This window comes from Vicugna pacos, chromosome 7, assembly GCF_048564905.1.
Source record: "Vicugna pacos chromosome 7, VicPac4, whole genome shotgun sequence".
In the NCBI taxonomy this organism is placed as follows: domain Eukaryota; kingdom Metazoa; phylum Chordata; class Mammalia; order Artiodactyla; family Camelidae; genus Vicugna; species Vicugna pacos.
This window is the reverse complement of record NC_132993.1, coordinates 13,770,013-13,911,911: the sequence shown is the minus strand read 5'-3', so window position 1 is coordinate 13,911,911 and position 141,899 is coordinate 13,770,013. Positions and strand designations below refer to the sequence as shown.

The 141,899-nt window shown below is 38.2% G+C and overlaps 1 long non-coding RNA gene and 1 other non-coding gene across 4 annotated transcripts; both read left to right on the top strand.

The window, feature by feature from the left end:
• Window positions 1-24,373: 24,373 nt before the first annotated feature.
• Window positions 24,374-125,581, top strand: LOC140697317 (uncharacterized). Of its 3 annotated transcripts, XR_012074236.1 has the most exons (5): window positions 24,374-24,569; window positions 27,397-27,746; window positions 92,015-92,099; window positions 107,343-107,495; window positions 125,447-125,581. It is a non-coding gene; the product is annotated as an uncharacterized lncRNA (long non-coding RNA). The 3 variants fall into 3 exon arrangements; XR_012074238.1 differs by lacking the exons at window positions 92,015-92,099; window positions 107,343-107,495; window positions 125,447-125,581 and adding an exon at window positions 31,468-32,563; XR_012074235.1 differs by lacking the exons at window positions 92,015-92,099; window positions 107,343-107,495; window positions 125,447-125,581 and adding an exon at window positions 31,434-32,563.
• TRNAP-AGG (transfer RNA proline (anticodon AGG)) lies at window positions 98,686-98,758 on the top strand. Its single transcript has one exon. It is a non-coding gene; the product is annotated as a tRNA-Pro (tRNA).
• Window positions 125,582-141,899: the final 16,318 nt, after the last annotated feature.

Below are 141,899 nucleotides of genomic sequence, written 5' to 3'. Positions count from 1 at the left end.
GCTCCTCAAAACTTCAAGACAAATTTATATTTCTCCAAAACAAATTGCTTATAATTTTCAATGACCTGAAAACAAATATTTCCAAGAAATTATCACTTTAATAAAACTGATCTCTACTCATTATTTCCACTAATTCTAATATCAATACTTACAATGCTGTCTTTTGGAAAATACCTTGTTCACAAGGAATAGTAAAATATGATGATTTATGCTACCACATGAATCTCCGATTTGTCGCTTGAGGGGTTGGAAAATCATCTACATTCATTTAAAGACCTCTGATTGAATTCCTACCATACATTCAACACTAGGAAGATAGAGAAGAAAAGGGAGTACCATAATGAAAGAACAAATTCAAGTCTCGATCCCTGTTGTCAAAACCCTTCAAAATATTTCAGGGAGGCTTATGTGGAGCTGGTGTGGAGGAGGGGCTATACCTATCAAGTCATTTTTTTAAAGACAGGGAAAGAGTCCCATTATTTGTTAGAAAAAAATATATATATATTTCTTTTTTAATTTTTAATTTTTTTAAGTTTTTTTTTTTTTGGTGGGGTAATTAGGCTTATTTACTTATTTTTAGAGGAGGTACTGGAGATTCAACCCAGGACCTTGTGCAGGCTAAGCATAAGCTCTATCACTTGAGCTATACCCTCCCCCCGATACATATTTCTAAAGACTGAAGGAGAGGAATTCTCTTTTAGTCATAACAGACATGGAGGAAAAAGAGTTGGAGACAGAAAACAAAAGTTCAGAATGAGTGATGGTCTGCATGAGCTTCTGCATGTTACTTCTTCTTTCATGGTCACCCCTCTCAAGCTTCCCATCTATTTTGGGATAAATTGTATCCTCCCATAATTCCTATGTTGAAGTCCTAGCCCCCAGTACCTCAGAATATGACCTTATTTGGAAATAGAGTCATGGCATATGTGATTAGGTAAGATGAATTCACACTGGGGTGGGGGTGGACCTTAATCTAATATGACTGGTATCCTCATAAAAAGGGGAAATGTGAACACAGACAACACACAGGGAGAACACCATGTGCAGACAGAGGTAGCGATTAGCGTGATGCTTTTACAAGTATAAGAACCCAAGGACATCCAGCAAACCACCAAAACCTCGGGCAGAGGCACGGGCCAGATTCTCCCTTACAGCCCTCAGAGAGAATCAACCCTGCTGACACTTTGATTTCGGACTTCTGGACTTCAGAACTATGAGATGATAAATTTCTGTTGTTTAAGTCACCCAGTGTGTGGCACTTTGTTATAGGAGCCCTAGCAAACAAATACTCCATCCCTCAGTCAAGATTTCCAGTCTCTAATACTGACATAAGCAGTAAAAATGCCCATATTTTGTCAACACTTTAACGAGCTCAGGTATTGATGATCAATAGTTTTTACCTTCTTGGGGACTTTTGAAACCTCAGAGATAATTGTTAACACAAATCAATCTTGCTCCTAATCGGAGACCTTTAATAGAGTATGGAGTAAGATATGTCAATAGTTACATAACCTGCCTGGAAAAGGTGAGCACGCCCCACTGATCCATAAAAACAAGTGGGCCGGAGCAGCAAGGTCTTTCTGCCCCCTGCAGAGTGTTTTTTGTTTGCCTACTGCTGATTGTTGTCCTTGGACCTTGGTCACTGCATTCCACAGATAGTGACACAGAGGTTACTGGTAGAGGCCATGAGAGGCACATAGGCAGTAATCCCATACCTGCAGGCTTCAGCACTGATATATACATACTTTATGACTACTGTCATGGGAATTGTAAAACTTGAGCTAAATTATATTTCCTAGGTTTGGTATTTCTCTGGAACTTCCTTAAAATTTCAGGCTTTCCCTGGTGACTTCAATTTCTGATCATTGCAGATGAGGGACTAAATCATGCCATCTTGTGGAGCCCTGGTCCTGGAATTTGCACCCTTCTTGAATCTGAACTGGAGCCACCATGTTTCTAATTTCAGATACTAAATCCCCAAGTTCTCACTTTTCTTGGCTGGGGCAGGAGGTGGGGATGGAAAACTAATCCTTTTTAGTCGTAATCTCCTTCTGGGCCCTGGTATTTAGCTACTTTGAGAGCTGAGATGCCGAGTATGGTGGGAGGGAATAGCAGTGGTCTTGGCGAAGGCACGTGGACCTTTGTAGGGCCTCCTTTAAATCTTACAAAGGCTGTGGCATCCATAGGAGCATTTGGGCCCCTTTAATCCTGTCTTAGGGGTTGTCAAGAGATAAAAAGGCCAAAGGACTTGGAGCTGAGTAGCCCTCACTATAAGTCCTGCTGAGGACCACATGGAGGTCAGGGAGGAGCAGATTTACCAGGAGCTGGTAGAAATAATTGAACATCTTTTTAAAACTGTGTTGCTGCTCAATAACACACTATTGAGCATTTTTGTATTGACATTCATGTATGAAACTATTCTGTAGTTTTCTTTATGTACGGTTTTAAATTAATTTCTATTATCAAATTGTGCTCATTTCATTATTAAAAAGAGAAAGCGAGACTTTCTTTCACACTCTCCACTCTGGAACAAATTAAATTAAATTTAAATTATTTGTTTCTTAAAATGTTAGTACAATTTACCTGAGAATTGCATCTCTGTCAATAGGAAGCCTGTACATTTTGTTTTGTCTCAGATCGATTTTGCGAATTTATCTTCTACAGAGATTTATTGATGTTATATAGTTTAACAAATGGAGATATATTTGTTCATTTAATCAACAAGGTTTTTTTGTGTAGTCTGGTTTTCTGGTAGGCTCTATCTTAAGCAGTCGGGGTATTTCAGTAAACAGAAGTCCCTCATACACACCTGTACTCTTCTAATTTCTTGAATTTTCCTAAACGTGTGGTTACTTCCCTCCTTCCATTCTTCTTTTGTATGTTTATGTTTTTGTTTTTTCCTATTAATTAGTGGTTTATCAAGTTATTTTTGTTTTTTTCTAAATTTCATTTAGAGCAATTTTTCTCCCAGAAGGAAAAGAAAATATGTTGATTAGTTCTGCCATTTTTCTGTTTCTTAATTCATTCATATCTCATTTTCTTTTATTGATCTCTGTCTTGTTTTTTATACCTCCTCCATAGACATCTAACTTCTTAGGTTGAATGCCTATTTCATTGATTTTTGTTTGTTTTTCTTGTGTAACAAAACAAACATTGAATATAATGAATTTTCCATTGAGCATTGTTTTTGAGCATTATTTTGAACACTGAGCATTTATGTTTCATGAGTCAATTTTGTTATTTTCTAGTTATTTTGAGTTTTGGTTTTGCTTTTCTTCTTTGATTAATAGTTGTTTCCAAGAGTTTCTGTCTTACTTTAATTTCTAGTGTTAGAGCTTTTCCCCCTAACTTTTATATTCTACTTTTAATCACACTGAACTCAGATATCATCAGTCAGTGTTTTCAATATTTTATGGGATTGTGACAACATACATTCTGTTTTAAATTAGAGTTGGATATAATGGGCATACAATCCCACGCTATACATTTTTATCACCCAGTATTAGAAAAGCTATTTTGAGTAAGTGGTTGTCTCTTTTAAAACAGTGGTTCTTAATTGGGGCAGTTCTGTCCCACCCTCCCCAAAGGGATATTTGGCAATGTCTGGAGACATTTTTGCTTGTTCCAACTAGTGGGGGTGGGAGAGGTAATATTGGCATTTCATAGGAAGAGGCCAGGGATTCTGCTAAACATCCTATAATGCACAGAATGGCCCCCACAACAAAGAATTATCTGGGCCAAAATGTCAATAGTATTGAGGTTGAGAAAACCCTACTAACACAAAAGTCTTTCTTGATAGATGTTAAAAATGTGCTAATTCTTAATGCTATAATTTCAACTTATTGCATATAACTGAAAACTAATCCACTTAGGCTTATGTTTATAGTGCTTAAACTGCCCATCTTTTATCATTTATCCATGTTTTTTCTTATGTATTTTATCTTATCTCGGATTGTTAAACCGATAATGGGTTCCATGCTTTTAGTATTTGATTTTAAAGCACATAGGCAAGCAAGCCCCAATGAAAATGAGTCAACATAGGAAACAGAAGTTATCAATTATCTCCTCAGCATGAGTCAAGAGAAAATTGCTCTAATAAATAACAGACTGCCACCAAAAGATAGAAGCAATCTGAGAGATTAGATTAAGCTGGTAATCTACTTGCCTTCCTGTCCCAAATTTCTTGAAATAACTAAGTAGAGACCCAATTAAATAGACCAAATCCATAGCAACTCTAAAATAAAGAAAGGGTACCATCACTGAACCAAAAGTCCTTAAGGAGAGAAAGCTGAAGTAATTAGACTGACAAAGAAATAAAAGTAGATAACTGTAGCCCAACATAATTGCAGGACACAACTGCAGGAAAGATAATAGCAATTTTAGATATGCTTCAGATTTGGAGTTTAAAAAAAAAGTAGAAGTTCCCATGACCTCCCATTCTTTTTTTTTTTAATTAAAGTTTTTTAGTTATAGTTGACTTACAAATGTTGTGTTAGTTTTTGGTGTACAGCAAAGTGATTCAGTTATACATACATATATATATTCTTTTTCATTTTCTTTTCCATTATGGTTTATTACAAGATATTGAATATAGTTCCCTATGCTATACAGTAGGTCCTTTTTTGTTTATCTATTATATATATATGGTAGTTTGTATCTGCTAATCCCAAACTCCTAATTTATCAGCCCCTCAACCCCCTTTCCCCTTTGGTAATGGTAAGTTTGTTTTCTATGTCTGTGAATCTGTTTCTGTTTTGTAAATAAGTTCATTTGTATCATATTTTAGATTCCACATATAAGTGATAACATATGGTATTTGTCTTTATCTTTCTGGCTTACTTCATTTACTATGATAATTTCTAGGTCTGTCTATGTTGCTGCAAATGGCATTATTTTATTCTTTTTATGGCTGAGTAATATTCCATTCTGTATATTTAACACTTCTTCTTTTTTTTTTAACATTTTTTATTGATTTATAATCATTTTACAATGTTGTGTCAAATTCCAGTGTTCAGCACAATTTTTCAGTCATTCATGGACATATACACACTCATTGTCACATTTTTTTCTCTGTGAGTTATCATAACATTTTGTGTATATTTCCCTGTGCTATACAGTGTAATCTTGTTTATCTATTCTACAATTTTGAAATCCCAGTCTATCCCTTCCCACCCTCCACCCCCCTGGTAACCACAAGTCTGTATTCTCTGTCTGTGAGTCTATTTCTGTCCTGTATTTATGCTTTGTTCTTGTTTGTTTGTTTGTTTTTGTTTTTGTTTTTTAGATTCCACATATGAGCGATCTCATATGGTATTTTTCTTTCTCTTTCTGGCTTACTTCACTTAGAATGACATTCTCCAGGAGCATCCATGTTGCTGCAAATGGCATTATGTTGTCGGTTTTTATGGCTGAGTAGTATTCCATTGTATAAATATACCACTTCTTCTTTATCCAGTCACCTGTTGATGGACATTTAGGCTGTTTCCATGTTTTGGCTATTGTAAATAGTGCTGTTATGAATATTGGGGTGCAGGTGTCATCCTGAAGTAGATTTCCTTCTGAATACAAGCCCAGGAGTGGGATTCCTGGGTCATATGGTAAGTCTATTCCTAGTCTTTTGAGGAATCGCCACACTGTTTTCCACAGTGGCTGGACCAAACTGCATTCCCACCAGCAGTGTAGGAGGGTTCCCCTTTCTCCACAGCCTCTCCAGCATTTGTCATTTGTGGATTTTTGAATGACGGCCATTCTGACTGGTGTCAGGTGATACCTCATTGTAGTTTTGATTTGCATTTCTCTGATAATTAGTGATATTGAGCATTTTTTCATGTGCTTTTTGATCATTTGTGTGTCTTCCTTGGAGAATTGCTTGTTTAGGTCTTCTGCCCATTTTTGGATTGGGTTGTTTATTTTTTTCTTATTGAGTCGTATGAGCTGCTTATATATTCTGGAGATCAAGCCTTTGTCGGTTTCACTTGCAAAAATTTTCTCCCATTCCGTAGGTTTTCTTCTTGTTTTATTTCTGGTTTCCTTTGCTCTGCAGAAGCTTGTAAGTTTCATTAGGTCCCATTTGTTTATTCTTGCTTTTATTTCTTCTAGGAGAAAATTTTTGAAATGTATGTCAGATAATGTTTTGCCTATGTTTTCCTCTAGGAGGTTTATTGTATCTTGTCTTATGTTTAAGTCTTTAATCCATTTTGAGTTGATTTTTGTATATGGTGTAAGGGTGTGTTCTAGCTTCATTGTTTTACATGCTGCTGTCCAGTTTTCCCAACACCATTTGCTGAAGAGACTGTCTTTATTCCATTGTATATTCTTGCCTCCTTTGTCGAAGATGAGTTGACCAAAAGTTTGTGGGTTCATTTCTGGGCTCTCTATTCTGTTCCATTGGTCTATATGTCTGTTTTGGTACCAATACCATGCTGTCTTGATGACTGTAGCTCTATAGTATGGTCTGAAGTCTGGGAGAGTTATTCCTCCAGCCTCTTTCTTTCTCTTCAGTAATGCTTTAGCAATTCTAGGTCTTTGATGGTTCCATATAAATTTTATTATGATTTGTTCTAGTTCTGTGAAATATGTCCTGGGTAATTGGATAGGGATTGCATTAAATCTGTAGATTGCCTTGGGCAGTGTGACCATTTTAACAATATTGATTCTTCCAATCCAAGAGCATGGAATATCTTTCCATTTTTTAAAGTCTTCTTTAATTTCCTTCATCAATGGTTTATAGTTTTCTGTGTATAATTCTTTCACCTCCTTTTAACACTTCTTCTTTATCGATTCATTTGTTGATGGCCATTTAGATTGCTTCCATGTATTAGCTATTGTAAATAGTGCTGCTATGATCATTTAGGTGCATGTGTCTTTTCGAGTTAGAGTTTTCTCTGGATACGTGTCCAGGAGTGGGATTGCTGGATCATATGGTAAGTCTATTTTTAGTTTTTTGAGGAACCTCCATACTGTTTTCCATAGTAGCTGCACCAATTTACATTCCCATCAACAGTGTAGGAGGGGTCTCTTTTCTCCACACCCTCTCCAGCATTTATTATTTGTGGATTTTTTGACGATGGTCATTCTGACCAGTCTGAGGTGATACCTCATTGTAGTTTTGATTTGCATTTCTCTAATAATCTTTTCATATGTCTTTTAGCCATCTGTATGTCTTCTTTGGAGAAATGTCTGTTTAGGTCTTCTGCCCATTTTTTGATTGTTTTTTTTTAATTGAGTTATTTGTATATTTTGGAAATTAAGCCCTTCTCAGTTGCATCGTTTGCAGATATTTTCTCCTGGTCCATAGGTTGTCTTTTCATTTTGTTTATGGTTTCCCTTGCTGTGCAAAAGCTTACAAGTTTGATTAGGTCCCATTTGTTTAGTTTTGCTTTTATTTCTATTGCCTTGGGAGACTGACCTATGAAAACATTGCTGTGATTTATGCCCATGACCTCACATTCTGTCATGGCTATTCCCTCCGTATACACAGTTCTGAAAGGCTCCCACTTCTTTCTAATCAAAGTGAATACTATTCCAGAAGAGAGAAGGTAACACAATATTGAGACTGGAAAAACAGATCATAGCATGGGTAACTTCAAAAAATCACACAGAAGACAGGATTAAAAAAAGAAAAGAGTAAAGCTGATTTTGGCATTTACTTCCAGGGTGACGCTATGGGTGGGGGAAGGGGAGAAGAAATGACAATGGAAGGAGGAAACAGGAAGACATCTCAGGGTTAAAGGCTACCCTTGACTGTATAAGAACCAATGTATGATGACTAAGGGAGAACTGATTTTACCACCTCAAAATATTCCTCTTTGGCATAAGAATTATTGTGAGCCGAAGACAACTGAGAAGAAACAGATGCAGAGTTCTCTGCCTTCCCTCTATTTGCTTAAAAGGAGGACATGAATTTACAAAACGTCCCTCCTCCCCTCTCTACCAGGAAGGACAAAAGTTAATCGTTAGAGACAACTTTAGATCCTTATCAGTCTGGAGATGGCGCCAGAGGAATTTACGTAACAAACTTTGCTCCCTAGACTTTATCTTCTATTAGTCTTCTGTGTCAGCCCCCAATTTGCTGCCCCTGGAGACTAAAAGTCCTTTTCCTTTGTCTTGTCTCTTTTCTCAAAATGTATTCTTCCTTTGTTAAGAAGCTTTATAAGACCAAGTTCTAACCAAGACTTTGAGTTACTCATTTCTGGGGACTCTCATGTGTTACAGGCATGAAACACATGTTTATAAACTTCTGTATGTTTTCTCTTTTTAATCTGTCTTTTGTCAGTCCAATTCACAGGGTCCCAGCTGGAGAACCTAAGGTAGGTAGAATAAGAGATTTGCACATTTTCTTGGGTTTATTTTCTAATAAAAAAGCTAATTAATTTGAGTTTTCTAGATTTTCTCTACTGATATTATTCGTCAAACAGGCCAATTCATAAAAGATTATGAAATATTAAAATTATGTGTCAAAATAAATTGAATTACAATTGATAGCTCTTTATAACAGGGATTCTTACAATGCTATGAATCATGCAGACTTAATGTGTCAGCATAAATTGTAATATCCAAATCCTTAGTTAGTTTTAAGTTAGTTTTAAGAACTTAAACTAATATTAAATTGTGTTAATTATTTAATTATCTTTGGGTACCTACCTGGAAAATTTCTAAATAAGATAAAGATAGAAAATATTGGTCACTAAACATCACATTAATTTACCCTTCTCTCTTATTTTTATAAAAATTATAGAATGACCATCAATGAGCAGATTAAAGGATGAAAATGCCTTTAAATGATAATATACATGCATATATTTATCAACTTAAAATTTAATAAAATGATAGTGTGGACATAAAATTTTTGCTCACCATTTGCCTCCACAATATCACTTGTAGGTCAGTAGCCACTGCAGTCACTGACCTTTGACACATCCTGAAAGGAGTTCAGGGCCAAGATCAGAAATTAAGTGCTCTGTGCTCTGGGAAGAACTGACAGAACAGAGCTTTAGATAGTTAGATATTTTCAGGAGAAAATCTTATGAGCCCAACTTCTTGCATCTTTTCATATTTAGAAAAGCACTAAAATAATTAATGAAAACATCTGCTCATCTTGATTAGCAGCAACATCCTTGTGACCAGCAGCAACATTCTGCCAAAATGTGTGCTTGATTGCATGTATCCCCCTTCACTGAAATCTCATATACCTGGACCTCCCTCCTTACTCTTCAGAGCAGTTCCTCAGGGAGGTTGTCTGAGAGGCTGTCTCCCAGGCTATAGTCCTCATCTGGCCCCAAATAAAACTGAACTCACAACTCTCATGTTGTGCATCTTTCTTCAGCTGATGAAAGATAGCTAGTCCTCGTGGACAAACACAACTAGGTAGTTCTTGTTTCTCCTCATTTTAATTTTCTCTGTTGGTGGGATACAAAATGTGGTTACTATAGTTGAAGATCTCAAAATCTCTCTTTTGGAAGCCAAATCCTAAACAGACCTTCCTTTCTTAACAGGTATTATAGCAACAACCCCCAGTCTCTGGGCATTTCAAACTATGCTAAACCTCTTTCACTCTTAGTTTATAAAGTCAAAGTTAGGTTTCAGGGTAGTAACTCCAATTTAAAACCCTAAACTTTTCTCATTGTAATTTGTCTGATACTAAACTCTGATGGCAATCTAAATATGGTTTTATTTGGTATTAAGAATAATTAAGATAATTTCTGAATATTTTATTTAAAATACTATGTTACTAACAAATCATTCCATTTGGATAGCTCTAACCCAAGCATGCCACATTACCAGAGGCTTAAGAATTAACATCTATACATAATAGTAGACATTATTTCTTTAAAGTTGTTCGTGAATTTGCCATGCTGTAAAAATAAAGGAGTTTTCTAACTTCTTTGTGAAGTCCAATAAAATTATTGGAGATACTACAACATAAAAAAAAAAGACCCCTCATTATTAAGCTTAAAACCAATGAAGAAAATGCATTTTCTGTTATTATGCAAACAAATAACTCTTACTGGTTTGTATCCAAAAGAGACATTTATAGTCAATAGAAAGAGTCATGTAATCTAGTTTCTAGAAGGAAAAAAAAAACTTATTCAATTATTGATAGAATCTTGTGTTATTCATAATTTTTATAAACCCTTAAGAACTGAATCTATAGGGCAAGAACTAAAACCTTCTATCTAGTGAACCATTTAAACATTTACAAATGAATTTCATTTTACTGTTTCAAGCTTTGGTATGCATTTTAATAATCATTTATAAATAAATATTCTGGTTGAATTTAAGCAGTCTTGCCAAAAGACTAACATGCTGATACAGAAACTTACAGATTTTGTCTTCCTGGCTGGGAATATCTTCCATAATCAATCATGATGAGTGCTCACTCTACAGGTAAAATGTTATCTCAGTGTATGCAAAGTACTCACATTTAATTGAAAAGTCTACATCATGCTAATGGTATTTTAAAGTCAATACTGCCCAGCTTCTAAAGAAGCTTGCTCCAACCCAAATGAGAGTGGGACCCATACCTCAAAGTCTCCATAAACTCTCACTATATTAGATTTTTACTAAAATTCCCTTGAGACTTGGCTTGCATTCTCTGCTGACAGATTCCACCTTGATGAATCCTGATCTCAACGAGTATTATTATTTAACTAATTTATGTACCTAGTTATATACCTAGCAGCTGCCAGCCACACATCCAAAAGGGAAACCTGTTACAGACTAACTAGAAGTACTGCCATGTGGATGCACCTTGAGGGCACTATACTAAGTGAAATGTCGGTTACGAAAAGACAAATGTTGTGATTCCATTTGGAGGAGGTACCTAGAGTAGCCAACTCGCAGAAACTGAAGGTAGAAGGATGATTACCAGCGAATGGGGACATGGGGAGATGGGGAATAGGGAGTTAGTGTTTAATGGATATGGAATTTTAGTTTGGGAAGATGAAATGTTCTGGAGATGGATAGTGGTGACGGTTGCACAACAATGTGAGTGTACTTAATGCCCTGACACTTAAGAGTGGTTAAAATGATAAAAAATCATTTTATATTTATTATACTACAAGAAAGAAGAGGAAAAGTCAAGAGAACTTAAGATTCTGCAACGTGACCATACTACAAACCAGCTAGAGTCGTGACCCTGAGGCTTACTTAAAGGCCCCAGAAACAGACCACTACCAAAGCAGAGGGCTTCCCATGAAGTTTGTATTTCAGTTCTCTGACTCAGGGTGCCGTTGGATGTAGACACTGTCCCACCAAGGCCTTCAAATTAAGACTCATAATCAGGATGTAAGAGTCACATTTGAGCTTAGTTTTAATAATCATCTCACCTCCGTTTCCTTGCTTCTTTCCTTTCTTGTTAATCCTTTTTAGCAAGGGCAACACTATCAATTTCCAACTGTTGAATTTGTTGTCCAACCTTCCAAAGTATTGAAAACAAATCCTGATATCAAAACTAATCAAAAAGAGTCTAAGACACTGGATTTCACTGGTTTCTGTGAGAATTCTACTCTGGTGAGAAGTTTCAAAACTACAATGTGTGACCTATAATTTATTTCTGATAATGAAGCAAATAACAGTTGTAATACACTATTAACACAGGCACACCAAAAACAGCCTATTTAAACTTAATGAAATTACTTTTCTTGCTAGGCTTTAGGTTCCCAATTTCCTCTTAATAATTTCCCCTTGATGTAGTTGTCCGCATCCCTTTGTGCCTTCCTCCACAACATGATAGCCAGGTGCTAAAATGTTGTTATACAGCCATTTCATTATCCCAAGCTGACATTCAATTGATAAGACTGTTATCAAGAAGAGACTAACCCTTAAAGGCCAAACCTGCTCCATTTGGGGTCACAGTAAGCGGAGAAATTCCTAAGAGGGAAGTGATACAGTTGTAGGGAGTTGCTGACCGAAGGACCCAGGCAGATGTTACACAGAGACAGCTGTTGCACATACTCCATGACTAATCTCCCAAATGCTCCTGGAGAATCCATAAGCCAGTGAAATCTTTAGATACCTGTAGTCAGCCTTCTTAAGGAGAGAATGACCAGACTGACCTCATACTCGCTGCCAACTAGCTAAATAATGGGGAAATGAAAGTATATTGTAATAAGGCTTTCATATTAAATATGAAGGTATTTGAGAATAGCCTATTTTAAGTTAAACATGCATGAGGGAAACTCTAGAGCAACTGTTAAAAAAAATATAAAGCTATTAAGTCAATAGTGGAGATAAATGTAATCAAAAATATTCAGTAAAGTTAAAAGGTAGAGAAAGAAGAAAAAGCAATCACAGAATAAATGGAGCAAATAAAATAGTAAAGCAAGATGGGTGAATGCCAACCCAGTCAAATTCGTAATTACATCTAGTGTAATTCGTTTGAGAATTCAAAATAAAAGGTAGATGTTGTCAGACTAGATAAAAATGTAAGAACTAATTATACGCTGTCTACAGGACACTCATTTTAAATATAAACTAGAAAACAAAGTAATGAGATCACTTTATACTTATTAACTTAGAAAAATTGGGGGATCCTGGCCTTAATGAACAGCTGCTGGAAGTGTGCTCTAGCAGTAGAGTCATTCCGGAGAGCAATCTGGCCCTTAGCCAAACTGTCTGCACATACCCCATGGTTCAGGTATTCCATATCCATATATTTATCCCAAAGAAGTTCCCACCCATGTCCACAAGGTTTCAAGCACAAAGATATTCATGGAAGCATTGTTTGTTGTAGTTGGGTGTTAGAAGCAATCTGGATGCCCACAGCAGGGGAGAGGACGAGTGAAATATGGTAAATCTGTGGAGTACAAATGCAGCCAGAAGTAACAGGCTAATTGTAAACACAGCAATATGGACCTTCGAAACAGTGCTAAGAGAAAAAAAATTTAAGAATAAGAAGCAGGGTGAGATTGATAATGATACAATTTACATAATTAGAGACATGATTTCTAAACAGCATTACCCACGTTAGAGTAATACAGATGAAAAAATATGCATTGAAAATATTAGAATGGTTACTTATATATCTAGGGGAGTGAGAAAATAAAAAAGAATAAACAACAATACATAAATGCATATGTACATATATAAAAACAAAAAAGAAGCCTCACACAAGCTAATAATACTAATGTGCCATAAACTGAGGCATGTGATTAACTCAACCCCCTGTACCTGAAGTCCCACCAAGAAACACATGTACAAAATAAAATATCATATGGTTGAATCTGTCAGTATTTTCCTTTAAACATTCTGACTCTTTTATCCTGTCCTAAAATTACAGAAGTCATCTCTATTTTTCTAATCATTTCTAGTTGTTTGTATATTTACATTTAGATCTTTCATTCATCTGAAAATACTTTTGCATTTGCTATGCACAAAAGCCATAACTATATTTTTAATGGAAATCCAGTTGTCCCAATGTGTGTTCAAGGAGCCATCTTTTCCTCACTGATTTTAAATGTTCCATTTATCATATGCTTGACTCCCATATGTATATGAGTCTATTTCTGTTTTTTTTTTAATTCCTCTGATCTAATTGTTTATTCCTCTATGCAAAGTACTAACTAGTGTTGCTTTATATTTTAGTATCTGTTAGGTCCTCCCTCACTATTATCCTTTTCAACAATTTCTTGTTAGTTATCGCATCTGTTTTCTCTTCATATCAAAATAGAAACTTTTCAGGATCTCCTGAAATGCCCTATTGGGATTTTGTTTGGAATTGCATACAATTTATATATTATTTGGAGAAACACTGACAGTTTATATTATATCTTCCCACCCAGAGACATGATATGTCTCTGTATTCAGCTTTTGTTTTATGTCTTTCAGTAAAGTTGTATAGTTTTCCTCAGATAAGTGTTCCACTTTTCTTGTTTAATTTATACTTGGGTAATTTAAAATTTGTTGCTACTGTAAATTTTTAAAAATTTCCATTTCTAACTGGGATGCTATTATGAACAAAAGCTGTTGATTTTTGACTATTTACTTTGCATCTAGAGAACATCCTAAATTATCTTTTTATATATAGTAGTATCTTTTAATATCTTGAATTTTCAATTTTCAGAAAATGGTATGTGATTGGTAATTGTTTACCTTTCAGAGTGAGCAGAAGGAAAAAAATTTAGATTCAAATTGTTTCTCTTTTATTTTAGTTACACACACACACTGGTGAGCAGATTGTTTACAATACTTTTTAAAAATTGGAAACTTTTAAAAGCATTTAGTTTAGCAACATATAAGGTAAAGATTGTATCCAGAAGTAAATATAAACAAGTATGAACATAATGAAATGAGGTGTTCAGGAAAAAGAAAATATTTATTTATATATAAAACCAAGCAACTTCTGTGGGCCAGGCATGAGGCCAGTCACAACACAGAAGCTTGAAGTTTAATGTAGAAAAGTATTAATAAAATTGTTTTAAGTGAGATAAATGTACATAATTTTTTACCAATAAGCAACATTATATTAACTACAGGCAACTCTCCTTTTGCATGTGAGACTTAAAAAAAAGCATATAAGCTAAAATTGCACAAAGCAATCTTAATAATCAACAAAAAAATTACAAATGTGATGTTTAAAATTTTTGTCAAAATATTGAAAATCCTCTTATTATTAATTATAAATACATAATGAAATTGCAAAAAGAACTTTTATTTACTATGCCATAATTTAAAATTTTAGAAACATTGAGAATTAAAGTGTTTTATGTCTTTGTTAAAAATCTCAATCAAGAGTAGTTTGAACAGTTTTTGCCTATTTCTCACCTCACTTGTGTTGCAGAGCGAACATCTTTCCTGTGTTTTGGAGAATTATCATATTCCTCATCTAACTTTGGACCAGGTACCAACATTTCATCCTTTCTGCTTTCAATGTCAGGAGATAGCTCTGAGAACTTTTTTTTTTAATGTGCTATGTTCGATTGTTGGCCAACAATATGCTTGATCATTATACACTACACCCCCCAACATCTTGTTATTTCTCTCAGTTCTACTGTGCTTGGTTTTTTCAGCACTTGGCTTTCCAAGCACCTGAGATTCAGGACATCTCAAAATTAGTATCAGAACTGAATGCCTGGTTTTCCCACTGGACCTCCTCTTTTAGGGTTCCTTTCCTTCTTGGTAAATAACTTCCAGTTCTCAGAGCGGAAACATGGATTCTTCTTTCTCATCCCAAACCGATTTCCAAACTATCCGCATAGCTCTACACTGATGCACTTTGATGAGAATCCAGCCTCTTTCCCAGCTATTGCCATCATCCGAGTCACATGTTATCACCTATCAATGGGATCATGGACTAGCTCCCAGCTTGTCTCCCACTTCTGCCCTCATGTGCCACAGCCTTTCTTTTATTTTTTTAAATTTTTTGGTGGGTAATTCGTTTTATTTGTTTATTTATTTAAACAGAGGTACTGAGAATTGAACCCAGGGCCTCCTGCGTGCCAAGCACACACTACCATTAAGCTACACTCTCCTCCTCTGAGAACTTCTTTAATGTGAAGTTTTCACTGGTGTCACTTCCTCTGGGATGTCTTCATCCTTTTCCTCAGCACTTTGTTTATGTCAATAAACTCACCTTCACTAGGTCCCTCTGGCTGTATATTTAGAGGCTCTTAAATGGCAACAGTGTCCACACTCCCACAGTCAGTGATACCTTTTATAACTCCACTTATGCAAATTTCACTTCTAACATACCACTTTTAGTTTTATTGTTGGATTTTTGTCCTCTGTTCATCTTTGTTGGCCAATTCATTATTTTAATTATCCACTTTTGTAAAATGTCGTGTGAGCTTATCACCGGAAGGCAAGGGGTCAGCACAACTACATGCTTTGCTGTCTGTGTGTGCTGCACAATGACCAGTCACTGACTTCCATGATGATTGCTCTCTGATTATGCTGCACATCTGTTGTCTGTGTAGTGATTTGTGGACTGAAGAACTAGCAGCAAAATGTGTACTTCATGCAGTTGATCACAATTCATGTATACTGTGATAACCGTAATTTAGTCCATGTTGTTGGGGGATTGGTGCTGTCTGACTAAACTGTGTTAAGTGAAATTTTGTGCAGAAGTATGCAAAGCAAAGACAGCCTGTATATTTAGATCCACTCATGTTTTTCTATCAAAATACCTTTCCCATGGTGTTAAACCAAGTCTGAAGTATGCAAAGCAAAGACAGCCTGTATATTTAGATCCACTCATGTTTTTCTATCAAAATACCTTTCCCATGGTGTTAAACCAAGTCAGAAAACTCAAATGCATGGAGTATCAGTAAATCTCTGCTTAAAAATCTTATTGCCTCCTCCTTGTGAAAATGACAAACTGTTTCTAAAATTCATAGGGAAATGCAAGGGACCTAGAATAGCCAAAACAATCTTGTAAGGGAACCACAAAGTTAAAGGACTCACAGTTCCTGATTTTTAAATTTGCTACCAAACTACAATAATCAAGAGGGTGTGGTACTGACAAGAAGATAGAGCCCTGGGATAGAATTGAGAGTTCAGAAAGAAATCCATGCATCTATGGCTGATTGATTTTCTGCAATATGTAAAGACGATTCAATGGAGGAAGATCTTTTCAACAAATAATGCTGAAACAACTGAATATTGCATCCATATGCAAAAGAATGAAGTTGGAACCGTATCTTATATGCAAAAATTAACTCAAAATGGATCAAAATGCTAAATGTAAGAGCTAAAACTATTAAACTTATAGAAGGAAACACAGGCATAAATATTCATCACCTTGTATTAGGGGGCTGGCTTGGATTATGGAGGCTAGCTAGATAAGTCCAAAATCCATAGGGCAGGCCATCAGGAAAGTCAGTGTTTTTTTAGTTATGAAACCTAAAGCACAAGCAATAAAAGAAAAGATTAATAAGTTGGACATCTTCAAAATTAAATACTTTTGTGTTTCAAAAGACACCATGAAGAAAGTGAAAAGACAACCCACAAAATGGGAGAAAATTTTTGCAAATCATATATCTGATAAGGGACATGTATCAAGAGTATATAAAGATCCATTACAAAAAGTAAAAAGACAAATAATCTAATTTTCTAGTGGGTAAATAATCTGAATATACATTTCTCCATAGAAGGTATACAAATGGCCAATAAGCATATGAAAAGATGTTTAACATTATTTATCATCAGGGAAATGCAAATTAAAACTACAATGAGACTAAGAAAGAATGAAATATTGCCATTTGCAGCAACATGAATGGACCTAGAGATTATCATAGTAAGTAAAGTCAGACAAAGACAAATGTTATATGATAGCACTAGATGTGGAATTTAAAAAATAACATGAATGAATCTATAAACAAAACAGAAACAGACTCACAGGCATAAAAAAAAAAAATTTATGGTTACCAAACAGGAAAGGAGGGGGAGGGATAAATTATGAGTTTGGGATTAACAGATAACAAACTACTATATATAAAATCGATAAATAACAAGATCTTACTGTATAGCACAGGGAACTATGTTCAATATCTTGTAATAACCTATAATGGAAAGCAATCTGAAAAAATATATATAGCTGAATCACTTGGCTGTACACCTGAAACACAATATTGTAAATCAACTATATTTCAATTAAAAAACCCAGAATGATAACCACCAGGATGGCTATCACCCACAAGGTAGAAAATAACACGCTGGCAAGGATGTGAAGAAATCAGAACCATCATACATGACTAGTGAGAATTAAAATGGTGCAGCTATTTTGGAAACAGTTCAGTGGTTCCTTAAAATGTTAAACACAGACTTATGGCCCAGCAATTCTATTCCTAGGTGGATATACAAGAGAAGTGAAAACAAGTGTTCACATAAAAACTCATACATGTAATACATTATAAATCAACTATACTTTAATTTTTTAAAAGTTTAAAAAAACCTCATACATGAATGTTCATAGCAACCATTATAAAACTAAAAAGTAGGGGAAAATCTCTTTAAGTCACAAATTCCCCCACAGCAACAGAACCAGCATGTCTGTATGTTTATGAAGAGATTTATTGCAAGGCTGACTTGATTGTGGGGCTGGCTTGCGAAGCACAAAGCCTTAGGAGAACCTGTAAGGAATGACAGGCTGGAAGCTCTCAGGCAGAAGCTGATGCTGTAGTCTACGTACAGAATTTTTTCTTCCTCAGGAAGACCTCACACAATTGACCAACACACAACCTGAGTGTCCATCAACAGATGAAAGGATAAACAAATGTGGTATATCCATACAATGAAATATTATTTGGCCATAAAAAGGAAGGAATGAAGTACTGATTCATGCTACAACATGGACCAAACTTGAAAAGAGTATGGAAGAAGCCAAGCACAAAAGACCATATATTGTTAACACACATTGTAAATCAACTATACTTCAGTAAAAAAAAAACCTAAAAATTAAAAACAGAGACCATACATTGTATGATTCCATTTATATGAGACGTCCAGAATAGGCAAATCCATAAGCAGATTAGTGGCTGCCTAAATTTAGGAGATCTGGGGAAATGGGGAATGGCTGTTAGTGGAGTTTCTTTGGGGTTCGAGGGGGGTATGTGATTAAAACTTCTGGCCCTTCTACCTGAACCAGAAGCGAGGCCAAGTTTCCTGAAATTCCCTCAACTGATTTACCTACTGAGATGGGATCAATTCTGTCCGTAAGGGTATTTAACTAGAGCCCTGACATTATCAAGTCTAGTGATTTTCAAATTTTCTTTTAGCAGCAGAACTCATTTTAAAAAAATGGATTTGGGACCCTAATTTATGAGAAATAAAAGCTATTTTCAATTGACATAATGCAGTTTACAAATTCAAATTTATAATATTTATTATTATAAAGTATATTAATTAGATTAATGAAACTATTTTGATGACCCCCAAGTTTATAAGATAATAAATCTTATAGCAATCTGTAGATCAAATTTCTTTTTTTTTAATTGCATAGTATTAAAAATCCTGACATAATACATGAATAGTTACAGAGAGTAACAGTTACTTTTTTTTTCACATTTTTAACTATTTATTACATTGATAATTGTTTCCTCAACACTGGTAAAAATGACAACAAAATAACATATATAATTTTGAATGCTCAAATCATTAATATAAAGTCAGTAATCACTTTTCAATAGCTCTTGAAACTATAAAGAAGTATAACATCAAATATTTATTTCAGAGTTAAATCACTGGCAATAGCTCAAAGTAACTGGTGTCTTTATCATAAATATAAAAATCAAACATGAAGTCTCCAAAACTTACTGGAAGGGCTGAAATTTTTGTATGATATCATTATATAGTATGTTGTATATTTATTTACTACTGCATGAGGACAGCTACCCAGTGACTATGAACATTCCCAGGGAATCCCAGTACGTGCTAAGAATCTCCATTTTCTATTATGAAATAGTACAAAATATTATAGATTTATAATATATATTAGAAAGTTTTTCTATGTATATATAAATCTGACACAATTCAACATTAAAAGAAAGTCATTTAGTTATTATTTGCCATATAGCACTTTTAAAAGGAAATGCTACTAAAGATTCTGGATGCCTGAGAATTGGTATAATCTAACGTTCTGCAATAATTGTTTGAGTTTGTTGCTGTTGCAATATTTTATGACCTAGCAGATTTGGGGAACAAATTTGCCCTGAAAAGAGGACAAAGATTGATCTTTGAGAATTCATGCCCATATAGCAGTGCTCTATGAGAGAGAAAGAATTATTTTAAAAGAGGGAGGGAGTATGTCTGTTTCCTCTCCCCAACTGAATCCCTGCCGTAAGTGATAAGGCTGTAGCCCCCCAGTCTTCTATCAACGGATAAAACAGTGCAAATACTACTTCACATCCAAAGCCAGTACTGTTTCCCTGAAGAACTGTGGCCATAGTTTCATCTCCAATCTAGGACACCACAGACCTGCTTTTTCAGGCTGAGAACACCAGGTGGCATATGGTGGCTGAATCAAAGCCTTGGTAACCATGGCAACCAGCTACCATTCCAGCTCTGCAGCTGCCATCTTTTATCCAAAGCCGTGTTTTGTGCACACTGGGGGTTTTGCTTTGAAATGGTTGTACTATAAGCTTTTCATTCCTCATAGAGTCAGGGTTTTTACTTCTGGAAAGGGAATTCCAGTGCCAGAGATAGATAAATACCTCGGGTCAGTTGCATTAATTTTATTTTCTATGCATTATTCATTATGTCTGCATACAGCAGTCTATGATATTTGATATTTGAGAAAGCCACACCTTCCACAGCAGGCTTTCTCTAGGGAGGCTAGACTTCATTGAAGGGAAATGCATGATGGAGTGAGTGACTCCTCTCTGGATCAAAGTTAAAACAAACATAAATGCCCAGCTCAGTGCTTGAATCAGTTGTAGGTACAATGACCCTAAGAGCTGCCTGGACATAAGGGATGTCTGCTGTAACTATCACTGATCTGTAGACAGAAGATGTCTGTTTGCCAACCTCCTGGAAGGATGTATTTCACATAAATAGTATCTTCTTACAAAATGTGTCTTGTATCTGTCATGCAATAATAAACCAAATATTTATAAATTGGAAAGTATCCCTTTCCTTTTTTATCAGTCAAAAGTAATGAGATTTTCTAAGTTAATCATCCGGCTTTGCCTCTGGTGATTGGCAGTGTATCACAAGCCAGGCTGCCAAAAGCCATTCTCTTTGCCATTGGGAAGAGAGCTGAAAGGAGTAATGTTATCCAAATGTCTTCTCTAAATTCCTGAAAGGTTCTGTACTGAACAGGGACTCATTTATAAACACATCTATTGCAGCCCCGTGTTGTTTCTGGCTGTTAGATAGAGGGGCCATATCTTAAAGTGCATTCTTTGGATGAAAGATCCTTCTTACAGAATTAAAATTCTGTCTAAAACATTATTTTATGTCATGTGAAAAATGAAAAATTTACACTGTATATAATGTAATAATAATCATAAAGGATAGAAGAAAGGAAACTCTGCTTCGTAAATGACTGAAAAGAAATACAATAAATATTAATAGTTATAAGACTTTGAATGGATTTTTTTCTTTTTTGCACATTTATGCATTTTAACTTCTCTTTTAACCAAGAGAAGTCACTACTGTGTCATAAACATAAACACATTAAAATGTATTTTAGAATGTATTTTAATTTCATTATAATGATCTCATTGTTTTTCACTTAATGTGTTACAAATGTAAAACATTTTTATTTGAAAAAAATCATTTGAAATCATGAAATTCCCAAACAAAATAATTCTAATTTATTTCAATTGCTAAATAAATTACAGTATCTTGGCTCTAACAAACTTTTTCAAAATTTATAAATAAAAAATACTCAAAACCATTTTTAATTAGTATCCTCTATAAATAAAAGTATTATTTAAGGTATCAGAGGAGGGGAGTTATTACACTTGATTATATGTCAAACTCAGTTTCCCATTATTTTATGACAATATTGACAAGAAGGATGATATGTATATTTATTGAGAAAGCTGCTTGTAATTTGAGAAAATTAGTCTTGAAATTTTCACACATTTACTGGTTTCATACTATTGCATGTTTTTCCATCTTCTCCTTAAAAAGAAGAAAAAGAAAAAAAATTTGATGAAACTGCACCAAGAGCAGGACTGGGTCAGGAGACAGGGGCACACCATGCAGGCTAATAATTTGGTGCCACTTCATAAATATTCCTCAAAAGTTTATTTAAAGGAGCTGTGTCACTGACTGGGGAAGGAAGGAGAAGGGCCCCTGATCAAAGTGGTCAGCTCACATTCCTCCAGACCAGTGCCATTGCAGTGTCTACAGCTTGTACCACACTCAGCACATTGGCATTCTGTGGGGCTATTAACAATTACATCTAGAAACATATTTAGTCATATGAAAATATATTCAAATTATGTCATTAGGTGAGCAAAAATTATGATACTGAGATAGATGACAGATAGACACACCTTCCAAGTGATTAAGAACCATCATCTCTGTCATCATTTAATTAGTGCAATTGCAAGTAATTATTCTCTGATTTTTTTACACATTGCAAATATTTTCTGCCAGATTGTTGATTTTTAACATTTTTTTCTGACATCTTTTGTCTTACCTCAGTGTTTTCCCTTTATTTAATGAAATCTCTCAATCTTATATATTTTTTTGATTCTGGGTAGACTTCCCTACCCCAAGATTATTAAAATACCAGTTTCTTCTATAATTTTTTAAAGTGTCTATTTCGTTAATATATATAGTATGTATTTTTTTAAATATACTGAAAGGTAGAGTTAATTTTGCAATAAGAAAAAAGCTATTATTACTATTGAAGGGGTTCAGAATATGCCACCCAAAATTATGCCATTTTTGGCATGTAGATTATTATGAACCAGGTAATCAAGAACTAGATTCAGGAAAAACTTTTTTTAAAAAACACCTTTATTGTGATATGGTTCCTGTAGAGTTAACAAGGGAAAAACTCAAATTCTCCCTTAACTGCCTAGAAGGAAGTATAAATTTCCCCATTTGTGGAAGAAAAAACTACATTAATAAAGGAAACTTTCATTAGAAAGAGTACCTACCAGGAAGAGAGCTACTATCAGAGAGAACTTTTTTCACCTGAGATTCTTACTTGCCTAAAAGGGCAAACTCTACTATACATTTCTTCCTGTCACCATCCTGTGAATTGCCTTCCCTCCACTTAAAACCACAGCCCCTTTCCTTAGCTCAAGATGGTATATACGTCTCAATTTTCTGGCCACCTTTGACATCTCATATTTTAATGGGGTTTCTTTGTGTATGTCTATAGTTGTTTGTTTTCTTCTGTTAAACTGTTTTATGTCAATTTAATTCTTATACCACCGACAGAAGCTCGAAGGGTAGAAGGAAAATTCTTTTTCCTCTTCTATAGTATTATTATAATTATTATTTTATCCGACCTTCTCTAGATTTTGTTTTTTCTCTCCTAGTTCTGCCAGATTCCCTGAATCAGTTACATATATGTAAATTCTATTTGGTGCTATAAAGGAGTAATCCAAGAAAGAAGAAATGATTTTTAAAACAAGTGCAAATACTACAGATGTTCACCGGGTCACTTGCATGCATTTGTGGCCAAAGACCATGAACGACAGAAGAAGGGGCTGCAGCGCTCTTTCAAATGTGCCCGAGTCAGTTTGATCACATTCTGTTACTAGTTGCCTTTTGTTAGTTATCCATGCCTTTCAATAATTAGAAGCAGGTGACGACTGCAGAGACTTCACTTCCAGATGTTATGTTATAATGAAAACAAGTCTCAGAACTCCTTTGGCCACATGTATAAATAGTTAGCAAGCAGGCTCCAAACAGTCGCACAACCTGCTCAGTGAGCTTGGCGAAGTCTCAGCCGTCTGGCCTCTTAGGTGCCCAACAGCATCAGAGGCAGGGAGAACGCGGTTCCAGCTTTGGAGCAGCACCGAGCTCTCAAATCAGAGTCGGGTGAAAGAGTCCTCCCATTACAGCCCAAGACACGGATTAGCATCCCAAGCATGGACAGATCATCCAAACTGCATCAACTGTTAGGCTGGCTAGATTTATTTTTATGTGGTTTATGCAATGGCAAGACTCCTCCAAATAGGTCCTACTGTATCATACAGAGAACTATATTCAATACTTTGTAATAGCTTATACTGGAGAAATGTAGAAAGGAATATATAAATGTATAGCTGAATCACTATGCTGTACACCAGAAATTAACACAACATTGTAAACCAACTATACTTCAATTAGAATCAAAAACAATGCCACAATTCTTAAAAAAAAAAATACTCCTAATTTTCAGCCAATCCACACAAATGAAACTCATTTGAAACTCATCTCACCAATGAGAAATTATTATACTAATTAACAAGGCCCCCAGGACAGATACAAGATAAAGATTGCTGGAGCCTGCAACCAAACCCCTCTGGAATGCGGCTTCTGAACTGAGAATTTCAAATGTTAACCTACCACCCAGCCCAGTGTGTTTTCCCAATTAGGGTTCTTCAAATGTCAAGTAACCACTATTAAGAAGAGAATGAAATGAACTCAGCACATCATACCACACTACCTATGCTGAAACGTCCTAAATTCACCATAAAGAGCATCTAATCACAGATCATATGTCTCGTGATTTCTTGTGGATACTCATATTTCCAGGTCTGATTTAAGGCTGTATTATTGACCCTCCTGAGTCGGTCACCAGCAAGGGTCCTCCTGCCCAGTGTTGTCAGAGGCAGTAGAACGAAATGGAGTTAGGTTCTGAAGCAAAGTTTTATTCTTCCATTAAAGAATCGAAAGACTGAACTCACGCTCTGGAGTCCACACTCTCCCGGACAGGCGGTGGGCGGGGCTGCCTTACGGAGGCGTCAGTGTGGAGGGGGCGGAGTTCTCGCCCAGCGGCGCAGCGTCTCTGCACCCAGCCGTCTGCCGCCATCTTGAGTTGAGTGTTCTGCGCACATTGTGAGCTGAGGCGTCCCTGCCGCCATTTCGCATGAGGAACTCTGGGCTGAAGTGCCGGGTTCGAGGACTCTCTACGCAGCACCCTATGAGCATGTGAAATGAGACGAAGCACAAAGTAAAAGGTTAGGCTTTATTTTATTACCTGATTCTATTTCTGTTCCCCGGGAATTGGTAATGGGTTTGCTGGTGTTAAGTTTCTCCTGTCCTCCGTCCTGCTCCTCATTCTTGACGGGCGCTGAGAGGTGACGCTCTGTCTTTTGTAACTGCTTCCCCGCTGACTTTGGGCATTCGCTGTCATCACCCCGAGTAGAAGAGCAAAAGTTGTGGCCAGCTGCCTTTAGATATGTTTGGTTATCACCAGGCCTCAGCTCCAACTCTTTGTATCCCTGAGACACTACCATTTGGAGTTTTGTAAATTCTAACCTGGTTTCTGTGAGCCAAGTGGCTTTTCCCAGTGGTCTGTCTGCACTTCCTTCAACCAGGTCACTTGCATTAACGTAAAAGCAGCACCACGTATTGGCCAGTGCACAGACCTCTCACTCCCTGGTCGGCTACCAGATAATCTAGGGCAATTTGGTCACCCGGGGCCACACTGGCCAGTGAGTCAATGAACTTTTGACATATCTTGAAGTTGGGGCCAGTCTCACTGGCCACTGTCAGCATGGTATTACCTTTTTTTTCTTGGTGACAGTGTTATATAAGATTCCCCAGCCAAGGTCATTAGCACCCCTACAAGAGCAATGATGTCCGTTCTTTTGGAACACATTTGTGTTGTTTGTTTGAAGCTTCAGGTCAGAGAGAGGTTCAGATGAGTAGTCAAGGGACTCCATTGCCCCAGGTTGTCTCTCTGGAGGTTGGGGCTCAGGGCCGTCTTCACTCAAGTGTGGTGTATCCATGGAGTGATTCCCTGCAGCTTCAGGGCAGATGGGTGGTGAGGATCGCCGTGTGGGGTCTGTTCCACTTAGGAGAGAGTTGGTCTTGCAGCTGGTTGTTTTCCGGTTTTTTAGGTACACCCAGTCTCCTGGCTAGAAGGGTTAGAGGGCCAGGTCAGTGGGTGTGGGCGGCACCTGGTCACCATATTTCATAAGGGCTTTTATAGTTCCTCCTACCTGGAGAACACTCTTAAGTTGTTCCATTGCAAGAGGGCTAAGGTGTCCCTTCTCTCAATCTTGGGAATGGGTCTACACTGTATGTTAAGTTCAAACGCACTTAACTTTAACTTATTTCTCGGAGCTAACAGCATGTGGAGCAGGGTAATTGGGAGTAACTTAATCCAATTTTTTTTTTTTAGTCTCCTGGCATAGCTTGGCTAAGGTTTGTTTTAAAGTCTGATCAGAACTCTCTACTAGCTGGATGATTCCTTGATGACCTCAGCCTGGGGCCTCCCTCCAGGCTGAGTGCAAAGTCCATTTCATGCCCAGGGCACTTGTTATCCCTTTTGCCATTTGAGACACGAATGCTGGGCCATTATCACTTTGTAGGGATCCTGGGAGCTCAAGCCTGGGGATTATCTCTATTAGTAACACTTTAGCCACTTGGGCTGCTGTTTCAGTTCTAGTGGGGAGCGCTCCTACCTACGCTGAAAATGTGTCCACTAGCACCAAGAGAGACCTGAAATTGCCCAGTACCCTCAGTAGGACAGTGAAATCAATCTACCAGTCTTCCCGAGGATGTGTCCCCCTAGTCTGAATGGGCCTGGTGTGGGGGAGCTGGTGTTAGGGTTGCTCATTGTGCAGCTAGAACTTGTCTCAACTGTCCAACTGATTATGCTTCTCATGCAGAAGTTACCATGACCTGGACTAACCAGTTGTACAGGGCTTCCCTCCTGCAGTGAGTTCCTTGATAAGTCTCTCTGATGGCTTGACAAGTTGCAGTCTGGGGAAAGAGGCATTGCCCAGGTTGGTTAGCTGGCCACCCACAGCCTCCTAGATCTCTGTTGGAGCCCCATTTCTAGGCTTTGTCTGATTCTTCCTTTGTATAGACTGGGGAGTAACTGGATGGATCTGGCCTCTTAGGTCTAAGGGGTAATACCAAGCTACTGGTTCCAGGGCTGCCCTTTTGGCTGCTGCATCTGCTTTGTTGTTTCCCTATTATTACCTCTGTTCCCTTTCTGATGAGCCCACAATGAGTCACTGCCACCTTTTTTTTGGGAGTTGCACTGTTTCAAGGAGTCTCAGTATGTTTAAGCTCTGTTTCACCTGTTTATTCTCTGCAGTAAGCATACCTCTTTTCTTCCAAATACTAGCCGTGTGTGTGTGTGTGTGTGTGTGTGTGTGTGTGTGTAGGATGGCATACACAACCCAGGAGTCTGTGTAAACATTTAAGATCTTCCCTGTCCTGAGCTCTAAGGCTCAGGTGAGAGTTATCAGTTTGACCTTTTGGGCTGAGGTCCCTGGGGTAGGCTTTGTGCCTCTCTGACTTGGGTCTGGGAGGTTACCGCATATCCCACCATCCTTTTCCCCCACCTCTTACAAAACTGCTCCTGCCTGTGAATCATTCCTCTTTGGCATTTGGAAGAGGCTTACTTCCTAGGTCAGCGTGACTGGAATAGATAGTGTTCTACGCAATCATAACTCCAGAGGCCCCATTTCTGCAGGTAGTAGGGTGGCAGGATTTAGGCTATTGTGAAGGAAAAGCCCAGCTGGGCTAACTCATAAATCTGAAGTTTAGTGTCAGTCTATTGGGCTAACGAGCTCAGTCACAAATCTAAGTGTGATAAGTGTCGGTTTACTGAGATAAGTTCTGCCGGGCTAACTTGTAAATCTAAAGTTTAGTGTCAGTTTACTGGGCTAACAAGCTAACTCGTAAACCCAAGCTCAACAAGTGTCAGTAACGTGATCTGTTCCAAATTGATAAGCTTCAATGTACTGATTCCTTGCTTTTTGTTGTTTGAGCCTTATTGGCTAATAGCCCATACTTGTAATTAACCCTATAAAACCTCATGTGCAGGTCTTGGAGGTGCTCAGAGCTTCGGAGCAGAAGCCCCTCTGAGCCCGCCGGTGTAATAAATCTGAGTACTCCAACCCTCCGAGTGGTGCTTGTTTCTTGGCTGGCCTGTCATTTCCGTAACATTTCTGGAGGCCCCAGCGAGATACAACCACGGTGGCCCCTTGAGCTGCTGGACTGGTGGCTCCGGCCGACCAGGGGACGGGACTCCGGCAGCGAACGAGGTGGCGCCACCCGACGGTATTCCGGGTTCTCTTTCGTGACGGCAACTCGGCCCCCAGGTGGCTGGGCTACAACCAGAGCCAGACTCCGTGGAGGGACAGACAGACTCACCAGGTGGCCGTCCGGACAAGGTAGGATCCCCTGGGAGGAATCAGGTCCTGTCCCATTGGACAGAAGAGGAGGCTGATCCCCTCCTACAGGCTCTCCGTCTGATGGTATTTCAGACGGGGAAGTCAGGAATCAGGTCAGGAATCAGGTCCTGTCCCAGTGGACAGAAGAGGAGGCTGATCCCCTCCTACAGGAAACAGGATATTGGTATTGGTGGGAAGAATGTTGTTAACCTCTGTGTGTGTGTGTGTATGTGTATATGTGTGAATGAGCGGCCTGTGAAGCATGCGATCAGGCTCAAGTTTGTAGCTCCACGGCATTCTGCTACGGAGTTTGAGTGAGTCCCAACCTGCGGTTCCGTGGTGACCTCATATAGCTCAGGGCGGTATCGGTCCCTCAGGGTCCCGATCGGAGTCAGCGGCTTATACTGACCCGCCAAAGCTAAGAGGCACCTTCGTCCCCGCGAGGGGAGCGGCCAGGAGGACGCAACGAAAACCCTCCCTTGTCTTGTCTGCGACACCGGCACAGGGTGGCTACACTGGGAGGGAAAAGGACATAGACAGCCAATGAGTCAACGCCCCTGTGCCCTCGGAGGCTAGGATGCTGTTTTTTTGAGAAAGTCTCCTACCTGACTCTGTCACAGAACACCCGAGACTTATTGTTCCCCTACTGAAGTGACCCAAGTAGTGCCCCTTTTGCCTAGCCTCAGACCCCCAGGACTCAAGTTTAGAAGACGAATTCCTTCAGGACCGGGCTTGCCTGGCCCTGGAGGTCCCTTTTCTAGTCCATTTGTTTTGCCATCTGCCGTCAGTCCCATGCCCCTGATACATTAGTTCAGAATATAGAGAGGATTTAATAAAAAGTCCCTGAAACTGCTTGAGGCCTTGAGATCCAGAGACATCAGCTGAGACTGGAACCCAGAGTCCCTGACCAAGTTAGCCTTAAAACAACTCATAGACCCAACAAGAGAGCAGTCTCTTTGGAAACTCCGGTGTTTTAAAGAGTGAAGAAGAAAAATATAAAGGCTACCTTCCCAAACATCTAAAACAACAGAACTATTATCCTTAAATATCTAAAAGAATGGGAGGCTCTAAGTCAAAACCCACCACTCTAGACTGCATGATTAAGAATTTCAAAAAGGGGTTCTCAGGAGACTGTGAAATTTAAATGACCCCTGGCAGGCTCCGCACTTTGTGTGAGCTTAAATGGCCAGCCTTTGGAGTCGGGTGGCCCGCAGGAGAAACTCTGGACCTAGCAACAGTGCGAACAGTCTATCAAATAATCACTGGAACCCCCGGCCACCCAGATCAATTCCCTTACATTGACTCCTGGCTAAATATCGCCCAGACTCTATCCCCATGGATTTGGTTTTGCTCAAATGGACCTGGACAATACAAGATATTAGCAGCTCAGCCGGTCCAGGCCAAAAAGACAGTCAAATACTTGGGATTTATTATCTCAGAGGGACACCGAGCCCTAGGACCAAAACGAAAACAAGTTATTTGCACCATACCCAGACCGGAAACAAAAAAGAAAACTGCGAGAGTTCCTGGGCGCAGCTGGGTTTTGCCGGATCTGGATCCCCGGGTTTTCAAGAATAGCCAAGCCCCTCTAGGAAGCAACTGCTGGGTCAGAAAAAGAAACCCTCAAATGGGAAAACTAAACAAGAAAATGCCTTTAGGCAATTAAAAAAACTACTAACCCAAGCTCCAGCACTAGGCTTACCAGATGTAACACAAGAGTTTAATCTGTTTGTACATAAAAGAGACCAAACTGCTCTTGGAGTCCTAACTCAGAATGTGGGGCCATGGCAGCGCCCTGTGGCCTATTTATCTAAAAGACTGGACCCTGTAGCATCAGGATGGCCACCCTGTTTACGGGCCCTCGCTGCCACAGCCCTCCTGGTCAATGAGGCAGACAAACTCACACTGGGACAGACTTTAAATGTAAAAGTGCCCCATTCTGTGGTGGCCCTGATTAACGGCCCAGGTTACAAATGGATAACTAACACAAGGATGACCCACTACCAGGGGCTTTTATGTGAAAATCCAAGAGTCCGTCTAGAGACTGTGCGAACCTTAAACCCAGCCACATATTTGCCTGAGGGGGAAGGACAGCCTGACCCCAACAGCGAAGAAATCATTGAAGAGATGTATGCGAGCAGGCCTGATCTAACCGACAAGCCCCTGCAAAACTGAGACCTGGAACTTTTCACAGACGGCAGCAGTTACATGCAAGATGGACAACGGCGAGCAGATTATGCTGTAACAACAACTCGAGAGGTAATAAAGGCAGAGTCCCTTCCCCCAGGATGGTCTGCTCAGCAAGCAGAGATCTGGGCACTGGTCCAGGCACTAAGGGAAAAAAAAGAAAAACGAGTCAATATATACACTGATTCCAAATATGCATTTGCAACCTTGCATATACATGGAGCCATCTATAAGGAGAGAGGACTTTTGACTGCTGAGGGAAAAGAAATCAAAAGAAAGAAGAAATTTTACAGTTACTGGAGGCAGTATGGGATCCAAAGAAAGTGGCCATTATTCACTGTAAGGGACACCAAAGAGAAAATGACCCTGTGAGCCAAGGGAACAGGCTAGCTGATCAAAAGGCAAGAGAAGCAGCCACCTGGGAACACTCAGTAATTAAAGTTATGGCAGCGCCAGAGCTACCCACTGCCCCAGAATATAGTCACGACGAAAATAAGTGGGCACAGGCTGAACGAGGAGAGAAAGGAAAGGACGGATGGTGGATCATGACGGATGGAAGGGTTTTCATCCCAGAACGACTAGCTTATCGTTTAGTCCAACAACAGCACGAAGCCACACATATGGGAAAAACGGCTTTGGAGGCCCTCTTAAAGCGATATTTCCTAATTTCTCGTCTCCCTACTCTATGTGCATCAGTTTCCCAACGCTGCTTGCTCTATGCACAAAACAATCCAGAACAAGGGTTCACTGGGCCAATGAGAATACAGTGATGTGAATTGGCTCCCTTTGAATATTTAGAAGTGGACTTTACTGAACTTGGGCCCAGTAAAGAATATAAATACCTGCTGGTTTTCGTCTGCACCTTCACAGGGTGGATAGAGGCCCACCCCACCAGGACAGAGAAAGCAAGAGAAATGACAAAGGCTCTTCTCAGGGATGTTATCCCTCGATTTGGAATGCCTACCTCCATCGGGTCTGACAATGGACCCGCCTTTGTGTCAGAAATTGTACAAGTGGCAAAGGCACTGAGCATCTGCTGGAACCTGCACACAGCATACGGGCCTCAAAGCTCAGGGAAGGTAGGACAAATAAACAAAACTCTAAAACAAATTATAGCCAGAATCAGCCAAGAAACCCAGCTCCCCTGGGTAGACATTCTACCCCTGGCTCTGTTGCAAATTAGATGCACCCCAAGATTTAATATTGGGTACTCTCCCTTTGAAATCCTCTATGGGCGACCGCCACCTTTAGTCAGGATAAGAAATCCCACCCCAGAAATAGGAAATTTAGGGCTCCACCAACAACTGTTGGGACTAGAAAAAGTACTACGAGAAGTTTAGGGTTGGGTAATAGAAAAAAACCCCATTTCATTAGGGGTTCAAGTGCATCCCCATAAACCAGGTGACCAGGTATGGGTAAAGGATTGGAAAAAAAAACCTCTCAAACCAACATGGAAGGGACCATATTTAGTGGTATTAACTACTCCTACAGCTGTTAAAGTTGCAGGAATCGTCCCTTGGATCCACCACTCCAGGGTCAAGAGAGCGACTGCACCTCAGACAGAGGGTCCCTAGAAAATTGAGAGTGTCCCAAGAGACCCACTCAAGATCAAGATCAAGAAGGACCAGAAAAGGATCGACGAGCCCTGCTCTAGCCACACCTGGAAGCTGGCTAGTCAATGCACGCCGAAGCTTGAGAAAAGCTCAGAGCAGCTGTTAAATGTAAATTCAGCCATGATCTCCGACGAATAGCAGAAACCCTGGGAACTCTGCAAAATCAGATTGACTGTCTCGCCGAGGTGGTCTTAACAAAACAAAAGGGGTCTAGACTTACTCACGGCCAAAGAGGGGGGGCTATGCCTCTTCCTAAACAAAAAATGTTGTTTTTATGCCAATCAATCAGAAATTGTCAGAGAAATGGTTCAAGAGTTACAAGACCGAGTGAAAAAGAAAAAACATATTTTAGATAAGAGCCCATGGACAGGCCCCTGGGGCTGGACCTCCTGGCTGGCACAGTTCATAGGTCCCTTACTCCTGATTTTTACAGTTCTGCTATTTGGGCCCTGTGTCCTAAACTTCCTGACCCGCTTTGTCAGTGAGCAAATAGAGGCTATAAAACTTCAGATGTTAGCCTCCAATTATGAGCCCCTGCAATAGGTAAATGATGATGCTTACTCCAACAAGGGTTGTGAAAGCATCAAGAGAGGGGAATGTGAAGGAAAAGCCCAGCTGGGCTAACTCATAAATCTGAAGTTTAGTGTCAGTCTATTGGGCTAACGAGTTCAGTCACAAATCTAAGTGTGATAAGTGTCGGTTTACTGAGATAAGTTCTGCCGGGCTAACTTGTAAATCTAAAGTTTAGTGTCAGTTTACTGGGCTAACAAGCTAACTCGTAAACCCAAGCTCAACAAGTGTCAGTAACGTGATCTGTTCCAAATTGATAAGCTTCAATGTACTGATTCCTTGCTTTTTGTTGTTTGAGCCTTATTGGCTAATAGCCCATACTTGTAATTAACCCTATAAAACCTCATGTGCAGGTCTTGGAGGTGCTCAGAGCTTCGGAGCAGAAGCCCCTCTGAGCCCGCCGGTGTAATAAATCTGAGTACTCCAACCCTCCGAGTGGTGCTTGTTTCTTGGCTGGCCTGTCATTTCTGTAACACTATGACAAGTTTTTATGGTAACCATTCTGTTCCCCTAGAACTTACTAAAGTCTGAACTTGGTATAGAGTCCAAATAGTAACTGGCTGACCAGATGTTAACTTTTCAGCCTCCTTTAGCAGGATTGTAGTAGCTGCTACTGCCCATAGGCAAGGAGGCCATCCCTTAGCAGTCTGATCTGAGTGTTTAGAGAAACAAGCCACCACCCAAGTAAGGGGTCCCAGTTTTTGAGCTAATACCCTAGGGGTGATTCCCCTTCTCTCATGAAAATAAAGGTCAAAGGGTTTAACTAAACCTGGGAGGGCCAGGGCAGGGGCCTGAAGTAAATGCTTTCTCAGTTCTTGGAAGACCCCTTTGCATTCTGAATTCCATTCAAAAGGATCAGCATCCTTTCCTTTCAGCTTTTCATATAGAAGCTTAGCTATTGAACCAGTTAGGGATCCAGATACAGCAAAACTTGGCCATCCCCAGGAAGCCCCTAAGCTGTCTTCTAGTTTTAGGAGGGGTGAGGCTGCAAATGGCTCCTGTTTTCTAGAGTAGGCTTGTCTGACCTTCCATGAGAATAAGGACTAGGTAAGTCACTCTAGTTTGTGATATTTGAGCTTTTTCTTGGACACCTTATGTTCTTTATCAGCTGGGTGGTTTAGGGTGGTTACAGCATTTTAGTCAGAGGCCTCCTTAGTAGGGCTGCCAATCAGAATGCCATCTGGTTCCCTCCTCCAGATGTAGATCTTTTAGGTCTTTACCTAAAGTTTCCCCAAAAACAGTGGGAGAATTTTTGAACCCTTGTGGCAGAACTGTCTGACATTATTGTTTTTGTTGCATTTTTGGGTCTTGCCACTCAAAGCAAAAATTTCTTGTGACTCTGGGGCTAATGGAACACAGAAGAAGGCACCTTTTAATCTAATAAAGAATGCTAGGTCCTGGTGGATGATAGAGTGGCCGGCAGAGTGTAGGGATTAGGACTGTTGGATGTGTAACCTCGGTGGCTTCATTGACTGCCCTGAGACCTTGTACATCTATTATTCCCCACTGGCTTTGTTTATGGGGAGACCTGTGGGTATTACTGGCTGATTGGGATGATTTAATAAGGCCTTGGTCAATTAGGCCCTGTATGACAGGGGCAGTGCCCAACAAGGCCTTCAGACAGAGAGGGTACTGTTTTCTATTGGGCCACATATGTCTGGGTTTTAGATGGACTATAGCAAGACTGGCTTTACAAGACAGCTCATCCACCCATCCCTGGGCCCAGACCTTGGGATTTACTCCAGGCAGGTTGACTTGCCCCGTCCATGGAGATTTATCCTCAGCCATTAACATTGTGCCCTTGTCTAGGCAATGCCAGTCTCCAGTCTGTCTCCCATTAGGTGAATGGTAGCCCCCAATTTATGTAAGATGTCCCTTCCTAGCAGGGATACAGGGCATTCAGGAATGTGTAGGAAGGAATGATGAGCTTCTAATGGCTCTATAAGTGCCCACTCCTGTTCCTTCCCTTATACCCCTATAATTTTAAAACTCTTGTGATCAAGTTTGCCTGATCTGGTATTTAGAAATGAGTAAGTGTCCCTGGTATTGACTAAAAATTCAACAGACTTTCCCCTTATGTACAGTGTCAGCTGGGGCTCCTTAGGGGTCAACTGGAGTACTAGCTTAGGAGCTCCCAGGCCCCATCATTCTTTATCTATTTGAACCATCTGTCTTCAAGAGTAGTGGCTAGGATCTACCTTTTCTGTCCCTCTTTGGAGGCAGTGAGGGCATTCTCCCTTCGGCTGTTGTTCTCATTTACATATGGCATACTGACTGCATCCCATTTCCTTGGCTGGCTATCCCTTTTTGGGGTCCAGAAGTCACTTACCAGAGTTGAAAGTCTCCATGGGCAGTTAGTCCAGAATCCTATGCTGACCAGTTGACGTTGGAGGGCAACAGCCAGTAGGTGGGCTTGCCTCCAGACCTTTTTATCTCCTGACTTTTCCTCTTTTATATCTCAGTTATTAAACACCTGGTTGGCAACCTCAACCAGGCTTGAGGTAGGGGTATCTGGTTCTATTTCCAGTTTCTGAAGTGTATGCCTAAAGTCGAGGGCAATGGGAAATGAAATATAAACTCAGGATTGCATTCCCTTCCAGTGACTCAGGGTCAGGGGTAGTAGATCGGAGGCATTCCCTGAGGGCTCTAGGAATGTTGGAGTGTTTTCTGTTGGCTCCTGATTGATTTCCTTTATCTTATTCCAATTGATGGGTTTCTTTCCTGCTGCCTGGATTCCCTTAGGACCATATTTTTATAATGGGTCAAGCTCTGTCTTCCACTCCCTTCTGTGGTCTCAGTTGAGTTTGTTATCTGGGACCACTTGGCTCTCTGTTCTGAAAATAGCATGAAGTTCATTGTTTCTGTTCTGTCTGCTTCCTCTCTGGCTTTTGAAAAGATGGTGGCCTTTTCTTCCCTCGTTAGGAGTACACTGAGGAAACTCTGATGTCAGCCCAGGGGGGGTCATGGGTTTGAAAGATTCCCCTAATCAGATTCAGGAACCCCTCTGGATCTTACCTCAACTGTTTGCTATGATTTCTCCAATTACACAGATCAGAAGTGGTAAATTGTCATACCCGGATGAGCCCTCCTTCTCCTTCAGGGACCTGCCTGAAAAGGAACGCTTTTCCTGGTGGGTTGTTGGCCCGTGGCTGGTAATTAGTCCCACTTTGCGCACTTGCTGGATTGGCTTTTTGGTTAGGAATGGAGAGGGCCCTTTGGGCCTATGGCCCAAACTGGGACATATGAAACAAAGGGGTGGGAGGGAGGAAAAGCAGTGGGGGCAGGCTGGGGAGGAGATTAAGAAGGTCCTCAGGGGGAAGGTCAAGGATTGACGGAAGGCTCTTAGACTTTTTGGTATTACCTCAGTGGAGGAGAGCCCACATCCCTTTTGAAGGCCTTTGTTATGATGTAAAACCATAAAAAACTGGAAATAGGGAATTTCATCCCATTTCTTTTGTCTCTGGCATAGCAGGTCTAATTGTAAAATGGTGTTGTAATTGAGAGACCCATTAATGGGCCAGCTTTCCCCATTTCCCAGCTGGTGTTGGTACTAGGCTGAATTACATAGGAAGATTAATTATTTTCAGGTCAGGGGATGATACCCAGTTAACTTCCAGTTCTGCAGGATGTGCCCTAATGGGCTATCCTTCAGCATGGCAAACATTTGGTTCGTATCAAACATACCTTAGATGTTCTGTTTTGGATTTGTTTCCAACTACTGAGTGGACAATGGAGTGATTTGTTGGCACACAAATGCCACAAGATTTGACCCAAATAAGATTTCCAGTTCAGGAAATTTGGAACCAGCACCAAACTGTTAATGGGTTCCTCAAAAGACCCAAATAGGAGGTGTCTAAGTGGTGTGGACTCTGATCCAACTGGGGGCCCCTCTTGAATTTGTAATGGCCTGTGCTTGAGACAGTCCCTCTTCAGTCAGAATGCCCCACAGGAGGTTAGATGGGACACCTCAGGGCTACAGCAGTTTAGCCTTTCTGGTCCTAGAGTGCCTAGTGAGCCCAGAGCTGAGTGGGTGGGTGCAAGTGGAAGCGCCACGGTCAGTCCCATCTGGATCACCAGAAATTGTTACCAACCCTCCCAAATCAGTCCTCAACAAGGGTTCTCCTGCCCAGTGTTGTTCATGCCATAGAACAAGACCGTTTGGTTCAGAAGAAAAGGAAAACTTTATTCTTTGATCAAAGAACAGAGAGCTATGAGCTTGCAATGTAGAGTACATGGTCTCCCTGAAAGGCTGTCGGTGGGGCTGCACTATAGGGTTCTGGTCAGGGGAAGGGGACAGAGTTTTTGCTGGTCCGGCACAGCTGTGCTGCTCAGGTGCTCCAGATCAACGTGCCGGGTGCAGCGTCTCTGCACACATTACGCTGCCACCATCTTGAATTGCAGTGTAGTGTGCAGCACTTCTGCACACAGCCCACTGAGCTGAGATGTGGAGCACAGCCACTTCACACAAGGAACTCTGATCTGAAGTGCCAGGTACAAGGCATCTGCATGTGGTACCCTATGAACAAGCGAAACTTAGACTAAGCACAAAGGGAAAAAAAATTTTAGACTTTATTTTATTACCCAGATCCTATTTTTATTCCCTGGGAATTGTTAATGGGCTTTGCTGGTGACACCAGTGCCAGTATTTGTCAATACAGAAGATAAGACTCATCACCTGCCTTTAAGAAGGACATCTGGTTCAGGCTTGGGAATCACCATAGGGGCCAAGTCCTCTTTTGTCTTAACTTTAGCTGTTATGAATAACACTCTCCTCTCAGTATTGTCCATCATTCTCAAGAGAAGGTGGGATACTGGGGAAGGACCCTACTCCAAGTTTGTCTTATCAGACTCTCCTAAGGGAAAGCCCACTCCATCCTCCCAGGAGGGAAAGTTACTCTTCATCTTCCCAAACCCAGCATTTTAAATTGCATTCCCATAGGACTCCACTCTGGTGTCTATACTTACTTCACCATCCCCTTGACCTTAATCAGTAACAAAGACCTTTATAATACTTCCATAGCATTGCCCACCCCCCTCCCATCCCCCAACTCCCCAGGTTTATAAACTCCTTAGCTCCTTTGCCTCTGGGCAGATCTGTCTATTGCATCTCACAAAATAAGAAAGAAAGAAGTAGAAAAAAGAAGGTCTAGCCCTAAGCTTTCTTTTGCATCTGTATGCTTGCTGGCCTCTGAATCCCTGAAGCAGTGAAAGGTAAATAAACCTCTGGTCTATTCTTCCTTTGTTCTCAGAACTGGGACTTCACTCCCGAGGAGATTTTCTTCTTAGATGAGATTGGGAGAGGTCTTTTTGGTTTGCTTAGATGATTTGAACTGATAATTTGCATCTACAAAGGGAGCTAAAAAATACTGAATGGCTCTTAGAAAACGCTGTGGAGGCCCTCCTTAGGATAATCTTGCTTCCACTCTGAAAGAGAGGAGACCTCCAAGGGAATGGAAACCGAAAAGGAAAAATTTTAATGCCAAGTTTATTTTAATATTGTCTCTGGATAACTCTCTCTATGGTCAAACAGGTTTTAAGTAATGAACCTTAAAATCAGTACTCCCTCTCCCGACCCCAGGAATAATTTAGATAATTTCAACAAAGATAAACAAATAAAAACATAGGATAAAAACCAAATTAACCTAGTATTACAAACATAACTAACCAATATTACAAACAATAGAAGAGCAAGATTGCAAAGGCTCATGTGAAACTCTTATGTAACCCCACCTCCAATAGAGTTACTTCATAAAGCGTAAGATTTTTAAATAAAATATACACAGTTTATTCTCAGTGAGGTAGAGAAAGTATTGCTTTCCTTTGTTAAACCAGAATGGACTTTCATAACAGAAATAATGTAACAAAACACAGCAGCTGAAATAAAATAGATAAAATAAAGAGATGACAATGAAAGGAAAGCAGGTATTACAAAAAAAAAGAATAAATGGAAGCAAAATCAAAGTTACAACACAAAACATATTTCTATCAACAAAAACCAGATAATGCATTGTGAGAAATCACCATGTAATGGGGGAGGGAGAGTTGTGAACAGAGAGCAATGCCCACATGTCCCTTGGGAATAATTTTAAATTCCAAACACAAAGGCAGCAGGGACTCAGCCTGCAGCTTTCCACTGAAGAATTTATGAGGTTCCTTGGCCCCTTCATCCAGCACCTAATCACAGAGCCACCTTTACCTAAAACCTCTCCTGCTTCCCTTACACACAGCCATCAAACACACTATAAAAGCAGAGCTTTCGGCTTCTGGAAACACCAGACAATGACCGTTCTGTGGAAATCAGAGAATATCAGCTTTGATTTTATCAGACCGACAATAATGATAGAAATGTAAGTTAGTTATATCTAGTAAGAATCTTGATGAAAAATTGTGCTGAACACTGGAATTTGACACAACATTGTAAAATGATTATAAATCAATAAAAAATGTTAAAAAAAAAAAAGAATCTTGATGAAATCCAAAATGCTGGGCTGACCATTATCTTTCTGCATACGAATGAGAAAGAGCTGGCTAAAGAATATTTACCTTCTGGTGATAACCATTAAAAAAAAAGAACTCGTGACAAGAATTCTCTCCTTGGCCAAACTTTAGTGAGGTTTTTCTGAGCCCTCATCTCGAGTACACCTGCTCTTCTTGGCTTTCAGTGTCCATCTTTGAATTGTCCAATTTTAGCAAGAATCTTCTGTAGTCAGTTTAACCAGAATCCTCACCCTTGATATCTAATTACCCTCTATATCTACTCAAATTCCTCATCCCTCACCATACTCCAGATAATATCACCCTGGCCTGTCTTCAGCAAGAATCCTGTTAGGTCAGTTTAGTAAAGAATTACCCAGCCTTTTAATAATTTTCCATCCACCGACCCCTCCACCCTAATTCTGCTTCTTGTCTGTAAATCCCCACTTTTCTTTGTTGTATTCAGAGCTTAGCCCAATCTCTCTCCCTCACTGCAAAACTCTATTACAATAGTTCCTATGCTAATCAAGATAGTACTGAATAAGATAAGCTTCCTCCGTGTCTTTAATAGGTGTTAAGTTAATTAAACAAGGAGGCCATGATCCAGGAAATTGGGACGCTAGAGGATGCCTGTGTCCCTGTTGTTGGGCAAGGCCCTGGGATGTGCTCCTCCAAGGGAGGATCCTTGGCTTTGTGTAGGAAAGAATTTCAGAACAAGCCACAGGAGAGTGAAAGCAGATTTATTCAGGGAGATATACACTGCATAGACAGAGTGCAGGCTGTCTCAGAAGGCCAGGGAGGCCACAAGGTGTGGGGGTGTTTAGTTTAAAGTAAAAGTAAGTACATACTCCATAGACAGAGTGTGATCTCATTCAGAAGGGGGAGTGGCCACAAGGCATGGGGACAGTTAGTTTTTATGGACTTGGTAACTTCATATACTAACAAATGGGAAGCTTATTCCAAGTACTTTGGAGAAGGGGTGGGGATTCCCAGGAATTGGGCCACTGCCCACTTTTCAGCCTTTTATGGTCAGCCTCAGAACTGTGGCAGCACCTGTGCGTGCATTGTTTACCACGCTAATATATCACCGTGAAAGGATAATGAAGCTCAAGGTCTACTGGAAATCAAATCTACTGTCATCATGGGCCTAAAGGTCTACTGAAAGTTGAATCTTCAATTGCTGTGTCATTCTTTTAATGGTCGTGCCCTGCCCCCTTCCCTCCTGTCTCAGCTGTTAGACTAAGGTGGCTTGAATGCCTTAGTAGCTTACATAAACAAACCCAAACCTAAACCTAAAATGCCTCAAGGTTAAGAAATCAAAACCTACAGACAACTGATCACAAATAGCCACGTAGGTTTTCCCAAATATGCAAATGCTTAATATAGTCAATCAGATAACTTCTTGCTTTGCTTCCACATCTCCCTATACATGTCTTTTTCCCTAGCACCTTCCAGTGGGGTGCTCCTAGCCACTTCAGTTCTTATACTGCCTAATTTTTTCCCCACCTTTTTATTTTATTTAAAAAAATTTTATTAAGTTCTAGTTGATGTACAGTATTATAAAAGTTATAGGTGTACAATAAAGTGATTCACAGGTTTTAAAGGTTATACTCCATTTATAGTTTTTATAAAATATTGGTTAAATTTCCTGTATTGTATGATATATCCTTGTAGTTTATTTTATACATAATAGTTTGTACCTCTTAATTCCCTCTCCCTATGTTACCCCTTACCCCTTCCCTCTCTCTGGTGATAACCACTAGTTTGTTCTCTGTATCTGTGAGTCTGCTTCTTTTTTGTTATATTCATTTGTTTGTTGTATTTTTTAGATTCCACATATAAGTGATATCATATAGTATTTGTCTTCCTCTGTCTGACTTATTTCACTCAGGATAATACCCTCCAAGTCCATCTATGTTGTTGGAAATGGTATTTTTTCCCTCATTTTTATGGCTGAGTAGTTTTCCATTGTATATATAGACCACATCTTCCTTATCCATGTATCTATTGATGGACACGAAGGTTGCTTCTGTACCTTGGCAATTGCAAATAATGCTGCTTTGAACATTGGGGTGCATGTAAATTTTCAAATTAGTACTTTTTTTTTTTAAATATATATCCAGGAGTAGAATTACTGGGTCATGCGGTAGTTCTGTTTTTAGTTTTTTGAGAAATCTCCATACATTCCCACCAACAGTATAGACAGGTTCTTTTTTTTTCGCATCCAAATAAACATAAAAATTTTGTATGCTACAGTTTATCTTTTAACACAAAGGTTATGAATAATTTTTTCTTTGACACCAGGTAGGGCAAAAATGTTTCTGATAAAATATGTGAACTGAATACATGTCTGCCTCTGCTCATCCAGAAACTTCACTGAATAATAGTAAAGTCCTATGAGTCATAAACCCAAAAGGGCAAAAAGAATAGGAAAGTGGGTAGAAAAATGTGTCAATCAAAATGTGGGAGGCAGAATGAAGTTGAAAGGTTGGCTTACCAGGCCAGAAAGGGACTGAAAGGTGGGCACATCGGTATGTGGAAGTAGGGTATAAGCAAGCTGACTCACAATGGTTTTCGTTTTATTTTTCTTTTTGAATTTAAGGGTTTATTTAAGCAAAAATTGATTCATATTGGGCAATGCTACACCAACTGTGGTTAGGAATGTTCCTGATTCACAAACAGTCTCAGGGATTTGAGGTACCAGTACCTGCCATAGGTGGGTTGCAGTTGGGTCTACAAGCAGGGGGAAAATCTGTTTTTAAAGTAGTTGGGTGAAAGCAGGAAAGTGGTAAAGCAGCAGCAATCCTACATGTAGAGTGCCTCAATTGTAAGCTGCAACACAGCCATGGCTCAGAGCTACCTGGCAGAGAACCATCATCTGGTAGAGTGGTTACTTGGAGGTGAAGAGCCCCGAACTCCTAATTTGAGCTACCTGTGGATGACAGCATCTTGGAAGGCCATCCTTAAATGCACTCTGAGACCAAGCCCTACCAATGGTGACCTCAAAAGGAAATTGATAGGAAGATTTTATACAGAAACATGCAAGCCTGTTTAGTTTCCATTCCAATATGTAAAGAGCTTGGAAGTCATCATTCTCATCCTCAAAATAAGAAAAAAGCTGTACAAACTGAAAAATCAATCATTCCTCTTAGAACCTTCTTTGTCGGAGCCAGCCGACAATTGATCAGGTCCAGAAACCTGTGCCGCAGGACTGAGAAAGAAGGACAAGACTAAAAGATGGGGTTGAGAGGGTCTCACTCAAGCCTGCAAGACGCTAGGTCAAGAGTGGACCTCGAGTTTATTTCCAGCAGTTAATTTATATGATTTTAACCCATTACTTCATGCATTCCTGCATGTAGGCAACGGTATTGTTTTTATGATATATTAACAATGTGTACTAAAATCATTAACTTGTGTATTGTTACATACATCATTATTGTTTATAGTTCTCATCAATCAAGACTAACCGTTCCCCAAGAGCTAAAATCATTAATTAAGGTTATTGTTCCTCTAGGCTAACATCGTGACTTGTGTATTGGTAACTCAGGTGATTGTTACTAAGATCACTAACTTGTGTGACTTGTGTATTAGTAACTCAGCGTGACTTGTGTATTGGTAACTCAGGATGTTCCTCCGGCTCCAAACACACCTGGCGCATTCCTCGAAGGGGTGGCAGGACAGAGATTGTCTTTGTTAGATCAACCTCAGAGCCTGACGCCCTGCACTTTGGGAGTTTAGGCCCAGTCTCTGTGCTCGGCAGTCCTCAGGTCATGAGTGGCCCCCCGCACTTCTTAGTTGAGGTTACAGGATAAATTCCCACTCTGAAAACTGGAGAAACAGGTGGATCACAGCTTACATGGAGCAGAAGCCACTGGAGATGAAGCCTGTAACAACACTTAAAATGTTTCTGACTACTTACTGGAGATTGATGACTGGCTTGAGGGTTAAAAACTCTTAGGGGCCCGGTCTTAGAGTGCCCACGGATACTTTCATAAGTTTATCTCTAGGAGCCCCATCAGGTTCTCATGATGAAAATCACAGAAAAATCCTCTCATGCTTACAGTAGGGGGAGGAGAAAAGTAACCAGTGTTACTTACATTCAGAGAATTCTATACTCCATAAAAAAGAGCCTGCCCTCAGAGAAACTAGTGCTTTACCGTAGCTTAACCTGACCTAGAGGAAGGGCAGTTAGACAGCCTTCCTGTCCTTCTCTAGCCTTCCTATCTCACATAAAAGGATGGGGAAAGGCTGTAAAAATTCTTCTGAAGGTTGCAATCCAGGAACACAGGCCTACTGGAAAAGAAAGAAGGAAAGAAAGAAAAAAGAGAGAGAGAGAGAAAGAAAGAAAGCCCAAGATTCAATCACAAAATTATAGAATGCTTCTCTTCTGCGACACCTCAGCACCATTTAAACAGGATTTCAATATAACAATAGTGGATTACAACTAAAAGAGCTGCAAGAAACAGCCTCCACCTAAGAAGGAGTTGCTAGGGAAGATCAAAGGCAGCAGGGAAGACAAAAACAAAAACACTAGGGAAAATTGAAGTCTCTGACACCTACAGCTACAGTAAGCATTAAACACAACCTAACACTTACCCAGACAAACATAAAACCTCATGCTGTAGACCATTTACGTCAGTTCCTGTTACTCAGTACATTATGTCCAGCTTTCAGCAAAAAATTAAAAGGCATGCTATAAGGCAAGAAAATATGCAGTCTAAAGAGACAAAGCAAGTGTCAAAACCAGACTCAGATACGGCAGAAATTTTGGAATTCCCAGGCAAAAATTTTGAATAATTATGATTAATATGTAAAGGGCTCTAATAGAAAAGGTAAATGGAAATAACAGAAGAAGAGAAAGAACAAAACCAAGAGCCTACAATTTTGTATCCAGCAAAAATTTCCTTCAAACATGAAAGTAAAATAAAGACCTTCTCAGACAAACAGGGAATTTCTTGCCATAGATCTGCCTTTAAAGAAATGTTAAAAGAAATTCTTTATAGAAAAGGATTATTTAGGTCAGAAACTCAGATTTACATAAAGGAAGGAAGAGCAGTAAAAAAGGAACAAAGCAAGGGAAAAAGTTTGTTTCTTTTAAAAAAAGTTAAACCATTTTTAAATAGAAATATAGTTAATTTACAATGTTCTGTTTCAGGTACACAAGAAAGTGATCTAGTTTTATATATGTGTGTGTATATATATATATATATATATATACACACACACAGATACATATACACACACACATATATACATATATATAAAACATTCTTTTTTAGATGCTTTTCCATTATAGTTTATTATAAGATACTGAGTATAGCTCCCTGTGCCATACAGTAGGACCTTGTTGTTTACCTATTTTATATGGAGTAGTGTGTATATGTTAACCCCAAACTCCTAATTTATCTCATCACCCTGACTTTCCCCTTTGGTAACTATAAGTTTGTTTTCTATGCCTATGAACCTATTTATGTTCTGTAAATAAATTCATTTGTATCATTTTTAAAAATTCCATACATAAGTGATAACATATGATATTTGTCTTTCTCTGTCTGACTTCACTTTGATAATCTTTATGTCCATTCATGTTGCTGCAAATGGCATTATTTCATTCTTTTTATGGCTGAGTAGTATTCCCTTGTATATGTACATACCAAATCTTTATTCATTCATCTGTCGTTGGACATTTAGGCTGCTTCCATGTCATGGCTATTGTAAATAGTGCTGCTGTAAACATTGAGTGCATGTATCTTTTCGAATTAGAGTTTTCATCTTTTCTGGATATATGCTCAGGAGTGGGATTGCAGGATCATATGGTAAGTGTATTTTTAGTTTTTTAAGGAACCTCTATACTGTTCTCCATGGTGGCTGTACCAATTTACATTCCCACCAACAGTGTAAGATGGTTCCTTTTCCTCCACACTCTCTCTAGCATTTATGACTTGTAGACTTTTTGATGATGGCCATTCTGAGTGGTATTATTCTTATTGATCTAATAGATCATTGTTCATTCAAATAATAGCAACAGTGTATTAGGTGATTTTAGTATATGGTTAAATGAGAATGACACCAGTGTTATAAGGGAAAGGAGAGAGAAATTGAGAATAATCTATTATAATGTATCTGCTGTAGCTGTGATGTGGTGTAGTGCTCTTTGAAAGTGGTTGTAGATTAGTTGTAAAGGTATAGTGTAAACTCTAAGGCAAACACTGAAAAAATTTTAAAGAGAAGTATAATTGATATGCTGAGGGAGATAAAATGGAATTATATGAAATGCTTAATTAAAACCAGAGAAGGCAAAAAAGAAGGAAAGATAAAAAACAAAGAGAAAATGGAATGAATAGAAAACGGTTATAAATATGGTTAAGTATTAATTTAACTATATCAATAATCACTTTATATATGAGTAATCTAAATACTCCAATTAAAAGACAGAGACTGACAGAGTAAATAGAAAAATAAGAACCAACCATCTTATGAACCAAACACCCACTTTAAATATAGAGACACATAATAAAAATAAAGGAAAGGAGGGGGAGGAGGCCAAGATGGCAGAGTAGAAGGACGCTTGTAGCTCACCCTCTCTCACAAATACAACAAGACTCACATCCACAGACCCACTCAGCCAACCAGAGAGCACCTGTGGAACTCCAACAGAACATTGTCCTCTTCAAAAGATAGAGATACCAAAAATCTAGTAGGAGAAAAGGAAAAAAGAAGGAAGAAAAGGTAAAACAGGGTGGGTTGGGTCCTACAGGGAGGGAGCGGCACAGGAGGACTGTTGCTCCTTCGCTGCATCTCCCCTCTCCAACTGAGAGGCCAGTGGAATGGAGGGGGAGCCTCCGAGGCTCGGATCTGTACAGAGCAGCCCTTGACTGACAGAACTAAGTTAAATGGGCACAGAGGGTCCCCATGACACCCAGCCTGAGATGCGGCCCGGCAGCTGTGGGCAGGGCCAGGCTGTCCGAGCCAGGCGGAGGATGGGGATAGCTGCACTGAGGCAGCCCCCAGGGACTGAAGGGGGCTGCGAGCCGTGGCTGTGTGTGCACAGGGCAGAACAACCTTGGCCCTCCATAAAACAACATGGCTGATGTGCCCTGGGGGGAAGGGTGTATATCCCCATTTCTGAAAACCCATGGAAAGTTTTCGGGGGAAGAGAGGCGGGGCTCAGGCACAGCAGCCATATCCTACAGCGTGTAGCACCCGGGCAGGGGCAAAACCTGCATCTGCATCTAAGGGCTTAGCAGCCTCAAAGGCCAGACGGAGACTTGTCTACAGCCTGAGGCAGATAGGATCCATCCTTCCTGGTCCCTCAGGGAACTTGCTCCGCCAAGACAAACAAGGAGTTGGGTTTTGGCCCGGAGCAGGGACAGGGCTGTTCCTCGGTCTTCCCTGAGCCTGCCTGCGGAGCACTGACCTGAGGCGGAGCGCGCTGTGGCACAGAGCAGCAGAGCTACCGGCACCGGCACCGGGAGAGGGCGGGCGGCCCCCTGCCTTTCAGGCGGGAATGCAGCCCCTGACCACAGTGTTGGGAGGGGGCGTGACCCACCCTCCTACCTGGCCAGTCTGCAACATCTGACCGTGGCATTGGGAGGGGCAATGACCCGCATGCCCACAGCAAAGGAGAGCTGCACCTGACCCAGTGTTGGGAGGAGGTACGATCTGCTTGCCAACAGGCACTGGGAGCAGCACAGACGAGGGCGCCAACGGAGGGCCTTTGGAAACAGCAAGCTGAGCTTCCAAGACAAGACGAAGACAGAAAGACTTCACATGAAAAGCACACAGTCTCCAGGAGAACACTGACACCCCCCCCCCTTTTTAATCTGTTTTTACCTGTTCTATTTTCTATCACCCTTTTAATTTTTATTTCTTAAACAATTATATATACCCCCAGTTTTAATCACTTCAAAATTTTTTAAAAATATTTTTATTATTACTATTTTTAAAAATCCACATCATTTTTATTTCTCTTGGTTATGATGTCCTGTTATTGATTATACACAGGTTTCAAATACATCTTTTCCTTTTTTCTCCCTTTTTAAAGGTTTTTAAAGGACGTCTCAACCCGATTGCTATTCTGCTTCAACTTGCTCTTCTATTATTCATTATACACTTTCAAACTTCTTTTTCTCCCTTCTTTAAAAATTCTCTCTTTTTTTTTCTAAGTTTTATTCCTACATAGGCATTAGATAAACTCCTTAAGGGCCACAATAGATAACTGATACTCCATAAACCACAGTGTCAGAGAGGTATGAGCAAGATGAAGCAGAGAAGCCTTTCCCAATTAAAAGAACAAGAGAAATCCCCTGAAGGAATGATCAATGAAATAGACATCGATAGCTTACTAGGTCAAGATTTCAAAAAAGGAGTGATCAAAGTACTGAAGGAACTAAAAGAGATAGGTTTTAGAGATATAAAATATGTCAAAAATGAAATTGAAGCTATAAAGAAAAGCAAGTAGAATTGGTAAACTCATTGGCTGAGATGAGGAGTGATCTAAAGGCTGTGCAAAGCAAACTAGATAATGCAGAGGAACGAACTAGTGACCTAAAAGACAGGACAATAGAAAGCATCCAATTAGAACAGCTACAAGATAAATAAAAACAAACGAAAATAGCATAAGGGACCTATGGGATAATATAAAGCATGCCAATCTTCGCATAATAGGGGTCCCAGAAAGGGAAGAACAATCAAAGGGGATTGAAAAGGCTTTTGAGGAAATCATGACTGAAAACTTCCCAAACTTAAAGAAAGAATCAGATATCCAAGTACAGGAAGCTCAGAGGGTCCCAAACAGGAAGAATCCAAATAGACCCACACCAAGACATAATCAAGATGGCCAGAGTCAAGGATAAAGAAATGATCCTAAAGGCAGCAAGAGAAAAGCAAAGAGTGAGTTACAAGGGAACCCCCATAAGGCTCTCTGCTGATTTTTCTACACAAACACTACAGGCCAGAAGAGAGTAGCAAGATATATTCAAAGTCCTGAATGAAAAAAAGATGCAGCCTAGGATACTTTATGCAGCAAGGCTATCCTTTAGGATAGAAGGAGACAAAGAATTTCACAGACAAGAAAAAGCTGCAGGAGTTTAGCAACACTAAACACATGCTAAAAGAAATATTGAAAGCTCTACTCTAAATAGAAAAGCAGCAGGTTGCTATAGAAATGAGAATCACAACTGGAAAGGTGATAACTCATGAATTACAAATAAAATAAACACGAAATTATAAAAGAAGACATACAAATCATTGAGAGTGGGATAGGGAGGCAGGAAAATACAGAATTTTTTTTCTTTCATTTTTAAATTTTTTGTTTTCTGTAGGATGGGTTTGAGATCATGTTACTATCAGTTTAATAAAAACAGTTATAGTAATGGGCTAATAGGTTTATGAAAAAGGGTAACCACAAGCCAAAAACTTACAAGGGAGTCACAAAAACTAAATAAAATCCATGATAATACAAAGGAAAGTTACCAAACCACAAAAGGAAGAAGAAAGGAACAAAGAGGAAATACCAAATCAACTGCAAAGATAAGTTCAAAATGGCAGTAAACACACATTTATTGTTAATTACTGTAAGTGTTAATGGACTAAATGCTCCAGTCAAAAGACACAGAGTGACAGACTGGATAATAAAGCAAGAACCTTCAATATGCTGCATACAAAAGACCCACTTTATGGAGAAGGACACATACAGATTGAGAGTGAAAGGATGGAAAAGGATATTCTATGCAAATGGAAAAGCCAGAAAAGCAGGTGTTGCAGTACTGATTTCAGACAAAATAGACTTTAAAACAAAGGCCATAAAGAAAGATAAAGAAGGACATTTTATAATGATTAAAGGAGTGATACAAGATGAAGATATTACACTCGTTAATATATATGCACCCAATATAGGAGCACCTAAGTACATAAAACAATTACTAACAGAGATAAAGAGGGATATTGATGGGAATACAATCATAGTTGGAGATTTTAACACCACATTAATGTCACTAGACAGATCTTCCAGACAGAAGATAAATAAGGCAACAAAGAAATTAAATAATACAATAGAAAAATTAGATTTGGTGGATATTTTCAGAGCATTACACCCCCCAAAAATAAGATATACATTCCTTTCAAATGCACATGGAACATTTTCCAGGATTGATCATGTACTTGGGCACAAAAGAAACCTCAACAATTTTAAGAAGATAGAAATTATCTAAAGCATCTTTACTGACCACAATGCCATGAAACTAGAAATCAACAACAGAGAAACAAAGGAGAAAAAAAGGAAAGCATGTAGATTAAACAATATGCTATTAAAAAACCAATGGGTCAATGATGAAATAAAAACTGAAATTAAAAAATACCTTGAGACAAATGAAGATGAAAGCACAACCACACAAAATTTATGAGACACAGCAAAGGCAGTGCTAAGAGTGAAGTTTATAGCAATACAGGCCTTCCTCAAAAAAGAACAATCTCAAATAAACAATTTAACCCACCAGCTGAGAGAACTAGAAAAAGAAGAAGAAAAAACCCCAAAAGGCAGCAGAAGGAAGGAAATTATAAAGATTAGGGAGGAAATAAGTAAAATAGAGATTTAAAAAAAACCATAGAAAAAAATCAATCAAACCAAACGCTGGTTTTTTGAAAAAGTAAGTAAAATTGACAAACTTCTGGCCAAACTCACAAAGAAGAAAAAAGAGAGAGCACAAATTAGCAAAATAAGAAAGGAAAATGGAGAAATTACAACAAATAAAATAGAAATACAGAATATCATACAAGAATATTATGAAAAACTATATGGAACCAAACTGGATAACCTAGAGGAGATGGACAAGTTTCTGGAAACATACCGTCCATCAAGACTGAATCAAGAAAAAACTGACCACTTGAACAATCCGATCACTAGAAATGAAATTGAAATAGCAATAAAAAACCTTCCTATAAATAAAAGTCCAGGACTGGATGGCTTCACTGGGGAATTCTACCAAACATACGAAGAACTCATACCAGTCCTTCTCAAACTCTTCCAGAAGATTGAAAAGAAGGGAATACTCCCAAACTCATTCTGATACCTGATACCAAAACCAGGCAAAGACACTACCAAAACAGAGAATTATAGGCCAATATCACTGATGAACATAGACACCAATATCCTCACCAAAATATTAGCAAATAGAATCCAACAACACATAAAAAAGATTATACATCATGACCAAGTGGGGTTCATCCCAGGGACACAAGGATGTTTTGACATATGCAAATCAATCAATGTAATACATCACATCAACAAGAGAAAGGACAAAAACCACATGATTATCTCAATAGATGCAGAAAAAGCATTTGATAAAGTTCAACACCCATTTATGATAAAAACTCTCACCAAAGTGGGTATAGAGGGAACATATCTCAACATAATAAAAGCTATATATGACAAACCTACAGCCAGCATAGTACTCAATGGTGAAAAACTCAAAAGCTTCCCACTAAAATCTGGGACAAGACAAGGATGCCCACTATCACCCCTCCTAGTCAACATAGTCTTGGAAGTCCTAGCCACAGCAGTTAGGCATGAGAGAGAAATAAAAGGGATCCAAATTGGAAAAGAAGAGGTGAATGTGTCACTATATGCCAACAACATGTTACTATGTATAGAAAATCCTAATAGGTCCACACAAAAACTACGAGAGCTGATTGGAGAATTCAGCAAGGTAGCAAGTTACAAGATTGACGTTCAAAAATCAGTTGCATTTCTTTACAGTAACGATAAATCAACAGAAAAAGAAAGTAAAGAAACAATCCCCTTTAAAATAGCACCCAAAGTAATAAAATACCTAGGAATAAATCTAACCAAGGAGGTGAAAGAATTATACACAGAAAACTATAAACCATTGATGAAGGAAATTAAAGAAGACTTTAAAAAAATGGAGATATTCCATGCTCTTGGATTGGAAGAATCAATATTGTTAAAGTGGTCACACTGCCCAAAGCAATCTACAGATTTAATGCAATCTCTATCCAATTACCCAGGACATATTTCACAGAACTAGAACAAATCATAATAAAATTTATATGGAACCATCAAAGACCTAGAATTGCCAAAGCATTACTGAGGAGAAAGAAAGAGACTGGAGGAATAACTCTCCTAGACTTCAGACAATACTATAGAGCTACAGTCATCAAGACAGCATGGTATTGGTACAAAAACAGCCATATAGACCAGTGGAACAGAATAGAGAGCCCAGAAATGAACCCACAAACTTTTGGTCAACTAATCTTCGACAAAGGAGGTAAGAATATATAATGGAATAAAGACAGTCTCTTCAGCAAAAGGTGTTGGAAAAACTGGACAGCAGCATGTAAATCAGTGAAGCTAGAACACTCCCTTACACCATACACAAAAATCAACTCAAAATGGATCAAAGACTTAAACATAAGACAAGATACAATAAACCTCCTAGAGGAAAATATAGGGAGAACATTATTGACATACATCTCAACAATGTTCTCCTAGAATAGTCTACTCAAGCAATAGAAATAAAAGCAAGAATAAACAAATGGGACCTAATGAAACTTACAACCTTCTGCACAGCAAAGGAAACCATAAGTAAAACAAAAAGATAACCTACGGAATGGGGGAAAATTTTTGCAAATGAAACCAACAAAGGCTTGATCTCCAGAATATATAAGCAGCTCATATAACTTAATAAGAAAAAAATAAGCAACCCGATCCAAAAATGGGCAGAAGACCTAAACAAGCAATTCTCCAAAGAAGACATATAAATGATCAAAAAGCACATGAAAAAATGCTCAATATCACTAATTATCAGAGAAATGCAAGTCAAAACTACAATGAGGTATCACCTCACACCAGTCAGAATGGCCATCATTCAAAAATCCACAAATGACAAATGCTGGAGAGGCTGTGGAGAAAGGGGAACCCTCCTACACTGCTGGTGCGAATGCAGTTTGGTCCAGCCACTGTGGAAAACAGTGTGGAGATTCCTCAAAAGACTAGGAATAGACTTACCATATGACCCAGGAACCCTGCTCCTGGGCATATATCCAGAAGGAACCCTACTTCAGGATGACACCTGCACCCCAATGTTCATAGCAGCATTATTTACAATAGCCAAGACATGGGAACAGCCTAAATGTCCATCAACAGATGACTAGATAAGGAAGAAGTGGTATATTTATACAATGGACTACTACTCAGCCATAAAAACTGACAACATAATGCTATTTGCAGCAACATGGATGCTCCTGGAGAATGTCATTCTAAGTGAAGTAAGCCGGAAAGAGAAAGAAAAATACCATGAGATCGCTCATATGTGGAATTTAAAAAAAAAAAAAAGATAATAAAAAAGAAAAAAGCATAAATACAAAACAGAAATAGACTCACAGACATGGAGTACAAACTTGTGGTTGCCAAGGGGGCGGAGGGTGGGAGGAGATAGACTGGGATTTCAAAATTGTAGAACAGATAAACAAGCTTGTACTGTATAGCACAGGGAAATATATGCAAGATCTTATGGTAGCTCATAGAGAAAAAAATGTGACAATGAATATATATGTGTTCATGTATGGCTGAAAAATTGTGCTTTGCACTGCAATTTGACACAACGTTGTAAAATGAGTATAAATCAATAAAAAATGTTAAAAAGATAAAGGAAAGGAAAAGATATACTAACACTAATCAAAATAAAGCTAAGTAGCTATATTAACTTCAGACAAAGCAGGTTTCAGAACAAAAATTAACAGGGATAAAGAGGGGCATTACCTAATGATGAAGAAGTCAATTCTCTAAGAAGGCAGAACAATCCTTTATGTGTATGCATCTAGCAGCAGAACATCAAAACGTGTGAGACAGAACCTCTTACAGTTTCAGGGAGAAACAGATAAATCCACTATTATAGTTGGAGCCTTCAACCCCCCTTTATCAGTAATGGACAGAAAGTCAGTCAGAAAAAAAAAAAAAGGAAAATCATTCAGGACATAGTGGAAGTGAACAGCATCATCAGCCTACTGAATCTAGTTGACATTTATAGACTACTTCATCCACAGCAACAGAATACATGTTCTTCTTAAGCTCACATGGAACATTCACCAATAACTACCATATTATGGGCCACAAAACACACCTCAACCAATTTAAAAGAATAGAAGTCATATGAAGGGTAATCTCAGACCAAAATGAAATTAAACTAGAAATTAATAACAGAAAAGTAGCTGGAAAATCAAAAATATTTAGATATTAAGTAACACACTTTTAATAATAAATGGATCAAAGAAGTCTCAAGAGAACTTAAAAGTATTTTGAACTAAATGAAAGTGAAAAAAGTATTTGAGTCTCTAGATGTCCTCCACACCCCAACAAAGCTGGGACTCTACCTGCACCCCCTCTTCCCTGCCAGAAGACTAGAAATTTACTCTCTGGAGATCTTGCTTTGAACTCTGGGCTCAGGACAACAGGCATAGCTGAGGATGCTGTCTTAATAAGGGGAACTAAGTAATACTCTACACACCATGTAGCCAGTCTACTTCCCAGCTTCCTTCTTCTTGCCTCACAGAATGACAGTAAATGGGAATATGCTCCTGTGGTAGGGAGAATAATGGTTCCCCAAAGATGTCCACACCCTAATCCATGGTACCTGTGAATATAGTATGTTACATGGTAGAAGGAAATTAAGGTTGCTAATTATCCTGAGTGGAAACTAAATAATAATATTGGAGATAGGGAAAGAAGACATTGGGCTACATAGGTGGAAGGATTCTAAGGGATAACACCTCTTTTTGCCACAGTTGGAGAGTAATAAATAATATAAATAATATCTTCTAAGTCAAGAAATAGCATTCTGATCACTTAATTTAATTATTTTAAAATGTGGAAAAAACATTGAACAGCAATTGAATGAATTAAAATGGCTTCCTCTGAAGAGTGGGAATTAAAGGTAGAGCAGAAATAAGGCAGAGGATAACCATTTTTTATTAAAATATTTAAAGATTATTTAAGTGATGAAAATATATTTTTTAAAGATTACTGTTTGCACTCACTATTTCCTTAGATACAAAATCCTCTTCTTATATTTACTGATAGTTATTGAGAAAGAAGATTTTCTTGTTATCAGACAATCTCAGATCCTGGATATAAGTGTTTTCTTCCCAAGTGCTGCAAAATGCAACTCAATCAAGAAATGTATCAGGGGATGGAGTGGGGGTGGGGGAAATGGGTGAAGGTAATCAAAGGGTACAAACTTCAGTTATAAGATGAATACGTTCTAGGGATCTAATGTACATCGTGACTATGGTTAACAGTACTGTATTGGTTATATACCTGGAAGTTTGCTAAGAGAGTAAATCTTACAAGTTCTCACCACAAAAATAGATAAATAAATAAATGATAGATGAGTGAGGTTATAGATGTGTTAACTAATATTATGGTAATCATTTTGTGATATATACATACATCAAATCATTACACTGTATACTTAAAACTTACACAATATCATATGTCAATTATATCTCAATAAAACTAGGAAAAAAGAAAAAAAGTATCTGACAGATCCAAGTATAAACACAGCATGAAGCTTCATTCTTTCATGGTTCTGAATCACTTCATTCAACCCTTTCCATGGATTTTTTTCATCCTACTTTTGACCCACTGTATTAGCTTCCTGTTGTAACTAAGTGCTACAAACTGTGTGGTTGAAAGCCGTAGAAATGTATTGTCTCACAGAAAACAAGGAGGCTAGAAGGCCTAATTCAAGGTGTCGACAAGGCTCCAGGGGAAGGTCTTTCCTCACCTCTTCCTAGTTTCTGGTCCTTGCTGGCAATCCTGGGCACTCCATGTCTTCTGTATGCATCAGTCCAATCTCTGCCTTCATCATCACATGGTGTTTTCTATCTCTTTGTCCAAATGTCCCTCTTTTTATAATAACATCAGTCATTGGATTGGGGCTGACCCTAACTGAGCATAATGTCATTTTATCTTGATTACATCTGCAAAGACCTTATGTCCAAATAAGATCACATTCACAGGTATTGGGGTTAGGAATTGAACGTATCTTCTGGGGGGATGAAATTCAATCCACACCACCTTCCTAGGTATTGGTGCTATTTATTCTAGCGTTGTTTTCCTTCCCCTTCCCTCCAGACTTCACCTTAGCCCTACTTCTCTAAAGCCAAACTAAGCTTTTTTCAGTAATGTAACTGCTTAAGGAAACACCTCTTCTGAATGTGCCCCAACCCAAACCCACCTGTTCCAGGAAAATTGTACACTTCATTGGGCTAACCTGGTTCCTCCAAGTGTAGAACCCCACAATACATAGTAGTTTCCAATTAGATTTGATATGCAAATGATACAGAGATCCCAGCATAAAAACAGAAGAAATACTGGTGTAATTGAAAGATACAGGGTGTGTAATCAGAAAACCTGAGTTCCAGTTTTGATATAGATACTTTAAAAACCAGGAACAACTCAGGTCTAAATTTTAGTATAATGTTCTTTCCACCATTTTATGGCTAGAAGGGTCCACCTGTGACCCAAATTCAATTCTCACACCAAGGGCAGCCTTAGATGGCACTGAGTGTATCACCATCATTTAAGTGGAAACTCCCGAGGAGAAGAGGAGGAAGAAGAAAAAAGAACAGGAGAAAGAGGAGGAAGTAGCAAAATATAGTGCCCACGAAATCTCTTTTAATGATTGTTAAACAAATGGAGAAAATTTCCAAAGGCAAGCTGTCTCTTTGAGCTTCCTAAAGATGAATGAAAGAAGACCTTTGCTGTTGCCAGCATGTGCTTCATGCTATTTCAGTTAGTGGGTGAGTCATACATGCCTGGTAGTGAATTTCCCAGGCTTTCAAATTTAAATGAGAGTAGATAGTGCGAAGCATTCATTTTAGCATGGAGCATTTTCTCCTGATGTTCATAAAAAGAATCCATTGTGTTATGATTAGGTCATGCTTGACCCGCCTCAGGAATGTTTTCAGAGTGACAGAATATTTATTTCTCAGTGACATCACCAAGGTTCAAGAAGGTCTGATCAGCATACTCACAAAGGCTTGTGATCCTAAAAGGGCTGAAGCAAATCCTCCCCCTCCTTTGTAGGTTGACTGCTATTGTTATTCCATCTGTGCTTGAGCAATGACGCCCACCTTTCCATTCTAAACATAGAAGAAGAGAGTCATTAATAGCTTAATCATACCAAAAGAAAATTCTGCTTTTTAAAAAAAAAATCTTTCTTCAGAATAATTTAATTGTGCTTCATATGTGTGTTCTGTGCAAAAATTTTAGACTAGAATTTAGCTTAATACTAGTAATAAAATGCCATTTTTTCCCTCAACCTATCATAATTACTCAATAGATACATTTTAACTTACAAAATTACATCTAAGATTATTCATGCGAATGGATTACTATTATGGACAGAATCACTGCAAGTGGTGATACCAAAAACCTCTGATGCCAAAACTTTCAAGGATTTGGCTTCTGAATGTTGGTAAAAATCCAGGCCAAAATTAGCAAGTCAGAAGCACTGAACTTGACCCAGTGCCTATGCAATCAGTTTGGATTTGTAACTAACACAAAAGTTGACTATTTCTCCTTAGATTTGTTGCTCTGAAGGGACCTCAGATGAAAGACTTTGGATGTGACAAAGAAGCAGTCAGGTATCTCAGAGATTTTTAACTGAGTAAGATTAACTGGACATTCTTCCCATGCAAGTATCAAATTACAAAAAAACTAGAGATCTCTCTTGAAACAGCCAACAAAACTTAAACTTAAGGAAAATATAGGTTTAATGTCATTCATACACATTTTAATTTTTTTTATAATATTGTGGGGGTTTTTTTTAAAGACAAGAAATGTAATTAAATAACAAGACAATTGACCTAAAGAGAAACCTGTGTAGGATTCCTTTCTAAAGTAAACTCTTCATCCTTTGAAGAAAGATTGCTCTACATATAGCAGCTACATACCAAAAGAAGTAATAACTTTGTCTCTGGCTTTATAGTAATCAATAAGAAAAATTTAAATTCTCCAATCAAACAAGATTCTCAATGATTGTTGCTGGAATCATTTTTATTACAGTGATTACAAAATAGCTCATTAGAATATAAAGTAAAAAGTTAACTGAGGGGGGAGGGTATGGCTCAGAGGTCAGGCACATGCTTAGCATAAATGAGGTTCTGGGTTCAATCTCCAGTACCTCCATTAAAAAAAAGTTGGGTTTTTTTTAAGTTAATTAAGACATACCAATAATGGAAAAAGCAAGGCTTTTTTTTTTTTCTTCCCAGTATCAGGCTTTTTCTTTCCCTCCCACACATCTCCATTTGATTAAAGCACAACATTGGACATTTAGCTAAAAAAAGAAGGGGAATGGAGAAAGAGGCACTGTGCCTGTCTACATACACCGATTTTCTACGTACATTAAAGGAATGGAGAATGGGACAATGAAAGACTTTAAAAAATTAGTCTGGAGCAGTCAGGATGTAGTAACAGGAAGGTAGTGTGTGTAAGGGGAGGGGACAAACTTGTTAATTGAGCATGTGCCATCCAAGGGAGCACAGTTTTGAAGCAGAGTAAGGCTCCCTTTGTAGTGGACACTTCCTGCCTCCTTCTGGGACACAGCTCCTCTCCATCTACCGTCTCCAGCTAGACAGGTGTGTCTCTTATATTGATTGCTCCCATCAATCTGTGTTATTCCTTATACCTGTTAACTAGTTAATGATTCTCTACTCAATTCTAGTGTGTGTGTGTGTGTGTTTGTGTCTGTATAAGGGAAGTGGGTTCCCACACCACCAAGCAATTCTGACACCAGCTGAGTGTCCTACAATTCAACTCAGTTCTGACACTATCCACCTGAATTTGACATCAGATCCCAGAGGTTAAGGGTTCACCCCTTAAACCCTTTAGACACCAGTTGCAAGTCCAGGTTGTCAGCTGTGCTTCTGACTAACTGGCTATATGTTGGAGTTTCCAACTACTGGTTTCTTGTGTTCAATTAATTTGCTAGAGTGGCTCACAGAACTCTGGAAAACAGTTTACTTACTAGATTATCAGTTCATTATAAAAGGACATAACTCATGAACAGCCAGATGGAAGAGGTGCATAGGGGAAGGTATAGGGGAAAGGGAACAAAGCTGCCGTGTGCTCTCTGAATGCTCCACTCTCCCACTACCTCCATGTGTTCACCAACCCAGAAGCTCTCCAAACCCTGTCCTTTTGAGGTTTTGTGGAGGTCTCATTACATAGGTATACTTGATTAAATCATGGGCCACTAGTGATTGAACTCAATCTCCAGCTCTTCTCCCCTCCCCAGAGGTCAGGGGAGTGGGACTGACAGTTCCAATCCTCTAATCATGTGGTTGGTTCACCTGGCAGCCAACCTCCATCCTGGAGTGACCTAAGGGCTTTCCAAAAGTCATCTCATTAACATAACAAAAATTAATGGTTTGTCACTTAGGAAATGCAAGAGTTTTAGATGCTCTGTGGCAGAAACAAAGACTAAATATATATTTCATATTATAAATCACAACATCATACTAGTTTACTTCATGGTATATGTTTCTTAATCTTTGATGGTACTACAGAACTGTCTTATCCCATGTTGGTTCTCCAGTTGACTCCTTTCCAGGTGTGGGCCACATGTTTATGCCAGCCTGTAGCCCCTTGGGGTCCCAGGTGATTTTGGTCTTGTATATATGTTTCCATTTGATTATGGAACTTTATTGTGTCTCTCCAAATTTGTTGGTGGTTAATGTTGACCCAGTCAGGTCTCAATAACACCATAGACTCATGAGTCATGTATTGTCTCCACTAGTATCTAGTAACAATGCAGGAACTATTGCTCATCTGTGTGGGTCCAGGGATGACGTAGTCCAAGCAATGACCTCAGCTGGGTCATTAACCCCAAAAGATTTATAGGACAAGCTCAGAATGTCATTTTCTTAGGTACAATTTGGTATGCAACCCAATGGAATATTGCAACTAACTTTAAGGAGAAGCTTCTGACTATACATAGTACACCCAACTTCACAAAAAAGAAGCACAGCACCTGGTGGGGCTATTTAGACACTGGAGACAACACATTCCACACCCCAGCATTCTGCTTGCCCCACCAGTGCAGTTCACACACAAAAACTCCACCTTAGAATTGAAACAGAGGCACACTGGAGGAAGTGCAATGTGAAGAACATCTAGCCTGCCCAGGGGCCATGTTGCCCCTCAGTCCTTCTGAATTGTAGGTCTCAGTAATGTTACTGAACCAAACTTGGATCTGCTCATCTGTTCCACAGCAAAATCAATCTACTGACACTGGGTTGTGGTGATGGAAAGTACAGTGTTTATTGCAGGGTACCAAACAAGGAGAACAGGCAGCTCACACTCAAAAGACCTGAACTCCCTGATGGCTTTTGGGGAAGGGTTTTTAAAGGTAACATTTGAGGTGAGGGTTGCAGTTTGCAACTTTCTTCTGATTGGTTGGTGATGAGATAATAGGGTGATGTCTCAGAAATCTTAACCACCAACCTGGTTCCAACTAGTCTGGAGTCTATATGCTTATGATCAGCATGTAATCACCTCCTCTACCTAGGTGGGGGTCTTAAGTTCATGCAGAACAACTCAAAGATCTGCATCAGATTGTCATATCTATCTATCTATCTATCTATCCATCCATCCATTCCTTCAGGAGGAGCTAGGTCTCTGTTATATCACTGAACTATTATTTAAACTATTATTACCTTTTTTGCCTTTCCTTTGATTCTGCATTCCCTCACTTCTGTAATTAGTAACTGCTCAAGTCTGTTCTTTGGAACTCAAGGAAGGCCTCAGAGACCGAAGCCTTTTTCTACAAAAAGAAACAGGGGACACGGAGGGGCTTTTGTACCCAGGAAGGCCCCGCAGGGTCCTGCTCTGTTTCAGCACCACCCACCAGGTTGACTGGAGCCTATTCCAGAAAGAGCCTACTACTGGCATTGAATGGCCTATTAGATCTGGACTAGGAAATTCCAGCAACAGCCAGGTACTATGCATTTGAATGACAGCTTCTTGAAGGACCCCAAACTAACACAATTATGCTTTATTTCCTTCTCTATATATGTATTCCAGTCATCAGTATATATATTTTTAATGTTTAGAACAGTCGTGGCAATCTGTATTGCAAATAAGAGTGAGAGGGAGACACATGATCTGGTGGCATATCTGTAGGAGCTGGTAGTGCTGCTGAAAAGTCCAGAAACCACTTCTGACCTCTCAGTTCACAATTTGGAGAATGTGGTACATCACGCTCTACTGCCTAGCAATCATAAATGGTTTCTTTGTGTTAAATTCTTGAAAAGAGGTCTTTTGTTTTTACAATCTTTAAAGTGTCCCTGAGACAAAAAAAAAAAAAATACTGATATAGGTAAAAAGTTTCTGTAGGTGTAGGGAAGCAGAATTTGCTACCCTGAAATATGTCTCTTTGGCATATTAATTATTTTAAGCTTGTTATTTTCTAAGAAACAGCAGGCATGGGGAAAACTCTGGAAAATCAAGTAGGAGTTAGTTACCGTTTTGTAAGAAGCATTAACATTACAAGGGAAATCCACTTTTGTAAGGATATCTCCTTCACTGTACCTGAAGAGGAGGATGACCAAATCTCTGGAAACTTATCAATGGAGAAGGTGCTGACTTAAATCTTCATAACAAACTTACCCTTGTTTATTGTACTTTTCCTGGTAACCTCCCATAACTGACTCTCCCCACCCCCAATATCCTCTTTTGTCTTTAGCTGAAGGTGGTATTTAAGGTGAGGGCTTAGGTCATTTTGGTGAGTTATCCAGTTTCCCTGGATCTCCCCCATGAATACATGTTACTAACCTTAAAAATTTTTTTTCTCCTGTTAATCTGTCACATGTCAATTTAATTCTTAAGCCAGCCAGAAGAACCTAGAAGGGTAGAGGAAAATTTCTTCCTCCCCAACACAAGAATTTGTCTAATGGTTCATTTCCACATGCACAGTCTCAGTGATCCTCATGACAATTATTGTATTATTGACCTCATTTGGGAGAAAAGGGAACAAAGCCTCAAGGAGATTAAGTGATGCCACTTGCCGCTTGTCCCTAAGTGGAGTACCAGAAAGAGAACCAACTTTTTGCCTTACAGTCCTCAGTGTCTTTGCTTTCCCCCTTCACTCTACATTTAGTCTATGTTTCAATACCATTATATTTTAACACTAAATAGGGCTTTTGATGTAAAAGAACTTCCCAGGAACCATATCTCCTTTCTGGACTTCAACCAACAGCTCATCTCAAGACAGTAGAGTCCCATCTTACTCTGGCTCTCTTATACATACCAGACATTGTCTAGACAAACTAAAAAGATCCACTAAACAAGGACAATTAAAAATAGCAATGAGCATTTTAAACATTCATTTATTTGTTTGTCCATTAGTTCATTCATATTCCTTTACGCAAACAATTTTGAGTGAAGGAGAAAATCAAATAAGTATAATATTGCACTGCCTGCCTTCAGGAAGTTTACAATCTACTCAGGGAGTTTATGTACATACAAAATTTACTAGTAGTCTCTTGAACTTTTAGAGTGTGTAATGTGGAATTTTATTTACATATGGATTATAATTTTTTAAAAACAGTATTATCAATGATATTTCTCAATGAGTGGTCTTGCGATGCTGCCTTAATCTTAAATTTGCCTCTATCTGAAGTTCATTCATTCTTATTTCTGTATGGTGTTCCATTACATATAAATGTACCTCAATTTCTATATCTGTTCTATTCAGGATGAATATTTGGGTTGTTACAGTTTAAGGCTATTAGGATATAATTCACCCTTCCCCTTCTGTTGCAGCTGTGATGTTAGGGTATGCTCTCCTCAAGGCTCCCTCATGGACATTATTCAAAGTCTAAATGTAGATATTTCATGTTATTTTTCCCAGGTATAGTGTGGGCCTCTTAGAAGCAGAGCCCCTTGAATGGTCTGGTTCCCCTGCCCAGGCTCTCCCTTGCTGCCCAGAAAACTGGTCACACTGGAAGAAAGCATGTCACCCATGAAAGACTGACCTCAGGGCACTCTGAATCCAGAGTGTGGCCTGAGAGTGTGAGGAAGAGCAAACCCACCTGAGCTGTTTTTTGCACCAGAAGATTGAAAACTTCTGGCAGTTGTCAGGGAAATCCCTGCCATGAACCTCTCCTAGCTGCTCTGAAGATAAACTCCAGGTTTCCCAGTTACATTAACCCTTAACATCAGTCTCCAGCACTTTCCCATAGGCTTTTATGTCACAACTCTGCATCCTCAGAGACTACAACATCTTCAGTGTCCCAGCCTAGTTCATTACCTAACCCAACTTGCCTCACCCAAAAATGCTTTCCTCTGGAAAATCTAGAGTCCCAGGCCCATTGGAAGATTCATTTAAAGGACCAGCTTAACCTTGGAGAAAACTAGATTGACTGCATTAGGCTGAGTTATTGGAAAGGAAATAGTTTGGAACTGAAGATTTAAATTTGCCTTGACAGAAATAAAACACTTAGGTATAATGAGGATAACTGATTACAAAGGAATATTCTTTGATCTTCAATCAATTGCTATTCATAATGCAGACCTGAAGAAAAATGTAAAGGGTAAAATAGTTTGAATTGATTATTACAGAATACATTTTAAATATACTTCACCAAATAATATATTGATTGAGGAGTATCATAAAATTAAAAACAAAATTCCCTATTGGTGCTAGAGCACTGGCTTGAGTTTCATATTGTTGTTCATATCATCAGCTATTTGTTGTACTAGAAAGGTATTATTGAGCTTCTAATTTAAATCTCTAAGTTCTTTCATTATGACACAAATCACTATGTAATAACTAATATTCACTTACTACTAAAAATTCACAAAGCAGTATTTCATAGACATAAATTAGAGATCACTAAATGATTACCCACTATATATTTTACAGGAAGTATTTCTTTAGTTTTATGGAAATGTCATCATTATAAAAGTAACTGCTATTAATATTTAAGAGTGCGTGGCATGTGTACAATTTTACATTTATTTTTAAATATCAGACTTACAAAGGAGTTGAAAAATAATATAAAACATTTTCTGTATATACTTCGCCCACCTTTCCCTAATGTCAACATCTAATATAGCCATCATACAATGATCAAAAACAGGGAACTAACATTGATACAATGCTATTAACTAACCTAAAGACCTTATTCAGTATTTCCAGTTGTCCCACTAATGTCTTTTTCTGGTTCAGAATCCAATCCTAGGCCCCACAGTGCATTTAGTTATTATGCTCTGTCTCTTCCAATCTGGGACTCTTTTCTTTTGTTATTTTCATGACTTGGACAGTTTTGAAGAGCACTGACTAGTTATTTTGTGGAATGTCCCACAATTTGTGGTGGTGGTATAATAAAAAATATTTTTTGACTTTGTTCTCATTTCCTACCACTGAGCTCCTAAAACCCTAGAGATTTCCTGAATGATAAAAATGTCTTCGTTATGCTAGTAATGTTACTCCTGACCCTAGATAGCATCATGATGGGGGCTGGTTGCCAAACAAACAAACACAAAAAACAGAAAACCTAACCGTGTGGTTAGAAGAATAGAACTTTCAGCCTCTGTGAAGGGAAGAAGGGCTGGAGATAGAGTTCAGTCACCCATGGCCAAGGTTTAAATGTCAAGTGGGAAAAAAAAAAGCACAACATGAGAGCTGTGAGTTAAGTTGTATTGGGGGCCAGATGAAGACTATAGCCCAGGAGACAGCTTCTCATTTAGCTCTGAGGAATTGCTCTGAAGAGTAAGGGAGGAGGTCAGTATATGTGAGATTTTAGTGAAGGTGGATACCTGCAATCAAGCATACCTTTTGGTAAAATGTTGCTGGTAGTTACAAGGAGGTTGCCGCTAGTCACAATGAGCAGGTGTTTCATTAATGATTTTAGTGCTTTTCTAGATATGAAAAGATCCAAAAAATTGGGCTCCTAAAATCTTCTGAAAATATCTAACTATCTGGAGGCCTATTCTTCCAGTTTTTCCCAGAGCACTGAGTGCCTCATGTTTGATCTCTACCCTGAACCCCTTTGTTGAAGGTTGGCAACTGTAGTGGCTAGTGATTTTACTTTTGGAGAACCAGTTGGCAAGGGATAATTTTTAGTTGGCATAATCCACTAAGCCTGTATAATAAAGTCTGGATTGAAACTCTTAAACAACAAGATTCTGGGATTTTGGATTGGTGGACACATCCATGTGCTGGGAGGGTAGCCACCTGGAAAGGATGTGGAAGCTTTACAATCCCCAGTGCACCTTCAACATTTGTCCTATACATCTCTTCCATTTAGCTGTTCCTGAGTTGTATCCTTTATAATAAAACTGTAATTCTAAGTATAGCACCTCACTGAGTTCTGTGAGCCATTCTAGAGAATCATCAAAACTGAAGGGGGGTTTGTTATGGGAACCCCCAAACATGTGATTGGGTGGGCAGAAATGTGGTGCTTGGGGACATCCAAGAATTGCAGCTCGTGTCTGAAGAGGGGGCAGTCTTGTGGGACTAAGCCCCTTAACCGACAGGCCAGCCAAGAAACGACAGGCCAGCCAAGAAACAAGCACCACTCGGAGGGTTGGAGTACTCAGATGTATTACGCCGGCGGGCTTAGAGGGGCTTCTGCTCCAAAGCTGTGAGCACCTCCAAGACGTGTGCATGAGATTTTATAGGGTAAAGTACAAGCTTGGGGTATTTGGCCAATAGTCATGGAACAGCTTTAGCAGCATTATCATCACACAGGTGGAGGCGGGGAGGCAGCAAACCAACATTCCAAAGCCAGATATGTATCTTTGAAAACCCAGCTGGCTAGCAAAAACATGAACAGCAAACCAACACTAATTAACTTAGATTTACAAGTTAGTCCAGCAGAACTCAGATCAGTATTCCTATACTTAGATTTGTGAGTTATCTTGTTAGCCCAGCCTGGCTTTTCCTTCACAAACCTACAGGGTCTGTGTTAATTTCAGGTAGTTAGTGTCAGGATTGAACTGAATTGTGGGACACTGAGCTGGTGTCACAAAATTGGTCTTGGAAAGTGATACACAGGGTTATCTGATATCTCATGATAAATTTAGGTTAAAATTTTTGCTAAGAATACCACAGAAGTGCTGTTGAGCTCTTCTAAGTGCATCATGTTGATACTGAGCAGGACCCTGTGGGGTCCTACCTGGTACAAATCTTTCCATGGTCCCTGTTTCTTATTTGTAGAAAATAGGCTTCATTCAGTCTCCTTGACCTTCCTTGAGTTCCAAAGGGCAGATTCAAACAGTTGCTAATCTGGGAAGGGAGGGAGTGCAGAAGTGGGGAAGGAACAGTCAAGAAACAATAGTGTAGCCTTGGGGCAGGATCCTGGCTCCTCCTCAACCACCCCACCCCCATCCCCTGCCTCTTGTTTATGGCTGAGCAGAATCTTCAGAGTTGGTTTTTTAGGGGGGACACTGGGTTCACCAGATTGCCAGAATTCTGATTAAAAGCAACTTTCCTTTTTTGTTACCAAGGGTGTTGCCGCTAGGATCATACCCCTGCCCTTCCCTTGAATAGAAGCCAATCACTCTTACCTAAGTCTCAGGAGGCAGCTGCAAAGAGAAGAAAGAAGAACTGGTTAGAACCAACTAAGCCCAAGATGGCAGAGGATTTGACTTCTAATGGGTATTGAGCCTCATTATACGTTCATTATAACATATTAGTATGCTAAATGACATACCCATCAGCACTATGACTGTTGATGCTCTCCATGACAACAACCAGAAAAGCCCATACAAGGACTGATGGGCTCCAACACACCTGGAAGGAAGACATGTTGGCAGAAGCCTCCCATAAAAGTCCACATGGCTTAACCAGGCTGGAGCTGTCTCTACGGGCCATTGTGGCTGACAGCTCCCTGCTGGAGTGCCTTTTCCTCTTTCTAGCACCTTTCTTTCCTTTTCCCCACTCAAGCACTTTTTTCCTTTTTCCCCTTCTAAATAGTAAAGCAGCCATTCACTTTGTCCCTCTGCCCCTGCTGTGAATTCTTTCACAGTCAGTAGCAAGGACCCACACTTTGGTGGGCCCCCTAATTTAGGGCTGTCTCTATCCACTGACAATGTCAGCAGGCACATGATGATGTTATGTCTCAGCAGGAAGAAAGAAATTTTCCTCCACCCTTCTAGGTTCTTCTGACTGCTCTAAGAATTAAATTGACATGAGACAGATTGACAAGAGAAAATCAAACAAAAGTTTAATAACATGTATAGATTGGAGAGACCCAGGAAAACTGAGTGACTCACCAACATGGCAGAAGCCCTCGCCTTAAATACCACCATCAGCTAAAAACAAAAGATAATGTTGGGGGTAGTGGTTTGGGGCTTCAAAGAGGAGGAAGGCAATTTACATGGAAATGGAAAGCAAATGTTTTGTAAATGTATGTTTGCTGGGCAGTGCAGAGGCAATGGGATACAGAGAGGAATTTTAACAGACAAACTTTGCCAAGTTCCTCCCTATCTGCCATACCTGCTTTGTACTGTTGTTATCAATGGTGATAGTTCCTTTCCTGGAATAGGTCCTCTAATTACATTCTTTTAGGCACTTAGAGGGAAGGTCATTGTTTCTTCCTCAATCTTTTGGTCCTTGATTGTTTATAGCTCTAAATAATCTGTGTGCCAAAGGATATTTTGGGGTGGCAAATTTTGTTCCTTTACACTCATTACTGGAATGTTAACTTTGATCATTTGGTTAAGGTGGTGTCTGCCAGGTTTCTATACTGTATGGTTATACTTGCCCTAAATCTAATATTTTTAAGTGTCTCAGATTCTAAGATAAGGTATTGAGCTGCTCATCGCTTCTTCTCAGATGTCAAAAGTTTTTTTTTATTAACAGTATAAGAAAATAGAAATCCATTAGAGAAAATAAAAGAAATATATTTGTATAATTGAACAAATTTTTGGAGAAAATAAATGAAATACAGGAGGAAAAAGGAAAAGACCTTAGAGTTAAGAATTTCAACAGAATGTAGTGTTAGGCAGTTAGATAGAAATAGCACTGGGCAGGGGAGAGAAAGGGGCAGCAAGCAACCCAGAAAATAACAGTACACCTGCACTTGGGAAAAGGGCTCCAAAAACTTTTACTTTCTCTAAATGATGGCCAGCAAAGAAGCTGGCTAGGATCTAAAGCTGTGGCTGCACAATAGAGAGAAGGACCCAGCTTAACCTGACCCAATGCTCATTATAATGTAACTAACATTGCGGTTTGAGCCCCCTCCCTTAGGTTTCTCCACGTGCATCATGTGTAAGAACCTGCACAAAAGGGATGGGTGTACCTGAGCACAAGGAACTGAGCCATAAATCAATCAATCACAAAAAAAATGCCCCTAAACCAGGATATAGACTGGAGAAAAAAAGGAGTGGAACCATTTTTCCTCTCTTGGATTGGCCTGCTCCCAGTTCTCGGGAGTGCACTATATTTTACTGCCTTTTTACTTTACTAATAAAATCTGTCTCTCATTAAAAATTCTTCTTTTGGGGTGACTAAGAATGGAGGTAACTTTTATTCCCCTCTTCCTGGTAACAGTAGCATTGAGATGTCACTGATTGGACAGGGTATGAATTTACCTTATATCTCCATTTCAGTCATAACTGATGAAATTCCATTAAATTGGACGAGAAAAAAACCAAAGGCTCCATTAAACCCAATGTACTTTTTGTGACTGCAATTACACATCCACATAACTTGAAAATTCAAAAGGAACTCTAGGTGATAATTGTCCACCTTAAGTTACAAATAATAAATTTTAGGGACCATTACACACAAATTTTTCCAAATGACAAAGCTCACTAGAGCTTCAACTTCAGAGGTATCTGTATTTTGTCTCTATATCAAGTCACTGGGAAAAAAAAAAAAAAAGACCGAAGATTGATAATAGGACAAAGTTAGGCAGCACTTACGACACGTTCTTAGTGAACATGAAGAAAATTAAGTGCATATCAACAACAGTGTTAGGTATTTAAAATTGAACAGTGATTTTTAAAATACAGATATAATTATTAATGCTACAAAACAAACTATATGAAAATAAGATAAAAATATCTTGTGCAATTGTTAAACACAATATAGGTGATTTGGTTTTGGTGTGGCAATGCTAACATTCAGATCATCCAAGAACTTCACAGGCATAAAAAATGGGAATTTTCTTCATCTGTCAGAAACCACAACAGACATTAACATTAAATGTAGAACATTCTCTTAGAACACAAACATCAACAACAAATCATCATTATTTGAATAAGACATGCTAAATATTACTCACCTGTTTTAGATACAACAGATAGATAACAGATAATTATTTCCAATTTTTGGATTTCAAAAAGGCAAACAATGTCTATATGTAAACATTTTGTGGGAGTTTGATCAGTAAATGACATGACTAGAAGAAGACTATATATATATTTTCTGATAATATTGGCTGTTGACTCCCCTCATGAAAACTATCAGAATAACCTGCTGGCCAAGCAAAGTCAAGTGTATTAGACTTACAGCAGCAAGGGAGAGCACCATCTTAACAGAGACTTAGCGTCTCAGCATGGGAAAACTTTTGGATCTGCGCTCAGGTAATTTAAGGCAAGCTCTTCAAGATAGGGAACTAGTGAAGATAAGGTGAAGTTTACACTATAATAGTTTAGGATTAGTGGCCACAGCAAGTCTTGAAACAAGTCTGAATAAACAAACTCTTGTCTTGATAAGAAAGCTGTTTGTCCAGGTGAACCACACGGTTTTCTTGATATGACTAGCTGTTTGCCACTGTGAGGTAACTGTTTGCCTTGGTAAGTTGGTTTGCAGAAATTTCCTGAAGAAAATAATGACGTTTGTTATTTACTGGTTAGCAATCTTATCTTCCTGGGCTAGAATTACCTGGGGAAAAGCAGTCAAGCTATATTGACACAGATACTATCAGTTCTCAGTAGAATGCCTACAAAAATAATCTAGACAAATCTACATTTGTCTAGACAAATAATAAACAAAATAAGCTAGATAAAATAATTTGAATGACCAGGGATTTGACAGTGCCACGTCAATACATCGAAAGTATAAGGGATCATGGCAGCAAATCCTGAAAAAAATTATAAAACATTCTGTGTTCCTTGTTTTGTTTGAACTTGATAGAAAACATGCAACAACTTCTTTGGTATCAGTGTTGAAGTTTACTGCAAACCATTTTTAGGAAAGAAATTTTAAGCCTTTTTTTTTTTTTAATGGAGATACTGGGGATTGAACCCAGGACCTCATGCATGCTAAACATGTGCTCTACCACTGAGCTATACCCCACCCATCTTGAAGCCATTTTTGAAAAAAAAGATGAGAAAGTAAATTGAAGCTATCATGACACTAGAAACCTAAAGGAAGAATGCAGTGCTCTGTTAGAAGTCATTGTGCTGTTTTCATATTTTCTACAACACAGTCACAGGTATAATTGAAAATAATTATTTTAACATTTGGTTAGTATTGACTTATTGTAATAGCATCAATAAAATAAAAAATGATGCAGGAACAAAAATTCAATGTACACAATGCACTTAAAAGCATCAAAGGAATGAATACATTTCTGAAGACAAATAAAGCAATAATGTTTATAAAAAATATATTGATACTAAATAAATTACAGAATCTTGACATTGATGACAACTCTCCGAATATAGGCAATACTAAAAAAGGAGTAATTCAACTGAGAATCCCATTTATGATCCAAAACTAAATTTTAAATTCAATTTTCTTTTTTCTATATTAAATACAACAATTTCATTTTCAAAAGAGGGTTTTAAAATACTGAAAGAATATAATGGCATTTCAGTGTCATAGGTGGCAAATGTAATTTAAAGAATGGATTCCTACAACTATGTAAACACTAACAGCTGAAAATGCCTGCTGAACAAAGTAAGGAAAATTATGCTGATGGGAATTCAATGTATAAGGACTAAAATCCTAAGTTGATTTGTAATATTTACAATACTCCAGTTGAAGAAATGCAGTATATTTGCAACAATAATTTACAGGACACATTTCCAATAACTTTTTGTGGCTCTCAGGATAAATTTAACCTTGCAGTTGCAATTGCCAAGAGAGAGCTTTAAAACTTCATGAAAATGAAATTTATTAAAGATATACAATGTCACAAGAAAAACTACATTTCTTTAGAAAATATGACACAGAAAGAAGTAGGCATTGAAACTATCAGTAAAAAAATTTTGCCATGATGAAAGCAAGATGTATAATTATTTTATAACAATTTTTAAATCATAATTTCTTTAGTATTCTAGTGAGTTACCATGATTAAAAGTTGTACTTCTCTTATTGTATGTCCAATAACTTAATTTGTAGATTTTAAAAATTATTATGTAAGTTTCAGATGTACAGCATTATAATTCAACAACTGTGTATGCTACAGAGTGATCACCACCAAAGGTCTAGTTACCATCCGTCACCATAAAGTTGACCCCCTTCACCTATTTCACCCATCCCCAAACCCCATTCCCTTCTCATAACTATCAGTCTGTTCTCTGCATCTATAAGTTTGTTTTTATTTTATGTTGATTGTTTTGCTTTTCTAGATTCCACATATGAATGAAATCACATAATATTTGTCTTTCTCTGTCTGACTTAGTTCACTTGGCATAATACACCTTCAGGGTTTATCCATGTTGTTACAAGTGGCAAGATTTCATTCTTTTTTATGGCTGGATGGTATCTATCTACCTATCTCACATCATCTTTATCCATTCATTCACTGATGGGCACTTAGGATGTTTCCATGTCTTGGCTATTGTAAATTATGCTGCAATGAACATAGGGGTGTTAATTTGCAGAATTTATGTAGAATGACCTCAGGCTTACTGTAATTTTTATTATTAAGAGATAATATACTATCTTCTAAAAATTGTTCTTGAGGAAAATACAATTAATTACACTCAAGCAAAGGACACTTTTTTCTAATTCACACAAAGGCAGTGTGTGGGTGCCAAAGCATGGTCTCAAATGTTAAAAACAAAACTCTTAAATGGATAGTGAGCACATACCAGAGATTTATTAAACCTATTAATAAAGGAGCTGGCAGGATGATAAAACCAGGTCAAAGGAAAATTTAAGAAACTGGGGTTACAATAAACGGAAAGTTCATGCTGAAATAAAATTGCTAAATTAGATAAAGATATACAATGGTTAAAATCCTACAAGGAAATAAAACCATAACCTTCAGGTTTATCTTTCCTACCAAACAAAAAAGAAAATCATTGCCCCAGATCAGCTTTCAGAATTATAAAAATCTCTGGGATCTAATGAATTGTACCAACAAGCTTAAGTTCCCAGAGTCAGATGATCCTGAGGTGGGTTTATTAGAAATTGCTTTTAGCCTGACTTATTTCCCAGTTTGGGAGAACTTTTCTTAACATGGGCCAGTGGCAGACATGCATATTCACATTGGAACTGGATTCAGCACTTGGTTATATCAGAAACAAAACACAGTCAAACCCACGAATCCCAGGAGTAAAGAACACTTTAACTGGAGATTTTTCAGCTAGTTGGAAGAGACAGCTACACTGCTCATCTCACAGCAGAACCTCCTGTTTGAAATCCCATCAGATACCTACCCCTGGTGCTTCCCATCTAGCTCTGCTACCTACAGTCCTCCCCATTGGCCCTCTCCCAACACTTGCCCTTCTTTTTTCTAGAGCAAAGTGTTGGATGGTGGGGATATTGAGTAATATCCTCCAAACTGAGGAACTTTTGAGAAACAAGCAGGCAGCTCCATGAAGTGCAGTTACGAAGTTTATTGTGGGTAACTTACAGGTAGGATCCGGTGAAGATCCAGAGGACTTGACAGCTGCGGTCCATGCTGTCGAAAGTGGGGCTGGAGTTTAAGGGGCCCAAGCTAAAAACAGAATCTGATTACTAAAAGAAGAGTATGTCCATATGGGAAGTGGGGTGGGGGAGGGGGCGAGGGGGCTCCCTCCCCTCCCTTACCCCTCCCCCTGGGGAGGTGTTCCATGAGTGTTATGCCTGCAGGCCATTAACCACTTGCATCAGCAAAAGGCATTCTTGCAGTTTTCATATCAGATGAAGGCAAGGGTGAAGGTTGATAGGAAGCTTATCTGGCTCCAGTGCATTCCTTGCATATAGGCTAGAGCTCAGGCATGCAGGAGGGGAGCCTGAATGGAGCCGACAGTGGAGTCGGTGTTCAGTCACACACAAGGAATACAGCCTCCTACAGTGTTGCCGCTTCACACCAGCAGGCTCTAAGCAACAACAAAAAAGAGCAAGCCATACTAGCGGTGTTCAAAACATGCCTCCCCAAAATATGGTACCTTGGTATATTGAATATCTTGAACAGAAGGAGCATGAGAAAACAGCAAAAACAGGAAGGTCACTCTGACTTCTCCCACCTCACTTCTCTGAAACGTCAAAAATCTCCCACGTGAAGGTACTCTCTCTGTACCAGGAGGGAGGAAGGTGTCCTTATCAATAGAGACAGGAAACTGAGGATTGAGAAATCTGTATAATTAAACCTTGTTAAACGTACTCTTATCTTCCTAGTTACTTCTTTACCATTGACTACCTCTAGCTCAAACATGTCTGTCTTGTCAGTTCATCACAAATTTATTGCTTCTTTGTCTATAAAATATAAAAGCTCCTACTCTGATCACTTCTTTGGGTCTTCATTCTCTTGGAAAAGCTCCCATTACTTGTAACAATTCAACAAATTATGTATGCATGTTAGTTTAATTTTCAGACCCAACCAGGGACCCTACCAGTGTTGAAGTTCAAAACTTTTTCCTCCACTACAGTACATTAAGATCCAAAATGAGTAATAAATTTCAAATCTTTTTTTTTCTTTTTATTGTCACTGTTGGCCAAAACTGACCAGCCTTGCCTCAAAAGAATATAAAAGATAAGCTGGCTTGTTTGTTTCCAGTTATTATTCCCTGAACACTGACCCTGTTTTCCACATATTCATATCTCTCTTTTCAATTCTTACTATAAGGTTGGTTGATATTACTGTCACCTTTTAACAAATTAAACAACTGAGTTCAAAGAGGCTGACAGCAAGGCTCCAACTGAGAGTCAGGTCTTCAGATTCCACATTCAGAGTGGATTCCTTATTGCCCAGCTCAGAAATTATACCCGTTTTGATTTGCTTATGTAAATAAATCCATGGGTTTGTGCTTAATCTAATGAATTTGTGCTGCTTAAGCTCTATTAACTGTTAATTTCTTCTACTCCAGGATTTCTTAACCTCAGTACTATCAACATTTTTCTTTTCTGCAAGAGGCTGTCCTGTGACAGGACATGTATGTTAAGTGGCATCCCTGCCTTCTACCCACTGGATGCCAGTAGCACCCACTCCCAGCCCCTACCCCAGTCATGACACAATCAAGTTGAGAATAACTCACTCTATGCAGAATTCCTTTGGAATTTGCATCCTCTGTTCCCTTCAATCTGTGAGAACACATGGAGTCTCAGACCTGGTGTGCCAAGGTGGAAAACCTCCCTGCCTCTACCTATGCTGGGTCCCTCTGGGTTTCCTGTAGGCCCATCACCTGCAATGACTGACATCCTCACTGTGAACCTTTATCTGTTCTTGGAGGGTATCCAAAATCTACCTACATCTGCTTGATTCCATGCAAGCTCATCCAATCTACTTGATGCAGTCGCTATTCCAGACCAGGGGTTAAAATTGAATTGGCTGCCCCAAAATGATTTACTGGAGGCTCCTGGAAATGTCTCCCACAGCTGGATTAACTATTTTGATTAATTTGGCCTGTCACTTTGTTGGGAAGGAAAGGAATAGCCATTTAATTTATTTATTCACTTAATTTATTCAACTTAATGATTTATTTAGATTCATTCCTTTATTTAACCGATGCTGGGGCTGAAACGAGTTTTTTTCTTTTCACTAGACTGAACAGCTAAAATTATCAGATTAGTTGTGCATTTAGACTCAATCTGAATGCAGCTTCTATCTCAGCACAAATTATTTCATATCCTTTATTCCCCAGAGAATGTAACTCAGTTAATAAATAATCAATTTTTAGAGGCTGTTTCTAATCACTCTCTTTTCTTTTTATAGCAGAGAGAGTAGGATAATTTTTTCATTAAATTTCAAAACTATTTAAAAAAATAAATATTTGAGGAACACTTGTGCTTATTTTATGATGTCTCTCCAGCAAGAGAGGGTGTTGATCACCAGTGTGTACATAGAACTCAGAACAATCAGTGTGTGTCATTGCACGTCCATGGTGGATTTCCTGTGTGATGGAGGGGAGAATGAGAGGAGACAGACCAGAGGGTTCATGTCACACTAGATTTCTTAGGAAGCTCGTAAAAAGGATTTACTGTATTTTGATTAATCCATCCTTCATCCACCTTGAGTGTCTCCATGGCAACCAGATATTTGTTTCCCAAAGATGGGCTTTCAGGCTGTGGAAGGTTCATTCAGCTCCATACAAAACCCTCTGTATTCCTTGAGGCCCACATCTTTGAAATTCCGCATGCATAGACAACCACTCCCAAACCCTTGTTTGTGTTACCGATCCCAGGGCTAGTATCATTTTATCAATGACAAGACATGATCAATTGTTTGAAGCATTTTCTCAGAGCCAACAGAAACATCTGTTTCACCTCTATTTCTCAAAAGCATGAAGAATTTTAAGCTCAGCCTAAAGGAAGCTAGCTAAATACTCATTATGGGGGCTTAAAAAAAAGATACAATGTCATATATTGGTTAGAGTATTTAGAGCATCCGCCAACTGAAGAGTCATGTAAATTAAAAAACCACCTTTCATCAGAAATTAATAATCCCTTTCTCAAAACTCAGTTATAAAGCAGAATCTAAGTCAAGGTATACTGATACACAAAGAACATACATTTGATAAATGAGACTGGGATAATTTCCCCAAAGTGTTACACTAGTTAGAAATGGACCTGAAATGAGGATATGGAAATCCAAATTCCCAGCTCTCAGCTCTGCCTGCCCTGCAACAGGGCTGCCTTGCTTTGCCCACAGTGGAGCCTGAACAGTGCCCTGATTTATGTGCTGTGTGTCTTTTACTCCATAGGAAGAGGAAACCCCTCTGTCCTGCCCCCTCTCCAACTCTCTCCTTTCAATATGAAAAAATGGCATGGATGGATGGGTGGAAAGCTCTGTATTAAAAACCTGGAAAATATATAACCTTTTTCACACAAAGCTCCAAAAGGTATTATCTGGGGGAATTCACTTTATATATCTTGTATTCTTTTCTTTTTCATAACTGTGAATGACTTTTATAATCACCAAAAACATAAAAGCATTTCCATTTTGGAAAAATCAAGAAAACAGAGGTAAAAACAAAACAACAACAAAAATAATTCTTCAAAATTCAAATTATACTCCAAAGTAAATGTATTTCTAATGTTAAAAAAAACAAACAAACACTTGATGATTTATGCAACTGAGATGCAGTAAGTGGGATTTGCATGATTTCCCTCATTCTTTTATTTTAAAAAAGTCATCACATTGTTTGTAATGCTGTTATTAATGACCAAGGTAAGAAAATCGGGTTCTTTTACCTATATTATGGGACTAATAATTTCAACCTCTTTTTTTTTTTATGCCTAAAAGAAATATTGAATTAGTCTGACACACAGTTTAGAATCATAACTTGAATTATTGGAATTCATTCGGGAAGCCCAGCCTCACTTAAATTTGCTGCTGTCTGCAGTATAATAAACGTGATCGATGGCCTTCTGCAGCGAAGCAGCTCAGCTGCTCCTCCATTGCTGAGAGAGGTCTCTGTGTGTGTGTGTCTGTGCAGATTTCTTCAACATTCTGCAACTGTTTCTAACAGGAGCTAGTTTTGAGCCTCCTGTTCACAGTTATTTAAGGATAAACTGTTATTTTTTATTTACCATGGATCAATTTAGAATACCTGTAAGAAAAAGAATCTCTTTGAAGATTGATGACTTGTAAAGAGTGAAAATATACACAGGGAGAGCCTTTATCAGTTCCACCTTACTTGGTTCTTTTGTCATTTTGAGCTAGAAGGAAAAATTGGTTTCTGCTGTTAACTAGAACTTTCACATGATCATCAAATTAGGCAAATTAACACAAGAAGACTTAAATTAGTCTCAGTGTTGATCTTTAAGGAATAAATGTGAAATAAACTTCAAAACCAAAGTAAATTCAGCAGATTGTTGTCAATGGCCACCCCTCGAACATCTCGCCAACATTTCTGATCCCGCTCCCCTGAATTTCCTTCTTCCTTCCATTGTACTTACCACTTGAATTAATGATTTTAGGAACAAATTATTTGACACAACTCTTCAAATTGGTTACAACATGCCTGAGTATTGGGATAGAGCAGAGAATTAAAGAAATACCGTATGCTACATTGTGAAATATTTAACTCATTAATCACTTCTCTCATTTAGGAAATTTATAAATATAAATAAATATCTGCAAAGAAAAACAACTGCCCAGGAGCTCTGTCAGGCTTTTCTCCTAAGTGCAATTGCAAAATCTTAAATCATGGACATTTTAATTTAGAAGAGGTCCAAATCTTTATTTCAAACATGGTGAGACTAAGGTGGGTTGAGGCTGAGTGATTTACTTAGTTTTGCAGTGCAAGTTAGTAAGGGATCCAAATACTCCTTGAAATCTTCCTAACCTACTATTCTGCTTTTCCACAGGGGGCGGGGAAAAGAAAGGCACATACATGACCTTTCTCATTCAACACGACAGTCTTGTGAGGTATATATTATCCTGATTAAAGAGATAAAGGAAATTCTTCTGAGACTCTGAGAAGTTACATAATTTGTCAAGGTCACACAGCTACTGAGAGAGTGAGATTTTTTTTTTAACATTTTTTATTGATTTATAATCATTTTACAATGTTGTGTCAAATACCAGTATTCTTCAACAATTTTGAAATCCCAGTCTATCCCTTCCCACCCTCCACCCCCCTGGTAACCACAAGTCTGTATTCTCTGTCTGTGAGTCTATTTTTGTCCTGTATTTATGCTTTGTTCTTGTTTGTTTGTTTGTTTTTGTTTTTGTTTTTTAGATTCCACATATGAGCGATCTCATATGGTATTTTTCTTTCTCTTTCTGGCTTACTTCACTTAGAATGACATTCTCCAGGAGCATCCATGTTGCTGCAAATGGCGTTATGTTGTCGGTTTTTATGGCTGAGTAGTATTCCATTGTATAAATATACCACTTTTTCTTTATCCAGTCACCTGTTGATGGACATTTAGGCTGTTTCCATGTTTTGGCTATTGTAAATAGTGCTGCTATGAACATTGGGGTGCAGGTGTCATCCTGAAGTAGATTTCCTTCTGGATACAAGCCCAGGAGTGGGATTCCTGGGTCATATGGTAAGTCTATTCCTAGTCTTTTGAGGAATCTCCACACTGTTTTCCACAGTGGCTGGACCAAACTGCATTCGCACCAGCAGTGTAGGAGGGTTCCCCTTTCTCCACAGCCTCTCCAGCATTTGTCATTTGTGGATTTTTGAATGATGGCCATTCTGACTGGTGTGAGGTGATACCTCATTGTAGTTTTGATTTGCATTTCTCTGATAATTAGTGATATTGAGCATTTTTTCATGTGCTTTTTGATCATTTGTGTGTCTTCCTTGGAGAATTGCTTGTTTAGGTCTTCTGCCATTTTTGGATTGGGTTGTTTATTTTTTTCTTATTGTGTCATATGAGCTGCTTATATATTTTGGAGATCAAGTCTTTGTCAGTTTCACTTGCAAAAATTTTCTCCCATTCCGTAGGTTTTCTTCTTGTTTTATTTCTGGTTTCCTTTGCTCTGCAGAAGCTTGTAAGTTTCATTAGGTCCCATTTGTTTATTCTTGCTTTTATTTCTTCTAGGAGAAAATTTTTGAAATGTATGTCAGATAATGTTTTGCCTATGTTTTCCTCTAGGAGTTTTATTGTATCTTGTCTTATGTTTAAGTCTTTAATCCATTTTGAGTTGATTTTTGTATATGGTGTAAGGGTGTGTTCTAGCTTCATTTTTTTACATGCTGCTGTCCAGTTTTCCCAACCCCATTTGCTGAAGAGACTGTCTGTATTCCATTGTATATTCTTGCCTCCTTTGTCAAAGATGAGTTGACCAAAAGTTTGTGGGTTCATTTCTGGGCTCTCTGTTCTGTTCCATTGGTCCATATGTCTGTTTTGGTACCAATACCATGCTGTCTTGATGACTGTAGCTCTATAGTATTGTCTGAAGTCTGGGAGAGTTATTTCTCCAGCCTCTTTCTTTCTCTTCAGTAATGCTTTGGCAATTCTAGGTCTTTGATGGTTCCATATAAATTTTATTATGATTTGTTCTAGTTCTGTGAACTATGTCCTGGGTATTTGGATAGGGATTGCATTAAATCTGTAGATTGCCTTGGGCAGTGTGACCATTTTAACAATATTGATTCTTCCAATCCAAGAGCATGGAATATCTTTCCATTTTTTAAAGTCTTCTTTAATTTCCTTCATCAATGGTTTATAGTTTTCTGTGTATAATTCTTTCACCTCCTTGGTTAGATTTATTCCCAGATATTTTATTACTTCGGGTGCTATTTTAAAGGGGATTGTTTCTTTACTTTCTTTTTCTGTTGACTTATCGTTAGTGTAAAGAAATGCAACTGATTTTTGAACGTTAATCTTGTAACCTGCTACCTTGCTGAATTCTTCAATCAGCTCTAGTAGCTTTTGTGTGGACCTTTTAGGGTTTTCTATATATAGTAACATGTCATCAGCATATAATGACACTTTTACCTCTTCTTTTCCAATTTGGATCCCTTTTATTTCTTTCTCTTGCCTAACTGCTGTGGCTAGGACTTCCAGGACTATGTTGACTAGGAGGGGTGATAGTGGGCATCCTTGTCTTGTCCCAGATTTTAGTGGGAAGCTTTTGAGTTTTTCACCATTGAGTACTATGCTGGCTGTAGGTTTGTCATATATAGCTTTTATTATGTTGAGATATGTTCCCTCTATACCCACTTTGATGAGAGTTTTTATCATAAATGGATGTTGAATTTTATCAAATGCTTTTTCTGCATTGATTGAGATGATCATGTGGTTTTTGTCCTTTCTCTTGTTGATGTGATGTATTACATTGATTGATTTGCATATGTTGAACCAGCGAGAGAAGTGAGATTTGAACCTCAAATTGTAACCTGAGTGGATTCTATGAGCAGCCTCTGTCCTTACCCACATCCAAGTTCAAGCTATTGATGAAAGGCATTGATAAAAGGAGATTATTTCACTGAAGACTGAGGGGGGAAAACCATTGAGGAAAATCCATATCACGTATTAAATTAGGCAAAAATTTAGTAAACTTATTCTCTAGATATTTGTTACTCCCCCTAAAAAGTTTCTTACCCTCAGAGGTTCCTGGTTTCTCTTCTGTAATGTTACAAGTGGCAATGCAAGTAACTGGTAAAGATTCTATAATAAAAAATAGAAAAGAGTTTTATTCAAGCTACAATGAGGATAAAAAAAAAAAAAGCTACGCTGAGGACTACAGCTTGGGAGACAGGTTCAAGAAACACCTGAATTTTATTCTGATGGTCCACAAAATGAAAAGATGCTCAATATCATTAATTATTAGAGAAATGCAAATAAAAACTACCATGAGGTATCACCTCACATCAGTCAGAATGGCCATCATTAAAAAGTGTACAAATAACAAATGCTGAAGAGGGTGTGGAGAAAAAGGAACCCTCCTATGTTGTTGGTGGAAATGCAAATAAGTGCAGCCACTATGGAGGACAGTACGGAGGTTTCTTAAAAAAAAAAAAAGACTTACCACATAATTCAGTAATCCCACTCGTGGGCATATATTAAGAGAAGACTCTAATTCAGAAAGATACATGCACCTCAGTGTCCATAGCAACACTATTTACAACAGCCAAGACATGGAAACAACCTAAATGTCCATTGACAGATGAATGGATAAAGAAGATGTGGTACACACACACACACACACACTGGAATTCCATTCAGCCATAAAAAAAGAGTGAAATAATGCCATCTGCAGAATCATACTAAGTGTAGTAAGCCAGACAGAGAAAGACAAATATTATATGATATCACTTATATGTGGAATCTAAAAATAAAATGGTACAAATTCTATTTATAAACCAAAAACAGACTCATGACATAGAAAACAAACTTATGATTACCAAAGGGGAAAGGGCAGGAGAAGTATAAATTAGGAGTTTGGGACTAACAGATGCACATTACTATATATAAAATAGATAAACAACAAGGACCTACTGTATAGTGCAGGCAGCTATATACAATTTCTTGTAATAACATAATAGGAAAGAATCTGAAAAGAAAATATAAATATGTATGTGTATGTATAAATGAATTGCTTTGCTGTACACCTGAAACTAACATTATAAGTCAACTATACTTCAATAAAAAATAAAAATGTTTTTAGAAAAAAAAAAACACTTGAATTGTGCTCCGATGTTCTAGAAAATGAGGGAGGCATAAAACCATAAGGTTACATAAATTGTCAATAATTAGGATTGGAGCTGGCAAGAAGTAAGGGTCCTTGTTAAGCAAGGATTCATTGGGGTCCAAAATAATTGCATAGATACAAGGGGAGAATTATTGAGACCATAAGCCTGCAGCTGCCATCTTCTAGCAGATAATGTTTTGAAAATGACTGGTGGTATCCTTTGATACAGTTCAGAAAATTCTTAAAAAAGAAAAAAATAGAGGGGAGAGGGAAAACATAGTGAAACTAAAGACCCCAAGATGGCAGAAAGAGTGAAAGTCTAGGCAGCATGAGGAGGCTGAGGCCAAAATGTCTCACAATTGGAAAGTATGACCCACAGAGGGGAGGGTAAAGCTCAGTGGTAGAGTGTATGCTTAGCATGCACAGGGTCCTAGGTTCAATTCCCAATACCTCCATTTTAAAAAAAATCAGCCATAAAGCAAAATAGTAATGAACACAGTTATAATCAAGATGAATGATTTCTATTCAATGAAGGACGCCAGGGTGAAAGTTTTTAGAGGAGAATATGTGAATGCATGTGTGATGTCTATGGGAAGGAAAGGGTTAAGCAGTAAGCCTGCAGCATCTAGTCTCCTCTGATTGGGGGCAGAAACAAGGCTGATGACTAGGCCTTATCTCCTTGTAAAAAATGCTAATGAATGCCTCCTAGCAAAAGAGCTAAAGGGATTTGCTAGCAGGGAGTCCTTAGCTATGGAATGCTTTCAACAGGAGGAACCTGGTTGGTTAAGATTGCTTCTGATAAACAAGCCAGGAATCTATGGATTTATAGGCAGAGCTCAAGGGAAGATGTTATGTAATGGATAAAACCATCTAAATATAAATCAGAGATGTTCATGACCTAGATGGCAAAATGTTGATTTATCCCATTTCTAATGAACTTAACTTGATCACATGGTTAAGATGGTATCTGCCAAATATCTTTTCATTATTATTTTTCCTTTTGTAATTGTGAACAAAGAACAAAAGAACAGTTTTGCTCACCAATCAGTTCTACAAAGATTAACCCTCGGCAGTCACTGACCAAGAGCGCACTTTATGGTTCAGAGGGAATTAAGGCAATAACAAGATAAGGCACTCTTGCTCCAGACGGAGGAAATGAAGATGAGAACGGGGTGCTCTGTGCTTGGGACAAGCAGGCCCCTTAGTTAGATGTATATCTCAGGAAGAACTCTAATAAAACGAGATTCTTGCATCTTCCCATTCATAGAAAAGCACTAAAATCATTAACTTGAGAGATGTATTCTTTTAACAAGTAGAAATCTTCTACAAGATATATTCCTGACTGTCTCTATTCCCTAGCCAAAAAAAAAAAAAAAAAAAAAAAATCACAGATAAATTAGCTTCTCCCTATGTCTCTTCAGAATAGCTTTCCCAGAGTTACTGAGCAGCTGTCTCCTGGGCTATTGTCCTCAGTAAGACCCTGAATAAACTTAAACTCACAGCTCCTATGTTGTATCCTTTCTTTTCAGCTGGCATAATTAATAAGTATCATAAAGAGAGATACTTTGATACTACATAAATATCCTGTTTGTCATGAAACTTTTACCCATTGATTTTAGCCTCCCTTGATGATTGTCCCCTAAAATAATTATTCTATCTTGGTTGCCAAGATAAATGTTATGAGGAATATTTATAACCTTACATGCACTAATTAGAAGACATGAAGAGTGAAAATAAATTAAGATTTCAACTCAAGATAATAGAGTGGTAATAAACAAGGAAACAAACTAAAATAAAACGTGGAGAATGACAGAATAAAAATAAGCAAGAAAACTAATGAAATAGATAACAATAAAGGAGAGCTAGTCAATACAGTGCAAAAGTAGTCATTAAAAAAATAAATATAAAAGATAATGCTCTAGATAATCTGAGGAAGAATATAAGGAAGAAGCCATAAATACTGAATTAAAATTATGACATTTTTATAGGTATTTTAGACATGCAAAAGAAAATAATAAAAATTTTAACCAATAAATTTTAAACATTAGATACAATGGACAATTTTCTAAAAAATAGAAAAAATACAAATTACCAACTCTTACTTTAAAAAAATTAAAAGCTGAGTAAACTAATAAACATTAAAAAATTGAGAGAGTTGTCAAAATTTCCCCTCCCTTTTCCAAAGGACAATTTTTCAGGATTAAAATGTTTTATTAAGCTTTTAAAAAATACATAATTCCTGTTTCATATGTTTTGGAGAATAAAAAGAGGAAAAGTCACCAAATTCAATTTACCTTAATATCAAAGAGAACAAGGACAGTAAAATTTCAGTTACGAGCACAGATGCTTTAATCCTGAATTTTAAAAATAACAAATCAAATTGTTTAGTACAGTCAATTCTCATTTTTTATAGATTTCACATTTATGAATTGCCTATTTGTCAAAATGTATTTGTAACCCCAAAATCAGTACTCAAAGTGCTTTCATTCTGTTTCAAAAACATGTGCAGAGTTGAAAAAACATTTTTGACTTTCCTGACTCACAGGTTCCCAGCTATAGTCAAACAAAGCAACATTCTGCCTTCCTGTTTTCATTCATTTACAGTAAACTTGTGTCCTTTTTGCAGCCGATTGCCACACTTTACACATCTTGGTGCTTTTTGTTGGTAATTTTGCTGTTTAAACTGGCCCTCAAGCCTGTGCTAAAGTGCCTTTTGTTGTTTTAAGCACAAAAGGCTGTGGTGTGCATTACAGAGAAAACACGTGTTAGATAAGCTGCCTTCTGGCGTGAGTGATAGTGCTGCTGGCCATGAGTTCAGTGTTAACGAATCAACAATATACGTTAAATGAAATGCTTTTAAACAAAAGCACACATAAAACAAGACTTTATGTTGACCAGTTGACTAAAATGTGTCCATTTTAGCCTTACAGGAATCTAACTTTATATTTCCTCTAGGAACAATGATTCAGTATTCACTAATTCCATGTTTGCTGCAACTTTATAGCCTGTAACTGTGGTGAATAATGAAAATTGACTGTATGTACAGTATAAGTGTGGCCTGTGTGTTTACATGATCAGGTAAAGTTTCTCTCATCAGTACAAGAATGGTTAATATAAAATAATCAACATGATTTACCATGTTAGATTTAACAAGCAGAAAAATCACTACAATTTTTTTCAATGGGGTTGAGATAAAAACACTCAATAAAATTCAATATTCATTTATGGTAAAAGCTTTTAGCAAAGTAGGAATAGAAGGCAACATCTTTAAACTCATCAATCGTTTTGTAAAAATTAATAAAGAGAAACCTCAGTTAAATAGAGCTGGGAAACCAGAAAGGGGAGCTCTCATGCCCTGCAATGATAATACAGCCCAACCCAACAGGAAAAAGAAGACTCCTTTTTTTCCTGGCTGGTACTCAGCCAATGAAAAGCCATGGCTCTTTGTTTACTATAGTTCTCCCGTCTTCCTTTTCCTCCCTACAGAAAGCATTCTCCTTTTCTTGCCCTTCAGGAACTTGCAAATGGCTCACCATGATTACAGGCCCTAAACTGCAATAGTCTGTTGATCCCGAATAAATCTATCTTTGGTGAAGAAATACCGGTTGTCTATTTATTTGTTTTTTTAATATAGAATACATTTTGATTTAATTTATTTTTTCTTTTAAATGGAGGTACTTGATTGAACCCAGGACCTAGTGCATGCTAAGCATGTGCTCTAGCACTGAGCTATACTGCAACCCCCTCTGGTTGTCTGTTTGTTTTAGGTCAACAGTTTGGTAAATACACATGAAAGAATAAAGTCTAAAATAATACTGAAAAATAAAAGAGGGCATACCTCAATTTGTTATAAAGCCATATAAATGAAGACACTATGATATAGACTAATAAATAAAAGACCCCAGAAGCACACACAACTACATACGAGGCCTTAATATGTTAGAGAGATGTCAATACAAATTACTAGAAACATAATGGACAAGTCAGTAAATGGTCCTGGGTCAGGTGGATTATTATATGGGAAAAAGTAAAAGTAGATTTCCATTTCATGAGAAGAATCCAAAAGAATTTTTAACTTGATTGTAAAAATAATTATTCAAAAATTTTAGAAGAAAATGTAGGAGAATATTTTTATAGCTTTGAGATAATGAAAGATTTCTTAACAACATAAACATTTTAAAAACAGAAGTCATAAAATAATGTATACATTTTGGTACATCAAAATTAAAACTTTCAAACAAAACCAATGCTATAAGCATTTGTTGAAAGACAAAACAAAAGGATTAGTATTCAGAATATAAAAAGAACAAATCAATGAAAAGAGGCAAAGAGAACATCAATATTATATATACTTTAGGGCACAGAACTGAGCAGGCAGTTCACAAATGAAGAACAAGTAATGAGCATGTAGAAAAGTCTTCAACCTTGTTGGTAATCAGGGCAGTGTAGAATAAAATATAATGAGATATCTTACATTTATCAGATTGACAAAAATTTAAAAGTCTTACAGTATCAAATGTTTACAAGGATGTGAGGAAAATAGGAATTTATAAGTTGCTAGAACTTGTTTGAAAAATTACTGGAGTACTAGTTATTAAGTTGAAATTAGCATAGCTTACGACCCAGAAATTTCATTTTTTTGGTGTCTGTGACACATGTATAAAGAAGACTTAAACAAGTATGTTCCATTGTTGCTAACAAGAAAACAACTTATTTTTAAACAACTCATTGCCAGTTGGGAGGTGGATAAGCAAATGTTCGCATGTTTACAGAGTAGAATACTATGTGGATTACCATTTCAGTGAAAGAATCAATCTATATGGATGAATAGATCTTGTAAGATAATGCTAGGCAGTAGATGCAAGTTGCAGAATCGTGTGTAGTGTGATTCCATTACATAATTTTTAAAACACAAAATATAATCTGTAACTACAGAAAGTATCAAAAGATGGACTGGACTCCTCATCAGATTTGTAATGTGGAGATGAAGAGGGTAGAAATAAAGTAGAATTCAACTATATCTGTAATATCCCATTTATTTATTAAAATTTTTAGAGAAAAATGAGAAAACATTAGCTTCGGATAATTCTGAGTAATGAATAAAAAGATATTGGTTATATTATTGTCTGTAATCGTTAGTCTAAAAAAATTAATAAAACAATGAAAATTAATGTCATAGATGTTTAACTGAAATTAAACATAATAAACATGTATCAAACTCTAAAGCCCTTAATATTGCCCAGAAATTCCCTTTTGTTAAAATATCTAAAGTAGGCCCAGGATGGAGTTACTCATGCTAAACTAAAATTTAAATTTCTGTGCTCTGTTCACCCAGAGAAAGAAGGCCCAGGTCAACCAATCAGCACTTGGCTCCTCAGCACAGGGTACCTGACCAGCTCCAAGACTTACTGAGGCTACGTATAAGGAAAGTGACACTGCTTTAACCAATCAACAAATGCTCAGTATAACATGCTTGTTCCTGCTCACTTTGGGCTTTTAAAATCTCTTGCCTTGTACAGTTCTGTGGAGCTCCTTTCTATCTGCCAGATTGGATTCTGCCCAGTTCATGAATCACTGAATAAAAGCCTAAGAGATGTGTAAATTGTCTGTAGAAAATCTTTTTTTTTTAACACTTTAAAACTTGATTTTTTTTAATGTACAGCTACATGATAAACTTTGTCAGTACTCAAAAACACTTTGATGGAACTATTAATAATATGAAAAATGCTAATTTGTAATATTCAGTGAAGTAATGCAAAGAAGTTTTTTGTATATTTAGTAAGTTACAATTTAGTAAAAATGCAAGTGTACAGACAAGAGGTTGGAAAGAAATACAATTAAATCAAGGGTTATTTGTCTCATCGTTGGGTGATGTGATTCTCAAAGAGATTTTTTTTCCTTTGTAATTTCTGCTTTCCAGTTTTTCTAAAGAGAAGATATTGCAGAATCAAAAAATGTGATCTTTAAGTTAAAAATAGTTTTTCATTAAAAAAAAAACCTTTCAAGATAAAGATATTTTTATTAACAAATGTATCGGTTTTCTATTTCTTTCATGACTAGCATTGAAATAGCATTTTATTTTTCCTGTATCGTGTAAATGATTTAAGAATTTAAATCAACCCCTACATAATATTTTGGATCAGTCCTCACTTGTGATTTGGAAACATTTAAAGCTTTCTAAATAGGAATCTATTCCAGGGAGAATGACAGAACATCAGCCATTGCAAATATCTGCCTAATCTTGGGACCTTGAACCTGTTTACTGGTTTATAGAGTGGAAGGGAGAGCCAGAGCTCGACAATAACCCTACTACTCACTTGTTATGATTAATAACCATCTGCTGGGGATTGGGGAGGACCCAGCTCAGTCAATTTGGCTGCCTTGGTTTGCATGATAAAGGAAGGTCACAGAAAGTCAATACAATGGAGAGCAACTCCCCAGGTGGCAGAAAAGATCTGCAAGCAACTGGCAGAAATGGTTTGCACTTGAGGACTGCAGCTCAGAAAGGAATTTTCTCTCTTTGGAGGTTACACTTCTCCAAAAAGATGCTACTTACAGCATAAAAGTGAAATTCAAAAATACATTCTTAGAAGGGCTTAGATGTTTTTCTTTGTTTGTTTCCTCCATTATTGTATGGCAGGAAATATATGGAATTTTTTTCTCCTTTTTGAATCTCAAGTACAAATAGAGTTTATCATATTCTTCAGTTCATAGTTCACTATCTCCATAGATCCATGAATGGCTTTATTCTATTTAACTATAAAAATATTTTCTCCATTAGGCCCAAACTCAACTCCCATATCCCTCCTCCTTCCTGTTTTAATGTGTTGGATAAATGTTCTTAAATACAAGTGTTTTATGAATGAACAATGAACCAAGTCCTCCACTTTCTCATATGTTATTTTCCTGAAACAACTTTTTGAGAGTTTTTTATAAATTAAGCATCTTCTGCTACTTGGATAAAGTAAATCATCCATCAGAAGGTTTTTCAGAATAACAGTCAGCATTACTGAAATACTTGGAAGTAAGGAGAGGTGGGAAAGCTCTGCTTACTCTGAGAAACAGCTGGCTTTTTGTCAAAGTTGCCAACAGAATGGCCAATCAGACAAGAACAAACAGAAGCACATCATTCATTCATTCAGCAAATATTTACTGAGTGTGTGCTCTGTCAGGCTGAGACAAGGCCTCGCAACCAATCACAAATCATGGTTGCAGTTCATGCTCTGCTGCTTATTAGCTGCATGAATTTGTGCAGTCACCTAATTCTTATATCTGAAGCTCCTCATTTGTAACGTGAGAAAAATAAACCCCACCCTATCTCCTTTGCAAGATTGTTTTGAGGATAAAATAAATGGGTGTTGAAGGGTAGCAGAGTCTGCAACCCCAAAATATGCCTCTTGGGCATATGGATTATTTTGAGCTGGTTATTTTTGAGAGAAAGCAGACGTGATTTAGGAAAATCTCTAAAAACACTTTCTTTGTAAAGGAAATTTATATTTAGAAGGAAAGTCTCCATTTGTATCTCCCTCTCTGTACCAAGAAAAGAAGTTTGACTCTAAATCACAGGAGAATCTTGTTGTCAATGGAGGACACACCCACTTAAATCTCCATAACTAACCTTATCCTTCTTTCGTGATAACCTCCCCTACCTAGACTGCTCCCTTCCTGAACTTCTTCCTTTTGTCTTCAGCTGAAGATGGTATTCAAGGTGGTGGCCTGAGCCATTTCAGGGACATTTACTCAGTCTTCCTAGATGTCTCTCATGTATAGAAGTATACATGTTTATTAAACTTGTTTATTTTTCTCTTGTTAATCAGTTCTTTTTAAAATTAATTAATTAATTTTTTAATTGAAGTGTAGTCAGTTACAATGTGTCAATTTCTGATATACAGCATAATGTCCCAGTCATATATATACAGATATTCATTTTTGTATTCTTTTTCATTAAAGGGTATGACAAGATATTGAATATAGTTCCCTGTGCTATACAGAAGAAATTTATTTTTTATCTATTTTTATATATAGTGGTTAACCTTTGTGAATCTCAAACTCCTAAATTTATCCTTTCCCACCCCCTTATCCTTGGTAACCATAAAATTGTTTACCATGTCTGTGAGTCTGTTTCTGTTTTGTAGATGACTTCATTAGTGTCCTCTTTCTTCTTCTTTTTTTTTTCTTTTAAAAATTCCACAGATGAGTGATATCATATGGTATTTGTTTTTTCTCTTTCTGGCTTACTTTAGTTAGAATGACAATTTTCCATGTCTATCCATGTTGCTGCAAATGATCTTATTTTATTCATTTTTATCAGTGAGTAGTATTCCATTGTATAAATATACCGCAGCTTTTTTATCCGTTCATCTGTCGACGGACATTTAGGTTGCTTCCTTGTCTTGGCTATTGTAAATAGTGCTTCTATGAACATTGGGGTGGATGTATCTTTTTGTGTTGGAGTTATCTGTTCTTTATTACTGGGGCCAAGGTGAGGGACATCTTAGCCAAGAATTTATGTAGCTTCCTCTACACAAGTGTCAAAATTATAGGGGTTCAGAACCAGCCTCCCCAAAATGTTCCAGTCTTGCATGAGGATTACTCTTGAGCTAAAGACAATGAAATCCTGAAGTTTCAAGAGAAATGAATACCCCTCTGTTAACTACCCAGAAGAATTGAAATTGGAGATTTTTCCCAGAAAAGAGTTATTACCAGAGATAAATTGTATCTAAGTGGCCCCATCTGTAGGACAGGGAAAACAGCTGATCACCAAACATCTGGGGTTATTCTTATTGCCCTGTGAATGACCCTCTTGTCCTTGGAAACCCCAGGCCCCTGTCCCATTCCTTAGCTCAGAGTGGCATATATACCTCATTTTATCTTTCTGTCTTTGAACCTCTTGGGTATGTGGTTCTCAGACCCTCTTCTGTATGTGGGGTTCTCATATGTATGAAATTAAATTTGATGTTCTCCTGTTAATCTCTTTCATGTCAATTTAATTCTTAGATCATCCAGAAGAACCTAGAAAGGTAGAGGAGAGTTTTCTTTCTTACCAACACTACTATTATTTTGTTGATGTTGCCAAAAGAGATAAAGAGAGCAGAGGCCAGAGAAGCCAGCTGAGAGGAAGGAGGAAACAGCCATTGCTGTGGCTGTGTTATTGAAAACTGATAGTAGAACACTTGCAAGGAACTGAAGAACCTGAAGGGACGATCACAGTCTTGGCCTTGACCACTGATAGAAAACTATGTCTGAATGTGAAATAAAACCAGAGGGCAATGAACAGCAGGAAATCCAAAATGTTCCCTTAGCCCCAATTCTAGATATTCCCTTCCCAGATTTGGGGAGAGAGAACAGGATACATAAAGAATAATGTCATCTGTTCCCCCCAGGTGCAAAATCAAGAACTCTTGTTACTCTGCTAAGTGTATGCAGACATCTCAGGAGCAGGGAAACCCATGGAGTGGGATGGTGGGTGGACAGTACAGTAAGGCCCCCGTGCAAAGACCATACCATAAAAGTATGAGCCAAACCAATTACAGTTTCTCCAAAGGAAGGAGAGAAGATGAGTAGGGTTTTTAAGCACTTACTCAATGTTATAAAAGATATTCCAAGCAAAAATGAAAATAAAAAACATCATAGCACTGATTTATTTCTAAGTGGGTAGTAGACCAAACATTTCCCCCCATATTTAAAAAAAAAAAAGTAAAAATGGAAATAAAAAGACTCATTGCAACCTTGAAAGCATGATGTTGAGTGAAATAAGCCAGATATCCAAGGAAAAATATTGTATGATTCCACATGCAAAATAGCTAGAATAGGCAAATTCATAGAGACAGAAAGTAGATTAGAGGGGCTGAAAGGAGGGGGGTTGGGGAGTTATTGCTTAATAGGTACAGAGTTTCTGTTTGGGGAGATGAAAATGTTTTGGAAATAGCGGTGGTGGTTGCAAATGTGTTTAATCCCATTGAATTGTACACTTAAAATAGTGGAAAGGCAACATTTATGATATAGATATATACTTTACCACAGTTTAAAATACGGAGGCAGTGGGAGGAAGTCTCATTGCACTGATTTATCTTGATGTGGATAGTAGACAAAATAGCTTATAAGGGTGTTTGGAGTCCCAGAATTACAGCTGAAGGTGACACCGTTAAAGGGCACTGGTACCGAGCTGATGCAGCCTGAAGAACTGCCTTTCCCTAACATGGGGACATCTCTGTCTGAAGGACCAGCAGGAGCCCATGAAAACCCTGAGGAGGGGAGCCTTGTCTTATGAATCTTTTATCTTCCTGGTAACAGAATAGAATCTGGCACCCAGTTGATACTTAAAGGTTCTTGAATGGGTGATCCAGAATCAAAGCTCTCTTGAGCATCCATTGAAAAATATTTACTGTTCTTATGTACCGGGCACTGGTCTGGGTTCTGGGATGCCAAAGCAAACAGGATTCTCTGACTGCCCTCCAAGCTCACAGTCCACAGGGAGAGAGCTGGGCTATTAGGGGAACTAAGACTGTGTGGAGGGTTTGAGAGGCTCTGGGAGAAGGCTTAGCTGGGGGCAGAAGAATGAGGCACTGGGTTTCTGCAGAGGATCTGAAGCAAAAGAGAGCAGGATGAAGAAGTGATGAAGGGAAAGAGCTCAATGTAGAGGATGTGAACTTTGTCTGAAGAGCAATTAAAAGGTATTAAAAGGCTTTGATTCAAAAGGTAAAATGAATATTTTTGTACTCTGAGAACCCTCTCTGTATTTACCAAAATACTAGTACGATGTACCCAAATGTTACCCATGAGATTTCACTCAACTTCTACTTTAAAAAATTTTTCAACTATTCTGTTTGATTATTTTACAATAAGCATGCAAAACTTCTGTAATCAGAACAATCACTAGAGCTGTTTTCATTTAGAAGAAATAAGGAGATAAAGAGGAGGAGGCAAAGGAGGAAGAGGACGATAGAATGGGAAGGACCTTCTGGTTGCAGGTGAGGAGGTTCAGGAAGCCTTCTAAAACATCTGTCAGATCCTGTTATTCTGCTCATACCCTCCCATGGCTTCCTGACACAATTGTATTGAAATCCGAGCCTGGACAGCCTGCATCTCCCAGGGGCCTGGTCCTGCCTATCTGGGATCTCCTTACCCACCACTCTTCACTCTTCATTTGCCTCATCGAGCTCCAGCCATGCTCCGAATCTGCCTGCTTCACTTCTTCACTGCATTCAGGTCTCTCGTCAGGTGTCACCATGGAGACTTCTAGCCACTACTCCCTCTTTTTGTCTGTACTCCTCAACTTGATTTATTTGCCTTTGTCATGGAGAAGCAAATTTCCCTCTATATTCCTAGGTTTTTTTCTGGCTGGTCTAAGAATTAAATTGACATGTGACAAATTAACAGGCGAATCAAACAAAAATTTAGTAACATGTATACATAGATGAGACCCATGAAAACTGAAGAAACCACCAAAATAGCCAAAGCCCTCACCTTAAGTACTATCTTCAGCTAAAGACAAAAGAGGATGTTGGAGGTAGTGGTTTGGGACTTCGAAGGGGAGGAAGGCAGTTCACGTGAAGATGGAAAAGCAAATGTTTGTTCAACAATGTTTTCTGGGCCACCCAGAGACAATGGGACACAGAAACTCTGGGCCCTGCCTGCGAGTTCCCCCACTGCATCAAGCCCATGTTCTTTGCAGCTATCTCTGGCAATAGCTCTATTCTAGAACAGGCCCTTTATCTAAATTCATTAGGAAGCTGAGAGGGAGGTAAAAAGAAAGACTTCCTGAGTTTTCTGTTTCTTAAAAATAATCAGCCTAAAATAATCCTCATGCCAAGGAGACACATTTTGGGGTCGCAAATTTTGTTCCCCTACAACTTTTTATACTTAGCACACACTGCCTGATATTATATTAACTATGTTACTGCCTTTCTCCCCCAACAGAATGCAAACTCCAGGAGGATTTGGTTTTGTTGACCACTCAGTCCCCCAGTGCCCAGAACAGTGTCTGGCACAGAAAATGTGCTTGGTAAGTATCTGTGGAGTGACTCAAGGAGACAGTAGGCCATGGATGACACAAAATTTTCACCTTTGGTGCCTCAGTGTGAATTTGTTGTCATTCTTAGGTTTAAGAGGAAGCCTGGGTCAGACTACACAGAAAATTGGTGAATTCTGGTTTGAGCACATGGAATTTGAGAAATTTGAGGGGTTTGGGGGAAATAGAACAATTCTGCCAACAAACATCCTTCTGTACTGTGAAAGAACAAAATTCAACTGAGTAAATTTTAAAGATTTAATTGGCTTTATTCAGTGATTCATGAATTGGGCAGCATCCAATCCAGCAGAGAGAAAGTATCTCCAAAGAGCTGTACAAGACAGAAGATTTTTATACACCAAAGGGAGCAGGAACAAGGAAGTTATACTGGACATGTGCTGATTGGTTAAAGAAGGGTTACCCCACCCCACCCCTTACTTGAGCAGAAGGAATGCCTGGAGCTGCTCAGGTAACCTGAGCTGAGAAGGGCTGATTGGATGGATGGCCTGGGCCTTCCTACTCAGGGTGAGCTGAGCATAGAAAGTCATTCAGTTTGGATTAACTGACATGGGTTTTAGCATGAGTGACTCCATTTTGGGCCCAATCTGGTTGCTTTAACAGTACCAGTATAAAAGAAAGAGAAACAATTGATAACTGAATACATAAGATCCAATTTACACATACTTCTAAGCTACCATGAAGGTGACTTCAAAGTCTGGTCACAATTGCATGCAATTTTATACAGTAAAGTAGAAGAAAGCACAATGAAAATGCCTCTTAGTTCCTTAGCAGACAAATGTGTGTGCCTGTTACTGTCTCCCCTTTACATGCTCTGTGCGTATGAGAGATTTCTGAATTAATTTCAGGGTAGGTGTTTACAGTTCCAAGGATCAGAAGACCTTGACCTTGCACTGAAAAATCCGCAGATAGGGCCCCTTTTGGGGCTTATTATCTTTTCAGTGAGACACTCTAAGGAGGGAGAGAAGGCAGGGATGGCAGCTGCTTCCCTCCTCAAAGAAATTTCAGCGTTTTACTATACAAAGAATAATGTAGAAATGCTCCGTAAGATGTTGGGTATGTGGGACTGGAACTCTGGAGATGAAGCTGGGACTCTTCCACATTTGATGGTCTTCATGTGTTGGAAACACACCAGCAGAATTCCCACCGCCCCCCAAACGCTAAATTACTATTAAAAATTCTTTCATTATGCTCCCTCCTGTTTCAGTTTTCAAGATTGTAGCTATAATTTTTCTGTCGGTTTGTTTCTTAAACATAAGAAAAATGTTTGTTTTGCTTCTTGTTTTCTTTAGCAGAAGGTGTCATTCAGCCCCTTGTGGGGTAAGGAAAAAGAAGAGAAGAGAATTAGTCTCCAGGATAGAAAGAAAATCTCTCTCTCTTCTTGATAGAATTAAATAAATTGGCAGACTTTTTCCTGCCCTTTAGGAAAAGGAAATCTCTTCTTCAGGCTGAAGACTTAGGCTCTTCCTCAGACCTATTAAGAAAGAAAAGAAGTGAAAGCAGCTTTTATCTTGAGAACAAAGAAGGAAGTGGGCAACATCTACCAGGATGTAGAGGTGCTGCGAGAACTAGAGGGAAATGGATGAGGAGAAGGGAAAAAGGGACCATGGGGGCAGCCAGGGGAGAACACCAAGAGGAGCATTGCAGGACACATGTTCTTAACCGGCTCCACCCAGACGCAGAGGCTTTGGCCCACTGCCATCTGCATTCTTGGCGACTCTCTAGGGTTCCCGTCAGCCCAGCAGGGGTCCTGGTTGGTGCCAACTAAAAATTGTCGCTCACCAGCTGGTTCTACAAGAACAAAATCCCTAGCCACTGCAGTCACTAACCTACAACACACCCTGAAAGGAGTTCAGGGCAGTGATCAGAAAGGAGGCACTCTGTGCTCTGGGAAAGCTGGCAAAACAGACCTCCAGATAGTTATTTTCAGGAGATTTTTTTGAGTGTCTTTTCAGATATAGAAAAGCACTAAAATTATTAACAGAGACATCTGCTCCTTGTGACTAGCAGCAACCTTCTTATAACTAGCGACAACCTTCTGCCAAAATGTGTGCTTGATTTCATGTATTCCCCCTTCACTAAAATCATATATATACTGACCTCCCCTCACCTCTTCGGAGCAGCTCCTCCACTATCTGAGAAGCTGTCTCCTGCGCTATAGTCCTCATTTGACCTCAAATAAAACTTAACTCCCAGCTCTCACATTGTGCTTTTTTTTTTTTTTAAGTTGACAATGATTATAAAGCAAACCTTTTTTTTGAAAAATGAACAAAAAAATTACCACAATTCCACATTTTCCTGCAAATTAATAATAAAATACTTTCTAGGACCTAAGAAAAGATCTTGTAGATGAGGTTGTATTACACCTCATTACTAAAATATTTGAATAAGAATTAAAGATTACACAAAAAGCCAGGAAATGCAAGCATCCAAACCTGCTAAATTAGAATATTCAGAAGTGGGGGGGAGGGTATAGCTCAAGTGGTAGGGTGCTTGCTTAGCATTCACAAGGTCCTGGGTTCAATTCCCAGTACCTCCTCTAAACAAATAAATAAATTAAACCTAATTACCTCCCCCCACCAAAAAAAAAAAAAAGAATATTCAGAAGACAACTGAATTCATGAGGATAATTTTTTAAAATGTTGTATCACCAATGCCTGTGGAAAAACACAAACATTGATGACACTGTGTTGGAAAGTTTACTAGAAGAGTAAACCTATGAATATAAAGATGATTTGGAAATTCCTTAGGTAATTGCTTTCAGTTATATTTGTCTTTTGTATATGATCCAGAATGATATCAAATAGAAAGCTATACCTAAATAAATCTGAGAGGTCTTTGAATAAATATAAAATAAAAATGATGTGACTAGAAAAAACATTATAAACATACTTCTCATACAAATACTGAGTCCATGTCAGAGTTTTAATCAACTCATTAATGAGGGAACCAGCTGGGTGACAATGCAGGTTCTGAGGGGATAGGAGAAAGTGGATTAATAAGTGAAAGAAGGAAAGCTAAAAATAAGATTGTCAAATCAGATGCAAAACTGATTCATGAGCTACAAGGCAATAAATCCAAACCTTTGAGATAGCTCCCCTTATCTGTCTTCTGTAAATTAACCTGCTACTTGACAGAACTGTAAAAAAAAAAGACTGGTTCTAAGTCAGTGCATTATATTCTCAGAGCCCAAGGACGCTTCAGGAGAATTGTTGGACATAAAAAGATTGTACAAGCAGCTTTCTGCCCAATTTCCAAGTTATAGATAGTTTTTCTGAACACTGAAGAGACATCACAACTGAAATATTTTCTGCAGACAGTATTCTTCTTGGAAGATTTTGACAGAGGCTTGTGTATTAGGGTACTGGAGGAATTTTTTTTTTTTTTGGCTAGTGGATGGCATTTTATTCTGTTTTTTTCCTTTTTTGACTCGTTTATTTCCCATAGCATGTCTTCGAAGTTCATCCATGCTATAGTGCATGTCAGAATTTCCTTCCTTAATAAGGCAGAATAATATTTTATTACATGTGTATAGCACATTTTGTTTACCCATTCATCTGTTGACAAATACTTAGTTGCTTCCAACTTTTGGCTTTTGTGAATAATGCTGCTGTGAACTTGGCTGTACATATATTTGTTTGAGTCTCTGCTTTGAATTCTTTGGGATATATATACCCCAAAATGAAATTTCTGAATCAAAGAATGATATTTTAAAAATTAGGTTTTATTCCTAGATGAAAACAGGCAAGATACTCTTTGACATCAATCATAGCAATTTTTTTTAGATCTGTCTCACCTAATTAAGCTTAAAAGCTTTTGCACAGCGAAGGAAACCATAAACAAAATGAAAAGACAACCTACAGAATGGGAGAAAACATTTGCAAATGATGCGACCAACAAGGGATTAATTTCCAAAATATACAAACAGCTCATACAACTCAATTTCAAAAAAAGGAAAAACCCAATTGAAAAATGGACAGAAGACCCAAGTAGATATTTCCCAGTTGGCCAACAGGCACAAGAAAAGATGCTCCATATTGCTAATTATTAGAGAAATGCAAATCAAAATAAAAACTCACACTGGTCAGGATGGCCATCATCAAAGAGTCTACAAATAATAAATGTTTGAGAGGGTGTGATAAAAAGAGGACCCTCCTACACTGTTGGTGGTAATGTAAATTGGTGCGGCCACTATGGAGAACAGTATGGAGATTCCTTAAAAAAATAAAAGTAGACTTGCCATATAATCCAGCAATCCCACTCCTGGGCATATATTTAGAGAAAACTCTAACTTGAAAAGACACATGCATCCTAATGTTTATAGCAGCACTATTTACAATAGCCAAAACAAGGAAGCAACCTAATGTCCATCAACAGATGAATGGATAAGGAAGATGTAGTCTATATATACAATGGAATACTACTCAGCCATAAAAAAGTATGAAATAATGCCATTTGCAACATGGATGGACCTAGAGATTATCATACTAAGTGAAGTAAGTCAGACAGAGAAAGACAAATATCATACGATATCACTTACTTGTGTAATCTAAAAAAAGTGATACAAATAAACTTATTTACAGAACAGAAACAGACTTACAGACATAAAAAACAAACTATGGTTACCAAAAGGGATGGGGGGAAGGGAGGGGTAAATTTGGAATTAGGCATTAACATATATACACTATTATATATAAAACAGATAAACGTCAAGGATCTACTGTATAGTATGGGGGACTATTTTCAATATTTAGTAATAACATATAATGGAAAAGAATCTGAAAAAGAATACATATATATATACATATAAGTGAGTCACTTTGCTGTACACCTGGAACATTATAAATCAACTATATGTCAGTTAAAAAAACAGAATTTGCTAAGTGAGAAAGAACACCATTAAAAGGTTTTTAGCAGGGTGGTGACATGATCTGGATGTGTTTTCAAAGGACTGCTCTGGCTTCATATGGAGATGAGACTCTGGGGGCCGAGAGGGAAGCCACCAGGCCCGTCCCAAAGTCCATGCAGGAAGATGGTACCTCACTCAGAGCAGGAGCACAAGAGAGATGAGAAGCATTGCATCTTGATTTTCTTCTTAGTTGGAGCCAAACAGATTTGCTGATGTATTTTCCGTAGTTAAACACAAACATAAGGCAAGTATCCCTACTGTGTTCTTTTGCTGGAGAAGTTGAATGTTTAGCACAGTAAAAAAAGGCTGTTTCCTTGAAGCTTGAAGAAAAGACAATCAAGATTCCAATGGGCGTATAACTAGCAGGCCCAGCACAAGTCGGGGGCTACAGGATCATCCAACCTATAGGTGACAACCTGCAATAGGTTTGACCAACTGAATTCTTAACTTCCTACTTTGCTCCTGCATCTTGGCTTCTCGATGGTCCTTCCTGTCACCGATTGGTTCTCAGTGATCATAGGGCCTTCTTGTCCTGACTCCCCAGTTGCCCATCCAGGCAATAATCATGTAACTGAAGAGTCTCCGTAAGGTCCCAATCCAGACAACAGGAGTCTGTATCTCTTTCTGTTTGTTGATGCTGCAGACTGTAGCCAAAGCACAATCAGCCATATCACAATTGGAGCCTAAAAACAACCGATCTGAAGTGTTATCTGTAAGTAACTTAAACTGTGTAACTTAGTAACAAATATTACATTATCATGTCACTCACATGCTAGATCAAGGTGCTGTAACACCTGGAGGAGATTCTACACATGTTCAGGAGCAAATGTCAGTCAAATTGCCAGTACTTCTATTCTTAGAAAATGACAGCAACTCTGCCATTCTGCCCAGAGTTTTTCAATTCATGTTGTAAGTCCATTTCCATAATTATGTTCACTTTCAGGTCTTAAAAAATCCAGTGCAGTCTAAATTACATATTCAATCATATGTCCTATTCATTGCCTCTCTCCTCTCCCAAGTTTAGCTGTGTGCTAACGATGCTTCCCTTTGATGATTCTCACCTCCTAGTGCTCATACCTTTATTCAGTCCCGTCCCACACAAAAAAGGGTTCACTTGTATAAGGGCATTGCAGAAATAATGGCATATTCAAGGCTGACATTTTGGCTTCTAAATTGCTCTTTTTTGATTCACTCACTCTGGGGATGCCATCGACCATGTCTTAAATACTCTTAAGTGGCATTATGAAGAGTTCTACTTGGTGAAGAACCCCTTCCCAACAGCCAGTGTCAGCTCACCAGGCACATGAGTGAGCCACCTTGGAAGCAGATTCTCCAGGCCCAGTCAAGCCTTCAGATGACTAGAGCCCTTGCCAACATCCAGACTATAATGTCATGAGAGACCATGAGCCAGTGACACCCAACTAAGCCACTCCCAAATTCCTGATCCACAGAAACTTGTGAGACAAGAAATGGTTCTTTTTGGTTTAGGCTGAAAGTTTTAGATTAACTTGTTAGGCAGCAATAGATAACTAATACATCCACATATTTCCTTTGCTGTCTCTGGCTTCTCCAAGGTCAATTAGAGGAGGAAGAATTAGAAAATAGGAGACTAATAATGTACCTAATTGGTGCTATTATAATCTGGCTGGAGGGGGAGGATATGGCTCAGTGGTAGAGTGTGTCCCCAGGATGCATGAGGTCCTGGGTTCGATCCCCAGTACCTCCACTTAAATAAATAAACCTAATTTCCTCCCCACAATAAATAAAAACATTGGGGGGAAAAAAAGGTAATCTGGCTGATGGTGCAGCCCAAATACCGGCTCTCTTGCTAGGATGCAGGCTATGAGCTCTTTTGAGATTCTGCTTGGACCCTGACACAGACAATGTACCCTCTGCTCGTACTCTTGTAATGGCCCTCCTCCTCAGCAATGCCTGTGATTGTGGGACTCACAGTCTCCTATTGCTGAGGTTCCCCTCACCCTGACAGGCTTCCCTCTGGGACAGGCTACTTAGAAGATCACCCAGAGCTCAGTTAACGTTCTTTGATGTCCGTTTAACCTAAGGGAAATACATGTGAATTTGCAATGCAAGATGGTAGATATGTGGGCAGCTGCTCTATTACCTTCAACTCTCCAGTGGAGAAGGAGGCACACGTTTCTACACTTATGGATGCTCCCAGATCTCAGGGCACACAAGAAACTTCTCACTAGTCCGTGTGCTAGTGACTTCACCAGGATGAGTCCCATGGACTTTAGCAATCCATCAGGCACAAGAAATACCCTTTTTCCCTTCTTTTAGGCACCCCTAATCCTTCCAGAGAGTCTTGTTGAAGCCCTCTTCTGTTGCCCTGGTGTGGGGTAAGTAATTCTCTCCTCTTCTGGCTCGATGTGGAGAAAGAAATCCTCAAGGCTATCTGCATGACAGAGCTTAGAACTGTAGTCTGGTTTGTCTTCAGAAAGGGATTTGTACTTGTACAATAATACTCTTAATTTGTTGCTCTGGGTCACTGGTTGGTATGTGAATTCAAATATAAATGGACCTTAGGAAAGTTACACACTGAACTTGGCATGTTTCAGGCAATGCATGGACATCACTCCTATTGTGTGAGGACCCAGATTGTACATTGGGTATCTCTTAGAAAAACTATTAAATTAGCTTCAAAATACAATAAAAGTATGTTAAAATTTTAAAATTTCTCTTATAATTATGCTCCCTTTATATGACAACTGGAGTCTTTTTGTTTGTGTTTTGAGTTTTTTATTTGTTTGCTTTCCTTTCCAAGATTGAAATGGGGGTTTTGAAGAGGTGGAAATGCGTAAGATTTTATGTCAAGGCAAATCTAGATTTAAAGTCTGTTTTCCTGCTAGCTTATTAAGTTAACCTCAGTTCTCTGAGCCTCTTTTTTGTTGTTTGGAGACAATAATGTTTATTTTGAAAGATTTTTATAAGTATAAAAGATGAGAAAATTTGCTTAGAATAGTTTCTGGGAAAGAGACCCCCAACAAAGTGCAGCTAGTACCAACTATTGTCATTATGAAAGTATACAGAGTTTTTACATAGTTGAATATAATGGAGATTAAATTTTGAGTTCTAATTTTTTTATTTAGCTAAGCTTGTTTTGAAAATGTTTTCCAGATGTTCCACAATAATCATACTTTTATTTCAGTGACTGTAAAATATTCCAACATATTGATATTTTATCATTTATAAGCATTTCTCTATTCCCTAAAATGTATTTATAGTTTAAAACTTCTTCATTTTTCTTGCAGTTTGAAATTATGTGCTATAAACATCTTCATATGTATAGCTTTTTTCTTATTTTAAATTAGTCCTCTGAGCTAAAATTCCAGTTGTAGAACTACCAAAGTGGGTCATAGTGCATGAATATTTTCGTGATTCTTGATATGTAATCTCTACTGGAATTTAGGGCACTGTCAAAATCATTTTTTATTCCCAGGGGACCCCTCTTTGGCCAGATATTTTCTGACTCAGTTGTGCATTTAGCAGGAATAGGTGCCAAGGACAGAAAGCACCACCATGTCACAATGGGTTCAGTCTCTGTTTGAAGACAGGTTGGCCTTTAAGTGTGACTGGAGGTATCAGATGCTGGCACTGGGGATGGACATGAATTGAATAGATATAAACACTCCATCTTCTTGGTGAGGGCTCTAGAGGGGCCATAAATTGCCCCTGTGTAGTAAGTGTGAAATAACAGCCGGGTGGAGGTAAGAGATGGAATTGGAGACAGAACTGGAACTAAATTATACGAGGCTTCTAGTCTTCTGGGCTTGGTTTTATTCTGCATGTGCTATAGTCTAAATTATGTCTCCACCCTGCCCGCACCCCCATTCATATGTTGAAACCCTAACCTTCGTGTGACTGTACTTGGAGATTAGGTCATTAGGAGGTAAATAAGCTAAATTAGGTTCTGAGGGTGTGGCCCTGATCCAATAGGACTGGGGTCTTGTAAGAAGAGGAAGATCTCTCTCTCTCTTTCTGTACACTACAGAGGAAAGGCCATGTGAGGACTGGCTTGGCAAGGAAGCAGGTATCCAGGAAGGGTGCTCTCAGCAGGAAATAGATTAGTCAGCACCTTGATCTGGGACTTCTAGCCTCCAGAACTATGAGAAAATAAATTTCTGTGGGGTATGCTCCCCAGTCTACGGTGTTTTGTTACGGCAGCCCAAGCTGATGAATAGAGCATGTCATAGTAAGTCATCGAAAACTGCAAGCAAGGAAATGATGGGATCTAAGCTCAGCCAGGAAGCTGCTGTGACTGAAGTAAAGGAGCTGAGGGGGAGAGTCCAGAAGATGAAATCAGAAAGGGAGGGCATTCTAAATTTATGCAAGACCACATGGGACCATTGTAAGGAAAGTTTTTAGCTGTGAAATAATGGGACTTGATTCAGTGGTTGAAAAAATTACTCTCGTTGTGGGTTGGGTAGAGGGGGAGATGGCAGTGGGAGGCAAGAGAAGTGGAGAAAATAGTAATCAAGAAAGAAAAAATATGGTTTGGACCAGAGTAGTAGGTAGGTTGTAAAAAAGCAATCACACTTTAGATACATTGTGAAAGAAAAACAGCCAGGAATTGTGAATGGGTTATATGTGAGGTTCGAGAGAAAGTGAGAAGACAAGAATAACTCCAAGTTTTTGGTTTGAGCAACTGGGACAAGTGATGTAGGAAATGGAAAAGATGAAGAAGGCTGACGTGGAGTGGAGAACTTTTTGCAGAGAGGTGGGGAAGACCAGAGGTTAAGTTTTGGACATGTTGAGCTGAGATGTCTATTACATCCAACTGATATGTTGGATATCAGTCTGGACTTTGAAAGACAGATTTGGACCATAGTTATAAATGTGGGAATTGCCAGTGCATTGATGACATTTAATGCCATCAGAATAATGAGCTCACCAAGGGAGTTACTATAGGAAGAAAATAAAAGAACCAAGGACTGAGCTTGAGATTCTATTATCTTGTTGCCCTCTCCCAAGCCCCATTCAGAGCAGCAGATTCTTGGCAGCCATTTGGTTCAATATAATCCCAGTCCTGCCCGCTCCAGGGTTACTCTGCCTGCAGGTTGGGTCAATGGTAGGCATACTATCTAAAATGGCCAATCACATTCCCTGTGGCAGGAAATTTTAAATGGGACTAAAAAATAAATTAATCCTTTTCAGATGGCTAGACCTACAACACTTAAGTTTGAAGTCTAGTGAGTGAACATTTTATACTCTCCCTGTGCACTAAAAAAGGAGAGAAAGAGAAACAAAGGAGATATATAGAAAGGGCAAAGAACGAGACTGAAAATAGACCAAACCGCTTTCTCTGTATCCTTGTATCTCCCTGAGATTGGAGTATTGACCCAAGATCCTAGATTATGTTTCACCTGCGAGGCTCCTACTAAACAAGATCCTACCTTATAGGGGCTCCCAATTTACTTCACACTTCTGAAGAAGGAAGGCAGTTCTAGAGTTCTTAAGTATTCAGAATCACATTTCCAGTGGGCACTACCCAGAGTTAATTTATGGTCCAACTGCATAAACAACAGTTGTTTTTTTAATGCTATCTGTTTTCAAAATGACCGTATTCTCTGGTGAAAGCTGATGCATCACCATTCATACATTTGGCACACTTACTCCATCATCAGAGGGGCTCGAATCCATCACTGGCCCTGTTTGCTGAGTTGTAACTCCCACAGCTGCACAAAATGAAATACAAAGTCCAACAATAGACTCTTGATGCTTCAGTCACTACTGTATACCCGGTGCCTCATGCCTAACGTATAGAAAGTGTTTAATAAATATTTGTTAGATGACTAAACCAGGGAATACTAAAAGGAGCTATATAAATAGCACAAAATCATCACTGAAGAAAGGGCTCTGTGTCTTAGCTGTTCTCTGACCTCTGATATATAAATTTTGCTGACTGCATCTCTATTGACTTCAGATTTCTGTAGTATGCTTTTAGCTTTTCCTTTTAACCAGTATTCCCTAGTGCCTAGTGCTTTGGCACTGAAACCTGGATTTGGAACCTGACGCCTAGATTTTGTACCTGCAACCTGCTTTCTCCTCCAGGCCTCTCACCCAGCTAGCCAACAGAATTAAAGCAGATCCCTGAGCCATGCTCTTTCTTACCTCACTGACTTGTCACAAGCTCTCCCTTTGCCTGAAATACTTTCTTCCCTGCTTAGTCTTCTTAGTCTACCCGCACTGACTCTTTAACTCCATTTATTGCCTATAGGAAGCCTTTCTTAATCTCCCCAGTAACATTAGATTCGCCTTCCTCTGTGTTCCTATTGGGTCTTGCTCATGGTAAAATTTTCACATGACCATTTAACTACTCTTACATCTCCCCCTGTGACTCAAGAGTTCCCATGAGAGAAGGACCGTGGTCTTTTTGTCTCTGTATCCCAGAGCCAAGCATGGTACCTGGAGCTGAGAGGATACTAAAGGAATAAATGAGTGAATCTTAACTACTGAAGCAGACCATTATGTAAACTAAGCAGCTAGCAAACAGGAATCTGTTTAAACAGAAAAAACAGTTGCAATCACAAGGACCAATCAAAACACTGTTCAAAGAAGTGGGAGTAGAACCATTCTGAGCTACGTTCAGCCAAGTGGTGGTATCAATCCTACATATGCTGGAATGCTGGCCAGAGGGTTTGCAATATAAGAAACACTGTGCAGTCACAGGAGAGCCGAGAAGCCCACTTGGATAAACTGATGGATGGCTTTCACTTTTCTTTCCCCCACCCTGAGGAACACAAGAATGATAATGCCTGGCTTCCCGAGGTTCCCCTGGGAAGCATTCTCAAGATTTTCAGCCTCAGAAGTCATCTTTTCCTTTTTTAAGAACTTTAACCTGTGAAGGTAGAGAAGTTTTCCTTCTAGTAATTGTGATGTGTAAGCCATGTGCATAAAAGGGCACACAATATAAATGTATAAAGAGCAGTTAGAAAACAAAGTCCCAAGTAACTACAACCCAAGTCAAGAAAGACAGAAAAGGCACTGCCAGCACCCACCACCCTTCCAAGGGCCGTTTCCTTTTCACTCTGCCTTTTCAACTCCTTCTCAGAAGTCATCTCCCTTGTGACTTACGGCAATCACTTCCTTACCTTTATTTATCATTTTACCACTTGTGTATCTGCCTTATTTCCCTACTGCTGCTGTTACAAATTACCACAAACTTGGTGGTTTAAAACAATTCAAATGTATTACTTTAGAGGTCTGTAAGTTACAAGTCCAACCCGAGTCTCGCTGGGCTCAAGTCCAGGTGTCAGCAAGGCTGTGTTCCTTTCTGGAGGCTCCAGGGGAACATCCTCTCTTCATGTTTTCCAGCTTCTAGAGGCTTCCCAAATTCTTCAGCTATGGCTCCCTTCCTCTGTCTTCCAAATAAGCAATGTGTCATTTCTCTGACCCTCCTTTCATTGTTATGTCTCTCTCTGACTCTTAATTCTCTCTTTCAAGGAACTTTGTGATTACACTGAGTCTACTCAGATAATCCAGGATAATCTGCCCCATCTCAAGATTTTTTGGGGGTGGAGGGTAATTCGTTTTTTATTTACTTACTTTTAATGGAGGTACTGGGGACTGAACCCAGGACCTTGTAAGAGCTAAGCACGCACTCTACCACTGAGCTATACCCTGCCCTCTCCCCCATCTCAAGATCTTTTAAGAACAGCTGGAAGGTCCCTTTTGACATGTAAAATAACATACTTACAAATTCTTAGATTAGAGCCTGAACATTGAGGTGGGGGTGGAGGATGGGGGATGGGGGTGTTAGGCATTATTATGCCTAACCAGAGTAACTGTCCCAAAATCCACAGTTTAGAGTTACCTGTTTTTGTGCTTTACAAAAATGGAAACAGTCTCTTTGTACTCAGTTGTGTCTTGATTCTTTCCCTCAGCATTATGTTTGTAAGATTCACCCACATTCCCTGTGGCTGTAGTTCATTTTCATTGTATGAATATATAATTAATAGGTAATAGGGCTATTTACAGTCTGGGGGCCGTTATGAACTATACCATTATGAACATTGCTATTTATGTATTTATGTGTACTCATACACATGCACACATTTCTCCAAGGTATATTTAACAAGGTAATGAAAAATGGTTGTCCGAAGTAGTTATTCAAATTTATTATTCCCGTCAATAGTGAATGAAATTTCCCATTGCTCCACATTACTCACTCAACATGTTATTGTCAGATTTTCACTTTTTTGTCAACTTGGTGGGTACACAATGGTATCTCCTTGTGGTTTTAATTTGCATGTTTATGATTAATGATGAGATAGCGTCTTTTCATATATTCTTTGGTAATTTTAATTTCTTCTTCATGAAGGAATTGTCCAAACATTTAGCCCATTTTTTCACTGGGTTGTTTTTTTTTCTTATTAACTTGCAGGAAGCCATTATATCTTCTAGATATAACTCTTTTGTCATTTCTTAGTCTTCAAATATTTTATCTAATTCTGTCTTTTTTTAAACTATCTTTATAGTGTTTTTGATAAAGAATGTCTTCATTTTAATGTAGCTTAATGTATCAATTTTAACATTTATGTTAATGTTTCCTTTTTAAGAAAACTTTCCCCAATGCTGAGATCATAAAGATTTACTTTTATTTTACCTTCTAAAAGCTTTCCATTTTTGCTTGTCATGGTTGGGTCGATAATCCATCTAGAATTGAATTTTGGTATGGTGCCATGTAGGGGTTCAATTTCATTTCATTTTTTAATGGATATCCAGTTGACCCAGTACTATTTATTAAACAGACCAATTCTGCAGTGCCAACATTCTCACAAATCAAGTGCCCATATATGCAGGAGTTTGCTTCTGGATTTTCTATTCTGTCTCATTGTTCAAGTTCTCTACCATTACAGTAACACCACACTATCATAATAACCGTAGTTTTATGGTAAGTAATGATATCTAGTGACAGAATAAGACTTCCCATTTTGTTCATCTTCAAAATAGACTCAGCTGTTTGTGAAATAAAATTCATATTTTATGGCAAGACATAAAAAGTTTTCTCTACCCCTTGGCCTCCCCCTTCCTCTCTACTGTGCCCTGTGTATCTGCATTATGCATCCAGCAAACCTCCCTCATTAAGAGCAATACCTGCTGAACCATAACGAACAACAATCGCCCAGCACCAACAAGACAACTCTGTAAAAGATAACATTCTTGATCCTATAAGGGATCACAATGACCCACTACTTTGTACTTGCAGGTCTGGATTGTGTAAACTGTCAGTTACATAATATACTGACATGTTATAATACAATAGTATATAATATAATAATGTCATTTGGTGTACAGCTCTCCGTCTCAAAATCTTATATAGCTCTGCTTTGACTTCCAGTGGGCAGAAGCATTCTCAGTGCTTTCTGAGGGGCCATTCCCAAGTTATAATCCTCAATTTGGCTTGATTAATTTTTCGTCAATGTGTTCTTAGCCCTTCCATGTTTAGATAACTTTTAGCATCAGATTGTCAGTATATATAGATATTGCATTGAATTTATAGATCAATTTGGGCAAAATTGAAGTTTACAATATTAAACATTTTAGGTTATGAACATGATACACCCCCTCATTCAAATAGGATATTCTTTAATTTCCCCCAATGAAGTTTTATAATTGTCTGCATGGAGTTCTTACGTATCTTTTGTTAGATTTATTCCTAGGCTCATAATTGTTTTTTGATGCTGTACTTCAAATTTCACTTCCTGATTTTTGCTGTTATATAGAAATATACCTAATTTTTGTTTATTGACTTTGTATTCATTAATATTGATCATCCCTTTTATTAGTCCTAATATTTTTCCTATAGATTAAAATTTTTTTCATATACACAGATTATCTCCATATAATAATAGTATTTTATCTTATTTTCCTCTCCTTATGCCTTTCACTTATTTTTATTGCCCCTTTCACTGGTTAGAACTGTTAGTATTTAATAAAAAGTACTGCTATTATACTTCTTTGTTTTTCCCTGGTTTCAAAGGGAAAACTTTCAATATTATTAAATATAATTGCTGTAGGTTTTCTTGTAGATATATTTTTCAGAATAAGGACGTTCTAGTTTGGTGTTTTTACATTGAAGTATTGTTATATTTTACAAAATTTGCCTATATTGATTGAGAAGATCATGATTTTTCTCTTTGAACTTAATAATATGGTGAATTACATCAACTAATTAATTCTTGGGATTATACCCAACATGTAATTTTTATATTGCTGGATTTGCTCTGATATTTTTTTTTTTTAGAATACTTGAGTATATTGCGAAATAAGATTTCTGTTTCTGGTTCCAGAACAAGATGGCATAGATGCACTTTTCCCTGCTCTTCTTCTCTAAATACAACTAAATACCTGGAAATAATTCAACAGACAATGATGGGGAACTCTGAGAGCTGTGCAGAAGGTGGACTGGCCAAGTACCTCAGGACCTGAGGAATGACAACATGGTAAATTCGCTGGGTGGTTTGTTTATTTTTTTAATATCCCAAATACCTCAGACTAGGCACCTAAAACCTAAAAGAGAGACCCAAAACCCAGAGCCACCAACAGGCATTGACCAAAAACGAAAAGCCCCAAAGGGCTAGGAAAGGGGAAACCCAACAGAGACCTAGCGAGGAGCCCCAACCCCTGCTCCAACACTGGTCATTCCCCAGCCATGCCAGCCCCAGCACCACAATCAGGCTCTAGCAGGTGGTGCAATCTGTTTATAGCAGCAGGAGCAGCAGCAGCAGCAAAGTCCCGACAGGTAGGCATACCCTTCTCCACAACCACAGCAACGCAGAATCAGGTTAGCCTGCAGCAGCAATACCGCCAAAGCCCCAGGGCGTCCCAACCCCCAGTCCTCAACTGGGGGCACAGGCAAGCCAATCAAACGCCCAGAGCAGCAGCAGAGAAGCCCAGACATGCTGCCTCTGTACCTGATCCACATCTGTGACACCAACAAGCAGGCCAGTCTGCCCACAACACCAGCGGCAGAGGGAACATCAACCAGGCACTCTGCCCACGAGCCCTAGATCCAGTGGCGTAAAGCATCTAGGTCCAGAAGTTTGGTGTCATCCACCTTGTTGATAATCTCATCATGTTTTTATTTATCCAAGAATTTATTTTAAAAGGAAATTCCAATCATAAGGCCAGAGAAACAACCTGGCTTCATGCTAATAAAAATCTCTGGGTTAATAGCCACCACTATTCAGTAAATTCTGGGTATGGTTGATTAAAACAATTTCTAATCTGGCTAAATATATCAGCATTCAAATAGTATTGCTGTAAGTTATTTACAAGGAAAGACAGAATTCTTTGTGGAGATCAAGGTGAAGTCCATAAGCAAAGTCTTCATTTCCCTACAACCATACCACTAAATTATTGGTCAAAGTAGAGTAGGCTGAGAAGTATTTTTAGGCATCTCATATTTGGTCTAAATGACCACCATTTTCTTGTGTAACGACTTCTTTAATGAATTGTTCTCAAGTTTTGCTTGGGGTTTGAAATATGCTGCTAAGTAAGGCACAAGACGTACACAGAATGCATCCTCTTTCTTACTGTGAACATTTAAACATTTTCCCATCTTAGATCTTCTTATCAATTTCATTTGCAAGTATTTTAAGTGCTCAGAATATAATTTGAGTGAGGCTTCAAAACTCATTTTAGATCAGCAAGATTTTCTCTTCTAATCTCTTTACTCAGCTTCAGTTTTACTTCTGTCATTTTAAATGAACACACATTCTTTGTGGGAAACAGAAGTAAAACCAGATTTGAATTCAAATTTTTTTGTCATCTTCCAGTTTTGTGTCATGGACCCCAAAAAGAGGCTTATTTCTTTCTTTTTTTAAAAATAGAGTTACTAGGGATTGAACCCAGGATCTCATGCATGCTAAGCAAGTGCTCTACCACTGAGCTATACCTTCCCCTCTTCATTTCTTTCTTAATAGTAAAAGTTTTCTTTGTTTATCTTAGCATTTGGTGCAAACCTCATATATATCTAGCCCTTATATTTTTAGGAGAAAGAAATACGGTATTTTGGGCAAGGAAGTTGGGTCTGAGAAGGAAAAGTTTGGGCTGGGCCAAGACTGGGCTGGGCTAACCCATGAATTTTAAGTCTCACCTTGCTAGACCAGTTTCGGGTTACTGCAAGCGACCCTTTGCTTCCGCTTTTATGATACTGCCTAGCTGTATTCACTCTATTGGTTGATGGACCCTGAGCTTGTAAGTGACCCTATAAAACCTCACTTACACTGCCCAGAGGCGCTCAGAGCTCTGGAGTGATAGCCCCTCTGAGCCCGCAGGCATAATAAACCTGAGTACTCCAACCATCCGAGTGGTGTTTGTTTCTTGGCTCCCTGCCATTTCTGTAACAGGTCTATGTGGTAGAAATGGTAGACAACCTACAATAGACTAAAACGGAGAACAGATAAGAAAGCTAAAATCAAGTTAATGTGCCCTTCGTAGACCTGCATCAGTTAGTTGCCTTCCCCAGTGGGAGAGACATGCAGGAGACTGGAGGTCTGGAAATGGAGGGATAAGGGAGAAGTTTGAATATTTCTTCCATGCCCTGTGGCATACCAGGATATGCTGCCCCAAAATATACCTCTTTAGCATATGGATTATGTTGAGCTAAAGGCCACTGAATACCAGCAGACACTTGAAAATCTTTAAAATAAGGGACATGTTTTTCTTTTGTAAAGGAAATTTACATTTGTAAAGTAATTTTCCATTTGTAAGGCTGTCTCTCCCAGACCAGGAAAAGGAGAACTCATAATATGCCTTATCAATGGAAAATGCATCAACTTGAATCTGCATAACAAATCTTACCAAACAACTCTTGTTTTCCGTACTTTTCCTAGTCACCTTCCTATAACTTGCATCCTCAGAAACCCAAATCTCTTTTTCCTTTGTTGGCATTTAAGTCCAAGTTTTAACTACCCCTTTGAGTTACTCATCTATGGGTACTCCCATGTGTATGCACCATGCACACATTAATAAACCTGCTTGTTTTCTTTGTTGATATGTCTTTGGCCAGTCCAATTTACAGGGCTCCAGCTGGAGAACCTAAGATAAGTAGAAGAAAAATACTTTTTCCCCTTTCCTACAGCTCTCTTCACCTACTGCAGCATATCCGGCAATGGCTTCATTCCCTATAGGTCTCCAAACTTGGCTGCCATGGTTTCAGCTTCTGCAGGATGACCCCAGTTCATAGTGTAAAAGAAAAATTATGCAGCAGATACTTGTTAAAAATGGCAAGGCAGATTTTATGCAAGCTACTGCAATAAGGGAGAGAGACCTTGATATAGAACTGAGTTCAGCTCTGAATATAGCAAGGACAACTGGGGATTTATAGCCAAAAAGCAGAGTGAAAGGGTCAGTGAATGAGAAAGTACTAAGACAAACTTGATTAGACATCAAGGGTAGGGAGAATTCTTGCTCAACTGGCCTAACAGGATTTTTTTCTAAAGGCAGACCAAGAACTTAGATATTAGGGGTAAAGAATGAGGAATTTGATCAGATATGAAGGGCAGGGGGATTCTTGTTAAAACTGGGCTCAGCAGATGAAAGACATGAAAAGCCAATGTGGAGGCCAAGTCAAAAAAAAAATCACTCAAAGGAGTCTGACTAAAGTTCATGATTGTACTCTAACTATATTGCTTTTGTTCCTCCAGCTGTGGAGGCATGATTGCTTCATGGTTGTTGCTAGTCTCTGAGTTGCCTCACCAGCCTTTGGTTTCACAACTTTTCCATCACATGTGTAATCAATTTCCTGCATTAAATTCTTTTTATTTTTATTATTATTTTTTGTTATACTTGTTAATAAAGTTTAACATACATCCAAGTATAAAATCCTACATGTACATGAATCCTAAGCTTGATGAAATTTCACAAAGTGAAAACACATCCATGTAATCATGACCCAGATCAAGAATCACAAAATGAGCAATATCCCAGAAAACCCTCGTTTGTCCTTTTGCAGTCACAACTCTGCCAAGATTATCCTACTAAGTCTATAAATTAGCTTTGCCTATTTTTAATTTTATGTAAATAGAAAAATACACTATGTACTTTTTTATGTCTGACTTCTTAGCCCAACAGCGTACCTGTAAGATTTCTCATTGTTGTCTATCTGCAGTTTGTTCAGTCTAGTTCCTGTATAATAATAGCATTGTGTGAATATATAAATTACCTATTCTCTGGTCATGAATATTTGAGAAATTTCCAGATTTGGGCTTGAATAGTGCTGCTATAAACAGTCTTATACATTCCATTTAGTGAACATACTATGCATTTCTCTTGGGTATATATATCTAGGAGTGCAACTGCTGAGTCACAGATGTGCTTATGTGCAGTTTCACCAAAGTGGCTGTACCAATTTACATTACCATCAGCAATGATGAGAGTTCCAGCTGCTCCCCGTCCTCACCAATACTTGGTATTGCCTCCCTTTTTCATTTTAACCATTTCTATGTGTATGTGGTAGCATTGCATGATGTTTTAAATTTGCATTTCTCTCATGACTATGAAGTTGACCACCTATTTATATTATCTCATTTCAGAGGCTTATCTCATCTCTTCAGTGTTTTTTTTTTAACATTTTTTAATTGAGTTATAGTCAGTTTACAATGTTGTGTCAATTTCCAGTGTAGAGCACAATTTTTCAGTTATACATGAACATACATATATTCATTGTCACATTCTTTTTTGCTGTGAGCTACCACAAGATCTTACATATATTTCCCTGTGCTATACAGTATAATCTTGTTTATCTATTCTACATATGCCTGTTAGTATCTACAAATTTTGAACTCCCAGTCTGTCCCTTCCCACTCCCCTCCCTCTTGGCAACCACAAGTTTGTATTCAATGTCTGAGTCTGTTTCTGTTTTGTATTTTTGTTCTTTTTGTTTTGTTTTAGATTCCACATATGAGAGATCTCATATGGTATTTTCCTTTCTCTTTATGGCTTACTTCACTTAGAATGAATCTCTTCAGTTTTAAATACAAATCATAATTTCTTTTTCTTGTTTGACTCATGTACCTAAAATGAGGAGTAATAAATTTATTGTTGTTTTTCCCTTTTTCCCTCCATCCCATCTGTACTTCTGATATTAGTCAATTTTACCTTTCTTAGCATATTTGCTGTTTAAAATGCCTATAATTTTATTATTTGATTTGTCAGCCTTAAGTTGTATGCACTGACTCCCAGGGAACAGAGAGAAGGTAATCACTAAGTTTACTCTACCTAAGAATTTCTATCCCCTCTTCTCCTCCTAATTTTTGGTAGCTATATTATTTTCAGGGTGTATAATATTTATATTCTTATCTATAACTCTAGTCTTCATATTTCTTTCAGTTTAAGTTCTTGAGTTGAGTATATTCAATGTCCCTTGCCCATCCATTTGTAATAGTTTCTTCAACAGTATTTGGGTGGTTAGAATTTATCCTCTGGAAGTTTCCTTGAGAAAGTTTAGGCATAATATTTCTTGAATTTTTGCATGTTAAACCATCTTCTGTTTTTATGTTTGGAAGACAAAACAATTGGATTTTAAATCTTTGGTTTACATGCTTTCTTTCCACGCTGTCTTGAAGGTGCCAACCCAATAACTTCTTGTGTTGAATATCGACAACCCCATTTACTCTCCCACTGCAACTTTAGAGACACATTGCTCCCCACAAATATGATAGCTACGTGACTCTGTGTACTCTTACCTCTTCTGGTTCCAGGAAGGCTTTCTACCACTAGTTCAGGTCATCCCAGTCCCTTCCCTTATTGCTGAAAATGAGGGGTGCAGTATTTATACTTAAGAGTGGGCCTCTCATCAGCAGGACAGTGTTATTGCTGGAACATTCTGCCACCACTGGGCTATTTTGAAATTTATTCTGCTTCTTCACTTTCTCTCCTGAGGTTCTGCCAAACTCAGTTGATTCTGAAGGCTTTCCATGTATTTTGGAGTAAGCAGATTATATATGTCTCAAAGTTTCACTGAAAATGGAATTTGTAGGGTTTGTTTTATTCTCCTATTGCTTTTGTATTATTTTCAGAAGTAAAAGGGCAGGTATGTGACCTAAATAGACATGTTCATACTGAAAGACCAGAAATAGAGATTATGAAGGAAACTGAAGGTCAGGTTTCAAAATAAAAGAGTGAGAAAAAGAGAATCTTAAGCTTTATCTTTCTGACAATACATTAGAGAACCTGACAATGTGTTCTGTGAAAAGATGAGATTAATATCTCCAATAAAGTCAATGTGAGTTTTTGGTGCCCTTAAAATAGCTTTTGTGAAAAGATTATTTCAGGGGTCACTTTCGTTTTCAAAGTCAGTATTTATTCTGTTAAAATTACAAATTAAAAAACTGAGTTCTCCTTAGACAAATTAAATTTGTTAATCTTATGCTATTTATAAACCTACAAATTTAAACAATTGTGGATTTTTAAGCACTTAATATTATAATAATTTTAACTGCCTTTGCATATTCAATATATTTCACTTTTTTAAAAAAGTATTTCAATTGTCTGATAAAAAGCTTTTCGAAGCACCTCTATAATTTATAAATCTAGCATTGTAAATTTTTACATATTTGGAATGGAATCTTCAGTCATATCAAATATACTAAGAAATTACTCAATCACACATTTCAAATTGTAATCCCAAAGCTGATATGCCAAATTACTCTCTAAAATGCCAAATAAGTTATTAAAACACTGCATAGGTGCATATAGTTCCTAAACTCAAAACAAAAATATTCAGTGTGCTGCTTTGATTTACTTTATCCTCTCTGTATTTAATTCTAAATCAGTACACACCAAGGAGATAACATTTGGTGTTATCTTTATGGCTGACTGAGATTGCATAACAACCAGACATTTAATTGAAACACAAAGTGCAGAGCTAAAAATACCTGGGGCAATTTTCTGACATTCTAGACTGCCATTTTGAGTTTTTCTCTATGGTCTCTAAATCAATAGGGACTCTTAAATGTACGTAATTTGGATAGGTAATCTTACAGCCCTTGCCCTGAGCCCCACTTACTTACATTACCTAATTACCTGGTCAGATTTGTCTATAGCTTCCACCAAGTTTGCTAATTTAAATTTGTTTGAATTCAACTAACCTAGTCTAATAGTTTATTTTATGATTGATTTTATATTACTGAATACATTTTATTTTATTTCTGATTTCACAAATTCTAATGGCATGAATTAAAAATAAATATAAGCCCATGGTTGGTAGTCAATTAGAACTGTATAAAGGAGAGGAAAATAGTTGAAGTTAAAGTGCTAAGTTGGTTTTTATTTATTATTATTAACCTGAAAATAGTCAAGTTAAAGGACAAATCTGTAAACACTTGCTATCTATGCTATGATTCCTGAGAAGTCCTTCTAGGAAATTTCAAGAGGGGAGACAAGTTATTATTGGCCCCTTTTGAGACCAATAGTATGATACGAGAACAGAAAGATAAGATTTCTATTTCCCAGGGTATGATGAAACATGTACCTAGTAGTAGAAGAAATATAAGAAAGCTGCCATCTTAGTGAAAGAAAATGAAGATCTTCCAAATATGGTAGAGAAAGTGGATCCTCAATGTGATTTGTTGCAGTGAGGACATGAACTTCTACTCTGCCTCCAGGATTAACCCTCTCCTGAGCAATCTCTCATTAGTTTAAGCTGCCAACATCATGCAGCTGTGGCCCTAACACTCTGATCCATTTGGAACACATGTCATTGCCCTTAATTGCCCACAACACTGTTAAAAGGAGATGGAACCTTTTGTACAGACTAAAGGCCAAGGTATAATCAAATGGAATTTAAAATGGAGTCACTTATACCTAGATTGTACTTAGTTGCTGTAATGTGCAGGACCCTGCCCCATCTTCTGCCCATGGACGACCTGACTTCCTTGGATAATTGGACATGGAATCCTGCCCAGGCAGAGGAAGAAAAGATTGCCCCCAGTGCATCTATCTTATAAGCCACTTCAGGATAATTATCAGCTCAATAACACAGTGATTCCAATACTTAATCCAGAAATACACGTCTATAGTATATGATGATGAGGGTGGAGGTTTAAAAATTTCCTGCTTCCAAAAACCTGGTTTCTAGAGGGGAAAAAAAGGGAGGGGAATTCCCCTCAAAAAATTGTAGAAGGAACTGGGATGTTTTTTCCTGGAGGAAAAAAAAAAAGTCAGGACAGAGAAGATCTCTCTGAATATATTATACTTATTACAGTAAAAAGGGTACAGGCTTTTAAACAGATAAATGAAGCCTAGAATACAATTTTAATTCCTACCAGTTATTTCCTTAAATAAGGGAATTAAGCCAGATAAGCCTGTTTTCTCACTGATGAAATGAGAGTAAGATACACATTTCATAGGGTTGTTGTGAAAATAAATGAGATGACAAAGCATCTAGAAGAGTCTGACACATGGTAGGTCTTCAATATGTGTCCATCAGTTTTGTGTGTCAACTCGAAGCATACTTTGGGATGAGATTAACACTTAAGTCAGTGTTACTGCTTACTCTGAGTAAGCAGCTTGCCCTCCATTGTCCAATAGGTTGAAGGCCTAAGTGGAATAAAAAGATAGGCCTCCCCAGGGAATAGGGAATTCTTCAGTAGATTACCTTCAGACTGGAACTGCACACACTGCCAACTGTCCTTGGTGATCAGGCTACCAGCCCAAGGTGCAGATTTGAACTTGTCAATGTCCATAATCCCATGAGCCAATTGTTATATAATAATCCCTATCTCTGTAATAGGCACATCCTATTGATTCTGTTTCTGTAGAGAACCCTGACTAATACACAACCACTATTAGTTTCCTTTTTCCTTCAAGTATTAAAAAAATTCTTTTGTGATGCACAGCTTCATACCAAGATTAAAAAGTATTAAGTAATGTGATAGTGACAAAGCAGACTTATAAACAGGTGTGTCCAGTGGTAACTAATGCCTGAGAATTAACCACACTTCCTCTGCCAAGCACTACAAACAATTCCAGCTCCCTGAGCAAGAGAGTGACCACATGCACAATGTTACAGGTGCATAGGTTGACAGAGAGCAGGAGGAAAGGGCCCACCACCTCTGCAAACTCTTCTTTGCCTATTCTGCCTCACACAGTCATCTGCCTGGATCCCAAGCTCTGTTCTGGGAATTAGTGAGCTCTTAGAGAGGGATGCCTGTAGGCCAGGCTGCCCCAGCTATTGCAGATAACCTGAAGATTGTTCCATAGCTGATTTTGTAGCATGGAGTATATAGCTCATGTCTGGACAAACCTAGCTTTCATGCTTCAGCAATTCAGTCAATGAACAACCTTGGCATATGTACAATATAGCTTTGTATAAATACTTCCCTGACAAGTCCTTGTTAAATAACAGGCTGTGTAACATGAGCTGCATGCACAGTTCTCTTCCACAGCTTCTGTGAATATCCTCTTCATAACCTCCATTGTTGCCTCCTGGGCTGCACTGCAAAACAATTGTCACAGAAATAGAGATGAAAAAGACATTGTTCTTGCCCTCAGGAAGCTTCTGTTTAGTCAGTGGATGAGAACAGAGCTGGACAGCTCATAGCAGGTGGCACATGCTGTAACAGAGGTGTCATCAAGTACTATAAAAAAAAACCCCAGAAGTTTTTAATTGCAAATACATAGGAGATGATCATTATCAAAGAGGGTTCATGGAAGTGATTATATTTGAATATACATTACAGATTGTTTTCTTGGTAAATATTAATAGGTGTGTTCTCACTGCCATTTTGTTTGAGTTTGTTTTTGTAGGTCTTTTTTTTCTCTCTCTCTCTCTTTCTTCTTTTTGTTCTCTTTTCTTGTGCTTTGTAGACTAGAGAAGTTCCTTTAATGTTTCTTGTAAAGCTGGTTTGGAGGTGCTGAATTCTTTTAGCTTTTGTTTATCTGTGAAACTTTTGATTTCTCCATCAAATCTAAACGAGACCCTTGCTGGATAAAGTATTCTTGGCTGTAGATTTTTTCCCTTTCAGCACTTTAAATATACCATGCCACTCCCTTCTGGCCTGAAGGGTTTCTGCTGAAAAATCAGCTGTTAACCTTATGGGAGCTCCCTTGTATGTTATTTGTTGCTTTTGTCTTGTTGATTTTAATATTCTCTCTTTATCCTTAATTTTTGTGAATTTGATTAGTATGTGCCTTGGTGTATTCCTCTTTGGGCTGATCCTGTGGGACTCTCTGAGCTTCCTGGACTTGGGTGAGTGTTTCCTTTTCCAAGTTAGGGAAGTTTTCAGTTGGTATCTCTTCAAAAATTTTCTCAGGTCCTTTCTTCCTTTCTTCACTTTCAGGGACCCCTATAATGTGAATATTGGTGCACATTCATATTGTCCCAGAGTTCTCTTAAATTATCCTCATTTGTTTTCATTCTTTTTTCTTTTTTCTGTTCTGCAATGGTGATTTCCACTATTCTGTCTTCTAGCTCACTGATCCATTCTTCTACCTCACTTAGCCTATTCTTGTTTCATTCTAATGGGTTCTTCATTTCAGTAGTTTTATTCTTCAACTCTGTTTGGCTGTTCTTTATATTTTCCAGTTCTTTGCTAGAAACTTCACTCTGTGCATCTGTACTTCTCTTGAGTTCTCTGAACATCTTCACCATCATCATTTTAAACTCTTTCTTGAATAAATTGCCTATTTTCTCATCACTTATTTCTTCTTCTGTGATTTTATCTTGTGTCTTGTCCTGGAGGACATTCCCCTGCCGCCTCACTTTGCCTGTCTTTCTCTTTGTGCTTTTAGATGGGCTAGTTATGATTCTCGACCTTGGAGAGGTGGCCCTCTGTGGGAGATGTCCTATGCATCCCCGCAGTGCACTCCTTTCATGTCACCCAAGGGGCCAGGTGGAGCTGGTCCCAGTGCAGTCTGACCTGTGTTTGTGGATTCCTTCTACAGGCTTGGGGCTGTTGTTTTCTTATTTCTGGTGTCTGCCCCCTGGTGCATGAGGCTGGGCTAGAGGCTTATTATACAGGTTTCCTGGCAGGAGGGGTCGGTGTCCGCCTACTGCTGGGTGGAGCTTGCCTTAGACCTCTGGTGGGTAGGGTCCTGCCTAGAGGTGTTTGCAGCTCAGAAAGTGTGCTGATGGGTGGGGCTGTGTGTCAACCCAGTAGGTTGTTTGGTCTGAGGGTTCCCAGCCCTTAAGCCTACAGGCTGTTGGGTGGGGCTGGGTCTTGGTGCTATTAATCCAATCAAGATGTCAGCCTCCAGGGAAGCTCATGTAGATGAACACTCCCTGAATGTGCAACACCAGCTTCTATGTCCCCTGGGTGAGCTGCTGCAGTCCCTTAACTCCCCGGGAGAACTTCCCAAACCAGCAGGCAGGTCTGGCCCAGGTCCCTATGCAATCACTGTCTCTGTCCCCAGGCCTGGTACACGTGAGATCCCATGCGTGCCTCCCAAGAGAGTTAAGTCTCTGTCTCCCCCAGTCCTGTGGGGCTCCTGAAGTTAAGCCCCACTGGCTTTCAAAACCAGATGCTCTGGGGTCTCCTCCTCCCATTGCCAGGACCCTCGTCTGGGGAGCCTGACGTGGGGCTCAGAATTTTTACACCTGTGGGAGCGCCTGTGTGAATTAATTGTTCTTCAGCTTGTGGGTTGCTCACCCAGAGGGTATGGGGCCCTACTATATCGTGAGTGTACCCCTCCTACCTTCCTGTTGCGGTTCTGTCTCAATGTTTCCAGTTGAAGCAGAACCTTTTTGCTAGACTCCAGTCTTTTTTTTTCGGTGACTGTTCAGAAGTTGGGTGTGATTTTGTTGTAGTTGCAAGGAGAGGCTAGTTCGTGGTCCTACTCCAGACTGCTTTCTTGGTCTTATCTTAAATGTATGATTTATTTGCCAAATTTGATAACTTATTGAGGATTAGCATAATATTTTGAAATATTTCAACAATTTAATGAGGCCAGTAATTTGGAGGGGAATGGGTAGTTTCTCATCTTAAAAATGACATAAGCAATTAGAGTGGCAAGGTATTAACCAAGTATGTTAAAGTGGAGAGAATTTAACTTCTCTCAAATATTGCTACAATTAACGTTATTATGAAAAAAAAATGTGTGTGTGTTAAAGTGAATGAATCTGGATTTTAGGAAAGAAACATTGTAAATAGGAAACATTCAGCAAATTGATGGGTTGTTGGTTTATAAGCAAAACACTTAGGTGGAGCTATGGAGTTTTTCCTATCAATGAACACTGTACCTGGAAAATAAACCTGGAAGGTGGTGATAGCCCATAGAACCACTTTCCAGAGTTGTGAAGGAGAAGCACTCATGTGAGGCTACCCGCCTTAGGAATGGTGATTCATATGCATCCCATTTAGAAGAAACATCAGCCTAAAGCAGGCAGACTTTTAATAGTCCCCTTGAACAGCTGAAGCCACCTCACTGCAGAGTGACAGTCTTTAGAGGAGGATATATGCTGTTGAGGATACTGTAAGCATCTCCTAAGCTCTCCCAAATCCTCAGTTTCCATAGGTACCACCTCCTAAACCGATATGTGCTGAGAAAGCACCCACAGGCAAGGCGATTCTAACTTTCCTTTTCACTTTCTTTCCTTCTCCAACTTTACAAAGGAAAGGCATACCTGAATCTTACTCTGGTATAATACCCCGCAGTGTAAAAATCTATGGGACACCTGACAGGGGCACAGTTGATAATACTGGTCTTGGTAAAGCCTCCTCAGCTAAGGCATGATGAACCCATAGTGGGGCATCATGTCTTTTCTGGTCTTTGAATGTAGCAAATAAGGAGGAAAAATGGTGTTAGAAATGGAGTATGGTGGACAGCAGAGAGATTGAATAACATCCTTTGAATGAAGGAGGAACTTAGCAACCAAAACAAGAAGCAGGCTACTCCATGAAGTGCAATTATGAAGTTTACTGTGGGTATCTTACATTCGGGCAGGATGGGAGGATGAGGACCCGGAGGCATTCACAGCTGCACCCTGCACCATATCCCGCCTGTGGAGGGATATGAAGGGGCCAAAGTAAAAGACAGAATCTGACTACTAAGGGAGAAGCATGTCCACACCTACAGGAACTGGGTTCTTTCCTCCCCATGGTGGGTCTCATGCCCATTATGCCTCATGGGCCATCAATCATTTGTATCAGCAAAAGCCGTTCTTGCAATTTTCATTTCAGATGAAGGCAGGGGTAAATGTTGATAGGGAGCTTATCTGGCTCCAGCGCATTTCTTGTGAATAGGCTAAAGCTCAGTCATGCGGAAGGGAGATGGGGTAGGACTGGGGACCGAGTTGGAGCTGACAAAGGGACTCAGTGTGGTCCAGTCACACAGGGTGTTCTGGCCCACTTGGGGATGCTCTTGAAGGAAGCCAGAATATGTCCCCTGTCAACTGAAAGAAAAACGCACAGTGTAAGAGCCATGAGTTTCAGTTTTATTCAGAGTTTTACCGAGGACTATAGCCTGGGAAACAGTCACTCGGTAGCTCTGAGGATACTATTCTGAAGCAGCAGAGGGAGAAGCCAATGTATATGTGATTTTTGGCTGGGGAACCTGTAGTCAAATACACATCTTGGTAAAGATTACTGCTAGTTACAAAGCACAGATATTTCAAGTTAATGATTTTAGTGCTTTTCTATGAATGGGAAGATGTGAGAAGCTAGAATCATTAAATTTCTTCCTGAGATATACATCTAACTATCTAAGGGGCCTGCTTGTCCAAAGCACCCTGTTCCATCTTCATTTCCTCTTTCTGGAGCAAGAATGCGTCATCCTGTTATCGCCTTAATTTCCTCTGTCTGGAGAACAGAGTGCACTGTTGGTCAGCGACTGTAACAGGTTAATCCTTGTAGAATTGGGTGGTGAGCAAAAAAGCTGTTAGTTCTTTGTTTACACACCCTACAATACGCCTCTTTGACATAAGAATTATTTTCAGCTTAAGATAGTTAAGAAGCAGAAAAACAGGAAAAGCTCTCTGCCCTCCCCTTATTTGTGTCAAAGGAGGACATAAATTTACAAAGGTGTCCCTCCTCCCCTGTCTACCATGCAGGACAAAAGCTAATCACTGGAGACAACTTAGATCTTTATCAGTCTGGAGGCAGCACCAGAGGAATCTACATAACAAACTGGTAACTAGCCTTTATCTACCCTTAATTTCCCACATATTTGCCTTCATAAACTTCCCTTAGAGACTCAAGGTCCTTTTCCTTCGTCTTGTCAGTTCTCTAAGAACTTATTACTCCTTTGCGAAGAAGCTTTATAAACTCAACTTCTAACCAAATCTTTGAGTTTCCTCTGGGAACTCCCATGTGTTACATGCATGACACACATGTACATAAACTTCTGTTTGTTCCTCTCTTGTTCATCTGTCTCCTGTCATTCCAATGAATAGGGCCCCAGTGCTGAAACTGAAGATAGGTAGAGGAAGAGATTTTTCTTCCCCTATACTCTGAAATCAGGTATATTTTAAAATAGGACACCAGAAATAGCTGTGATCTTTGTTTAATGACCTTGCCTTTTCCTTCCCCGGACTCTGATTTTATCAAAGAGTGTGTCACTTCCCAGGGAGAGGACTTTGAGAACAAAGACAATGCAATAAGAGCTAGTGAAGGCAGTGGTGCCTTATTTAATCCAGGCGACTGATGGCTTGACTCCTCACACTGTCTATCTACCCACCCATCTTTTTATCTTAGAGTTGCAATATTTAACGTTTGTGAATTTAAAAATATAAAGAAATAAAAATACACTACAAGGCAAGTCTTCATGTTTTCACTATTTTCACTAACAAGATTAAGAGCTTGGTGAGTGCCCTCATGTGTGTTTCTGCTTTCAGTTTTGCATGATTTTGTAGGGAAGCAGAATTTGCCACCCCCAAGTATGTCTCTTTGGCATATTATTTTAAGTCGGTTGTTTTCTAAGAAACAGCCAGGAGAAACTCTAAAACCAAGTAGGAGTTACACTTTTATAAGAAACATTTACAAGGGAAATCTCCCTTTGTAAGTCTGTCTCCCTCACTGGACCTGGAAGAGGAGAATGACCAAATTTCTAGAAATTCTTATCAGCGGAGAAAGCAAAACTTAAATCTGCACGACAACATTACCCTTACCGTGTTTCTCCTGGTAACCTCTCAGAACTGGCTTTTCCCTCAACATCCTTTGTCTTGAGCTGAGGATGCTATTTAAGGTGAGGGCTTCAGTAATTTTGGCAAGTTACTCAGTTTTCCTGAATCTCTCCCATGTATACATGTTATTAAGGTTTTGTTTGATTTTTCTCTTGTTGATCTATCTCATGTCAATTTAATTCTTAGACCAGCCAGAAGAATCTAGAAGGGTAGAAGTTTCTTCCTTCCAGACAATTTCAAGGAGAAGGAAGGAAGAAAATTCATGTTCACTTCTAATAAATCAACATTATATCTTTCAGTAAAATAAGCAAGTATGGAAGGTGTGTTACGTTTTTATATTCTCTTAAGTATGTATTCAGACTTACTAAAACTTTGCCAAAATTCTACCATATACATTTTTAAGCTTGGCACACAATTTTTCCTTGCTTTCTCTAATAAACTATTTCTTTGCTTCTTTATTCATTTCTGCCAATGTTCTTACTAGATTTAGGGGAACTTAATGGAAATAGGTTGTCTATTTCATGGTAAATAATGTACTTTCCAGTTATGGGATTCAAGATATGCTATCCCAAAATATGGCACCTTGGCATATTGGATATGTTAAGCTGAAGGAATTTGAAAAAATGGCAGAAACAGGAAGGTCACTATGACCTCCCCTACCTAGCCCTTTTTTCCTAAAATAGGTCATAACTCTCCCACATGAAGGGCACCCTCCCTGTACCTGGAGAAAAGAAGACATTCTTATCACCAGAGTTAGGAAATTAGGGGCCAAGAAGCAAACCTCGTTAACTATTATCTTCCTAGTTACTTCTTCACCATTGACTACCTCTAGCCCAAATCTCTTCGTCCATCACAAGTTTATTGTTTCTTTGTCTACAAGATATAAAAGCTCCTACTGTCTTCACTTCCTTGGAACTTCATTTTCTTGGGAAAGCTCCCAAGTACATGTAAAAATTTAATAGAATTTGTATGCTATTCTACTTTTAATCTGTCCTTGTCCTTTTAATTTTTAGACACAGCTAGGGTCTCTAGGAGGGTAGAGGAAAATTTTTTCCTACAGCAGCAATAATTAACACACTTGCGTAACATCCGTTACTGCTAATGGTTCAATACTTTCTCTTCTTTTTGCGGTTAAGGGGGTAAAGTAGTTTGAAGTGTTCTCTTAAAAGCATGTTTAAGTATGGGAATAGGATATAATGTTCCCCAAATGCAATCTAGGATGGGCTGTTCTGAATTTCAGTAAAACCACTCTTGTGAAGAAGATCACTATGTACAATGGAGAATAAAAAGCTCTAGGATATATTAAGTGAAAAAAAGCAAGGTCTGCAATAGTGCTGTATCATTTGTCTTTTTTATCTTAAAAGGAGAGGAAATCAGGATATGCAAATATATTTGCTAATATTTTTGAAAAAAAAATAGTAAGGATAAATCAGAGACTGACCTTAAACATTTATCTGTGGTGGAGGGAGTGGGTGGAGAAGATAGCAACAGTGTGATAGACGGTCTCTAAACATGGTCATGGACATTTCCCCTTTTCCCTGTACGTATAGGCTTCTCCTCCTAGCAAAAGGTGGAGTCCATTTCCCCTGCCTTTGACTCTGGACTGGCCTCTGACCTGCTCTGACTAATGGAATATGACAGAAGTGACACTATGCCAGTTCCAAGCCCAGCCCTTAAGAGACTTGGCAAGATTCTGCTTTCTGGGAATCCAGTTGCCATGTTATAAAGAAGCCTAGACTATCCTAAAGAGAGAGATACGTGGGAAAACTTGTGAAGTGAGACATCATGACATGGAATAGGGGCGATTTGGAGAACAATTTGAAGTACTCAAGTGTACATTTAGTTCCAAGGCCCTAGATACCTGAGAGAGGACTTCTTAAATGTTCCAGCCCAGCCCAGAGGCTACCTGAACACTATCATATGAGTGACCCAAACCCAAACCAATTACAACGGAACTGTCAAAGCAGCTCACATAATGGCAAGAAATAATAAACCGTTGCTGTCTTAAGCTTTGAGTGCTTCCATATGCAGCAAAAGATAGCTAATACAGATGGAGAAAAGACTTTTTTAAATAAATCTTTTAAATATAATTTTGACTTTTGGAATGCTTAAATGCTTAAAAAAAAACCCAAAACAAAATTAAACCAAGAAGACAAAAAAAACTTCTTAAAATTGAAAAGAAACTAAAATAAATTGTCCTAACTTCCAATCAAATTGTTAATATAAGTCTGAAGAGGAAATAATTATTTTAAAATGTCTTAAAACTCAGTGCTTTGACTGTATATTCATATGGGGATTAAGATTAAAGGATTGCAAAGAAATTTTAAATTTTACTAGGCTATTTTATTGCCAATAGTTTTATTATTATTGAGAAACAGCTTTATGTATATTATAAGATTAAACAAATGTTCATTTTATTTGGAACCAAGATTTTCAGTTTAACAGGTAAGAGATATATTCATTTCTTCATTTTATTTGGCATTATTATAAATGTGTGATTTTTAACAATATTTTTCTTGATTCGATCCTGTGAAAAGGCCAAGAAACAATGCCACCCTAATAACATTGAACATACCCAGGACCCAGATTTTGGTCTTTAACACAAGCTCCCATTAAGGGAACCAGAACTCTTTAGGGAAATGACTGATTCCAGGGAAAGTTACCATCTGATGCTGGAAATATCTTGTTGATTCAAAAAGCAAAGAAGCCTTGAAAGACTAAGGTGTTGTCAAATGGTCATAAAAATCAAATTAATAAGGCTACCTCTGGTCAAAACTGGGACAATTTTTGCCTGATTCTACTTAATTGAAATGTATTGAATATATGAATATCTACTGAATTGATCAAAATACTCAAAAGAAATAAACCCAAAATGCAAATTTAAAAACAGAACTACAAACAAGTAAAAGCCTTATTTGTTACCGTTGGAGACAGCTATTGCATCATCTCCTTATCTTAAAAATTAGTAGATTAGTAATTAAAGGAAACATAGCAAGCATTTTTCTTCTGTTTTTATTAAGATTTTATTTTTCAGAATAAACAAAGAGCTGCAGAAAATGAAGAAATTGACTCAGGGAGGAATTATCAATAATGTTCAATAGAATAAAAGGATGATCCCATAGTTCCAAAGTGTGTCACCCCACCAATTACTTGCTGATTTCAAGGAAAAGACAACTCACAATGGAAGAATTGGGCAGTCTTCACCTTAAACACATTAATAGCATTATGGGCCTCTTGATATGATGCCAGGTGAAGGGCATAGCATCACTTAAGAACTAGTCACACCAAATATATTTCACCTGAAACTAATCAAGTCTTTACAACTTCCAGATCTAAATGGCGGTCAGAGTAACAACAATTTAAATGACATCATGAAAAAGCAATCAAACAAATCAGAAAGATGAAATAATCTACAGAACAATAGTTTGGATCTATTCAACAAATAAATATCATGAAGGAAAAAAAGGCAAGGTACAGTGGTGGGGAGGTACTGTTATAGATTAGAAGAAATTTAGAAGAAGAAGAGATGTAACCAAATGAAATTTGTGGACCCTGATTTGTCCTGATTTTCAAAACAATAAATGACATTATTTGGATAATTCAGAAAATTTAACTATGGACTAGGTTTTAAATTGTAGAAGTTATTATTAATTTTTATGTGTGACAATGTTTTTATGGTTAAGTAGCAAATGTCCTTTAGTTTGAGATACCTAATGAAATGAATAGCAGTGATATGATTTGATGTCTCTATTTTACTATAAAATACTTCAAAACTTAGACAAATATGGCAAAAAATGAACAATTATTAAGTTTGTGATGGATATATGAATATTTATTATAGATAGTAATATAATTTTCAACTGTCTGTTAGTAATATCATTTTGTAGAACTAAACTATTTTAGACAACCAAAAATTCTTTATCTGCAAATGCCAAAATCCCAATTTATCCTTCCAGCCTCCACCTACCCACACCCTTCCCCACTGGTAACCATGAGTTTATTCTCTGTGTCTATGAGTTTGCTTCTGTTTTGTAAATAAGTTCATTTGTCTCATTTTTTCCCCATTCCACATATAAGCGATATCATGTATTTTTCTTTCTCTTTCTGGCTTACTTCACTTACTTCACTATAAGTAAAGATACTAACTACTATATATAAAATTGATAAGTAGCAAGGTCCTACTGTATAGCACAGGGAACTATATTCAATACCTTGTAATAGCCTATAATGAAAAAGAATATGAAAAAGAATATACATATAACTGAATCACTATGCTGTACACCAGAAATTAACACAAAATTGTAAACCAACTATACTTCAATAAAAATTTAAAAAAACTAAAAATTCTTTATTTCCACCTAAATGTACTATGAGGGAAAAAACCCCTAAAATTCACATTTTTTACTATTATAAGCTTATTTTAAACCTAATTTCCTTTCCTTTTAGCTCAACGGAGAAAGGCGCCTCTATTTAGTAACAGGTGGTTGAGTTAATAGTCACTAATAATTCTTAGTAAGCCTTTTTTGATATGCTTGCTAGTAACTGAGTAAATGGATGCTTTTAATAAGTGGTTAAATCTTTCTGCAAGTCAGATGATTTTCAATTATTTGCTTAACAAAATTGGAAGGCTTAATTGAGTTGCCTGCTGTCAACTCATCAAAAACAATTTTCAATAAAGATAACTATATGATTTTTTCAAAAATAACACAGAAAGCATCCAAAGAATTGATTGGCATTGCCCTAACCAAACTCCTTTCATTTTCATCTACATATTTATGTAATCATGTCTTCTCAATGCTTATTTCTGTAAAAATGAAGAATAGGAATAGGATTGATGTTGAGCCCTCTCTCATTCTAGCAATCAGTAACAATTTAGACAAAGATAAATGAAGTGATTGGGGAAGAAGCACTGTCCATCTTATTAAGAGATGCCTTCCCATTAATTTTTTACTTTTTATATTTGATAATTATTCATCAAAATGTAAAATATTTATGTTGCTCTGATTAATTGTGAATTTATAGTTGTTTTAATGATAACCCAATCAAGAAGAATTTTTTTCACATTAAAAACCAAATCATCAGAATTTTTAAGAAGTATTTATACATACATATATACAGTCAACCCTTTGTATCTGCGGGTTCTGCATCAATGGATTCAACCAACCATGGATCGAAAATATTTGTAAAAAAAAATTCCAGCAAGTTCCCCAAAACAAAAGTTGAATTTGTCACTCCAGTAATTATTTACATAGTATTTACATTGTATTTACAACTATTTACATAGCATTTACATTGTATTAGTATTAAAAGTCATCTAGAGATGATTTAAAGTGTATGGGAAGATTGTGTAGGTTATACGCAAATGCTATGCTATTTTTTAGGTTTGTTTTTTTCTTAATTTAAGTACAGTCATTTACAATGTGTTGATCTCTAGTGTACAGCCAATGACCCAGTCATGCATATATATATACATATTTTCATTTTCATATTCATTTTCATTAAAGGTTATTACAGGATATTGAACATAGTTCCTTGTGATATACAGAAGAATCTTTAAAAAAAATCTATTTTTGTATATAGTGGCTAACATTTGTAAATCTCAAATTCCCAAATTTATCCCTTCCACTACGCCATTTTATATAAGAGGCTTGAGCAACCTCAGATTTTGATGGCTATGGTTGTGGGGGTAGGGGATCCTGGTACTAATCCCCTTGGATACCAAGGGACGACTGTACATATGTATAATACAGTGATCAGCAAAAGGCTTTAAAGCATAAAATATACATTAGTATAAATTCTATAGATATTCTTCCTATTCTGATTCAGAAGGGCAATAGGAGTCCATGGAGAAAAAAGGAATGGTTTAAAATACCTGACTGTTAAAGAAACATCTGGTCCTGTATTTTTTAAATGAATGATATTATGCATCAAATTGCTAAGATATTTAGATTCCATTGGATATGCAGTTTTAAAAATGGTAATATAAATGTTTTATTTCAAAATACCAATATGTGCAACCAGTTGGAACTGTGTCTTTGCCACAGGAGAGCCAACACCAGGGGAATTCTGGTACCAACCTGCCGCACGTCTGCTGACCAAGACACACCCTTGTGTGAGAGAATCAATAGAGAAGGCACTGGATCATATACACAGTTAGACACACTGCCCTTCTCCTTTCCCCCAAAGTCTCCTTCCTGGGTGAAAAAAGAGCTAAAACAAGAGAAGAGGAAGAGTGAAAGAGATCAGGCTCCCTCTGCTCTCAGAATTCCCAGGTCAAAGCCAGGCTGAAGATTTGCTTTAAATGAAAAATAAAGTGGACGTTTCTACTTGCACTAGAATTGATTTAATAACTGAAGCTGAACAGAAAATGACAGAGTCTTTCATGGCATTATTAAGGATGGGGAAAGAATGATTCAACATAGCATTGGCAGGGTTTTTTTCCCTTTTTGAAAAACAGCTTTATTGAGGTATAATTAAATATAAAAATACACATATTTAATGTATATAATTTGATGAAATTGGACATATGCATACACCTGTGAAACCATCACCAAAATCAAAGTAATGAACTTACTTATCACCTCCAAATGTTTCCTCCTGTGACCAACCCCACTTTTTAATGTGGTAAGTGCTCACTTAACATGAGACCTACCCTCTTAACAATTTTTAAAGTGCATAGCACAATATTGTTAAGTATAGGCATTATGATGTACAACAGATCTCTAGAACTCACTTGCCTTGCACAATTGAAACTTCATACCCATTGAACTACAACTCCCCATTTCCCCACCATGACACCCTAGAAAGCATCATTCTACTCTCTAAATCTATGAGTTTGATTATTTGAGATACCTTATATAAGTGAGATTATGCAGTATTTGTCCTTCTGTGACTGGCTTATTTCACTTAGGATAAGATCCTCCAGGTTCATCTGTGTTGTCCCATATGGCAGGATTTCCTTATTTTCAATGGCTGAATAATATTTCATGTATATGTATATCACACTTTATTACCCATTCATCATCAAGGGATATATAGTTTGTTTCCATACCTTGGCTCTGGTGAATAATACTACAATGAACATGGGCATGCAGATATTTTCTTGGGGTCTTGATTTCAATTATTTGGATAAGTATCTAGAAGTGGGAGTGCTGGACCATATGGTAGGACTATTTTTAATTTTTTGAAAAGCCTCAATAAATACTGTTTTCCATAGTGGCTGTATCAGCTCACATTCCCACCAACATGCACAAGGTTTCTATCACCACATCCTTGCCAACACTTGTCTTTTTTTTTTTTTAATAGACGTTATTTTTTTAGAGCAGTTTCAGGTTGTCTTTTTTTTTTTAATTGAAGTATAGGTGATATACAATATTACGTAAGTTACAGGTATACAAAATAGTGATTCACGATTTTTAAAGGTTATACTCAATTTATAGTTACGATAAAATATTGGCTATATTCCCTGTGTTGTACAATATATCCCTTGTAGCTTACTTTACATAATATTTTGTACCTCTGAATTGTCTGCCTCTATGTTGCCTCTCCTCGCTTCCCTCTCCTCACTGGTAACCACTAGTTTGTTTCTATATCTGTGTCTGCTTCTTTTTTTGGTTATATTCACCACTTTGTTTTCTTTTTTAGATTCCACATATAAGTGAGATCATACAGTATTTGTCTTTCTCTGTCTGACTTGTTTCACTTAGCATAATACCCTCTAAGTCCATCCATGTTGTTACAGATGGCAAAATTTCATTCTTTTTTACAGCTTGTCTTTTGGATTTTTTTGGTAATAGTCATCCTAACAGGTGTGAAGTGATATCTCATTGTGGTCTTTATTTGCATTTTCCTGATGATTGGTGGTGTTGAACACCTTTTCTTATACCTGGTGGCCATTTGTATATCTTCTTTGGAGAAATGTCTATTTAGTTCATTTGCTCATTTTTTTAAAAAGTTGTGTTTTTTGTTTGTTTGTTTTGTTTTTGCTATTGAGTTATAGTTGAGTTGCCTTCTTGTAGCTTACTGAGTTTTCTTAAAACAGCTGTTTAAAATTCTTTGTTGTGTGAATCGTAGATCTCCAAGTCACTGGGTTTGGTTACTGGAGGATTACTGTGATCTTCTGAGGATGGCATGCTTCCAGATTCTTCATGTTCCTTGGAGTTTTGCTTTGCACTGGAGTTTCCCATTTGAAGTAGCAGTCACGTCCTCTGATCTTTACTGGCTGCCTTCGGAAGAGAGATGCTTTTCATCCTGCTATATATTCTGATGCTTCTCTGGTCTGGTATGGATATACCAGCATAGGCAGGATCAGGCAGGATCTTGACTCTACCAGATTCACGCTGTTCAATAAAATGGTAATAAAATAAAAATAAAATAAAATATTTACATATATAGTCAAAATAAAAGAACAAACTGAAAAATGAATAGTGATCATCTCTGTATGATGATAATGATTTTCTTCATTGGGTATTTTAGTGTTTTTTCATTTTGTTAAACAACAAGCATACTACTTTTAGAATGAGAGGAAGAAAGTATTTATATATTTTCATATATAGAAACTCCAATCTTATTTTTAATATCTATACACAGGGGCCCAGGTCAAATATTTTTTATATTTACAAAAGTATTATATGTGAGTAGTTTAAAAATTCACATACTACTAAAAGGCTTATACATGACCTGGCATTTTCTTGTTTCCCTCTGCCTTTCTCCCTCATCCCCTCCACAAATCAAACCACTTCCAACTCAGCTGACTGTTTCTTCTGTTACTTATGTCCCTGTTTCTAGATAAAATACATATAACCTCTTGAGTCATCTATTTTAAGCAGTACCCATGACTTCATATTAAAATAGACAAAGATTTAATTCACTTCCAATTTTTCCTTTCCTCCACCTCCTCCACCCTTTATCATTTTTATCCCCATTTTCCTTCTTTCCCTCTTATGACTGTGGCTATGTAAATGTTGTTCCCTGGTGAGTCAGAGGGCATATTAAGATTATATTTTCTTTCTTTACAATTTTCTCTTTTGTCTGGAGTTAATTTGCTAATTTACACATCTGACTAATTCTTCCTACAACTTCCAATAGTTCTGTAAAATACTTTCAATATATATATTTTTATGTGGTTAACTGCTGCGCCCCCTGTCACACATACTTTTTTAAAAACCCAAGCTGTTTAGATTTAGACTGGTTGTTCTCTAGATGCTGCACACCTAGCATCTTAAGACTTCCCTTTGCCTCTTCTACACTGGATCGCTCATTTCTTGCATCCTGCCTTTTTCTTTATTTTTATAGAGTATCTTGCAGTGCTTTCTTGAAAAAAATTTACATCAGAAACACAGTTTTTTTCCTGATTTTTTTCCCAAGAAAAGCCAGAAATCTTTATATTTATGTGAAAGCTTCCAGTTTCTAAATGTTGGCAAGTAATTCAATCGTGTCTCCCGCTGTCTCTCTCTCTCTCTCTTTTTCAATGGAGGTACAGGGGATTGAACCCAGGACCTCATGCATGCTAAGCATGCACTCTACCACTGAGCTATACCCACCCCGCTTTTCTGATTTTTCTATCTTGAAAATGCTTTTCTTCTACCTTTGTACTTGACTGATAATTTGGATGTGGTGTGTAAAATTCTAAGTTGAAAATTATTTCTACTCAGAATTTTGTGGGCATTCTGTTATCTTCAAGCTTTCCCTGGTACTGTTGAAAAGTCTGATGACTTTTGAATTCCCATTTCTTTGTAAGTCACTTGTTTTGTTCTCTCTGGAGTTTGTGTTTCTGGTTCTCCTTATATTTTGGGGTGATTTTCTAGTTAAACAATTTTGAGTAACAGGATGTGTGCTGCTCATATCTTCTCTAACCAGTTTCTCTCGGCCCCCAGCCCAGAGACTCATGCCAGAGGTCATAGGACAGCTGTTTCCCCTAAAATCTCTGAGCAGCAATGAGAGTCCAGGGAACTTGCTCATGTAGCCTGGATAACATCAGACAGCAAAGTGGTGGTAAGAGAACATTCTCCCTTTTCCAGTCATTTTTTACTGTGTAACTGCTATACATTGGTATGTTTATGTCCCCCCAAAATTCACATGTTGAAATCCTAATGGTTTTAGGAAGTGGGGCTTGGGGAGAGGCTTAAGTCATGAAGGTTTATAAATGGGGTTAGTGCCTTTATCAAAGAGGCCTGAGAAAGCTCCCTTGCCCCTTTCCACCATGTGAGGTTACAGTGAAAAGATGTCTGTGAACCAGGAAGCAGGCTCTCACCGGATACCAAATCTGCTAATGCCATGATCTTGGCCCTCCAAGCCTCCACAATTGTGAGAAAGAAATTTCTATTGTTTATAATCCACCCATCCACCCATCCTATGACATTTTGTGAGGGTAGCCTGAATGGACTAAAACAGAAGTAAACCACTCCAAAACCTAGTGGTGTAAAGTGACAATCTTTTATTGTTGTTGTTGTTGTTGTTGTTGTTGTTGTTGTTGTTGTTATTATTATTCCCAGGATTTTATACGTCAGAAATCTGAACAAAGCAAGTGGGAAGAGCTTGTCTCTGCTCCCTAGAGACAGGGTGTTTAGAGGGGGAGGGTACAGCTCAGTGGTAAAACACATGCTTAACATGTGTGAGGTCCTGGGTTCAATCCCCAGTACCTACATTAAAAATAAACAAATAAACCTAATTAAAAAAAAAAAAAAAGACTGGATGTTTAGGTGGCTCAAATGGTCAGGGAGAGTTGGGATGGGGTCATATGTCTGGGACTCTCATTGTATGTCTTTTTGCCCATCAGCTGCTTCCTCAGTTCTTCTCCGTGTCACATCTGATAGAGCTGAAGCGACAGCATGGCTCCTTCAGGCCTGTCTGGTGACTGGGCTGGGTCGGGAACAGTAGGAGCATGGAAAGATCTCTCTTCATGTGGCCTCTTCGCATGACTGGTTACAGGTAGGATGGACTTCTGTGGGAGCTGGCTTACCTCAGAGTGATCAGTCTAAGATGTCCACTTGGAAGATGCAAAGCTTCTTATGACCTGGTCTCAGAAATTCCAGAATGTCACTTCTATCACACTTTCTTGGTCAACAATGTCCGAGAGCCAACCCAGATTCAAGGATAGGGCAATTAGACTCTACTTCTCAATGAAGAAAAAGCAAAGAACTTGTGACCATCTTTAATCAATCATACTCCTATTCAGTACTGTGAGCATATTGGAGTGTAGAGAGCCCAAAGAGTCTAGTTCTGAGTTGAGAAGTACCAAGAGGAAGTATGTGCAGTAGCCAGAGCAAGGAAAGAAGGTAAATGAGGGACATCACATTAGAACTGAGAGAATGTGTCTCTGAGGACATGTTGGAGGCAATGGCACCTGGGGGAACTGCATTCGCACCACATCCACCACACCTCCTGGAGTGCTCCTAAGCAGTTGAAGAGAATTTGAAATAGTTCTTAATATTCTGCAAATAAGGAGGGACCCAGAGAAACAATACACTTTTATTATTGCTCTCATGATCTCATTTTACACACACTCAACACAACAGACAGGAATGGCCAAAGGAAACATATTACAACAGTAAGACTTCTGCAGTGACTGTAGAAGGGTGTTCACATCACGAACTATTTAGTGCCTCCATGAGGAACACATCATCTAAAACTGATGGGTCTCATACCTTCAAATGAACAGATAGTAAATATACTAAGGAAAGGAAAAAATGATGCATGTTTGGACATGATTTATATACTGGAGGAGGAATAAACCAAGAACTGTTTTTGATACAATAAGTAGCTCAGAATATAGCAACTGAAGTCATGTATCTAAATGCCATAATAAACAAAGGGAAAGATTTGAAAAATAATAAATACCTTAAGACTACAAGAAGTAGACAAGGCTAACCAGAATTAATTCCTTACCTTCAGCACAAATAAAGCTTTAAATCTCTCCTAAATGGATAGAAATTATTCTTTTTTTTCCTTTAATTTCTTTCTTCTTTCTTTTTTTTTTTTTAATCAACATTCTATCTATTTCCTGCTATCCTGGCCCACTATCACCCCCGTTGGAGAAAACCACTTTGGATTAACTAAGTTCTTCCATGACTGTCCCATCTTCCTCTCTCAATTTCATTCCCCAAGAACATTGCAGAAACTTGCTGATATCCTAGAGGCTGTCTGACTCTGATCAACCAAAACCATTTAATCATGTTGGTATTACCCAAGTGGCATATGACAATGAACTACATGATATGTACAGTTACATTTTTTCAGATTAGAATTTCTTTTCTAGAATACGACAGGATGGGGTTGGTTCTAAATGGAAAGATCTCAACCTCATGAGCCATAAGAATATCTGCTTTAAGGGAGTTATATTTTTAGAATATCAACTCACTCATTTCTAAACCTTTAATCCTTTTATTTTCCAACTGCATGTAGAAAAAAAATGTTAGAATATTGTTAGAAGAATGCAAGAATTAGACATGTTTATCTCTCTTAGTTCAGGGGACACTTTTACAATTTTTCCATGATTAATCAATTAAACCTGGTTTCTTTCTATCCTCATTTGGTTTGTTGGAAAAGAACATGGTATATCTTATAAAATAAACATTTCCTGCCAAGCAGTACGCTGATTATTAAGATACTTTTTCTTCACTGTTAGTGTTCTAAACTCCGATGATTAATATTTCTGGAGCTCTCAACTCTTAGTTACGCAATGACATTACTCAGTCTCTCTTCTTAATAACTGTAGGAGGAATACTCCTTGTCCAAGGGCCATTCTACAGAAGTAAGTTATATTCAGAAGACTGTTGTTGAGTGTGATTTGAGTAATAAAGATTTCCATGGTCAAATAAGTTTGAGAAACACTAAGTTAAGCAAAGTTAAATGGTACATTCATGTCAGGACTCCTCAAGACTTTAATATGGAATTTAATATGGAAAAAGATTTGTGAATTTTAAAATGAGGTGTGTTCCAAACAGCATTTCCAAAACTTATTGACCACTATTGCAAGCAGCATAAATGTCATATATTTAGTTTTGTTATGAATACACTTGGAGAAATGTTAATGTAGAAATAGCTGAATAAGTCAAAATGGAAAAATTCCTATCCAGATTTACCCACACATGTAACCTACTGGAACCTACTAATGTTGTTCAATAATAATTTTGAAACAAATTTACTGAAAACTTTACATTTTCTAACTACAGATTTGTGGTACATGATGACTGCTCTTTTCTTACTCTCATTATTTGAGTGAGCATCTGAGGTCTTCACAGAGAGTGACCACTTAAACTTCATCCTTCTCTAAGTTTAATTTGGGCCACTAAACAGACTGAGATGACGGAAGGGACTCTAAGTTTGTGAATAACCTTTCAATCTCCTAAAGAACTTCTGATGCTTTGTTTTCAGGAATTTATAAGGAATGTTCCCCATAACCCTTGCCAGTGGAGTATTGACAGGCCACTCATGACTATTTTATATTAGGATAAATAGGGTGTCAACCTCCTAGCTCTTAATTTTAAAAAGAAATACCCAGAAGCAAATGAAAGAAGGAGGGAAAGGAAGAAGAGTAAAGAAGAAGGAGGAAAAAAAAGAGGAAAATAGCATGGCAAATTGTTTGCAAATTGGCAATATTTGCAAAATGTTTTGCAAAGTAGGCACAGTAAGTCCTCAGATCCCTGTTTTCGCTTTTCTTTGCAATGTGACTTTGAAGTTCCTCCCATCAGGAAGTAGAATCTATTTCTCCATCCCTTGACTCTAAAATTGACAATGCCATTTGTTTTGGTCAGCTGCTTGCATAACATTATGGATGTTATGCAAGCAGAGACTTAAAAAGCACTTGTGCATTGCAGCTTGCCTTCTCTTTCAACTCTTTGGAATCCTGAGTCTATCATATGAAGAAGCCCAGACTAGATTTTTGGAAGATGAAGCCCACATGGAGCAGAGAGGAGCCAACTTTCTAATTTATTTTTAATTCTTATTTATTAATTTCCCACAATAGTAGATGATTAGCTTAGTTATCCTACTCTCATCCCACCCATCCTTCCCATTAGCCTTGAAGAGACCAGAGGAATGTAAAGTTGAGATTTCAAAGATAGGATGTGAGCATTCAAAGTAGAGGGAGCAAAGGTGTGGGAGGCCCTAAGGCAGGAAAGAAGTTGGTCCCTTGGGAAATTAAAAGAAGTAAGTGGAGCCAGGGCACAGTGAACAAGGCGGTGAAGGCTATAAGATGGAATGGAAGAGATAAACACAGACAGGTAAACTTGGAACATGCAAGACACAGAACATGAAAGACTGTAAATTTGTAGGAACTAGATTTTATTTTCAGTGATTTTATTTCTCTCAAACTCTAAAAAAAAATTTTAACTGTAATACACAGCATCATTGACACATGGGGATATCAACGGGAGAAACCAAATGATATACCTAGTTGGAGGGCCATTTGGCTATACAGATCAAAGGACTTAAATTTTTCTTGTTGACCCAGAAATTCCACATTATTCTGGGAAATCATCATGGCTGTGCAAAAAATTGTTTCTTTTCAAATATATTCATCTCATTATTTTTGATAATAGTGAAAACTAGAGGCAATTAAAATGTCTAATTATAGTTTATTAATAAAGTAAATTGTAATATATCATAATGGATTATTATTGAACCATTAAATTGTTGCCAAAGTCTATATGAGTATGTATGTATGTATATACATATACACATACATATATATAATATGGAAAAGAGCAGGCTACAAAGTAGTACATTCAATATAATTTCAAGTATGTAAGAAATAAATTGTAGTGAAATAAATGAGTGGAAATATATAGAGCCAAATGTTAACAGTGGTTATTTGTGTAGCTGAAGTTAGGAGTATTTCTTTTGTTTTATTTTTTATTGAAGTATAGTTGATTTACATTGTTGGTTTCAGGTGTACAGCAAAGTGATTCAGTTATATATATATATGTATATGTGTATGTATGTATATATATATGTTTACACACACACAGAGAGACACACACACACACACACACACACACATTTCCAGCATTTCCATGCTGCTATGAACATTGGGGTGCATCTGTCTTTTCAAATTAGAGATTTCTCTGGATATATGCCCAGAAGTGGGATTGCTGGATCATATGATAAGTCTATTCTTATTTTTTTAAGGAATCTCCACATTGTCCTCCATAGTGGCTGCACCAAACTGAATTCCTATCAGCAGTGTAGGAGGGTTCCGTCTTCTCAACACCCTCTGCAACTGCAACATTTATTATTTGTAGACTTTTTAATGAATGGTCATTCTGACCAATGTGAGGTGATAACTCATTGTAGTTTTGATTTTCATTTCTCTGATAATTAGCGATACTGAGCATCTTTTCATGTGCCTGGTGGCCATATGGATGTCTTCCTTAAAGACATATCTATTTAGGTCTTCTGCCCATTTTCTGATTGAGTTGTTTTTTTGTTTTTTTGATACTGAGTTGTATAAGCTATTTGTATATTTTGGAAATTAATCCCTTGTTCATCACATCATTTGCAAATATTTTCTCCCATTCTGTAGGTTGTCTTTTTTGCTTTGTTTATGTTTTCCTTTGCTGTGCAAAAGCTTTTAAGTTTAATTAGGTCCCATTTATTTTTGCTTTTATTTCCATTACTCTAGGAGATGGATCCAAAAAAATATTGCTGTGGTGTATGTCAAAGAGTTTTCTGCCTATGTTTTCCTCCAGAAATTTTATAGTATCTGGTCTTACATTTAGGTCTTTAATCCATTGTAAGTTTATTTTTATATATGGTGTTAGAGAATGTTCTAATTTTATTCTTTTTGCATGTAGCCGCCCAGTTTTTCCAGCGCCACTGTCTTTTCTCCACTGTATATTCTTGCCTTGGAGTTAGGAGTATTGTAGTAGAAAACTATTGGGGGAAAATTTTTCATTCCCTGAAGGCTCCCAATTTCCTACCTTCAGTATTCCTCAGTGACTGTGTCTCTGGGTCAGAAATACTGTACAGAGACTGTTTATAAATATGGATTGTTGTGTGTAAAAATGATAGAAGAAAACCATGTCAGTCAAAATATAGATTATATATAGTATGAATTTAGCTCTATAACAGACTATGCTAAAATGGTTAGAGAAAATTATGCTTGCCAAATATTTAAGTCTGAGTCTACAACCAAGAAAGTGCAGAAAAAGAAAACTAACTGTAGTGCTGAGTTAAAACTCTGTCCAGTATAGGGATCACAGGGTATGGCACAGACAGATGGAGACACAGAAAGTTTGGACTCCCACTCTCCATGAAGATCTGACAACCACACCTGATAGTGTAAGTTTTGGTCCATCACATCATATGTAAGTGAAACCCAATTAAGGAGGGGAAAATTAAGCATCTCAACATCCTGATCCCTGTAAAGTGGACTCAGTTCACAGACTGCTTTTCTAAGAATCCATGAGAACACCCATCCAGGCATGCTCATCTGCTTAGGAGTGTTATCGAATGAAAGTTTGTGTGCCTGGTGCACAGTGAGGCCAAATAAACTGAAACATTGGAGTTTGGAGCAGAGAAAGATTTATTGCAGGGCCAAGCAAGCAGGATGGGCAGCTCATGCTTGAAAAACCCGAACTCCCCAAGTTTCCAGGAAAAAGTTGTATAGACAAAAGCTGGGTGAAGGCTGCAGGGTGTGTGACTTTGTTCTGATTGGTTGGCGATGAGGTAACAGTGTGGTGTTCCAGAGATCTTGTGCTCAGCCTGAAGTTGCCATCCTCCAGGTAGGTAGTCCACCACGGCCTTAGTTCTTGCCGGAAAACTCAAAGATACTGTTATGTATATTTCTCAGGGAGGAACCAGGACCCTGCCCCAAGGCTGCACTATTGTTTCTTGACTATTCCTCTCCTGTTTCTGCATTCCCTCCCTTCCCTAATTAGCAACAATTTGAACCTGCCCTTTGGAACTCAGGGAAGGTCAAGGAGGCTGAACAAAGCCTATTTCTTATAAACAAGAAATGGGAGACACAGAAATGATTTGTACCAGTGTTGCCAAAAGATCAGCACCCCCATCCCTGATGAGCCAAATAACTCAAAGACTGGGTCTTGGAGCTTAGAAGAAAAGAGGCAGCTTTATTATTTTGCCGGGCAAAGGGGACTCACAGCAGGCTACTGCCTTCAAAACTGTGAACCCACCTTGGGGAGGGAGTAGCGTGGTTATATAGCCATAGCTCAAGCAATAAAGCATCGATAACAATCAACAGAATCATTTTCTCATCAGAAGACTTAGAATGGCGTCATGATGCCTCCAGGAGACCAATTCTAAAGTGGCTAGCTGTTGTCACTTTTTCAATTTCTTTATCTTGGAAACACTCAAGGTGTGTTCTGCTTGGTATTTAGCCTACTTTGTAGGTTTATGATTCTGTTGCCTTCTCCCTGGAGATCAACTCAGGGACCAAGCATGATTATAGCTTCTGATTACTGGAATGAAGTAGAAACAGTAATATCAATAGCTTTAGTTTTAAAAATGGGCCTGGAACTGTGAGTAGCAACTGGTCAGTCAGGTCAGTTGACCGTTTAAGGGCAAGCATAAGAATAAACAATCTGTTAGCCTAAATGTGGTCATTTTATTAATCCTCCTTCACCAGGGAGGACCACACAAGGTCCTACTCTGTTTCAATTCCTCTTTTCTGTTGATATTCCTCAATCCTGAGAACAGGTGTTAGAAAAGAAAGGAAATAACCTCTTGGGATAGAGAGATTTAATCATAAACTTAGCAGAGGAACATGGTTTTAGTTCTCATTTCTGTTTCAGTTTTCCCCAACTCTTTCAGGAAATGGGATGACTACACTCTGGCTACTTTCTGCTGAAATGGGGCATAGTCCTATCTCAGTTTGGGGAATAGACACTTAACTATAAATGTTCCTGAGTTCCAAGCTCTGGATCTGAGTCTAGTATGATTAAGATCTCAAATCTTTGGTCCACCATTTTGATGCAACAGAACCAATTAGAAGTAGCTGGAGTTGCAACCTGAACTTTATAGACAAAATAGATTTCATTCCTTGAGGAATTCAGGAGAATAAGCCTGAAACCCAGTCTGGATCTGGCACTGTGGGGAGACTTGTAGCCAGGTAGCCAGTTAGCCAGTTGTCTAATTTTATTTCAGTAGTTCTTAACTTCTTATGTGGTATTAACATATATATAACAGTGTTGCCAAAACAGCCTCCATACTCCACTTATAGAATTGAGACTCGAGGACAGAGTTTTGGATGAAGTAGAAAAAGCAGCTTTATTTCTTCACCAGGCAAGGGAGATGACAGTAGGCTAATGCCTTTAAGACTATGAGTTTGGTGGGGAAAGAAGGCAGGGGGTTTTACAGTAAAGGTTCAAGAGTTCAAGGGCTGAAGCTAGTTTCCACAGAGATCACATTCAGGTTAGCAAATTGTTGCAAAGTTGTTTTTGCTTTTGCAGAGGTAGTGGTCCCCTTCCCTCTGCTGGGTATGAAGTTCACCTCTGGCTTTGGGACTCTTTTAATATTCTTGTACCTACAACAAAGGATGCATAGGAAGGGGCTCAATGGAAAAGAGCTCTAGAGAAAAATTTGTGTGGTTTAAAGTCAGATTGATAAATGCTTTTAGCCTTTTAAACAGGCTGAGGCCTGGGATCTCCTGCTGTAGGCTGAAGCCTGCAGCTTGAACAACAGGATGTAAAGAAACTATAAGGGGTCAAGAGGAGGGAACTGGGGTCAAGAGGAGGGCACTGGTGTCTGAAGGCCAATTCTGCCAGTTTTTCCACAGAACACAAAGTACCTCATTCCTGATCTCCTTTCAGGGTGCACTGAAGGTCAGTGAATGCAGGGGCTTATGACTTAATCCTTGTAGAGGCAGATGGCTAGTGCCAATTTTCATTTGGCAGGGTCTCCTCATGGTCATAAATCTGACCATGGTTTGGGAGGCATTTCATGACCATTTTTCCCCTGGTGCTAGGAATGCTCATTCTTAGGTCAGGCAAGGATTTCATTGATAGGCCACTCAGTATGCTATTATTGGACTAGGCCTTATTAACAGTGGCAAAAATTCTCTGGACCACTTGTCTTACTAGTCTGTGGTCCAGGAAAATATTTCCTCTTGTTGCTTCTTCCCATATCTAGAGTTATACTACTATAACCACAGTTCTTCTATAGAACTATATATCTAGTTAACTTCTTCAAGTTGCCTAGTCATCATTTTATCAGAGACTCAGTCGCACATTTTGTAATGCAAGAGAAAACAATTTTGTAAAACAGGCAATATGCATATAATATAACTCATATTATATTATTGTATTGTCATAATCAAGAATTCACGTTAAGAACTTGCATTAGGTGCAGCCAGGTATATCCTCAGGTTGTCTGACTTAGTCTGTTCTGTACAATCCTTATCCTTAAGGGAAGTTACATATTGATATTGTCCATAAGGCATCCAGCCCAATTTCCTGGTGTTACTAGGCTGGTTATCCTTAGTATGTTTTAAGTGTTCCCAAAATAAAGGAGCCTTTAAACTTAAATGACCATAGCCTGGTGTTAATCACAAAATTCACCCCATAATTGTTGGAGGTTATATTCATGACTCAAGTTTTGCTTGATGCTCTGATTGAGCTTCAGTAACTTTGGAAGAAAGTTTACATTTATGGCCAGGGTCAGAGCAGGTATTACTGATGGCCAGGTGAGGGGATCCCACCAAGTAATATCACTAGTGGCCTGAACAGAACTATAATTTCTTTCTTTTAGAATAAATTTCCTAAGGGCTATCCAGTTAGAGCCTTGGAGTGGAGAAATCTAATCCAGAAGTACTGGATATAAGTAA